This window comes from Pseudopodoces humilis, chromosome 16 (assembly GCF_049639895.1).
Source record: "Pseudopodoces humilis isolate 2021_Gansu_Grassland_sample_001 chromosome 16, ASM4963989v1, whole genome shotgun sequence".
Taxonomy (NCBI): Eukaryota; Metazoa; Chordata; class Aves; order Passeriformes; family Paridae; genus Pseudopodoces; species Pseudopodoces humilis.
This window is the reverse complement of record NC_142215.1, coordinates 7,813,878-7,953,224: the sequence shown is the minus strand read 5'-3', so window position 1 is coordinate 7,953,224 and position 139,347 is coordinate 7,813,878. Positions and strand designations below refer to the sequence as shown.

At 48.7% G+C, this 139,347-nt stretch overlaps 7 protein-coding genes across 11 annotated transcripts; 4 read left to right on the top strand and 3 right to left on the bottom strand.

The window, feature by feature from the left end:
• Window positions 1-45,473: 45,473 nt before the first annotated feature.
• Window positions 45,474-56,285, bottom strand: WDR93 (WD repeat domain 93). The gene is made up of 15 exons (XM_005521772.2): window positions 56,025-56,285; window positions 55,093-55,288; window positions 54,398-54,462; window positions 54,080-54,158; window positions 53,096-53,223; window positions 51,516-51,603; window positions 50,768-50,945; window positions 50,499-50,566; window positions 49,944-50,030; window positions 49,509-49,640; window positions 48,682-48,925; window positions 47,957-48,017; window positions 46,983-47,139; window positions 46,670-46,871; window positions 45,474-45,585 (listed from the first exon to the last, which is right to left on the bottom strand). Exons 1-15 carry the CDS (start codon window positions 56,283-56,285, stop codon window positions 45,474-45,476), a joined length of 2,058 nt encoding a protein of 685 aa, XP_005521829.2.
• Window positions 56,240-62,362, top strand: PEX11A (peroxisomal biogenesis factor 11 alpha). 2 transcript variants are annotated; one of them, XM_088063364.1, is made up of 3 exons: window positions 56,240-56,379; window positions 57,646-57,761; window positions 59,272-62,362. In XM_088063364.1, exons 1-3 carry the CDS (start codon window positions 56,240-56,242, stop codon window positions 59,835-59,837), a joined length of 822 nt encoding a protein of 273 aa, XP_087919490.1. In that variant the 3' UTR covers window positions 59,838-62,362. The 2 variants fall into 2 exon arrangements, with proteins under 2 accessions (XP_087919490.1, XP_005521630.1); XM_005521573.3 differs by lacking the exon at window positions 56,240-56,379 and adding an exon at window positions 57,047-57,148.
• Window positions 62,363-65,461: 3,099 nt separating this feature from the next.
• On the top strand, window positions 65,462-71,635 carry PLIN1 (perilipin 1). Its single transcript, XM_014251367.2, has 9 exons — window positions 65,462-65,613; window positions 66,230-66,288; window positions 66,919-67,117; window positions 67,247-67,329; window positions 67,694-67,946; window positions 68,131-68,465; window positions 68,981-69,127; window positions 69,817-70,050; window positions 70,555-71,635. The coding sequence occupies exons 2-9, from the start codon at window positions 66,244-66,246 to the stop codon at window positions 70,936-70,938; spliced, it is 1,680 nt and encodes a 559-aa protein (XP_014106842.2). The 5' UTR covers window positions 65,462-65,613; window positions 66,230-66,243; the 3' UTR covers window positions 70,939-71,635.
• Window positions 71,636-72,060: 425 nt separating this feature from the next.
• LOC102113736 (ras-related and estrogen-regulated growth inhibitor-like protein A) lies at window positions 72,061-75,484 on the bottom strand. Its single transcript, XM_005521575.3, has 4 exons — window positions 74,609-75,484; window positions 74,150-74,203; window positions 73,820-73,896; window positions 72,061-73,278 (listed from the first exon to the last, which is right to left on the bottom strand). The coding sequence occupies exons 1-4, from the start codon at window positions 74,745-74,747 to the stop codon at window positions 72,853-72,855; spliced, it is 696 nt and encodes a 231-aa protein (XP_005521632.1). The 5' UTR covers window positions 74,748-75,484; the 3' UTR covers window positions 72,061-72,852.
• A 90-nt stretch (window positions 75,485-75,574) lies between these two features.
• KIF7 (kinesin family member 7) lies at window positions 75,575-86,199 on the top strand. Of its 4 annotated transcripts, none has more exons than XM_088063323.1 (18): window positions 75,575-75,875; window positions 77,308-77,508; window positions 77,759-78,170; window positions 78,720-79,251; window positions 79,559-79,696; window positions 79,843-80,067; window positions 80,504-80,679; window positions 80,969-81,075; window positions 81,360-81,515; window positions 81,810-82,012; window positions 82,127-82,324; window positions 82,537-82,662; window positions 83,137-83,313; window positions 83,624-83,839; window positions 84,036-84,242; window positions 84,693-84,891; window positions 84,983-85,132; window positions 85,335-86,199. In XM_088063323.1, the coding sequence occupies exons 1-18, from the start codon at window positions 75,575-75,577 to the stop codon at window positions 85,718-85,720; spliced, it is 4,110 nt and encodes a 1,369-aa protein (XP_087919449.1). In that variant the 3' UTR covers window positions 85,721-86,199. The 4 variants fall into 4 exon arrangements, with proteins under 4 accessions (XP_087919449.1, XP_087919448.1, XP_087919447.1 ...); XM_088063322.1 differs by having other exon boundaries at window positions 80,480-80,679; XM_088063321.1 differs by having other exon boundaries at window positions 80,477-80,679; window positions 85,338-86,199.
• A 1,638-nt stretch (window positions 86,200-87,837) lies between these two features.
• Window positions 87,838-105,795, bottom strand: TICRR (TOPBP1 interacting checkpoint and replication regulator). Its single transcript, XM_014251350.2, has 22 exons — window positions 105,123-105,795; window positions 104,294-104,549; window positions 103,476-103,717; window positions 102,971-103,214; window positions 102,310-102,445; window positions 101,464-101,606; window positions 100,547-100,759; window positions 99,788-99,936; window positions 98,971-99,065; window positions 98,519-98,612; window positions 98,272-98,351; window positions 97,712-97,948; window positions 97,196-97,292; window positions 96,910-96,982; window positions 96,076-96,216; window positions 95,505-95,595; window positions 94,919-94,980; window positions 93,286-93,441; window positions 92,397-92,554; window positions 89,903-92,198; window positions 88,592-88,696; window positions 87,838-88,251 (listed from the first exon to the last, which is right to left on the bottom strand). The coding sequence occupies exons 1-22, from the start codon at window positions 105,768-105,770 to the stop codon at window positions 88,133-88,135; spliced, it is 5,835 nt and encodes a 1,944-aa protein (XP_014106825.2). The 5' UTR covers window positions 105,771-105,795; the 3' UTR covers window positions 87,838-88,132.
• Window positions 105,796-110,445: 4,650 nt separating this feature from the next.
• Window positions 110,446-118,468, top strand: RHCG (Rh family C glycoprotein). The gene is made up of 10 exons (XM_014251351.2): window positions 110,446-110,836; window positions 114,248-114,434; window positions 114,893-115,043; window positions 115,368-115,515; window positions 115,913-116,079; window positions 116,746-116,883; window positions 117,225-117,361; window positions 117,876-118,000; window positions 118,202-118,275; window positions 118,359-118,468. Exons 1-10 carry the CDS (start codon window positions 110,650-110,652, stop codon window positions 118,422-118,424), a joined length of 1,380 nt encoding a protein of 459 aa, XP_014106826.1. The 5' UTR covers window positions 110,446-110,649; the 3' UTR covers window positions 118,425-118,468.
• Window positions 118,469-139,347: the final 20,879 nt, after the last annotated feature.

Genomic DNA, 139,347 nt, shown 5'->3' with positions numbered 1-139,347 from the left:
AAAAAATTATTAATAGGCTATTTGCTCAGAAGCTCTTCTGGCTCTGGGAACTTTCTTTCTGAAACTGATGGATGCTACATGACAGGGCACAGGGGGTCCCAGGAGCTCAGGACCCACATCCTCCCTCTCTTTTCCAAACATCGACTCAGAAACTCCAGCTGGGGCACGAGTCAGTGACGGCTCCAGCTGATGCAGTGATCACCAGGACCTGGAAAATATGGCAGCAAAGCCCTCTGCACACATCCCAGCCCTTGCTTTTATTCTGGTGGACTCTAAATCCTCCTAACATGCCAGGGCTTTAGGAGAAGAAAAAAAAAATCTTAAAGGACCTTATTTTAGTATGAATCCATTACAGAGAAAACAAGGTGTCATGAGTGTGATACTGCTTGGGGGAATGTTGTAGCTTCTTCCTCTTTCCCTAACATGATGTAAAGGGTCTATTAAATGGGAAAATACCACTCTCTCATAGAAAATAAAAAACCTATACCCTTTTGAGTTGAATAGATGTCAGTCCAAACCGATGGCTTAAATTAAATATTAAAGATTAAAAAAAAACAACAAACCTCCTGAACCAGAGTTTGATTTATATAGTACTGTTCCTTTAGAAAGGATTTGTGGAAACATCAACTCCTTCCCTCTGTTGTTCTTTGTAAAAGAAAAAGAACAAAATCAATTTCTATAAAGCAAGATTATTTTAGGAGTCAAGTTATCAGAAATGCCTGCTGTATCTGGGACATCAGTTTTCTTCTCCCCCATCCTTTCTCTTATAAGGCAGTGACTGCAGAAAAAAACTGAAAAGGATTCCAGAGCCAGCCCAAAACTAGGTTATTTCCACTTTTCTCAATGTGATTAAACTTGTCTGTGTTGCAATCTCACCTATTTTCAGCTAACATGATCAGCAGAAGCTCAGCTCTCTTCACAGACCCACCTTTACTGCAGCCAGCAGCATCCCCGGGCCCATGGGGTGGTTTTCCATGCTCTCATTTCAGTAGGACACCATGGAGCACATGGGCACCCAGCAGCCAAAAATCACTGCTTTCCCCAGGGGGACTCTCCCACAAACAGGAATGGTGCTGGCAGCATTTGTTAACAGAGCCAAAATAGGTAATTACAGGGTGATGTTTAATAGCAGCTATGAACCTTGTGCCCCATTTCCAAAATCAATAGAGGCATGGACAATCCTTAGTGCACTTTGGGCTTCATAATCTCCCAGGCTCTTCTGGAAGGGATTACAGCATCTAGCACTGGCTCTCGAAATTTTGCAGAATGTTCCCATCTTTCAGGAGGATTTGGTACGACACAGCCCAGGAGACAGGGAGTGTTACAAGCCCCTTATCCACAGCCAGAGTTTTACATTTCATGCTTGGCCTGGCACCAGGTTTTCAGCTGCCCAAAGGAGCTGATCCCCTGGAGCTCCTACCCTAGACCCAAACCATGTGAGGAGGTGACCCAGCTGCCTGGGAGCAGGTGGGAAAACATGAGTGAGGGGAGCTGGTGTGGGGCTGCAAAAGGCAGCCTCAAGTGTGGGAGAGCTTAAAAAATGTGCTGGGCACAAGCTGTCCATGGGGGTGGAAGGGTTAATCACACAACAGCTCCCATGAGGGCCTGTCTCACAAAAGCTGTCTTTCACAGGAAGGAAAAAGGAGAAAACAGCTGCTAAAGAGAGAGAAAAGATGCTGCAATGTTAGAGAACTCCTCTGGGCTTGCAATAAGTCACTGGAGCAAGTTTGTTCTTGAATGTGTCTGAAATGCCTCCAAAGCAAACATGCTCTTTTGAAGAAGGATGTTTTTATATGTAGCTTTAAAGAGATTAGTTGCCAATAGAAGAGCACAGCAGAAGAAAACTGAAAAACAACTGGAGATTGTACTAGTGGTTATCACACTGAGCAATCAATATTAGAGTTAATGTTGTCACACATTAATTTAAATATCAGAAGCCCAAATGAACTAAGGAAACCCACATAAGCACAATGAAATCATTCACCTGCATCCAATCAACTCAGTGGAGGAGTTTTCTCCTGTCCTGCATCTGCAGCCTCTTGTACGAGTGACATGTGAGTTTGCATCAGAATTTCAGATGGAAAACCCAGAAAATTGTTCAGATCAAGTTGGATTTGGCTCCATGACTACAAACACCAAATGCAAATCCTGTTACATGGTGCACACTCACAGAGGGATAGAGATAAAGCAAGGGAGATGCTGGGACGTTCAGTAAAGAAACCACCACAAAATTTGGCTTGCCTTTCATCAGATGCCCAGAAGGAGAGAGGCTGAAAGGCTGTGCTTACTCATTACTGTTCCCCCTGTTTATTTTCTCTCCAGAATATGCCAAAATATTTATCTACCTGCTGTGTTTTAACACTGCACTGGAAAGGGACTGGAAATACTTTGCAGATTTTTTGCAAGTTTGGTTTGTATGAAAAAAGGAAAAAAATAGAAAGTTGAAGATCTGTGTAGCTGGGTAAACTTCCACTCGAAGCTCTCAAGTGCTGTTAGGCAAAACAGCAGGATTTTATTAAAGCAGAGATGTGCCTGTTGCCATACATTACTGTGTTCTGCTCTGGATGCTCACAGATGCAGACACTGAGGCTACAGGAGGTTTATCAGGGGTCCAGCCTGATCCATGTTGCTGGGCACTGGGCTCACCAGCCCTTGAAAACAAACCAACCAACCAACAAACCCCAAACACCACATCTGACTTTTCACAGGCAAACCAGGTTCATCCAGCTCCACCTAATTAACCCAAACCCTTTAAATCTGACAGAAAAACCACTGGCCTAAAATCACAGACTTTGAGAGACAAAGTCAACTGGCTTTTAAAGGTTAATTTCTAGGCACAATGGAAGATGTTTTATATGTACAGCTCGGTTGGCTCCATTATTAAATTAGCAGGTTACAAAGCTGGTACACCATGCTCTGCACTGGGACATTAAGCTGAGGGAATTTTCCTCTCAGCACTGGCATCTCATTATTTGCTTCTGTTGATTATTCAGATTGCATTAGATGTCAAGGCTTGCTAGATTCAAAGACCTCACTGAGAAGAAGGCAGTTCTATCCATCACAGACAACGCCGAGGAAATGAGTACAAAAGCTTCACCATCCCTCAGGATAACAAGTGATGCAAAATGTACCACACCATGCCTTATTTAAAAGTCTTTTGAAATGTCTAACAGCGTAGATTTAATAGGGGGAGGTGCAGAGGAGGGGGAAATCCATCCAGTTTCAAGAGGCTCTACAGACAGAGCTCAGTGAATTGTGCTGTTTTGGTCCTCACATCTGCAATTCATACCTAGCTCACCTCTGCAGCACAGATTCCAACCCTGAAAAGTGGGAGACGTCTCTAAAACAGGGGAACAAGCTAATTAAGAGATTACACTTCCATCTCCTCCTCTAAAAAGAGTGCTTGTTGCAGGAACAGGTCCAGCTCCCCCCTGCCCTGGCAGATTGAAATATCCTCTCTGGACAAATAACAGCTGCACCTGAAGATAAAGCAGCCCTGTGGTTTGCGGCTCCAAGGCAGCCTTGTCCTTCCTGCCTGAGGTTCCCTACCAGGAGCACCTCAGGGCCCCATCCCCTTCTGCTGCTCCCTCCTGCCTGCCCTGGGCACAGGGGGACTCTCCAAATCAGACATTTGATCCCACAACCTCACTCAGGCACAAACAATGCAAAAGAGCCTGTACAGCCAGAAAGTTGAATTTGCTTTGGTTTAATACAAAAAAAAAAAAAAAAGTGGAGATTGCCTAATTGTTCTCTCAACTAACCATTTTAACCTTCTTTCCTCCTACTAAGTGAATATCTCATGTGATTTCTGTGCTAAAAGCAACTGAATGTCAGAGACTTTGATCTTGGCTTCAGTCCCTTTTTTTTTTTTTCTTTACAGGATTTGGATCTACTCTGATTTGGCATCAGGATATTGGTTTCTATCAAAGTGCCACTTTCTGTTTGGTTTTTGCTTGCTCACACACTTCAGCCCTTTGGAGAGTGAGTGCCAGCCTAAGCACTGGGGCAATTAAACTGTCATGGGAGGAAACTCTCCTCATGTCCCCAGAGCATCCTCTTGGTGCTCCCAGGGGACATGAACATACAGGTGGGATGGGAAAATTATTCCCAGGGTAATTCTCTGCCTCCCTTCTGCACCAGAATTACTGCAGACATCACTGCCATCACATACCAGTGCAGTGGGACTGAGCAGTGCTGGTGGTGCAGCTGCAGGACTTCCCAACCTGAAATCACAACTTCAGCTCGGAGGATAGCAGCTCTGTCAAATGAGAGAGGGAAAATCCCTCTGCCCTGCACAAGTCCTGGGCTCACTGAATGATTTTTCTTCTTTAATAGCTACCTTCTGCATTCAGAGCATCCTCATTCTTTTGCCTTCTCCCTAAATACTGGACGCTGTCTCAAGTTCCCTGCACGCTCTCTAGAAAACAAGTACAAAGCACTTTTCCCCTTCTAGGATGATACACTGTATAAAACTACATAAAGGCACATTAATCACAGAGCTCACATTCATTTATTCATGCCATTATAGATCAGAAGTATTCTTTGGTTTTAAAGGTTTCTTGAACAAATGAAGTTTGAAAAGCCAAAAGAGAAAAAGAAAGAAGAAAATGGAAATAAAAAACTACATCAAAATACTAAACATGGGAGAATATCGAACCAATGCTCTCATGGATTTCTTGCCAAAATCACTTGAAAGACTTTCACAGCTGAAATTGGGACAGAATAAAAGGATAAAAGGACTGAAAATACTAAAAGAATATGCTGAACAATTTAAGAAAAAGGTGAACAGAAGGTCTGACCGAAGAAACTTAACTGTGATCCTAAGGCATTTCCATTACCCATGAGAACACAAGCTCTTCTCAGGAGCTGGAGTTACCCTTCCTCCCCTGCCAGCACCAGGGCAAAGGTCCTGTTTGGGACATTACTCTCAGCATTTACCACCCCAAATCATAACCCCACGCTCTAGAGGAACAGCACCTTCTGCAGAGGTCTAAGAGCAGGGAAATGGATAATTGTGGTGATAAATTAAAACAAACAAATATAGATCAGCTCAGATTTGGGCTCAGGAGACCATCAGCAACCCCTTCCCAAGGAGCAGGTAGGGATGAGGACTGGAAAAGCGGAGAGTTGTGGACAGGGCCAGCACTGGGTCTGGACCATCTGTTGGAAAAGGCTCCTTATGTCCAGCTCAGCCTGCTTTGGAGGCAACTCAACACCAAGTTTTGGCTGAAGAGCACTAAAGAGAAGAAACAGATGTGGGTTTTGGAGCGAACAGCAGGAATAGCCAGGAATGTGCAGTGAAACACAAGAGATTCTTGCTGTCCTTACCGAGAGCTTAACGAGCCAAAGGGCTCTGAACACCTCTTGTGGGAAGATATTATCCACAGGAACAGCGATCGCTCGCAAAATCCAATTAGGCCTTGCCTACATCAAAATGTCAAAGGGAAATAAAGGTGTCTGGTCCAAATTTGTCAAGTGCCTCCCAGCATTTCTGTAACAGATGGTGTGGTTCTTGACAGAACTATGATGCGTTAAGTCAAGATCGATCTGCAAACTGCAGATGATGAAGACGTGATTAAGGAAATAAGAATCACTCTTGGAGACAGTGGTCTTAATCAATTAGTTTCCATTCCTTGAATGCTTAACAGTTTAAAGTCTGTTCTGCAGGCCATTTGCAAGGACACCTGTCTTACCAGTAGCTTTCTGTAGCAGCCAGAAAACACAGTAACTGATAAAGCAAAAGGTGAAGGCAAGTTTCTAAAACCCTTGTTCAAATTTGAAGTTGGCTATTATTTTATAGTTAATCTTCTGTCTGTTTGTGGTGATGAGGGAGCCAGATGTTTAATTAGTTTTAACAAAAACTTCCATTAAAATTTTTCTTGCTTCTACTGAACTAGATTTATAACCTGTGTAGACAGAGACAATTGAAAATCCAAAGAAAAATATTCTATGGGGAATCCAAGAAAATCTGCATCTCAGAACATTTTCTCCTGTACTTGGGGACCTTCAAGGTCTGTAGACTCAGATAGAAAGACCACACACATTTTTCAGCTGTCACCATCACTTACTCATTTAACAAAGGAAAAAGAAAAGCCTAATTACTCATGGGTCCATTTTACATTTGCAGGGTTGGCGATGTTTAAGGGGAAAAAAAACGAAGAAAAACACAAAGATGAATTATCCCTTCACTTAGAGCAGTAAGAAGATAGGGGTGTTTCCAGGCAGGCAGCTCCAGGGGGGGAGTGCTCAGGAAGCTCTACAACCCAGAGCTCCATTCCAGCCAACTACCAGCATCACACAGTAGCTGCCAGTTTGCAACCCTCTGCAGTTTTTGTTTGCATGCTTTTAGGTAATATTTTGCTCAGGGACTTGTTTCTGTGTTACTCTACCTAATTTCATCAAGGCAATTTTTATCCCCACCCTCCTCAGGCACAAATTCCCCAGAATCCTCCTTTCAGCAGGTCCAGCAAGCAGAAACTCTTTTCCTGTAAAAAAAAAAAAAATTAAAAAAAATAATCCAAGCTAGACTAAGGCCACTATTTTTTTATTTAAAATAGGAAGTGTCCTTTAGTCTTCCCAGCTGTCACAGGAAAACCCTCCACATGCAGACAAATTGTTGTGCACAAATAACTACGAGCAGTTCCAAGCTAGCATTTTGCAATCATATGTTCTACTATTATTCTGTTAGGCACAGAAAGACTGACAGTCGTGGTTATTTTGGCTCTTCAACCCTCTGAGTGCCCCTCAGGTACTGCTGTGACTGAGCACAGATCCATTCCCTGGAGGCTGCTAACATCATTTTCTACTTGTTGCAATTTTCTTTCCTCTTCTCCTAATTAACACTGTTGTAAAACTGGTTGCTCTCCCTTAACCTAACCAATTTCAACATATGCAACAACATTGACAAACTCCTCGATTAATTATTTAAAAATACCGATACAAACATGTTTTGGGGCATTGTAAAACCACCTCAGTGTAAACTGGATTTCGATATAAAGCAGATCCCTGTCTGAGCTGAAAGGACTTAGTTTTGGTCACAGAAAAAGCCTGTAAGCACAATAAGACTGGTCTTTTTCAGGCTGTATTCTCGTGCTTTCCAGGATGAAAGGAAAAAATAAAATTGCAAGCACGTTTCTTTTAGGTCAGATTTCAACCTTATACAAAACTGAAATCTTTGTCTTAAATAACAGTACCCTCTTTGCCATTGTGAGGGTCAAACTACATTAGCCAAGAACATTTCTTAAACTGCTGTTAAAAAAATTAGGTCTTTCTAGTAAACACAATCCCATGTCTAGACAGAGCCTGAAAGGAATCTACTAAAACCATCCAAAGAAAAATTGTAGAAACAGCATATTCTCCTTCCTGCAAGAAATTTTTTTTCCCAGAGCTAAAGTATCTCCACAGGCTCAGCCCCAGCCCTTTCTCAGGGGGTTCAGATATATCTAAGGGGAGATTTGGGCCTCTCTCAGTGGGGTCAGGAGAGTTGTTCCAACACCTGACACCTTGGTCAATACTTGGATCTATAGAGGCTGCATCCCTGTCCCTCACCAGCAAATTCCCTCCTGGGCACCAGGGAAAGCCTTTGGAGCGTCACGGCTCATGAGGAGCAAGATGTGTGAGTCAAACACAGGCAGGAGCAAACCCCAGCAGAAAGGGGACTTCATGGAGGTCTTTACATTTCCCTCAGGACCAGATTCCCCTGTTCCTCAGAACAGGGAGAATATGGGAGGGGGAGCTACAGCCCCAGGGCTCAGCTCCTGCCTCTGGATCCACCCCACCCCTGTGACTGGCCTGACCCAGCAAACCTCCACTGTCATCTCAAGGCCATTCCCTGCTCAGAAAAAGCTCAGACAGTTTAGATTATCCTCCTCCCTTCCTAAAATGTGTCTTGTACTTGTGCCCAGGGCAGGAACAGTTTAGATAGCATAAATAGAAATAAATGATAACTATAAAGCAAATAACAGCAGCGTGGAGGGAAAGGCATCTTCTGGAGTGTGTTAAGAAACACGGGACAAGCTGCACTGAATATCAAATTAGGAAGAATGGCTTTTTTCTTCCTCCTCTTCTCCCTGGTGAAACCCCAAGGCATTTCTCATTCTGCTCTGAGGCAGAGTGCCAGCGCCTCTTTTAACAAAAACTGTTTTCTGGCCAAGCATGGGGACCGGGAGACTCTGGTTTAGCAGAAAGTGTTCTGGTCTCAGTATTCCAGTGGGTGCCAGGCTTTTCTAAACTCCTTTACCTCCTATGACAGCAACCTACAGAAAGTCCTGGCAGGAGGACTCTGTTTTGCCCTCATTTTCCCCAATTACAGTCATTCAACCCTCTGCCCCATCTCAGACACAGGTCCCCTTCCCCTGAGCACATCCCATTTATCAGCCTGCCTTGGGGACACTTCATCCCCTTACTCCTCTGAACTTTTCACTCCCATTGGGCATCTCCACTGCTCACCATTCAAGCCATGGCTTGTAGGAAGAAGTATGAAAGCACACTGTGTGTGGAGACCTGTTCATCATAAGAAGGTATTTTGCTATGCCATGTCCCTTATCCATTTGGTCCAGCCAGTGGAAATGGGTGCAGAGCACTTCTTGCAAAGGTTCAAAGTGCCCTGTATGGATAATAAGGCCAGACATCAAAGTATAAGGAAGAAAATAAATGCAAAATGTAAGGTGGCACCAATGTCACAGCAGACCTGGGAACTTCTTGCATCTCAAACAAGATGAACCATGAGAGGATTCCCACAGTGCTGCTTTTCCCCACCTAAAATCAGGGCAAAGATGCTGAGCACAGGGAGGAGAGGTGATGAAACACCCCAGGGACGTTGCAAGCAGCATGTTCAAGGTGGTGTGGAGATAACAAAACTCCACCTCATTGAGGGAATTGAATATGGCAGGTGAGAAACCACAGGACAACACAACAAGCCGAGCAGGAGCCTTCAGTATCCAGATGACTTTGGCAGGAGCCGGAGCCAGCCGCAGCGTGTTGGAGGCACTGCTGCCCAAACAAGGCAGAGATGCTGCTCAGCATGCAGAACAGATGGCAAAAAGGCACAGGGCTCCTCGTGGCACGTTCAAAGCAAGTCACTGAGGATTATACCAGGAAAGAGTCACTGCATCATGCCCTGCTCCTCCTGTAGGGCCACCATCACAGACCAAAGCCTCTTCTGTGCAGCTTTTACCATGGAGGGGGCTCTTACATGACAGGAATGCAGTAGAAGGTAAATATAACTTGGTACAATCCCAAAGCTAAATTAAAATCTAACTTCAATTTGCACTCAAAATAAGTATACTTTGAGTGCTGGGACACAAATAGGATGACTAATATGAATGAGTTAATAGAAATGGAAATCACTCCCATCTGAAGTGAAAGTAAGAGCCAGAGCTTAACATACTTAAATTCTGGGGACTGGATAATTCCTGAGGATAATGATAATTAAAAAAAAATCTATCAAGGCATAAATGGCAGTGTGTGCTAGGAAACAGCAAATATAAAACTATGTTTAAGAGAAGCCCATTAATCCAACTGCACTAGTGTGCAAGATTCCCTGAACAAGTTATGAAGGAACAATAATTAAAAGATATGGTAGTTAATGGAAAGCAGTATAAAATGTAGCATGGGTGTACAAAGAGAAGCTCATGCCAGACTGAATCCAATATCTTTCTTAAGAAAGATAACTAGTTTTCTACAGAAAAAATGTGGAAAGTCTAATCTATTTGGACATCTGTAAGGAACTTGGAAATAAAACTTCATGGGGAAGTACTGGTTGGAGCTATTAAAAAAGGGGTGCTACAAAAATTATTAGCAGTGAGAATTTCTCCAGGGAGCTGACCAGAATATACACATGCTGTGTTCTTGTCCTCCCATCTTTTATCATAGCACTGGCTTAATTTTTTAAGGTTAGTCTGAGTTTCTATGGTTGATGAAATTCAATTCTCACATCTTGAGTACTTAATAAGCCTACACATAAAATAAGCTTTTCTTTTTTTTTTTAGTAACTATTTATTGTCTTTTGAAGTAGACAAGGACAGTGGTGTGTATGTCCTTAGCTTCAGGAAAGTTCTGTAGACATTTTATTTCCTAAACTATCCAGTTTCTAATGCTCTCCAAGCCTATATTCCTCTCAGCTGCAGCCCAGCTTTGTTTCTTCACACAGTTTCAGCCCATCCTCTCTCTGCAAACTCAGTCACATCACTGCCTATGATCTGGTGTGGAAGAGAGGAGGCTCAGATACTCCATCTCCAGCTTTACACTGTAGATACTCCTGCAGCACCAAAGGTGGGCATCAGGCACCTTGCAAATCCCCTGCCCCACAAGGACCAGCAGCACTGAGCTGTGGTTTAGAAAAACACAACCACTGGCAAGGGAAAGGACCATTCTTGTGCCACCTGACAGGGAAACACAGTGTTTATGGCTGGTAATCAGCACAGTCCCAGCACTGCTCAAACCCAGCTGACTGTGGGGAAGCACAAAGAACCATTTCCCTGGGCCATGCCTGGAAAGTCCAGTACCAAACAGGAATGACATGGCTCTGGACCTCAGCTGTCTGTGCTGCCCTTTGGGAGACTTTCTACAAAGGCACCTTGCAGGAGCACATTCCCAACCTGAGTTTTCCCCAGGCACAGGGACTCTTCAGCTCCAAGACTGCAAGCACAGTCTCCCTGTATGGGCCAAGTGGCAGATACTTGTCAGCAGGAGAATGTCTGTGTGGCTATTAAAGAAAAAACCCAGAAAGGCTGCACACACCAAGTGGTACTAAACTGCTATAAAATTCAAATTAAGCTGCATTGCATTGCACAAATTTCCCCCCAAACCCACCCCATGTAAAGTTATTAAATGAATGTGACTCAAGTGCTACAGAGAAAAAAAAAAAATGAAAATTCCTGAGAAGCCAGTGCATAATTTTCCCATCTCCAAGCCATAATGTGGCAGTGCTAGGAGGTTTCCTATTTTGGAAACATCAGGCAAGCACATTCTGTCTCTATCCCAGCATGTCTTAATCAAAAGCATCCTGATCTCAGGTTCAGCAGCTATTTGCAGGAACAACCAGCAGCACACAAATGATCAGAGAGATTACAGAAGGGACGAGTCCTGCACCAAGAAGCCTTAGCAAGGTCTCCTACCCTTTCCAAACATGTCTTGGTGCCTTGGTATCTCCATACACTGCTGCAGGAACCAGAGAGGAACAGCACAGTCAAGACGTGAGCATTATGGCCAAACCAGACTGTCCAGGGCATCGCTCATTCAAGGATGCTGAAGATAATTTGGGTTAATTGCACTGTGGCTTGTATATCAGCCTTTGGGTAGAGTGCAGAAAGTGGGAGAGACACTGGGAACAGGGTGGGAAGGTGCTGAACCAGCCTGGAAAGCATCTGTAAAAAGCAACAGTGTGTAAAATGAGAAGTTGGCTTTCTATAGGGAGACAGAAGAAGATACAGTCCTGATGTAATTTAAGGTTTAACTGCTTTAAAGAGATTTAGCCATGCAACAATTCACAGCTCTGCCCTCCCTGAAACCAAAGGTTCAGGCATTGTGAAATGGAAATCAGTGTTGATGAGCCAGAGCTCCCTTTTCATTACAGAAATAATGAATAAACAGCTACTCCTCACAAAAGGCAATAGAAAACTTTACAAGACCATCCACAATTTGAATATTAACAAGCTTAAAATATATTAATACCACAAGTATCTGATCTTTTATGAGCAGGAAAAGAATATTAATTTACTGCTGAAGAATATTTTGGGTTTTCACCTCCTGTGATGAATCTCTCAGACAAAATCAAATCAATTCATATTACTACTTGTCTATCATCAGATCATACTGAGGTACCATTCAGAAGGTAATTGAATAAAGTTTTTAATCTCAGATGACATTCAAATACAGGTAAACAGCTTTCTCACTGTTAAAAAAAAGTTACTCTTAACAGGTGGCAGATGTAATGATGGCTTTTAAGGAGATTGCAGTGTTAAGCTGAACAAGAATGACAGATCTGACAGTGTCTCTTCAGTGATCTTTAGAAAACAAAGTTTGCTTGCAAACTTTAGAGTCACTGTCTCAGAAGCTCTCTGGGAAAGATTAGCTCTCCATGGAAATGGTCAGATATTTTTGGTTGAGCTCCCTCACAGCACACCCCTCAGCTCTCCAGAGCCTGTCCTCCAGCACTGGAGAGGCCAGTGCAGCTCAGGTGCTGATGTTCAACCCTGCCTCCACTCATCACCTCTTTGGGCACATCTTCCCCCTGGAAGATTTAAGGAAATCAATATCCTTTGGTCTATAAGTGTAAGAGAGAGACCCTGCTTCTTCCTGGAAGCTTTATATTTTATTAGAACAGTGATGTAGTTTAAAAAAAAAAAGAACAAAAAACAAAATAAGAAGGAACATACTTGCCTGGAAGCCTTTCTCACTGCCTCTTTTTACATTAATATAGATATTGCAAACTTCCTTCTCTAAAAAATTTGCTGACCTGGCTCCACCTTGACAGAACAGTTCCCACAGCACCTGCACTAACATCCACCTGAAAGAGACACTGCCATCAAAACCCAGTGTGCCTGCTAAGCTGAACAGTCCTGCAGAGACTGCAAGATTCCCCCAAGACAAAGACAAAATAATTCACAGGAAGCCAATGCTCTCCAGGTTAGCAGTGAGTTCACCCAAGCCAAAATCCCCCTGAGGTTTTTTTCAGACATTTCAGCTCCTTGCTTCGGAGAACCAGCCTCTCCCTGACCCGTACACCAAAATATTCCCTGCCCTGCTGCCCTGCACCAGGCTGGGTCCTGCTTAACCTGTGTGGTGCCCACCACATCCCCATGAGTTTGGGAAACCCCTGCAGTCAGAATTGCTCTCTGTTGAGAATGGTTAACAATCCAATTAGTTTAAAATTAGCTGGTTTTAAGGTGCAAGAAAATACTTAAGTCAGGAGGAATCCTCCTCTTTAATTAACTTTGGTGGAAAACAAGTTTGTCAGACAGCATGGATATGTTTGTTTTGGTTCACTAGATTTCTTAATAAACACATTAGGTGTAACATACTACTTTGAGCTTAATTGCACAGCTATAACAAAATTCAATGAAGAACATAGTTAACAATTGCTAAACTGCAGCAGCTCCTGTTATTGCTCACAGAGTTATTCCAGCTGGCAGTGGTCATCTGGCTCCTCTGGGTCCTAACAGAGCAGGGACCAACCCATAAAAGAGGTAGGAGAGGGGAGAGACCAATATACACTTAAATAATTGTGCAGCAAGGTCTTGTAAATTCCAATTTCTGCTAACACTGCTTCCCATGGAGAACAAAGAGCTTTGGCTGGCATGGTCCATGCTTCTCCCGCCCTGGAGCTGTTGTGTTCCCTTGCTGAGAGCTGAGCTCACTGTGAGCTGAGCTGCAGAGATGCCCCAAGCAGGGGACCTGTCCTGCCAAGCCTCCATCAACACTCCAGGGTGGAGGCTCACGGCATCAGTCACTCCTGTAGCACTCACAGCCCAGGGAGGAGCAGCGATTCCTTCTTCTCTGCAGCTCAGTACGTGGCTTTAAGCATTTCTGTGCACCAGCTGGGAATCCCTGGAGGGAAGAGCAGAAGGAAGAGCTACAACCAGCACCTCCCTGCTGCCAGGGCCAGCCCAGCTGTAAGGATTAGGAGAGTTTGCCTGCCCAGTGTCCCTGTCTGAAGGTCACAGCCAAGCAAAATGCACACACTTGTTCAGCATCACTGCAGCCTCAGTCTGGGTATCCCTTGTCCTCGTGCTGCTTCACTGGTGGGAGCTCTCATTTTGCACTGAGAGGAATCAGTGCTTCTCCACACATGATCTTCCTCTGGCAGGAGAAGGGCAGCCAGACTGGGGTGCTGGAGAGTGATCCTTGCATGCTGCTAATGCAGAGGGACTGGTTGTGCAAGAGCAAGGCAAGGGCAAGGCCAGATGAGACCCTGTGAGTCCCCACACCACGAGCAGCTCTGCACACACTGGATGAGACATGTCCCACCCCAGGGAACCCTCCAGGAGCACCCCCTCCACATCCCAACACATGCAAGTCTCAAACTCAGTACAGGCTGATCCAGCCAAGACAAGGAACAGCAGTGACAGAGACACAAATAATTTTAGTTTTGTTTGACATAGCTTCAATTTTCTACTCCTCCTGAGAAGCTGAGCAGCAGCAGTTGATCCTAACACACACACACATATATAAAACACATTCCTGTGATGGATGCCTCCCTTCCCTACCACATCTCTCAGTGAGCACACAAATTAACTTCAGTCAATCAATCATTCTGCTATCTGCACCTATCACCATATATTAACTCCAGTGATAAGATAGTGATAGGATGAAGTTTAGATATAGGCCTCTAACCTCTGGCTGATGTAAATGAGTTTACACAGCCCATACTTTCACAATCCCATGAGAAGAAATAATACTTACTACCTCTGGTTTAATGACGAGCACAGACTGCATATCCGTACTTTTATAGATACCCTGGAGAAAGGTGAGGGAAGGTGCACTCCATAAGCATATTGATAAGTTATATAGAAGTGCTCCCAGTACCCATTAGACACTCTAATGTGATGTATTCTATAAAGAGGAACACAGGCTGGACAAATCACTGCACTCTGTTACTTTACAAGTGATAGACAGAGAGGCCATGGACAGAAGTCCTCTGACTAAAATTTAATCAGACAGGAGACAGTGCACAGCAGGGATTTTGCTGCTGTTTTACCCATCATCCCTCAAGAGGAGAAAAACAATCCTTGCTTAGCTTTGGTGTCAGAGAAATATTAATGCCACACTGGGGGTGATGGTTGAAGGCCTTTTCTCCACAAAACCATCCCCGAGAGTTGTTCATTCTTTTTTGCCTCTTCCCAAAAACAATCATGTCCCAAGCCATCCATTGCACACACCCGCAAAATGGTGTCATTTGTTCCACTCCTTGGTAAAGTCCATTTTGGCCTAAAACAGCAACAATTTAGCAAAGCAAAATTAATCCAACTTCTTCCAGCAGATGAAGCGTATCAGTCATGGAGAAAATCTGCAATTTTCCTCCCTCTGCCTGCAATTGCAAACTCTACTTGGCCTCTGGTGGTTCATAGCATTTATGTTTAGAAATCTGGGTTGTCTGCAATTAAAATTGTTCATTGCCATTCAAGGGAAAGTGCAAACATTCTCCCCAAAGGTTTTGCAGGAGCCTGGCTGACCATACACCCCTGCAGACCTCTCAGGAGGCATCGCCAGTGACTCAGCTGTCATTCCCCTCAGTTTGGTGAATATTCTCTATTCAAAGGTGGTTACAACCAGAAGAAACAAATAACCCTTTTCAGGTTGTGTCACAGCAGAAAGCCTGGAGAGCATCAATTAAGGTCAAGCGAAAGAGGTAGGAGGGTTAAGAGCACAGGAGCAGTCAGCAGCAAAATATTGCCAATTAACATAAGTGCACGAGTGTTCGTTCTGTTTTAGCTCGTTAAATATTGAAATTAAGTGTTATGAACTATTAAATAAAATTAAAATTAACAGCCATGCACGCTATGCCTCGCCTTATAATGGCTCATTAGTGATGCTCACCAAGGAGCAGCACCCCACACACAGCACCAACGCTGCTCATCTCTGGGATCTGCCTGCAGACACTTCCCATGCACCAGGCTCCCAGGAAAGTTCATGGGCACGAGTCTGACACTTGTGGATCAGGAGCCAGCCTGGTCCATCTGAGCTAGACACAGCTGGAGAGGAGTAATAACCACCAAGTACCTCCTGAAGGTTTCAAGTGACAGAGCTCTTCTCAGAGCAGCTTTAAAATTCCCCCCTCTACATTTGCTAATTAGTCACACCTAAAAATACATCATTCGCCCCAGAGACCAAGAGGATTAAGTCACTTTTTTTTTTTTTCCTACAGACATGATATTTTTATAGGAAGAAACTTTGGTAAATATATGGAAATGAACCAACTCTCCTAAAAAGTTCTCTGATTTTAAGTGAAGACTGTTCTGCATTACCAGCTGTTTATATGCACTGATTGAAGGCATAATTGACAAGGGATAATTGCTTATTCTTCCTAATACATGGTGAATTACATTTTTCTGACTCAGCACACCATGCTGATGAGAAGCCTCACAAAACACTTGCAACAGAATCCGTTTGGAGGGCAGGAGCCAGACACACTTTTCAACAGGAGGGGACACTTGGGCCTCATCTTGAGCCCTACAGAGCCATGCTGAGTCCTCAAGAAAGCTGTGACACCACCCAGGAGGGCTGGGTCTCCTTGGCACTACAAAAATAGCTCAGTGAATAGTGCTGCAGAGCTACCAGTACATCATACCTGCTACAAATCTGCCATCAAACACAGATGTATTAAAAGTACAACAGGATCAGAGTTAATTCAAAACTGTGAGAGGCTTTAAATACTGAATATTCACTAATCAGGTGAATGTAAGATCTGCTTAAGAGCACAAGCATTTAATAATGCTGATAAAAAATTAGCAAAGGCTGATAATTGCTTTGCAGAAAATACAGCCCAAGGAATGAGTGGAAGGAGGATTTAAACCCCTGTAGTATTTGAAAGGAAAATATTTTTGTCCTTAAAATGCTTTACAGAAGTTCAAAGGGGGAAAAGAGCTTTCAGAAAGGGTTTTAGGGATTTGAGAAGTGCATTTGGAAGTCTTTCCAAAAGTCTTGGCAATTAAGCTGGAAGAAAGTATTAATGAATGGCCTCGAGTCCCACTGACTCAGCCCAAGAGCAGAAAATGCCTCCTTGCTTTAGCACTGCTGGCAGGCTGGTGCAAGGTCTGCTCAGTGCTGACACAGGGGTGCTGTACAGACAGGAGGACAAAACTCTCCCTAATTGCAGTGCTCAGGCAAATGCTTCACACAATGGGGCCAGGGTAGTATTTTATGGATGCTCTCACAACCCACCCCAGCCCTCCTGACTTCAGAGACTTTGGATGAGTATCTCCAGCTTTATCAGATAAGAAGCTTATTTGAAATTCAAGGCAAGGATATTCCAAGGCTCTTCCTTTTCTGCATGTTCATTCTGTTTTAATGGAAAGATATTTTATCTAAGGCTTTTTAATTCTGGCTACAGAGTATAATTGGCCAAGACTGGAAGATAAGCAGTTAAAAATCTCCATTTCCTTTTTAAATTAAGGTTTTCTTGAAAACAACCTAAATCACATTTAATGAAGTCAAAATATTTAATGCTTATTCAGTAAGTTTCACGGGAATTAATTTTTGGTTTATATCCAAACAACATTTCTGATTGTTGAAATACAGTGTGCCTTCAAATTAAAATCCATTGGTGGGAGATGAAATCTAACATTTCCTTCAGATTAATGCCAACACTAGAGAGGACATTTCTTGAACAACCTTACTGCTCCAAGGAGCTATTTAAAGGGTGCAAAAGAAGTTCCACATGCAGAGGTGCAGAGTTCATCCTCCCAGAGTGTTCCTCTTGCTGGCTCTCCCATCCCCACACAGCAGGGATGGCTGCTGAGCACAGACAGCTCCAGGTTCACCTCCCATCACCACAGCAGGACAGGGGTCTCCAGAATGGCCATAAACTGACCAAATCAGGGTCTTTTTCCTAAATCTGCCTCCAACCTGTGCACTCCATGCAGTCACTGGCTGGGCTGCGCTTCACAGCCGGGTGGTTCTCGGCCACAGCCTCGGTCCTGATTTACACAGGCACTCAAAAGCATCCCAAGTGCTCAACTCTTAAACAGCATCCTTTGCACAGACTTCTTTTGGATTCAGCAGCAGTAAAGGGCAACAAATTCTGCCAGCTCAAGTGAAGCTTTGTCCTGGCATAACTTCCCCAAGTCAAAGCTGGGCAAGGAGGAATCAAGGTGGGACATCACCAACCAGATCAGATTTAAGATGAGGCAATAATGTCCTAGAAGGTGCCACTGGAGAGTGTTAGTAAAAGGCAGAGAAGCACTAATGAGACAGATTAACATTGACTTTGGCTTATTTCTTCTTCCCTAAAAGAGGGAAGAATCTCTAACAGCAGGAGAAGTGGTCTCCAGCAGCATTTGAAGCTTTGGGAAGTCTTCTAACCACACCAAGTTCCCAGGCCCCCATATCCATCTTTCATCAGTGTTTGCCTGGGTGGAGAGGTGGAGCAGACCCCCTTTGGCACCCCAAGGACCAGCCCCTATTCAGTGCCAGTGAGCTGCCATGCAGCATTAAAGGCTTTGCAGCGTGACATGGGAATACAGCACACGTAAAATCTCCATTTCAGCATTCTGCTGTTTAATTCAGGGAGACATAAAGGGAATGGTGGAAAGCTGTGAGTCTGGATTGTGTCTTTGAGGCATTTTAGGGCTCCAGCAGTGATGCCCAATTAACACAAACAGTCAGTGCCAAGCACACCCCAAAGCACTAAGTGCAGATTGCTCTGCACAGCACAGACACTGCCCTGCATGGAGGTGGCAGGCTGTTTTCCAGAGGCTCTGCTGCATCTCACAAAGCAGAGTTGTTTCCTCAACCTACTGCTGTAGGCTATGGGTGTAAAAGCAATACAGCAGAAGGGAAAAAAAAAAAAGGATGACCCAAAGAAAATAAACCTGCACTTTCTTTCAAGGAAACTGTTGGCTCATTCACCAAGCACAGCACCAAGCCTGCCAGAGTTTAAGAACTGTTTGGTCAACACTCAGGTATATGGGGTGATTTTTGGGGTGGTCCTGGGCAGGAGCAGTTAAATTTCAATGATTTTTGTGGGTTCCTTCCAGATCGGGATAGTCTATGATTCATCAGCCAAGAATTAACTGGCAATGGCTGCTCAGCTTGGGTTTTGCTGGCCAGGATGAGTTTCTGCTGCAAAAGCATCAGATGAGCTATTAGCTGATAGAAAGGGTTAAAAGATGACTCCAAAGCAGGCATTTCAATCAGGTACCTCTAATTAGAGCCACAGGCTGGGGACAAGGGAGGGACAGCCAGCCTAAGACCTGGCACAGCAGACAGCTCACATCAAAGTATTGTGTTTTACAGGGACCACTGCCCTTACCCAGGGTCATGGGAAGCTGAGCAGAAGGCTCAAAACAGGCTGAGAAAATGAGTAAGGAAAGTGTGTTAGAGATGCAGGCCACATAATTACAGGCAGAGTCACCTGGATGGCTTAAGAGAGGTAAATGAACTTAAGTTCATTAAGGACCTAACACAAGACAGCCAATGATGTGAAGTGTCAGTACTAAACAGGGTGGAGGAATTTAGCTCTTCAGGTCCATCACCAGTTTGTTTTGCATATCAGGATCCCAACAGGGCTGCTGGGGCACAGCTGGGAGTGGGAAGCATGCAAGAACTCATATAGATATTCCTGCAAGCTCACACAGAAAGGACAACACAGGGAGACTGGGAAAAAATAGGAGATCAGCCAAGGCACATACAGCAGGGACTTCGCAGTCACAAACCTCTGTCTCAGCTTCATGCAGCAGCTCTGGCTCATTGTGACAGCCTTGTGCCACCAGCTCCACATTCAGACAGAAAATGGCTTTTTCAGCCCTAAGCTCACAGCACCCAAGAGGCCACTGTGCTGGCCAGCCTTACGTGATGTGTTTAGGAGGCTGAGCAAGGAGCTCAGAGGGGCAGCAAGAAAATGTTCAGAGAGGCTCTGGGCTCCAAAACCACACTGGGCTTCTAGTGCCTTCTTCACACTAGACAGCTGGGAAGAAAATTCAAATTAAAAGCTAGGCCAGGAGGATTGCAGCAGCACACTTTGCACCAACATGTGCCCAGTTTGTGCTGCCTTCCTGCTCTGTCCTTACTGAGAGACTTCAGTGTCAACCAACACTGAAAGAGAACAAACATTGCAAGAAAAGGCAGAGAAAAATCCACTTTTCTCGACTGTATCAGAGCTGTTGGCGAAGAAAAGGAGAACCTGAGCAGCCTTCTTGCAGGAGATTCTGAATGAACAGCTAGCTGTGCCCAGCAGCTGGACCACCGAGGACAGCCTTGCTGGACCCTGGGCCGGGTACTGCCATCCCAGCCCTGGTGGGAGCTGGTGTCCCCAAGCCCAGTGAGAACCACCCTTGGTGGCACAGGTGCTGCCTCACAGTGCTCCAGAAGAGAACAAGCTGCCTCATTCAAACAAGAGAACTTGAATTCCTGCCCAGCAAACCATCCTCTTGAAAGGGAACTTTCGGATCAGCGTTTATTAATTCTGGAGTGTGATTTTGTTTCCAAGAAACTTTCTCGGCTGAAACAATGAAAAAAATGCTGGTTTGGCAAAGTTTCTGATTGAGAATTCAAGTGACAGAGCAAGTATTTTGCTGATAACGAAATCATATACATTTTTGTTTTATAGCCACTGCTATTTGCTGCAGAATATTTATGGTATGTGATTAAAAAAAAAATACACACTCAGCACAGCTCAGACTTCTTTCCACAGACAGGTCTTCACCCCATCAGAAGTTTTGTCAGGGCAGAGGAGTTACCTCTCAGAGGTCCAAACACACACATCTGCTGCACAAGTGAGCCAACTCACCCTTCTGCATGGCACAGCACTGCCAGGAGCTGCACAAGACTCGTCCATGGTTCTTGAGTTCCTGTTAACCAAACAAATTTCACCTGGGAAAACAATCTGGAATTCAGTTTAGCCAGAGGAACACACAATTGTTGCTCCTGTGCACAAAGCACATAAAAGCCCATTCAAGAGCTCTGTTTCGCTCCTATACTTTAATTTATATCAAATCAATATTAGGCCAAATAGATGTGTTCATATAAGCTGTTCATAGGCAGCCTGGATTATGAGTGTGGTTTAATATGACTTGAAAGTCCTCTTTTTTTTCTTGTTTTTTAAACCTCTTACTGTTAAGACTGGAAGCATAAGGAAACTTCCAGCTCTGGCGCTTGCCTCGCTTGGTTTGCCCAATAGATCTTCAGGCAACAGTGCAGATTGTGGAGAGATCTCACACTGGCACCTCTGAAAAACAACGTGGTGACAGACACCGGTGACTGCAGGTCAGAGCAAGCAGCTGGCAAATGGCTACCAGCACTGCTGTGGGAGAAAGCAAGGCTATCAAGCCTGGAGTATTTATCAGACTGCAGGAGAGCTGACTTGACTGCTAAACAGGGTGGGTTGGGTTTTTTTCCTCCATTCAGATGAGGAGGGAGTTGAAATCTCATCCAGCTATTTGCTGGAAAGGAACAGCTTTCCACTCTAGCAGTAGCAGCCCTGCCCAAACGACTACTCTGACAGCAAGGATATATTGCCTTCCTACTTTTGTTAAGAACAAAATCCATGGATTTGCAGCTACATCCCCCATCATTAATCACCTAGGTTCAAAGATTTTACTTTTGTGTACCTCCAGCAGAGCCCTTTGATATGCAGAAGCTGTGTTAACCCGCAGGTGATGGCTCTGATGTGGGGAGGTTCAAGGGCACAAACGAGTTTCCATTTAGACAAATGGCCACGATGGGAATGGGGGGCACTGAGAAGAGCCTGGAAACCATCCCTGAGGCCTCTTTCCTTAAGAGTATGCACAGGCTGAAGTCTGACTCAGCTGAGAATTGAGGACTACGTCCATCAGGTCAGGACCCCCAGGTGATCTGCTCAGGCCTGTGTTTCCCAGTGGAAGCAGCCCAGGCAGGCGCAGTGGGGAAGTTGTGATGTATCTGCCCCCATTACTGAACTCAGCTGGTTCCCTTCATTGCTCAGCTCATCAATCCATGGAGAAGCTATTACTGTTATTGATGTGCCTCAGACCTCAGGAGTCCTCAGACTTCCAACCCCAAGAGCTTTAAAGTCATGAATTAAGCCCTAAGAGTCATTATTAAAAAAGCTGCAACCATTGCATTATTTTCATCTGCCGTCTGTTTAAATGCTTTAGGCTATACTTAGCTCAAGGTTTCTCTCCACAAGAGCTAGAAATTTACTTGCTCTAAACGAAAAAAAAACTTCCAATTGTCCTGGAGTTATGCAGTGATTTGAAGTTTTCATTACTGTGGCACTTGCAGTACAGGCATAATGCTCCAGTGCTTCCAACTTGTCCTTGAGAATGTGTTGCTCAAGGTGGGGAAGGATGAAAATCCAGGATCTGGCCAGAGCTCTTCTCACATCATTTTTCCCATATGCCTTTGGAAGACAGAGGTGCCACAGTCCACATCAAGGCCATGACTTCCTTAGGTGTTTTCCTGCCCTTCCCATCATTGATTTTAAACCACTAGATGAAGAGGAGCTCAATTTACCTTCAATTTTCCACTTGGATTAATTTTCAAGCCATCACAAGTGAATTGGAAAGTAAACCACAGATTCAGTTTCCTAATCCACTCTGGTGGATCCACCCCGCTCCTCACAACCAGCTTTCATTCACCTGCTCTCACCAAGAGCAGCACTGATGGCAAAATGAAAAACAAAAGGCAGGTGGTAAGAAATAAGATTACCTAACCTCAAAAATAAGGCTTTTCTTTTTTAAAAAAATTTTCTTCTTTACTGAATTCCCAGTTCTCCAAGTCCTAAAGAGGAGCAAAGATCAACTACAATTGATTAAAAGACATTCTATTCTGCAGCCACAATATTTGAAGTACTTAGACCTCAGCTAGAAACAGCCCGTTTAGATTTTAATTACTTTGAATGCACATAGTAGAAAGTTTGTGGTTACAAATTAGGACCCAGTGCTCCTTGACATCAGTGAAAAAATGGCACCAAGATCAGACTTGGCCTTGCAAGAAAAGAGTGAAAACCTTCTTTTTCTTTAGGAATAGCTTTAATTTTTACGTTCAGTAAGAATTCAAGAAAAAAGCCCAGTATGTTTCTCAAGCTGGAGACTTCTGTGTTTTATTTTCTGCTTTATAAAATAATCCTACTGGAAACATCTCTCTGCATATATTCAGTAACTCTATTCCAACAAAAAAGGAAGCCCTGCCCAATACTGTAGATAGCTTTAACAAATATTGAAAGGATTGCTCTACAAACACCACAGCCCTGCACAGAGGGGAATCCAGAGCAGCACTGGAAGGTGGATGCATCATCCCCAGACAGGAGACACTCTCCTTCCACAATACCCTTGCTATGCAATTGTCCCCTCTGGGGGTATCAGCTTAGTCAGTAGCAATATAAAGAAGATTTATTGCAAGGCATTCACAAAAGAAACTTATAAGGAGCACACACATTCCCACTGCTGGAAAGGTAATTGCTGCATTAGGGAATGAGACCATTCAGTGAAGTCAGTGCAAAGAGTCTCATTTGTAAATGAGTGCCCACAGCCTCATCTATCTCACAGGGAAGTTTCTCACTCCTTGGAAATTGTGAGCAGACACCTGTGGGTCCTTGACGAGGACCAGGCCCTTTGCATGCCCCCCAGGGCATTTTTTGGGTGGCAAGATTCCAAGAAGAAAAACAAAAGGACAAAGTTGACCTGGGTTAATTTTTAGATTCAAAAAATCACCAGTCCTGGCTGAATCAATTTGTATTTCCTCCTCCTGATGCCAAGGTCTCCTTTCTGAGCTCACCAAAAGCTGTACCACTCACAAGAGAAATAACAATTTCTTTAATATGTAATTTTAAACCACCCACCACACTCGGTCATTCAAGTCTTTGATACTCATGTGCTGCTTTACTGAGGCCCTTTGTTAAGGCACGATGTGATAGACCTGAAGCTCTCTAGGGTGAGCCAATTTTCACAGAACGTGGCTTTAGCAAATTCTATGTAGCCAACTGGAAAATTAAGAACTGTCTTTTTTTCTCTGGAATTTATTAAGGTTGAAGTAGTCTTTATAAGACTCTTCTCAACATGTCAGTACTATCTAATCAATTGAAGATAAATTAAGGGTTTGATCAGACTCTTTCACAGGAATTGACCTGATGATTAGAGACAATACTTTGTGTGTTACTTCATCCAGTGCAAGAAGAAGAAAAATCTACTGTACCTTGCTACAAGTGGCCAATTTGGGGTACTTGAGGCCACCTGACCTTAAGCATCACTCAGTACCCACTGCTGTCTAAGAGTAACTGTACAACATACTTGCTTTGCATGTGACTCTGCAGGAGAATTGGTATAGTTATTATTTAAATAGCTTAAAACTGGGACAGCTTGAAGTGCATCAGGGCAGACTGAACCATGAAAACCCAAGGAGTGCCACACAGCCCCCTGAGCTCACAGCGATACCTCCTCTAAAGCCTTCCTGAGAGGCAAACACTTGATTTTGTTACTCAAAGAGATGAGAGACCTGAGGTAAAGCCACTTTAAAATCACAGAATCCACTAAAGTTGGAAAAGACCTCGAAGATCTTTGTCTCCAGTCGTTGACACAGCACCACCGTGTTCACCACTAAATTGCATTCCTCAAGTGCCACATTCACTTGACTTTTGAACTCTTCCAGGAATGGTGATTCCACCACTTCCCTGGGCAGCCTGTTCCACTGCCTGACCACCATTTCAGTGACAAAATTTTTCTTGTCATCTATTCTATAAAACTCCCCAGCACAGCCTGAGGCCGTTTCCTCTCATCCTGTCACCTTCACGCATCCAAATTCCTGATTCCACCATTTCCTAAACCAGGTAGGGAAAAGGTTGGAAAGCCCATACCAGTCTTCCCTCCAGCCACCTGCAGGGTCTGCAGAAATGCCCCCACAGGAAGGGAAAAAGCATCTCCACAGAGGCATCTTTCCAGCATCCTCGTGCAGGGCTTCCATCCCTTACCAGGCAGAGACACTGCCCCTAACACAGCTGCTCTGGTTTGCTGTCCAGGAGCCAGGATTGCTGAGCAATACTGACAAATCTGGCCTGATATCCTTCACCCTGAGATGCTTCTCAGACACACAACACTGATGGCTGCCAATCTCCCACGTACCCAAAGAGATCCTGAAACAACCAGGTACTCATTTCAGGGAAAGTGTAGAAACAAGAGTAGGAAAAAAATAACCCACAGGAAAAAATAGTTTCTATTTGGGTGTAATAGATGCCTTGGGAAGATGACAGCCTTTGTGTATTTGTTGATAGAACATGCTGATGACGGGACTGGGCCACAAGAGAGGCTAATGAGCTTCTGCAATTATTACAGAAGGTCTGCTCAAGAGAAGCTGAAGATCAGTGTTATTGCTCTAGCCCAGGAATCCCAATTTAGGAAAGATCTCATTCAGACTGTAACAGGTACAAAGAACCATACATGTCTGATTAATCTCACAAAAGAAGATTAAAAATAACTCATTTCAGTTTGCAAATGAAAGTCTAGTGGTACAATTGCAGTCTTTGTACAGATCAGGGAGATTACCAGCATCAGACCCTGCCTATTTTTACACCGAGAGCTGGAGTGACCCTTGACTCCAGCAAAAATGTGCAGGACAAAAAGCAGTACAGGCACAAGGGGAATTTTTACATTTAATTTCCAGTACAAATCCATTGGCTAGTTAAATGTCTAAGTGTTAGATGAGGGCATTGCTGGAAAAGCTTTCCCATAGGAAAGGAAGAAATAAGCATCCCTTACTAAAAGGATCTTACTTGCTTGCAAATTCTCTGAACTGGGATCCCAAGGACTGGGATCCTTCACTGAGCCAAGACACTGAGCTGAACTCTCAGCTGCTTCCCTTCTTCCCTGACCCCACAAAGCAATCTGTGTGGATACCAACAGCCCCAGAGCATCTCCAAAGCTGTTCATGTTTTTCAGTCTCGTCATCACTGAATATTTCCATGAAGCATTTGCAAGTTTTTCAGAAGAGGGATGGGGGGAAGCGAGCTTAATATACTGAAAAATTAAAAATTTAGGGGCAGGATAAAACTAATTGAATCTTGTGTTAAATTATACCACTGCAGGGATGCCAGTGCAATTTTATCATTCATACTTAGTCTAATAAAACTCTCAGACCTTTAATTTATCTTCACTCCAGCACCATCCTGCATCATGAAAGGGTTTTGCCACAGAGCAGAGGTCAGGCTGAAGAGCACCACGAGCTGTAAATACAGCAACTGGCTTCAGCTGCTTCCCTTGTGGGACTGACATCAGGATGCTCTTTTCCAAGGATAAATCAGAGCTAAACACAGCACCTGAGAGCTCACTTGCTTTCGTGTTCTGTACAACTGCTTTGCCCTCAAAAATGGGTACAAAACTATGCAAGGCAAGGGTGGGGAGGTCTCAGCTGGGCTTTGCCTCCAGCAGAGTGTCCCCCACAAGGATAATTCAGAGCTTCTGTGGTTGTTACTCAGCAAGAGGACAGGAGAATGGCTTTTCTTTCTCCAAAGCCATGGTCCATCCCCGAGCTCTGAAAGGTGTTTAAGACATCTTCAGGATTTAGGCAGCTTCCTCAGCTCACTCCCAAATTATTTGTAAAAGGGCAGGGCTGTGTACCAAGCAGTTGCCACATCTGACCCCAGGAGACAGAGCAGATAGTGCTGGAGCTTGCATTGCCTGCAAAACATGCTGTACTTTAGTCTTCAGGTCTGTAGGCATCTGTGATGGATATTTAGCACATCTTCTGGGCTGGAGATTTATTGCACAGTTGCCTGAGCTCAGTGTGCCAGCTGTTCCACATTAGCCCCTTGCCCCGGTACTCATTTGAAGCCCTGTTTTGAGCTGATTGTCCCAAGATGGGAACTCAGCAAGTTCTGGAAGATCTGTGTGGCTCCACCTGCCTGAGATCAAAGATGGATTTTGATTTCACATGAAGTTGCTCAGTGAAAACTTCCTACTCCACACCTATTTCCCAGCAGGTTTCACTGGACCTTGCCCTTGAAGGAGCAGTGATCCCTGCCTGCCGCCCACCCCACTCAACACTCAAGCTCAGTCTGTGCACCAGTCCCCCCAAAACAGGCAGGGTAAAATTTCCACAGTGCCTTTTAAGACAGTTTCAACTTTAAAAAGCCAACAAGAAAATGAACAGCTGACTAAACTGTTGCATGGTTTTGAGGAATTATTAATTTCCCTTATTGGTACAAGCTGTGCATTCATAAACAGCTCAGAGCCTCACCAGACTCCTGCCAGACAGAATCATTTTAGCTGGAAGATGAGGAACTGCAGAAGTTCAAGGTTGCCACAACAGCAATCAGGCTTTAGTTCAGGAAAAGCTATAAACAAGCAAAAAACCTCCCAGCCTCATGATGCTGGAGATTCAATTCCATCTTTCAGAGCTGGGCACATGAGATGCCCTGGGGGTGGGATGGGATCTGTGGGAGCTCTGCAGTCCCAAAATTGCACAGGAACACAGGGCTTTAGTGCCCCTGGGGTGGAAGGACCCACCAGGCACTAAAGGGTACCCTGAAGACATCAATAATTTCTTTGCTGCAAAGATGCCCTTCAGGTAGTTCTTACAACTTTTAACCTATCTCAGGATGAAAAAGACCATTGGAGCATCTTCCCCAGGCTGAGGAAAACAACACAACTACTCTGTCCTGCTGCCTCTGCAGTGGTACCTCGGACAGCAGCCTGTAGAGCTGCACTGAGTAGGTATATATGGTCAGGGACCACCTTCAAAACACAGCAGCTTTAATTACTCTTGCTCCCGTGCCAGACATATGGCATTTCACCTTCAGTTTAAATGCCATCAGCTTCTATTCCCATATTGTTCCTTTCCAAAACTTGTCCTTTCTCCCCACTTTAATATTTTAAGCTGCAATGGAACTAGATTTTTTTGAAAGGAAAAGTTTGTAGCCAAGCAAATATGTCCATGTCAGAAGATGAATGACTATGCAGCTAAAGCAGTGATGTTTTCAGGATTAATCTTGACTAAATAGTTCATTTCTTCATTTTGAATTATGAACATCTTTTTACATAAGTACTGATAGAGTTTATAGATCATTCCCAAAAGGAAAGTTTGATTAAAAATCTAGAAAACCACTTGAGGAAGTACTTCAGTCTTATCTGAAGGACAATTTTTGCCACCTACTGAAGAGCCTATGATAATATGATAGGTCACTTATTTTTATAGGGTTTTTATTTTAGCAAAAAAAGGACTATCATAAGTCTTGTGCTACTTTGCTATTGTTGGATTAATATAATGAAAGCTTTGCTTGAGTTTAAAACCATTAGGCATTGTCAGAGAGTATCTGGGACTCAGCACTCTGAAAGGATTTGGCACCACATGCACCTCCTTGTACTGTGGGATTCATTGAGAGCTGTCAATACACATTTCCTTCAGGAAATCAGAAAGCATAAGAAACCCGTGGCAGATAAGATGCAAGACTGATGAGCTGCAATCAGTATAAATTAGCACCTGCAAAGGATAAATCCAATGCACAAGGAAAAAAAATATCTGTTATGACTATCAGAAAAATTCCAGGTGCAACATGAACTTGAGGAAGTCACAAGGTTGTTATTTACAGCTAGACCTCTTCAGCAGCTGGAGTTTTGCAAAGTAAAAAACAGAAACAAAACAAAACAAAACAAAACAAAACAAAACCAAAGCTGCTAAGATCTTAGACACCCTGAAGAGGGGTGTACACCCATCAGGGCACCATCCTTCCCAGCTTATGTTAATTAATTGATCAGAACTGGAATCGCTCAGGCCCCAGAAGGGAGGTGGTGGAGGGCTGGCTGGACAGGGAGAAGTGTTGGATCTGCCAGAGGAACAATTCTGCAGGAGGTTATTTGCATGTTCTGTAGGAACAGAGTCCATTTTCCCCCATGCATGGCAGTGTAGCCAGGACAGAACCCCAGAGTGAGCAGGAAAAGTTTTCACAGACCAAGCAGATGAGATATTCATGTCAAGGACAAGCACAGCCCGGTGTAACCAGGCTCCCCAGCAGGTCACACAAACCATCTAAGTGACAAATTTCATTTACAGCTTCTTGTTCTTACTACACCTGCAAAATCCAGATACTGATCTCGTCCAACAGCGCTTCTTAACTAGGAGATAAGTACCATTAATTACCTGCAGGCCTGAGGATATCTCCTTTCACTGCTCACCCACTCCCAAGTGCTTTGATAAACCCCGAGCTCCCTCTTGCAGGGAGAGGGATCCTATCTGCAAAGTGTTAATAGTCTAAAGCCACTTTCAAAATAGCATCTACCAGCTGATAAGTTTATCCTATATCTCAGCACTTCACAAACAGCAGCTACAAACATTTTTCCCTGACCAATTTATCAAGATTTATATCAGATTTGGGTTCTCTGCTCCAGCTTGACTTGCCCAATATTTCAGCATTCTGTAATCAAACCCCAAGAGGCCCATGACTCCTGGGCATGACATCTTCTGCTTTTCAAGATGCTCCTGTGCTATGAAATAAAGTAACAGTGCCAGGCAATAAGCAGGAAGAGAATATTTCAAGAATACAAGAGAAATAATTAAAACTCAGCAATTTATTTGGGAACACATATGTGCTTTTGTTAGTAGGAGAATGTCATCCATGCCTTTTTTAATCTTGGGATGCACTGATGTATTGAGACACTTTGTGCTTTTCAGTGCCCTGCATTTCCATCCATTTCCTTCCCTCAAGTGGGGCAGGCTTTCCAATGGATTGTCACCATTTAGTAATTACAAATATAAATGTCACTGCTGTCAAATAATATAACACACCTCACGCATCAGGACACAAGCTGTTTAAAATCGAGCTATTATAGCAAAGCCACCGCTGTGTGAACACGCCTTGATTAAATTCATAGACATTAATCATTTTAAATAAAAACTGAATTTTGTCACGGCAGCAATGAACTTTCCAGAAGATATAGGGGTGAAGTGATGTTTCCAGAAGGCACTGTTCCTCCAGGCATTGCTTTAACACTGGAGCACAGTTGGAGTACATAATGCATAACTGTAAAAAGCAGTTTTTAAGCGCGAGTTCCATGGAGCAATTTGGGACCACGAAACCCCTGAAAGCTGCAACCCTCAGCATATGGCAACTGCTCACCTGAGCACCAGCAGAGCCACCACAATCTGGAGTGCTGTCTGCACAGGCACAGCCCCAGAGAGCCGAGACCAGGGTCCAGGGTAATTGGTTTTGCCATGGTGTCAATCCCACCCCCAGGAAGAGATTTCCCTGCCAGCCTGTTCGGTGCCAAGGCAGTTTCTATTTTCCAGACTGTCAGTCTCAAATCCTATCAGATTTCAGGCTGCAGAAGATAGATTATCTGGGCAGCATTATGACAGATGCACTGCTGAGGATGTCCACTTACTCAGAGAGAAAAGGGAAAAATTCTCCCCCTGCTCCTTTTCTGTCCGTGTCAGACCCATCTGCCATCCACTGCTGGGTTCATCTTTGTCACGCCTGGAAATGACAGCTCCACCAAAGGGTCTGCACACGCATTAATTAGGCGGAAATGTCGTTTGATGGGAAGATTTAGTTTCTTTATCTTCCCAGAGAAGGGATATCCTGAGAAAACAATCTATGATTATTCCCCTATATATTAAAGAAGTTATTCTGCATAGGGATCAAATTGCAGTCACAGAGTGGAGCAGCCACTTGGCACAATGATAGATTGCTGTATCAGTCATACCTGCGAACCTTATTTACAGAAGCACCACCAAAATATTTGAGCTGGCAGCTGTTCCATTGTGAGAGAAAATATAGCTAAAAAGGTTTTCTATTTTGCAGAATTTCCAACTCTCTTTTTTTTTTATAGAAATGCATGTGCAAAACACATCTCTCCTCACTGTCATCCAGCTCCTGCCCATCCCTTTTGATGAAGGGTCTCTTAAGTATGGAGCATGTGCTAAAATACAGACCGTAATGTTGCTGTCACTATTCAGTCTACTTATGAGAGTTCAGCTTTGAGATCAAGAGCAGATGAAAGAGGAGAGAAATCTCATTTAGGGTCAGATAATACTCAGCCCCAGCTTGCTGCGTGTCCAGCCAAGTTTTTTATTCCATCACTGAGTCACCTTGCACTTACTGGTTTCCCAGGTGGGACTGAGCCCTGCCCAGTTTGGGGTGAGCAGACACTGGTGCCAGCTAGAGGGACAGCAGAAGACCCCCAAGCCACATCAGAACTGTAGCAGCAAACCAGCATCAGACCAGCCTCAGAGACCCTTCAATTTCGAATGCAAGGAGAGCTCAGTGCCCTCACATGAGTTGAGCACAGCCAATACACAGCCCTGTGCTGTTCCCTCCATCACCCAGCTACAGCTGTATGTGCAGCTGCACAGCAAAAGCAGACTGAGGAACTGATCTGGGCTAAAAAAAGAGGCAACTCCTTGCAAATGAACTCTTAAATTTAGCTTCAGAATTTGCAGCAAAACTCTCCTTGACTGAGGCTGGTGTGCTGGGCGCAAGATGCCTCCTGACATGGATCACCCACCCCAGCACGCTGAGCTCTTCCCTGGAGATGTGGGATTTCTCTGCTGCCCCAGGACACGTCAGCATTGTGCACCACAGAGCCTGTGGTGCCCAGCAGCACCTTGCTCCTCCCTGGGCTGTCCCCACCAGACAGACAAGATGCATTGCAAGGATGCTCATCTGACTTGAGGTACCAGGCAGCATTATCACACATCCTTAGGCAACAGTAAAGCCCCTAAATTTTGGGGTTTGCTACTTTTTATAAGCTGAAACATGCATGTATATGTTCCATTTCACTATTGCCAAAAAGAACCAGACAGGTAAAACACAAAAAGGTAAAGTTTGTTGTAAATGCAAAAGCTAGAGCCCACACCCCTTGCCCTTCTATCCCTCAACCCAAGTCAAGCCCATTAACCAGCTCTGCCACTCTTCCACATATAAATGTATAACAGAAGGGAAATTGTGCCAGGATCAAGAACATATTTGCCACCCACCAGAGCCAGCATTGCACTTTACACCAGAAAAATCTCTGCTGGGCAGTCACTTCAAACTCAGGTCAACATTTGACTCCCCCAGCATCAAGTGAAGCAGCTCTACTGAAAACAGCTTGAACTACCCCCTCTACCTCAACTTGCTGCCAGAAAGACCAGAGAAGCTCACCAAACAAAAGGAGGTTTAGCTTTCTCACTTGCTTTGCCTGAATACAAGTCCTCTGCTGCCCCTTCACACCCCTCAACAAGAGACTGAGCCTCAGACAAAAGCAGCGTTTCCAACCCAAGAGAAACCAGAGCAGACACCACCTCAGCTTACCATCCAGGCTCCCAAGCAGTTCCATTTCCCACAGCCGTGCTCTTCCTTTCCAAAGGCACCTCATCCTCCAAACCACCCTGTCCTGAGCTGGAGAAGAATATTTTATACTCACGGCCCTTAATGATTTGTCAGATGATCTGGATTCAGTGCACCAAAAAAACTCATCTTCCCCACCTGAAAGCTTTTACCCCACTATCCTGGATTGCCCTGTGAGAAATGTGTGAGTTTTGTACAAATCATTTGTGTTCCTTCACAGGGGACAGAAAAGAGGTCAACCTAGAAGAAAGGGAAGGCACAAATGGAAAAGTTTTGTGTTTTCAGATTTATTTTTTTTTCTTTATGAATAAAGAAAACCTTTTCTATGCAGAAGTGTAAAAGTGTTAGGTGCCAAATCAGAAGCAAAGCACACAAAGAGTCTTGCTCTGCTCTCCAGCAGTGGAAAAATAAAGTATCCCTGGACTCTTTGTCCCATAAATCACTGGCACAATTGTCCTGTGCAAAACGCTCTCAGCGAGGTTTGGGGTGGCAGGAAGGGCAGGGCTTGGTGTTGTCACCCAGTGCAGTGGCCAGCAGGGTGGGTTTGCAACCACAACCTGTGAGAATGAAGCCTCAGACTATGGTGTGCTGTCTTGTCTTTCACTTTTCAGCCTGTTTTTAGTACAGAGCATTAAATTCTTTGCATTGGCTTCAGAAGCAAGAGCAGGGCCCCGGCACTACAGACCTGAGAGCACTTGCTGCTGGGTGCAGTGCGACATCCCCTGCTCTAATCCACACATCATGAATGAAATACAGAGTAACAGCTGTGCTCTACAGTCAAAGGGAACCTTTTTGTGGACCATTGCAGAAATGATTCTCTGCAAAACATGTTTTTTCTTTGCACATGAGGAGATGAGCTCACTCAGACCACACAGGCGCCTCGACACCCCGGCGTGTGGCCAGCTCGGGGCAGCGGGGTGGGATGCGTGCTCAGCGTGGATGTGCACCTGGATTCTGCCTCCCATGGCAATGCAGGGAGCACAGCATCCTGCTCAGCTCCATGACCCCTGGAGCAAGAGCAGGAGGAGGGAGCAGTGTGGTGCTCCAGGAGGTACCAAAGCAGTTTTGCTGAAGCCACGGCCGCACACTGCGCATTAGCGAAGGCACAGCACAGACCTGAGCTCCGATCTCCACCAACACCGGCCTTCTGATCGGAATCTGAAACCCTTTAAAAACCCCTTTCACACACCTCAATTATTTTAACCACTTAACCATCACATCCCAGTATTGATTTGAGCACATACAAATTATTTAAGTTAATTGCCTATTAAAATTCATTTTCGGTGAAAGGTCAAACCTGCAAATTGAAACCAGATGCAGTACATTATGCCTATCAGTACTGTGATCTGCACACAAGTTCATTATAATGTTTCTGCAGAAGTCATTTCTCTTGTCAAATTTTGCTCTGTATGCCACTGTGGCTATTAGAAGCTCTATTAATTAAGAGGCCTCTTTACTCTTATTAACAAAGTTTTAAATACTCCAGCCTCAAATAAAGATACGTAAAAAAGCATGACTTACCCACCTTATAGCACCTTATATACTGCTCCTGAAATTCAGAGAGAAAGGAAAATTAATCATTTTTTTAGTTGGAAATGCATTTTATTCAGTTACAGAAGATCTGAGGAGCTTTTAGACTCCCTGCAGTGAGTAACAGTGACAAGTAGCACCCTCCCCCTGAAGCCACCAGCAACATCCCTGCATCCAGGACTGTGTTGCTTGTAAAGTGCAGTGACTTCTGGGCAGCTCTAAATCCACTTGAAGTCCATCAAGAGAAAAAGGCCACAGGAATGGCCTCTCTGTGTCACCTTGAAGCCTCCATCAACTCCTGATGAAAGGCAGCAGAAGTACAGCAAACCTCATAGTAGCCTCTAAGTGTTTACACTGCTCTCCTCCTCAGCAGCCAGAGCTGGGAAATCCCAGCCTGACTTGATTTGGGTTGCATCTGGTTTTAAGTTCCTAGAAAAATAAAGGCCAGTTGCTCGTGTGTTGCTCTGCCACTGCTTGCATGAGCCTTGCCCCAACACACACTGCCCTTTGTGCCTTTCTTGATGTACAACAGCTTATGCAGCAAAGGGGGAGCTGGAACACAGAGGGGAATGTGGCATTTTCTCCCAGAGTCTCAGAAGTGTTTTGTTTTCCTTGAGAGTGATTCTGTAACTGCTGTCCCAGGAGAAAAATTAGTTTTCTTCCAAAGTAAAGGATTTGAAAGGAAAGCTGCTATTCCAGTGGGAAAATGATGGCCTTCCTCTTGGGAAAGCTGAAAACAAACCAAAATGGAAATTTTCATTTCATTTTAAAATGCCAGTTTGAAATAGGACATTTACATTTCTGCCCTCCAATAGCTGTCATGTTTTTCCTATTAAGATGTTTATAAAAAGATTGTGTTTTGGTAGAAGGAGGGGATGTTTGATACTTCTGATAGGGAAAGCTGATCTCTGACCATCTCTAAACATCTGAAAGTGTTTTGAGCTCTTTGCAGCCTACATTGACATTTCAGAGTGTTGAAAGTTGCACAGATCAAGTCAACAAATTTCAAGCATCTTATGAGTAATTCAGTTCATAGAACCTCTCCTAGCCCAGGAAATCACTTCACTTGCACATTACACCAAAACAGACCAAGGCTGTACTTTAATTACTGCTTCTTCCTTAGTTCTTCCAAGAGTTCCTAACAGCTCTTTAAGACAATCACCAGGGAAATGGAACAGAAGAGCCAAGAGAAGAGGAGCTGCTCTCAGTGCCAAGCACATTCAGCAGTTCAGCAGACACACACAGACACATCTTTTCTTTGCCAAAAATTAAAACTTCTCTTCTTAAAGTTCTCATTATTTTCTTGTAAAAATATTTAACAGTAGAGTTCTGTGAAATCTGTCCTATTTCCTTATACTGTATTTGCTGGAACAAGAAGCCTGCAAGTCCCCAGCGGGTCACCCCAGAAGTCAATGCCTTAGGATTTTAGCATTTGTATTTTTCAAATCCTGTACTGCTTTAGGGTATAACTCTAAAATCCATATAGAGTGTTAGTTAACTGTCTCCACATTTTGGTCAGACAAAACAATCCCTCTAGGCCTGATCCTGATCAAAGTGAGTGGGAGCTTGTGGGTGTCCCAGGGAGGGGGCATGGATGTGTGCACCCAGAGCAGATGTCTCTCTGCTCATGGGAAATGAGGTGTCTCCTCCCCTGAAACTGGCATCGTTGTGTGAGCAACCACACAAAAGGGGCCGAGGATGGGGAAAGGCATCAAAAGCAAGAGTCCTGTTTGAGGAGACACAGCGGTGGTCCTGCTTGGGCTAGGCTTAACTCATCTCTCTCTAAAGTTACCTGAAGACGACTCTGTGGACACAGACCCCTGGGAAGGGCCAGTGGAAGGGATCAAGCTGCAGTCTCAGAGCCCATCACGCTCTCAGCTCAGCGGCAGAGGTGGTCTGCAGGCAGGGCAGGGCCTCTCTACCAGCAGGAATTGTGACACAGGCACAATCCTGCTGGGAAGAGAGTGCTGTGGCCAGGCCAGCAGCACTGGCAGATGGTGAGGATCTTCCATCTCAGCAGAAGCTGCAGGGCTCTCTCAGGAGGAGGGGAGGCTGGACACCTGCTCTTCCCATCACACATGGCTCTGTGCAAGCAAAGGGATGATCCATGTGCAGGACACGTACTGCCCAGGGTGTCCCAGCTGTGGCTGCTGAGCCCATGGCAAGAGTTCTGCAGGGCCATGGCTTTTGGATGTCCCCAGTGGGGTTTGAAACTGCTCCATTTAGTCAGAAGAAATCATGGCAAAGGCTAGTGTTGTGGGGCTATGTAATCCAGGAGTTAAATAACAAATTCCAGTATCATCTCTCCACCTCCCTTCCTCACTTTCTTGGAAAAAGGATGAGATAAGTAAGAATGCAGCTCTGGGCAGTCCATGGCAGGCAGGTATGGGCTCTCTGAATGCAATTCACAAAGGGGAGGCATCTCAGAGCAGCTTCCAAATGACCATCAAGGAGTTCTCACAATTTGGCTGAGCTCATCCCAGTACCTGTGTGAGCCAGTCCCCGGGTAGGGTGCACAGCTGATGCAGAACTGATGCTACACTTGATCTCAGCCGAAAGGCCATTACAGAGAAATCAGAAGAGACTGGCTAAAAGCAATTTATGGGGTTACAAAATGATGTATTACATGCACCATGGCTCCAGGTTTGCAGTAATTTAGGCTGGTATTGATTGAGGAGAGACTGGGGCATATTCCACCACCTTTTTAATTTCAGTCTTATTTGGCCACTACTTGCAGGTCAGCAGGCAATTTGATGAGACAAAAACAAACGAAGCATTAGAGAAGCCTAAATCACAGGCTTTCAGAAGTACCTTGTAAATAACTTTTAAGGCTGAACAAGGAGAACAAAATGAAAGAATTGGCTATTAAGGAAATCAAGACTGAAGTTTCAGGCTCAGAAAAAATGGTTTCATGGCACAGTTACGAAAGAATATCACTCACACCTACCATCATTGCCTGCCTGCATTTTCCCAAACAAATATGCTGTCTTTTCCCTCATATTACGGTGCTAATTCTGACTCAATGTGTACTGATTAAATTATATCAAAATAAAGCCAAAGTTCATACAGTTTCTTACAGAGGCCTCTAATGATATTATTCCAACAATGAGATGGATGACTTGGTAGAATTCCAGATTATTCAAACCGTGTAAAGGTGGAGTAGTGTCTCTGAACTCCAAGGAAAGGGACAGGCTCTAAATCTGAGTGTAAAACTCCTGTAAGGGTAAACCTGAGATATTTTTCTCCTGGAGGTAGTGGTTACAGTATTAGTACATGGAAGGGCACCCATCAGTACATGAGGTGGGGAAATTGCCCAGTGACTTCCATCAGGGAAGAAAACTTGTCACATACCATGTGATATTAAGGAGAAAAAGCACAGGCAGAGGAAGTGGGAGGAAAATGTTATTTAATTCTCCATTATTTCTTTTTTATTCTAGGGTTGAAGTGGTCCCCTCCTCACAAAATTGCATTAAAGTTTATGAAATCCCAGATCCTTTTCCTTTTCCCTCCTAAGAATGTGCCCTGTAACTTACCGGGCACGCAGAGTGAGAGGGTGGAGGAGGAGGCACATGGTAAAAGGGAGAATTGTTCCAAACCACAGAATGTATCCAGCTGCAATTGCCTGAATTCAGCCCCGAGCTCACCTCGGCTGCGTTTGGATATTGATGTTGTGCAGGACATGAGCAAAGGTCTAAGCAAAGCAGATCGATTATGTCACTTACACCAGCCATCAGGTGTGGATATAAATGGATTTTCTGAGTCTGCTGTGACTATCAAAAGCTTGAACTCTGATGTGCACAGGTAAAGAGAGACACAGGAATCTCTGATTGGAGTAATTAGCACTTTCCTGCAGAAGGCTTCTCTGATCTCTAATTGCATGTTCATTTCAGTCTTTTAATAGCGCACTTGTGAGGCGCTTTTCCTCTTGCTGCAGGTAAAGGGAGACATGACCTCGTATTGCACGTGCTGATAGAGCAGATGTGATGTCCAGACTTGCTGAAGCTTGGGAGGGAGCTGGAAAAATCTCTGAATTTACTTCAAACCAAGCAACTTCTGAGGACCCAGTTCTTTATTTCTGGCTAGCAGGGAGTTTGTTCAAATGGCATCCCAGGCAGCATGGAGTCCCACTTCATGGTTTATCTCATAATAAAATCAAGTTGAGTCATGTGAGGAAGGATAACATCTCCATCCATGGGCCTGTGGGAAATGATAACCTGCTCCCAAATATATACACGTGTTGGGAAGGCCAGGCAGACTCAAATGGACTCTCACAGACAACACAGAAAGTGCAGAGCTCAGCTGCCATTGAACCCGATTCCACCCTTCTAATAATTCATTCACAACCAAATGAAACCACCTGAGCATCTTCTTCTTCTGTCTCAATTCCAGAAGTCAAACACCTCAAAAGTTATTGGCAGTTTTAATTAAAACTAGCTTTGAGACACAGAGCAACCTATAATGGTTATGGCTTATTCTAGATAATACCGTAATAACCCTCTCTCATATTAAATATAGCAACAATATTGTTCACCAGAGATGAGGACATTAGCACAAATAATCAGCCTCACTGTTGGGGGAGGGCACTGAAGCCAAGAGGGGTGTCTAAAATGATTGCATAAAACACATTTGCTCCTGAAAAAGAGACACCCTGCAGCTTCCTGGCCTCATCAGCAACCTTCCCAGAAGCCCCTGAATTTCCAGTAGATTTAGTTCAAACCCCCCATACCATCTCAGCAATGTGCTGCCAGTGGGAAGCCATTTCCAGGTTCCTGCCCCTGCCTGGGCACTGGCTGCATTGTCTCATTCACAGGAGCCACTTGTCACCAGGGTGTAGCAGGGAGGGCTGTGGGCTCAGTGACTGCAGATGTGGTCACAAGTTCAGCCCCATTCAGCTTTTCTGAGGCCAGGCCCTGGGCTCTGCCCGGGGGGCTGCAGCAAACGCAGGGCTGGGCTCAGAGAACTCGATGTTGGAGCAGAGACACACAGAGTGATGGCTGTGCTGCATCTCAGAGCTGCTGTGGTGCTCCTGCAAAGGGGCTGGGGCTGCAGAGAGCCATGGCAGATTGTCACACCCTTGTTCTGAAGCAGTGAAGCCCAATGGCTCTGCAAATGCAGCCCTGATGCGATGCCTGGGGGACACATGGAGGTACCTGCCTTCTGCTCACCTACAAATCCTCAGCATGGCTGCAGTTAACTGAAGTTCCCTCCTGTTGATTTAAACAGGATTTTTTTTTTTTTTTTCCTATGGTGTAAATCCTCTGAAGTCAGCTCATTCAAGGAAGACACACAAGGAGTGAACCTGGCCTGGGGCATTTTGTGTCACAAACTCAGGTGTACACTGAAATTGCCCAGTGACCCTTGTAGCTGCAGCACAGGGCAGTTTTAAGGGGCAGTGGAAAATTTAATTGTTTCTTCACATGCATGACAGCCAAATCTTCAGAGCATTTTCTAGAGAGATACCTAGGATTCATCTGAAAATCTCAAGACATTGTGATTTGATTTGATTTGATTTGATTTGATTTGATTTGATTTGATTTGAAGGAGGCCTTTGGGGACAGTGAAAACAGTCCATTTGAGGAAACTAGTTGAGTACGTGAGGAAAAGGCACCCAAAATCATTATTTTCTTTTGCAAACACATCTCTTCTTTCCTACAGTACTGAGGATATGCATGAAAACACTGAAACAAGTTTTGCTCAAAAGACCATTTCAGTGAAAAGGATTGTCATTTTTTAAACTAATGAAACAAAATGCAGCAGTATTTCTCCTTTGAGAAAAATAAAAAAAAAGAAACCTTCTTCCTAACAGTTCTTCTTCCTTTTTCACCTTGTGTGTGTAATTAGATAATAAAGACAAGTGAAAAAACACTGGGGTTGTATTAAAAATCTGAAAACCACAGTTTTTTTTACAAACTTCTTGGGGAAATGTTTAGCTTTCTGACAGATGATACAAACCTTACTTATAGAACCATAAGCTCCTGCTAACTTGAAATCCCTTACATATGAAATGCACTTCAGTGGCCATTCTGCTCAGGAACAGTTCATCCTTGGGAAAATATTATTGCTGGAATGCTACGTGAGTCCACAGCTTAGAGCTGGAGGATGCATTTAAATTCCCTAAAGAGGCTTTAGGAATTCATAACAGCACTTGATCTACCTTTGGGGGAGGGAATATGAGGGGTTTTGTGCTGCAGCAGCTGAAAGCATTAATTGGCTGATCTTTTCACCAACAATTCATTGTATTTCATTACGTGCCTTTTATGTGTCTGTTGTGTTGCCCCAGTGCCTTGCTAAATATTTCCTAGCTGCAGCATGGCATCTTTGAAAGAGGGAGAGGGGCTCCAGCCATTGCTCTGTTCCCAGAGAATGAAAGCAAAGTCAAAATTAAATGAGAAAACAACTGTCACCACAATGATTATCAAACTGCAGGCTGCATTAGCATTTTTCCTCCAGAAGCTCTGGTATGAGGCAAAAAGATGCATGCCTTTCCACAGTATAATTATGCTGTAATGAGACTGTCTTAATGTGTTCAGAAAGAAAAGCTGCTGTTAAGGCTGACTGAATGGAAGTACAAAAGCAGAACAGGTAGCCTAAATGGCAGCTAGGCTTTATAATTTCTTCCCCAGTTTGGAAGATTAGGATTAGTGTGATCATAGCAAGATGCAAGTGCAAAATCCAGATCTGGATTTCAGGTTTTCCCTCACAAGGTGGAGGATATACAGAGTAAGGCTTCTGATTCAGATTCATTTTGTAAAGGAAATGTGTAAGTCTCTATCTGTTCACTCTGGTTCCAATAAGTAAATAACTTCAGCCTCTCTGATCCCTGAGGAATGATGATTTACAACACTGGTAATGTGCACTGAAGAAAAATACAACTTGCTCCTGAAAACTACTGATTAAAGTGATCATAGCAAAGCCAAATAACTCACGGCTTCCTCCTTTTATCACTCATAGCTGCCTTACCCCTTGTTACTCCACTCTGCAGCACTGACTCTGATTTAATCTGCTGGAAGGGGGCTTGTCTGCAATGCTGATCAACACAATCCAGCCTTTGCAAACACTTGCCAGTGCCAAGGGACCTTCTGATAATGCTTTTAGCAGAAATAACTTTAAGAAAATGAATTGCTAAAATATGAACTTCTAGAGAGACGGGACCAGGAGAAAAAATTACAAAACCATAATAGGCACTGCCTGCTCACTGGGAAGCACGAAGGATACAAGTTATTGAACCAGGAGGGAAGTAGAGCCTGGCAGATCTGTTTAGTCCTGTCTCATCCACCATCACTGCCTCAGTCTCTGCCAGGACTCTGTCACAGGGGAGATCCATAAAGAGCAAAAGCTACTAGTGATGGAACTGAACATTCCGTTCCCATTTAGGGCAATCGTAAGTATTTTTTCTGGTTTGTATCCCTGGTGCTCCTGGTGCCCCTCTGGACTGTCCCAGGAATTGGATGAAATGCTCTTCACATTTCCTTCTGTATGTTATAGCCTTCAAAGAGAGAAGGGACCCAAATGCAGAATGTGTGGGAAACACTTCAGGAACCCAGTCCACTTCATTTCTAGAAACTGAGAATCACAGGGAATCTGGGTGAGAAGGAATTCAGGAGTGCCCCCTGTCCTAGTTAATCTGTCTGGCCAGGAGAGATCCCTCCACTGAAGGATGCTGCATGACTCCCCAGAAATCCACACCTATGCTGCCTCCACAACCAGTGCAGATTTTCCCTCACCTCTAACCTGGACCCACTGCTAAGGTCCTCCATGGACACTGCAGCCTGTTTAATCTCCCTACATCTCCTTTACACACACACCTGGCTTCTGAGTCCCTCCATGAAACCCACACCTTTTCCTGGTGGGCTCTTCCATCTCCCAGAGACCCAGCAAGCTGGAGGCTGGAACATGACCTGTTCAGATTTGAAGCAGGGTGAAAATTCAAACAGCACAGGTAGTTTAACAACTGTGACAATTGACCAGAGGCTGTGCTGGCGTCAGTGATGGGCAGTTTAAAATTAGGATGCCAGATGTTTGTAAATGATTGCTGTGTTTCAAAAAGAAATAATTCAGAAACATCCTCCACTTAGTGTTTACCCTGTATTACTGTGCTATATTATCCTATAATTGGTTGTTAGGTCAGGATTGCAACTTAGCAGGTTCCTCTTCCTTGTCTAATTAGTTTATCTTCCTCATTGCTCAGTGCAGGACTTGTTTTTCCCCTACAGATCTCCTTTTCCTGTGAACACCCTCTCAACAACACAAATTTATTCTGTCTCCCTCTGTCAATCCAGCCCTTCACATGCAGAAGAGCTGCTGTTCACTCGAGCGGGCTGACCTGAAACTTGTAACAAAACGAGCTGTTCAGTCTGACGAGCTTGAGGCAGTGGAAGTGTTTCAAACTTGGCAGCACAGCCAATTCACTACTCAGACACTGTACATTTCCCTCCTGTCTGATCTGCAGCCCTGCAGTGACATGAGTCATTCTCCTTCCCCTTCTCTTAAATCATGGGCTTTCCTGGGGCCGAGCCAGCACATGGCCCTGCACAGAGGTGTGCCACGTGAAGACCTGGTCCTGCCAGGACAAATCCTCCCCTACGGCACAACAAGTCTGCTCCTCTACACCCCAGGCCCAGCACTTGGCTTGTGTAGGGTGTGAGTTCCTCAGAGCACAAGAACTGTCTGTCTTGAGCTGCGTGGAGTGCCTGTAAATCCACAGGGCAAGAGCCAAAACACAGCATCACCCTCATCATTGTGCAAATCTCTTATCTCTTGAGCATCCTCAGCTAAGCTCAGCCAACCTCATCCTGTATCTTGGCCTTGAGTACGTGGCTCATTTCTCATCCCAGCCAATTGTCCTGCTCTTGCAAAATCTGGTATCAAGGCCAGCAGAACCTGGCTCCCCCTGTGAGACCACACATGGTTATTGTACCAGGTCTTAGAGCAGTACAAGAAACACTGGACACCATCAAACTGGAAGAGAAACAGGGGCAAACTGGAAGGGTTTGCAGAAGCCCCAAATTAAACCAGACAGAGATGCCTGGCATAAAGCATTAGGGAAGATTAAAAGAGTTGATCTGCATGGCTTGGCTGAACAGCACAATCCAACAGCGACAGCCTGGACTCAGAGGATGATGAGGCTCCCTGGTACAGGGAACTGGCATTAGAGGTAATGAGGTGACACTAGTTTGGACAATGAGAGCTATTTCAGAAATTAGGAATGGGATGCAGTACATGGTCTACCTATATCTAGACACAAATCAGTAGAGCAGGGGAGGCAGCTTGACCTTCCCTTGCTATTTCCAGAGCAAACCAAGCAAACACTTGCAGAGATTGTCCTCAGACTGCCCAGACACCACTGCATTTCCCACAGTGTCTTGCAGGCACATTATTTCCCCCAGACAGGACACAGAGGTATTTGCAGCTTCCCCCTCAGGATGGCTTCAGGTTGATGTGGTGAGACACTACAGGATATGTGGATTGTTGTGTTAAAACTGGGAACACAGGCAACAAGGAGTGCGGATCCCAGAGCACACAGCACTTCAGCTCTTCCAAGGACCACACTCCTTCCAACAGACACAGACGTGGCTTACCCAAACAGCCCAAACTTTTGCTGGCCCCAGGAGTGGGAGAATCAGATCAGATCAGCCCCTGATTTCCTCTGCCTTCACAGCACAAGCAAGTATGCAAAGAAGTAAGATGACATTTGGCTTCTTGCAGAGAACAGCAGATAATTTAGTGAGATTGAACAACAGTCTCGTCTCCCTTATCGCTCAGAAAAACCATCTCCGCCCGGCTGGGCAGGGACCTGTCTGTGCTGGAATGATGCTGCTCGAGCGCCTCTCTGTGGATCTGAGCTCCTCTTCCTCCCTCACAGCCTTCTCTATCCATCAACTCATCTTTCACCTTTCTTTTACTTTTTTAAAATACAGAGCCAAACTATACCCTGAGCACCTCTGAGTTCACTGCACTTGGCAGTGAGCTAGGGGCTGGCCCAGCCAAAATTCACAGTTTTATCTTTTGATGGTGAGATACATACATATATATATATATATGATGCTATTCAAGGCCTTTCTATAGTTTCCAGCAGCAGAACAGCTGAAATTGGAACAGACCTGCAGCTGCCTAGGGCTCACAGGGTGACCAGGAATGAAAGTGTAGCTGCCAAGGGCATTGTCTTTGAACAAGCAGGCAGGTGCCTGTGTTTGTCTCCAGAACATTCTGTGGAGCTCAGCACATAGCTCCATCACCAACACACATGTCAGCACACTGATCATGCCAATTTTTCTGTATCCCTCGAAGAAGCAGGAAACAAATGGTCCCCTGCTGAAATCATGAGTTTAAACAAAGGCTCTTCATCAGCCTCCTGCAGCTGCTTGTTGTTTTCCTTTCTCTGTGGAGCCTGCCAGCTCCTGGTTATCTTGGCCAAGCACATGATTAGAATCTTAGAGCAAATTCTAACTGCAAACAAACAAGTACATCTTGGGAGGAATACGCACAAACTGGTGGATGCACAGTACATCTAACTGTTCAGCAGATCCTGTCCTGCCTCTTCTGGTGCCAGGCAAGCCCTTCTCCTCTTCTGGATGGAAAGCAGATGGGATAGGATTAATGTCACAGATCCCCAGGCCCTTTATATTTGCAAGAATAGCAAGAACTAGACCCAGTGCTGTTCAAGGGGCCACATATTAGCTGTGCTGGCTTTCTGCAGCATGGGAAGCAATGTAGGAATAGGAATTCCTGCCCTGAGTAATCCCCTATGCCTGGCTATGGCAGAAGGTTCTATTGTTTCTGAAAGTACCATAAAAACAAAATAATTAAACTCTATGGCCACCACAGCAAGAGCAGAAGGAAGGATCAAGGACTGTTCCTTGTTCACTTGGGTGCTGACCCAGGTGGCTCAGTTTGAACAGGCACTGGGGGTGGTTTGGGCTCACCTGCCTGACTTTGCACTGAGGCAGATGGCAAGAGCTCACACAGCCCAGTCCCAATATCCATAACAATCAGATGAGCTGTGAAGCTGTAATCTGTGGCAGATGGAAAATGACAGCACAAAAGCTTTTACTACAGCCCTCAGAGCCTTCACAAAGGTAGCAAATAGGAAGGTTCAATTCAAATAGCTTGTCCTCCTCCAGAGCAAAGCCAGGCATCTGAGACTGTGAAACAAATGGAATGCTTCTCCCTTTTCCTACCTCCCCAACAGATTGGCTGGCTTTACTTCCAGAGGATGAGTTGAAATCTCTCATCAAAACTCAGCCCAAAACAAGACAACTTGCTGTGAAAAACTGAAATGGGACCTTGGCATGGGAGCATCTACACAGCACAGTCTGTGCTGAGTCCCTGGCACCCTGCATTGGTGCTCTCCTGAGCTTTTTGGGAGGCACTAGAGGGAGACCTGGGGGAGGGGAAAAGTGTCTCCCTTGCACACAGATTGGAGCAGTTCTTGGGAGATTTTTCAGATTCTTTGTGGGTTAGGCAGTCATCCTGGAAGCTTGATCAGTTGTAAAATGACTGAAGCTTTCTCATGGGCTTTCCACACTGCAATTCTTAAGCATTCTTATCCCAAAACTGCCTGCTTTGGAGTCAAGAGAAACAACTGCAGAACATCCCATGTCAGGCCTGTCACACTCTGCAGTTTCACTGATGCTCAGCTCTGTAATGCTTTGAGGGAAGACAACTCCACAGCCATTTTGCTGTCTCCTTTGAAAGGACCAGGTTTCTGGTTAAGAACAAAGATGCTGATGGCTGCTCGTCTGGGTAGGAGCAGAAAATGACACCCACTGGTGAGCTCCAGGACACAAGGACAGAAAATCAGAGTCTGATGAACTGCCAATCCTATGAAGAGCAAGAGACTTCTAATGGAGAAAAGGCTTTATTAAGGTCCACTGTATTACTGTAACATACCAGATTGCTCTGATGCTCCAGGTCTCTGAGACAGAGATGATTGCAATAGTGTCTATCCAAATGTCGATGCTGGATCATGAGCCCAGCGCTCAGCATGCAATGCTGGCTACTGCTTCTTCCCTCCCTTCACTTTCTCTCTCTCTTTGTCCATGGCAGCTGCTTGTGCCTGCAGACAATCCCAGTATTCCTGCTCCTCCATTTCCAGCAGTATCTGCTGCCTAAAAAGGGGGAGTAAGGGTGGTTAAAACAAAAACAGTCCCTGACATTCCCCCAGTGCTCAGACAACATCCCCAAGGGCCCCTGGGGCTCACTACCAATTAAGCAGTTCTGCTTCCTGTGTCCAAAAGTCCTCAGTGATTCCCTCATGCCAATCAATACTCAAGTTCCTGACAGCAAGGACCTCTGAATTTCTATTGTCTCTAATTCTCTGTAGACACAGGTCTCACTGCAGTTGTATTTGCACTACTCTGGCTTCAGCTCTCAGTTCCCAGGGAGTAAGATATCCCTGGAGGTGGTGACTCCCCAGTTTTCTGGTATAAGGCAGACAAGGGTCTCCCCTTCAGCCTTTTGAGAAGAAGGGACAGAACTGCTGGCTGGTAGCATAGGATGGAACTTTTCTGCACTTAACTAGCCAGACAATTCCACAGGATTCACCCTGGAGGCAAGGAATTAGGGAGGGCTACCAGACAATATGTGCTGTGTCACACACACCTGCACCCACCTGTTTCGTTTCAAACTGGAGAATTAAAGCATAGTGAAAAGATACAAAACACTGACACGGATCTAGCTCCAGGTTTCCAACAGAATTCAAGGAAAAGGAGATGTCCAAAAGGAGATGTCGCAGTGCCATCTAATGACGGCATCGACGCAATGCACCATCCCCGGGCTGCCGGGGACCTTCTCAAACCAAGGGACCTCCAGCACAAACCTACTTAAACATCACATGAACCCGGGAATGAAGGGGTCGAGAGAGATACAAAGAGATCCCAGCTCTGCCTGGCTGTAGGATCTAAAGGAAGACACAAACACATGAGGATCATACTCCCTGACAAGCTTGCACAAACTGTGTTGCACAAAAACACATTTGAACTTGCATCCTAACTTACAGCTGAAGATGTTCTAGGAGGGACAGAAGGGAGAAGAGGAAGGGTTCTGGGTGGCTGTCAGGAATCCAGCTGCCTGAACACCAACCTTACTCAGACACAAATCTCTCACAGCACACAGAACAACCCAGAAACTCCAGGGTGAGACCTTGTCTGAATCCAGCAGCACCACAGCTTACAATAATGCAGGTGTACTTACCTCTCAGGCAGAAAGTGAAACCTATCACGTAGGAAAATGTTACACCTCTCAAACCACTGCAGTTCCTGCAAGGGTTTGAGAGGCAAATCTGGTTTCTTTGGGAAAGCCTCCTTCAGTGGGTAGGAATTGAAGTCAAAAAGGAAGATGGTGCTGTGAGTGGCTTTGCTCTGGAACCAATCATCTGCCTGCTGCTGCTCATCTCCTAGACAGAGACAAGAATAGTGAGCATCAGGATAAGAGCTAGCAAGGATCAGTGCACAGCTGAATGCACCCAGTGATGGTGTATCTATGACCACCCCAAGGCGTCACCCACCTCGGAGCAGCAAGCAGCAGTTCACACTATCCACTGTGAACACTGGCTGCCAGGGGGGTGCTACAGCATGAGAAGGTGGAGTGCAGAAGCAGTAAACAGCCTGTGATGTGTCTGTGTTCATCAGGGACACTGTGCCATCCCAGGAGAAGATCAGGACCTGAAGCAGCAAAATTGACACGTAGATGTAAAAGAAGTAAAAAACATTTTGTGTAAAGGACATGAGATGACATCCAGGACTTCACATCCTATGATGCTGTTTTCTTTGCCTGCCCCATAGTCATAAGGTGACAGAGATGAAGGGGACTGGGAGTGTTCTGTGGATGTCATTTTGCCAGGTCTTCATGATTCAGGGAAATGAAGAATTGGGAGGACAGCTGACTCATATCTTGTGGGTTGATGATGAAGATGAAGAACAGCCCTTGCAGGGAACTTGGACTGAAAATGCTGGAGGTTGGGATTGGAAAAGGGCAACAGGGCACATCAGAAATGAGCTAGATCCAACCTTCTGCATGGTTGCAGTGGTGAGTGGCTTTTAGTCCTTTCCTCCCCATGCCTGCAAACTTTCTGAGGCCACTTGTAATGTCTGGCTGAACTTGTGTTTGTAACTTCCTCCCCAGGATGCCCTCTCATATTTGACCCTGGTGCCTGAAGCTTCATGGCTGAACCCTCACACCTTCCAGTTGGGCCTGTCCACGTGCACCTCCGTGGACAGAGGACACAAGTGCAAGAGAATACTGAGTAAAATCATGGAAGAGAAATCCTTTGAGCATTACCAGCTACACACAGACCTGGAAGTGGTCTTCATGCTAAAAATATTTTGAAGGCTGGGAAAGGGTGTGAGGCAAGAACCATATCTGATTGTCCTGCTCATTATCTTCTAGGAACACAGTTACCGTCCTTGATGGAAACAAGATCCCAGCACAGCTGGATATGTGTTCCCACCAGATGTTAAAAGAGCTGGCAGTAATACTCACTGCACTGGGGAAGGCCAGGACAGGCACCACTGCGCTGACAGTGAGATTTGGATTTTCAGGCCTGTAAAAGAGACACAGGTTTATGCTGCTGTTGCGTGCACCTGGCACATACTGAGAGGCTGTGATAATGACAGTGGCAATTTGTGGCACACTGCCTGGCAAAAAGTCCCAGCCAGGCCCCTTTCTTATAGAGATAAAGCCTGCCTCCTCCTGGGCAGGAACCCCTGAGGCCATCCCTGTGCAAACCTGCCTAGGAGCTACATTGGAGATACAAATCCCTGCCTGCCAGGGAGGCATGAACCCAGCATCTTCAGAGCAGCAGCTTCCCTCCTCCTCCAACCAAGGAGATAAGTGAACACAAAAATGATAGAAAAATGGCAAGAAACGTTTATTCTGACTTCCATGGGGATGGTATTCTGTTAAGGGCAGAAGAGGGAAGAAAAAATTCTCCTGGCTACCCAGCAGAGACACAAACAATTCAACATCAGCCCTGGAGCTGTGCTAGAAGTATTTGTGTTCTGGTGCACAGAAGAACCCAGAAACACCCCTAATTCTGGCAAACCATTGAATTTTAACACTAGTTAAACTACACTTGCTTCTGACCGCAGCATGACAGAGCCATCTGGGTAAAAACAGTAGGAAGTTCTTTACTCCACAGAAATCTGGGGCTCCCCCTTAGACCTGACCACTAAAACCATGGATTCTTCATCTGGAGTCTACCTCACCTGTCTGCCAGGAGTGTGATGCTGGACTTCCCAGCCATAGGTGCTTTCACCAAATAGAAAGAGCTGTCTGTACACAGCACTAGAAGCTGTATTATGGGACAGACAGGACCTGCACCACAGCAGGCAGGATCTGCACCACAACAGACAGGATCTGTCTCATCACTGGCAGCTGGAGAACCACACAGAAAGTGGATGCTACGGATGAAACGTTCCTCTAGAATGGCAGTCACAGACAGTGGGTATCCTGAGGAAGGAAGAAAAAAGGAACTGATAATTTATCCCAGCAAAGCTTTGTTTGGAGTGTGGCCTGCTCAGAGGGAGAACAACCAGATGGCAGAAGATTATTCTGCCAGGAGAGTCCCTGCATCATGGCAGGATGACACTAGCACTGATGGCAGCCTGAACTGTGATGACACAACAGTCTCAAAAACGATCTTAAAGTGCAGTGGCAAAGCAGTGACTGTCACTGTCTCACAGCCTCAGGGCAAGACTGTCATCAGTCCTCGCTGCAGCTGTTTCAGTCCCTGCACTGCCCTGGATGGGGGTGGTTCTGCAAGGGCCAGGGCAGTCATGCTGTGCTGGCAACTTCTGGCCAAGCATCCAATAGATGACTGAATCCAAACTATTTTCAGATTTCCCTGTAAACTCACCACCAGCCCTTTATTCACACTAAATCTGAGCCTCAAACTCATAGGCAAAGGTGCCTATAAAATACATTTATTTAACTTTTAATATAATAATTAATAATAATTAATAATATAAATTAATAATTTATTTTAAAATTATCCACAGTGATCTCAATACACAGTCCCAAAGGGCAAACTCACCTAGGTGTTTATCCCAAATAGTTATTGTTGCATCTTCACCGGCCAGTGCCAGGTACCTGGAGCAGGAACTGACAGCCGAGCAGGCAATTGGAGCTGCACATGGCCACACAACATCAGGTTTCAGATCTGAATCTAAACAGAATGGCATGAAGACTGTAAGAAGTTGCAGAACATTCTCTCACATAGTACTAGTATGCATTTTGCCTGTTAAACATGCACCATTCTGCAGAGTGGCTTCACTAAAATCACAGCCAGTCTGTGCAACACAGAGCCCCACAATCCAAATGCCAGCCTAACCCACAAGATATGAGACAGCTTTCCTCCCAATTCCTCTTTTCCCTGAATCATGAAGACCTGGCAGAATGACAGCCCCTGGCCACAGAACAATCCCACTCCCCACAGAGTGCTCTGCTAGAGAAAGCAAAACTTTCTTACCTGCTTTTTCCTTGAGTGAATGGTTAAGTAAGTACAAGCAGAAATTGTGGTTTCCATCCCAATGCACACCGATGCCAACTGGAATGTCTGGTACAGAGAAGGGGATGACAAAAAGAGAAGAAGACTGGGGACAAAGAAAGGAACAATCCAGGACATCAAAATGCCATTAGAAAGCTCTCATTAGAGCTTTCATGGTACTCCTGATAGAAATTCTGCTCACACAGAAACTAAACCAGAACTTCCTTTATTTGTTTGGGGTTTTTTTAAATCTTGACTATATGCCTCCTTTTTTGTTTTTTGGGGAGTTGTTTTGATTTGGGTTTTTTTTTTTTTCCGGGGGAAGGTTGTGGGGTTTTTTTAAAATATAAGTTTTTTTACTCCATGCCAGTAATGGGCTTATAAGTCTTAGGGCTGACAGTTTTACCCAGGTTTATGTCCTTGGACATGGAACTTACAGAGTGGATACAAGCCAGACCCACTGAGCTCTCACTGGAGCTCAATGTCCTGTAATGACTGTGCTCCACAGGTTAACAGCTTTTTGTCCATTTGGATTACCTGGCTGTACTTCCATTTCTGGTCCCATCAGGATCCGGCTAGGAAGGAGGAAATGAAAGGTAGCATATCTGAAAAAAGGAAGATATATATGTAAAAGAAAGGCTTGGATAAGTAGGCAAAAGTATGACAAGACCTGGAATGGCTCCAGCCACCTGCCCTGATGCCTTGGGATGAAGGAAGCAAAGCTAAAACAGAGGCTTGCATCTGCACAGCTCAATGCCCTGTGTGGATGACTCATGGACTGAATCCTGGTTGGTGCTCCCACTCACCTGGGGATCTCCTCCTTGACCACACCCTCAGCCTCCAGATACTCCTGATAAGTGCTACGGAAGATTGCTTCCTGCAGCTCCCACTGGGAATCCTTGATTAAGTGGTTGTACCCCAAGCCAAGCATGCTGCCATCATCCACTTTCTTCAAGGCATCCAAAGGGTCTTTAAAACTCGTGCCTGGGTTGGGAACACAAAGGGAAAAGGCACAGCCCTGGAGAAGCAGAAACCATGAATTAAACACTGTCAAGGCATTTGGGGGTGGCTTGGTCTTGAAGAACAAAACGCTTTATCTTGTGTAGGACTTTCCATACCACTTTCCATTTTCCAATATTTGAATTCAGGGACTTCTGAGGACCCCGCTCACCTTGCCTTTCTGTGGCATTTTCCCAGCATAAAGTCTGTCCCCTCCTCATCCTTGGCATTTTTCTCCAACTCCAGGACTCCGAGTGATGACCTAGGGGTGCTGCTGGATTTAGGAAGTGGCCTCCTCCCTCCCCAGTGACACTAAAGCCAAGGGTATATGACACCCACTCTGTGACACTCTAAAGCATTTTGTGCCAGCAAAGGTGACATGTGAGATGGTCTGGGAGGAAGCAACTCCCACTGCAGGAGACATGTAACTAGAAAGACAGTTCAGGAAATGACCAGGGATCAGGTTACTGAAACTTTCTGACCTGTTCTGTATTTATAGGGGCCATGATTCCTTTGCCACCTGAAACAGGCTGCACCTACAGAATCAGTCCTGACCTGTTATGGGTTTGGGTGGCCTCACTGTCAGCAGCAGCACAGGGGGATCCAGCTCTATGTCAGCTTGGATTGCAGACACAGGGAGCTCCTGCAACAGAAAAGTGCCCACCTGAGAACTGTGTTGTGTGTGCTACACTGATGAGTTTTCACCTGTTCACAGGAATAAAATGGTCCCTAAAGAATTTAGGAAAAACTCCTTTGTTTGTGCAAAGGTTGGCTGGCACTGATTGGGAGATTCTGGGTTTGGGCTCATTCTTCAGGTCAAAACACAGGAGCTTGAAGGCGACACTACTTTCCCAACTACAGTACAAGGATGTCCTGCCCAGACTCATGTTTTTGTGCCATCTCTCAATTATTCCTGTTGCAGCACAGGCCTGTGTGAGTCACAGCAGTGCTCAGAAAATAAAGGGAGAAAAAAGAAAAGGAAAAAAAAAAAAAAGCAGGACTAAAGGTTGAAGAGTGTCTCCTGAAAGCAAGAACCAGATTTTACTTTACAGAGCCCAGGACTGGAGGAGGTCACATATATGCTTGCCTGGGAAAAGAAAATTGTAATGGGGGCCAACATCAGTGTGTGCCCACCACCACCACCCCACACACATTGACATTGGGCTAAACAGAAAAGGTCTGGCTTAATAATCAGCCACGAGTGAGAAGGAAGGGGCAGGAACTTGGATAGTTTGCATAGAAACAGCAAAGAGAATGCTTGAGTGTTTGGTTTTGGCTTCACTAAGTTAAGCAGGGTGTTTGCCCTGTTTGAGGACAAGGCTGAGAAGCAGTTCTCTCTTAAATGTTCAGGAAAGTCTTTGCTGAAGGAAGAGGAAAGAGTTAGGAGGCTGCTGTCACAGAGGGTTAGTTCAAGGTGCTGGGCAGGAGGCATCTGTGTGCTGAAAGGTGAAATCCAGCAGGGTGAAAGTGATGAAGGGGACGGTTAAGCACTGACTCAGCATTTCAAATTCCCCATGACAGCTGAGGACAGTCACTGAGGCCAGTGACTATCTCTGCAGAACTGTCTCCATGCAGCTCCTCTGTTTTCTGCCAAGGAACCGGAGCTGACAGTAGTTAGTGCACACAGGCAGAGAGACTCTGCCCTGCTCAGGTGGGTGAGTCTGTGACCCCACCAGCCTCCTCTTGTATATCATCTCAAACACAAGCCCTGCTTCAGGGCCAGACTCCCAAACAGAAGCATCCTGCCTGATTCCCACTCTTCACCTTCCCCCAGTAACACAAGGGAGAAGGCCTGTGGGAATACCCTTACACAGGGCCCCTCAGATGGAGCAATACTGCTGAGAAATGAGCTGCCAGTTTCAGGGAGGGGCAGTAGGAGCATTAACCCTGGGACCAGGGGAATCTTTGGAAAGTCTGTCTTGGGACAGTAAACATGTCCCAATAGCACAAAGGCCTTATGAAATGTGAGATGGGCGGCTGCAGCAGCTGCAGACACACACACACCATCCCCTCGGGCCAACAGGAGTGTTCAGGCTGTGTCCTGCTGTCACTGCAGCAGCCAGGCTTGGGGGAAGAGCTGTGGGCAAAAAGGTGTAAGAAAAAATAGCACGGAGGGAGATGGAACTGTTTTGTACCTCAGGTGAGCAGCTTGACCTCCTCTCACTGCAAGCCAGCTCTTCTGCAGCTCCTGCATTCTTTTCCATCTCTGTCAGCCAGGAATCCTTAGGCAATTGGTAGATCTCCAGCCAAGCTTTTGTGCTGTCTGCATTGGGAAACCATATTAAGCAACTGGAAATGAGGAGCGAATGTCTTTCAGGCAAGCAGCCTCTGTTATCTTTTATCCTTATAAAAAGATTTGTGTATTTTTTGAAATATAAAATCTCTGTGAAGTCCATGAAGCCCACCTCTCCTCCCACTTAAGGCTTGACATGCTTGATTGAGACTGACACCTCAGCCTCCAGATGAACTCCTCAAGGTCCCACATCCACCAAAGAAATTCCATAAAGCTACTCAGTAAGAACCTGACTTGTACCCTCTGAGCAGTAGAGTAGAAAGTGAGACATGCTCTCAATTAGTTCTCTGCTATTATGTCTCATTCTCAGCATGTGTCCAGGAAGATTCCGCCAAACATAGGTCCAGAAAACCTCCCTGCCATGGATTCAGCTGCCATGAAACAGAAGAACATTGTAATAAGGAGTTTCTTGTAGTGTTTTTAGAGGTTCTCTGTGCTCTCTGGCCTACATCTGCAGAGAAAATTCTTCAGTAATTCCTCAGGTCCACATCTTTCCAGTGTAAAAGTGAGCCACAACAAACCAGAGGAAGAACTGAGTTTGATGTTTCTGGAGAGAGGGAAACCTGCTTTCACCGAGCCTCCTGGGAGTTGGGGACTGCACTGACCAGTTCCAGACAGCTCTCTTTTGGGGTCAGTCCTGATCCTCACCAAGAGTTGTGGAAGGGACAGGGAGTGGCAGGGGACACCCCTTAAGGCGGAGGAGGAACTGGGAGGGTTAAAACACGATCCCTGGGTACCCAGACCACTTGCAGCACTCTAAAAACATTTCTGCTGCCCCTCAGTTAGAACAAAAGAGTCTCCAAACACAGCATGTTCCTGCACTTGCCTTGCAGCAGGATTCCTGCATAATCACCTCCTCGGGGCAGCACCACCTCCACACAAGTGCTTCGCTGGCTGATGTCCTCCTGCCAAGGAAAAACAGGCTGGCATCAAAGCAAGATCACTGATTCAGAGCTCCATGGCCTTACACAGTTCTCAGCAGGCTGAAGGCCAGGCAGATGGTTGGAAGAACAAAGATAAATATTGGGCAGCAGTCTTGGAGTGCTACTGCCTATGAATAAATTTCTGAGGGCAACTGGTACTCCTCATGATTGATTACTTCCCAGCCTGTGCCCGGTGTCTACGAAATTAGCTCAGTACTTACCACTTCATTCAGGATTTTAACGAGCAGGAAGCTTTCCTTGTGAAAGCAGAAGAGCCAGGCAAGCCCTGAAACAGAAATATAGAAGTAGCTGGAGGGAGAGAAAAGTGAATGAATGTTAGCCATGCTCTTGGGAGATGGCTGTTACAAGATGCAGGAGAATGAACAGGATTACATTACTTCCCGGGCCCAAGGAACAATATCCCACTGTTTCCAGCACTAAACTTTTGCTGGCTTCCTTATACCAGCATCAGTAAGCATCTGATTGCGCACAGAGATGGATAAGCCAGTCTGAAAGGTGCCTCCACCAGAACTGACAGCTTTGGGATGAACCAACAAACTAGTACAGGTGTAGGAACAGGTCACAGGCAGGAGGTCATACCAAGCAATAGTTCTTTCTGCCCAGCCCAAGCTGCTCCTAAACTTTACTGTGCTTCACCCTCAGCTCTGCACCTGCCTCTGCTGCACCAGAAAGGCCACCAAACCCACACCCTCTGCTAATCACAAGGCCCTAAGGCCTCTCTGTCACCCCACAATCTGTTAGCTATCCAACGCCCTCTCTGCAGGGATTTCTAGGAAACTTCTCAGCCACCCTAATGCTCCTACTGATCTAGCAGTGCTCTGTAGCACAGCTGCCAATTCAGCTCCAGAGCACGTTTAATCCCCAGCTAGGGCAGGGAAATCCACGTCACACTAACCCATTTCATCCACAGCAAGCAGGACATGGCACTCATTCCCCAAATCCAAGGCATGGATGGCACAGATCTCTGTCTTGGCTGCATCCCAAGCACAGACATCCTTGAAGTCACACGTGTTGAACGCAGCCAGACCCACAGACAAACCGACAAAGACGTATTTTCCAGACACTGCAAGGCAATTGGCTCTTTCATTTACCTACCAAAAAAGAGAAAATATGAGTGCACCCAACTGATTTCTCACAGCAGAGTACATCAGCCATACTAATGATATTTTCCTGGCCTTTTCACCAGAAAATGCTGATTTATTCTACAAGGGAAACATTTTGACACATTCTTTCCCCACAAGAGCAGGGAAGAGTCTCTCATCTCTGTCACAGACATTGGTCTGTGCTAGGAATGAGAAAGTTTTCTCCCACCTTTCCCCTTCCCACAAACAGAAGGGGCTTTAAAGGCCAAGAACTCAGGAACATTCAGCCCTTCCTATCCAGTGCACAGCTGTGATGGGATGCTGAACTCCTCCAGGCAATCACAGAACACCAGCAGACACCAGAATATCCTTCTGGACACCCCCACATAATAATGGGGAAGGCAGCACTGTCATTCTGCTCACGATGCTCCCATTGGAGTATTCACCATAACACATAGCTGAGCTTGCCCACTTGTGTGCTACTGACTAATTATCTTCTCCTCAAACAAGGGTGGAGCCAGCCTGGGAAGCAGAAGGTGAATTTAGTGTTTAATACCTGGTTCTCTCTTTTCAGAGAGGTGTGATAGTTGAGTGGGAAGCAGAACCTGTCAGACAAGCTTAGAAGCTGCAGGCTTTTAAGCTGAACAAGTGAGATGGTGGTGCATTCTGAGGAAGGTCATGAACAGAAGAATGACAAAATCTGCTATGGGGGTTAATGCTTTCTCTGCTGGGAGAGGTTCTGTACCTGGAATTCAGCTGTAGGAAAGCATTTTTGGGGCTGGACCTTTAGTTTTTGTGCTTCTCGGAGCATCTCCCTTCTTTCAATGATTTCCATAGCACTCTCAAAAACCTGCATCACCAGTTTGTGGATCATCCTGAAGGGCTGTGGCAGCACATCACGCTTTCGATCAGGATCCAGCAGGAAGAAATCCTCATCTTCCTTTGGCCAGTCCTTTTCAGATGGTGGAGGAATGCCCAGGGGATGCTTCCAGGTATTCACCGCCATGGTTCTCCCCTTCCAGATGCAAAATGCACCACGGACGCAGGAATCACCCTGGATGCAGAAGAATGAGGAGTCCTTCAATACTTTTTTTCATGAGGTAAAGGGGGAAGAGATGATTAAAGATATCTAAGGGAGGTTCCTTTCAGTATTGATAGCCAGACCATCCCTGTTCTGTACGGCTCATTTCTCCTGGTATCGCCCCTGTTTCCCGGGGATTTTGTCCTGCCCTGGGGATCTCAGCCACACAGGGATCTGCAGGCTGCCCACAGGTAAAGAGAGCCCAAAAACTTTGTCACGAGCTTGTGTAAGAATTATGACAAAGCATTCAAAAATATTAGCTTGTTCTTCGTTAATGGACTTATTCGGCCGGGGCAAAATCCCAACGATTAACTTTAAGAGCAGGTGTTCCCACTGGAAGTTTTATACTTCATTTCCAAGACACCGGGTGGTTTCGAGCTTCACCTCTGCGGCGGGGCCGTGCTCACACGGGCGCACCCCACCGCCATCACCCCTCACAGCGGGCTGACCTCGGAGCGGGGCCGGGGGTCGAGGGTCGAGGGGTCGGGCCGGGCTCCTCCGGCTTTCCCAGCAGGATCCTCCGCACGTCAGCCGGCGGCTCCCGGGAGGGGGAAGCCTTTGGGGGTGACGCCGCCGCCGCTCCGTTGTAGACGGTTGCCGTGGTAACGGCACCTCGGCGCCGCAGCCCGGCCGGGAACGCGGCGCGCGGCGGAGAGTTCCGCAGCGGGGCGGGGCCCGAGCGGGGCGGAGCGGTCCGCGGCCCCCGCGCTGCTCCCGCGGTGCCGCCGAGCCATGGAGGGCTTCGTGGACTTCACCAACCGCAGCCAGGGCCGCGACCAGCTCTTCCGGTGAGTGTGGGGGCAGGCGTCCTCCCCGGGACCCCCCAGCAGCGACCAGGGCCCGTCAGCGGCCCCGCGGCCAGCCCGTCCCGCCGGGCCCCGGCACCGCGCCCAGCCCGGCCCTGGCTCCAAGGCGGCCGGCAGAGGATGGTGCCGGGCTCCCTTCCGCGGTGCCTAGCGACAGGACGAGCAGCAATGGCAATAAACTAAACCACGAGAAGTTTCACCTAAACAGGAGGAAGAACTTCTTTACATTGCGGGTGGCAGAGCGCTGGAACAGCTGCCCAGGGAGGTCCTGGAGTCTCTCTGGAGACATTCCAGACCCACCTGGACACGTTCCTGTGTCACCCGCTCCATGTGATCCTGTCTTGACAGTGGGGTTCTACTGCATGGTCCTTCCAACCCTGACAATTCTGATTCTGTGAAATAAACCTGTCCTGCTGCTGCCATCCTGTGATTGTCTGTGTCTCACCTGTGTCCCCCTCTCCTCGTTTTTTCCCTTCCAGAGCCACTCAGTACACATGCATGTTGCTTAGCTATTTAATAGAGAATAAAGACGATAAAAAGAAGCTGGTAATGAAACTCAAGCAGTTGGAATCTAGCATGAGCTCTGGCCGGAAAAGTAAGTACCCAGTGTCTAGAGGGATAAGACTTTTTCACTTGCTCCTTCCAGTAAAACAGCTCCTGGCCTTGTGTTTCCTGTCATTAACCTACCTTGAGCCACAAAACCTCTTTTAGTATATTTACAAAACTGTCAATAGACCTTATGCTTGCCATGGCTTGCCAGGCTAGGTAGGGCCAAACAGACTTTTTTTACTTCCCCAGCCTCCTCTCCAGTTAGACGATTGGAATTATGCTGGAAGGATGAGAAGGATAAGTTAACAGTCGGCTGTTGTCGAGGCCAAACTGTATCCTCTGTTCAAGGACAGACCAGGGTTGAGAGGCGAGGCTGGCACACTGTGTGCTCATTAGTCCTTCCAGCTGATGGGTTGAGACAGCCCAGTGTTAAAAGATCATCATTGCATATAATCACCTCTGAAGGACTATCCTTCAATATGGCTTTTATATCCTACTTAACACATTTCTTTTCTTTAGCATTTATACCGTGCTAAATCACATAACCTTCCCTGCTTCTCGCACAGCCTGACCACTTGCATCACTCCATTCTGTGTCACGGTTGCATCCACGATGGTTACGCTGTTACTATGTGTGTATCACTTGCTTTCAGCTTGATCTTCCACCCACTTGTCAATTGCTCAATCCTGAAACAGCTGCAACATAGGGGACAAATACTCTAGTCTATCCTATTGCCATGGATTTGTTTATTATTCCATTAGCTCCAGAGTACGGTAATTTCTAGGGGAGGCCAATTGCTTTATTGGCATAGCCATAATTTTTGTTCTTCTGCTAAATAAATCACTAATAGCCATCAGTCCTAAATTCAGGGCTCTTGTAGTTGCACCAGGCTTGGTGCTGTCAACATCTGTCACTGTGACAAGGCAGCAGGGTGTAAAAAGTGTTTTGAATAATACTGCATTAACATTCAGGGACCAAACCCCAAACAGTACAGCGAGTGAATTCAAGTTTGCCATATGTTGTAGCTTGAAATGGAATACACTGTTCCACATAGTTTGCAGGGAGCTACATGTGCCTCTGACGGATTCATGACTGAGGAGGGACTTTGGTCTCTGTGCTCAGCACATGAATCACCAGCTTTCACAGGCACACGGGAAACTAGTATCTCATGGTTTCAACAGGATTAATGCAGTAACATCTTCAAAGTGAGGTAAAATCCAGTGAAATGTACAGCTGAAATTAGAGGCTCTGTTTGTATTCTTTATTTGCTCCTGCAGAGCCAAGGATGATACTGGTCCAGAGGGCCCCCAGGTGCAAGAATGGAGTGTCAAGAGAGGCTGCAAGTCCTGGCTATTGACAAAATATGTGTGGGTCCTGGGCTGGTGGTGTTTACACAGAACTGAGATGTTTACACCCCTTTCCTCACTAATTCTAGGAAGTGTTTAAGCATACAAATGCCCGAAGCCCTCCAAGTTTTGTAAATGCACATGCAGGCAGTGGCAGGCTGAGCTCTGCGTGAGGCCGGGCCGTGCTAACCTTTGTGGGATTTCTTGCAGTGTTCAGACTGGGCAACACGGTGCATGCCTTGGTGGCAGCCAGGAAAGCTGCAGAGCTGCCAGACGTGGTTACTCGCCTGTGCCTGATGGCCTCGCACCTGAGCCGGGCCCTGTACCTCATGTGTGACACCGTGCTGTGGCTGAGGAGCGTCGGGCTCCAGCCACACATCGACAAATCCAAATGGCACAACTGGGCTACCAAGTGCTACTACTGCTCACTCCTGATGAATCTGGCCAGGGACTGGTATGAGATCTCCTGGAGGCTGGAACAAGCTGCACTGGAAGAGAAGACAAAGGAGGATTCCTCCTGGCAGAAACACAGTGAGGAACTAGGTGGTGTGAAAAGTGATGGTTTGCACAATTTTCTCCACCAGCTCTTCCAGATACTGAAAAGGAATCCTCCTGTGCTGCTGGACTTGGTGAAGAACCTCTGTGATCTCTCAGGCCCTTTGGATACACTGGGAATCTACAAGAGCAGCCCAGGAGTGATTGGCTTCTGCGGCCTCCTCTCCTCCCTGGTGGGCATCCTCACATTAGCAAGCCCACATCTGAAGCTGAAACAGTGAGCTGCATAAAAGGAGATGCATAGTATTTGAGCTTTGATCCTCTGATAGATTTTTATCTTCATATGGCACTTTCGAATGAACATTTCTTAAAATAACCTCAAGATTAATTTTGTCCCTTGAATAAGTGCATTCTGCCCTTTTTCCTTCCCTGTGCCTTTGCAGATGAGTTTGGTGCCCTAACACGCTCCCTGATGGAATGGAAAGATGAAAAGGCCAAATAATATTTCACAAACAAAAAGAGGACTTGGAACTTGGCTGCTAGATAAGAAAATATTCCTTTATTTTAATACAGGGTTGTGAAATAGCTGCATAGGCAAATGCAATAGGTATATGACTTATTACTACACTAATCATGTTTACACTGGAAAGTTTTAATTCACTAATCCAAGGTCCCTACAGTCAGATTGTCTAGAGTGGGCTAAGGCAGGTTAGAAGCTGCAGTTAGAGTGGCCTGAAGTCAGGGATGAGTGTTGTTAAGGGTTTGGGTTGACAGATCCTCTGTCCTGCAGGCACTGAGTGCACTGTGATGGTACCTGGAAATGGTGTCTGTGGTGTGTGCACTGGGGATGCTGGAGTTGCAGCCTAGGGAGTGCCAACTCCTGTCCCAAGAAATCTGCACTTTCTTTGTTTCCTTTGATACTGTGAGCCAAGGACTGTTGGCCAGTGACTCTGACTGCTCCAGCAGGCCACAGCTGAGGGCTTTGGTGCACGACAGCACATTAACTCCCAAACCCCTGTAATTGCAAGTACAATTATTTTCCATTAATGATATTGTGATAAGGAGCTTGTTTTTTCCTCTTTTAATTTTACATGAAAAATTCCAGATGGTTGGGGATAGAAGCATCATAAAGTCACCCCAGGACATTAATAAGGAGTTTGGAACATGTAGTTAAGGAGAGAAGCCTGGCTCAGAGCTCTTTGAGCCAGAAAAACTGCAAGGACGTCTTTCTAGTTGTGTAAGCTCCAGGAGGGAAGAGAAAGGAATCGGTGATGATAACATCAGAACCTCGTGTCAGAAGAAAGCTTTTTACTGGATTTGGGCATTCATGGTGTAGACTTTCCTATCTGGTGCTCCCTTATCCTCCCTGCTCATGAGCACACGATTGCTTGTGTGTTCCCTCTCTGGCTGAATGGGTTCAACCATTTGAAAATGCCTTGTGCTTGCCCTGCAATTGTTGTAGTTCATTACTGACCTCACTGGCAGTGTAAGTGGGTTAAAGGAGAAATGCTGTGTCCAGCTGTCTAGCATGGCATGCAGTTTTTGCTGCTCCTGACTTTGCAGAGTTGACACCATCTGAGAGAAAATTGCACATTATATAGAAGATAAATTTAACTTATTTCTTCTTCAGAGTTAGGCCTGTGTGTTCTGCTGCTTCCTGGTGTAAGAAGTCCTTGTTTAATCTGTCAAGGAGGTATGAACAGACTACTCTAACCTGGACCAAGGTGCTCTCTTATTATTTCTGATGCTATCTAAAAACAGAAAATTAGAAGACGTGTGTCTCCTTTATTAAAAGGCAAAGGATGTGGAATTAAATAGGCAGGTGAGGCAGTGTTCCAGTTTACCTGAAGTTGTGATTGGGCTTGGAATTACTTCCAGTTTGAATATGAAGTGATAGCCTGCCAATGAAGTGTTTGAAAATAAAGAGGTTGCTGGGCAGGATAATTGTGTTTGAAGACCAGATGTGACCTTCAGCAGCTCTTCTTTTTAATATGGAAATGAGTAGGACTTAAAGTAGAGCATACTGGCAGTTCAGGCCAAAATGGAGCATTGTGTGTGGAATATATATTATAGGCTATATTCTAGGCTTCCTCTCCTTTATGACCATGGATTTTTTGGAGGTTTTTCTCCATTTGTCTTTCATTTCCTGGCAATGTGGAATCCATCCCTACCTTGGTCAGAGTTATCCCAGTATGTAGCAGCCCCTTGAAGAAAGGAAGAGGAGCCTTGATCATCTGACAGTGGAGGTTTGAACAGCTTTTGTCTACAGAATTCCATCTTATTGCTAAAAATGTGTCTTCAGTTCTACTCAGGGGAGCTCTCAGATGCAAAATACTTCACAAAATACTTTCACTGGTTTGCCAACTGCTTTCCCTTTCTCTCTTACACTTTTCAGGGAGAGCAATTGTATCCCAGTCTCCACCTCCCTGTGCCCTGCAGGCAAACATTGTGGAAAGCCTTGAGCCAGGCTTTCACTTTTCTCCCATAGGGCCTGGTGTGGATTAGCATGCACAGCCTTATTGAGGGGAATGGGGCTGAGTTTTCAGCCTGTCTCAGCCCTACCTGTCCCATTCTCCATGATGTAGGCTGGAACACACAGGAGTTCCTCTGTTTACTGGATGTTAAGCACAAATATTTGCCTTCTGCTCCCCAGCTGGAGGCTGGTGATTTAAGGTACTTTAATATAATGTGACTGAAGCCATAGGATTGTGATCATATGGAGAAAATCCTTTTAGTGCCTTTTTTTGTATCTGTTTCTAATACAGCAGTTGGAGTAAGAACAAGGTGTTTGAACATAAGTAATAAATGTAATGAGTGTGACACTGTGTCTCTGTATAACTTGGAAGGTGGTGTAAAGACATGCTGAAGGATGCTGAAGGAGAGAGGATTCCATGTCTGAATTTTATGAAGGGTGACACTCTTATAAAGACATTGCTTGTGGTTGGGTTCTAGAGCTTTCATTTTGCAGAAGCTAATTGGCAGCCAGATTCATCCAGCTAATTTAGAATCACAATTTCAGCTTCAAAAACATTAAGAAATACATAAGTATCAGGTGAAGCTGCATCCTTAGAATGCCCTGAAACAAGGTGGTGTTTTGGGAATTGCCATCAGCTGCCTTTGAGTACCAGCAGTGAGGCCCATCTGGGTGAAAGGGACAGGGGCACCTAGATTTCAGTGTCTTGTAAACAGCATTTCATTTGGGTGGTGATAGTTTAATGACAAATGGCATTAAATGCCAGTTCAGGGAGGCAACAAAGGGTAACATCTCAGGCAGAGGTGGCAAAGGATGGAGCCAGGGTAACCATTAAGCTGAGTTCGCTGTTAGCTCCTACCCCATGCAGTGAGAGTCCTGCAAAGCTTGGAAGCTCCAAAATGTCAGCTCCTGAACAATGTATAAAGCATGGCATTCAGGAATGATTTAGCAAGAGTTTCCTTCTGGATTAGTGGCCTCATACACATTTTGTAATGGAAACAGTAGGAGAGTGGTCATCTTCTCTTCTGCTTACAGACAAGGCCTTCCTAACATCAGCACTGTGCCTGGCATGACATTTGAAGGAGTATGTGAGCCATTGGGGATTCCCAGGTGAGCGTCAAGAGCAGTCAAAGGTTGAAAATCAACATCCTCAGGGAGATACCGAATAAACTGGTTCTGTAGAGGAAGTGTGACTGGGGGAGGGTGTGAGTAGTCTTCCAAGTGTCTAAAAGCTTTTCTGCCAAGAGCAAGGCAGTAAATCCATCTCTAAATCCAGGAGATAATACTTTTATTTGTCTCAAAGAATTAAATCACACCTTTTTTTTTTTAAACTAAAAGTAAAATAAAAATCTAAATAGATTGCCCAGGAGGGCAGTCCTTAAAAAGAAACTGGGCAGACATCTGTCAGTACTTGTTTTGGGGCTGCTGATCCTGCGCAGAAATGAATCAGATACCTCTCCAGCCCCTTCCCGGACCAAAGAGTAAAGGTGCCTTGCAGGGCTTTGGGGATCACTGTGGTTTGTTAATGACTACAGAGCAGACTGCAGAGACAGGGGTGTGAAACTGCTTCCCTGCACTCTGTGGATCTGGTGAGCTCTAAACATTGCCTGCAGGAGCACAGGAAGTGTTTCCTGGTGCCAGCTGGAGTGGTGGGGCAGGGAGGCTGTGGTGCCTTTGCCCTGCAGAGCCAGGGCTGGCACAGCCTTTGCCCCAGAGGAAGGGGAGGGGATGAGCACAGGCGTTAGTAGGGCAAAGGCTGTGTTGGCTCCTGACTCCAGCCAAGGCAGAGAGAAGGTTGCTGTGCCCTCTGCACTTTTAGCCAGGTCAATGGGGCTGGAAAAAGTCTCCGTGCCAAGAGAACAAACTTTCAAGCAGGCTGGTGCCCTTTGTCCCTCTGTCTCAAGGGCAGTGACTGACCCCAGCACCAGCTGGAGGCAGCCCAGCACATTCATGTGCCTCTGTACCCAGCCAGCAAGGCAGGCACAGCCCTGGGCTGGGAGCAGACTCTGGGCTCTTTGGGAAGGAAAGGGGGTATTTTCCTTGCATCTGTGGCTCTCCCATGCCCCAGGGAAGCCTCCCACCCCCATGTTTGAGCAGTGCAGCCACAAGCAGAGAGCTGTGGAGCCGTGTTGGGTGCTCACCTCCATGTCCTGAATGGGATTACTGGGCAGCTGTGGGCATTGTGAGCCACGTGCCCCACCAGCTGATCCAGGACACACAGCAGCCCCGGACCACTCATCTGCACTGACCTCCCTGATTATTGCCTTGTCCTCTGGCATTTGTCCTCTTTCCACCACGTTGTCCCCATCTCATCAGTGTGGCTCATCTGTAGTCAATAACCAAGACCTGGCATAGCCCCATACAGGTGGTGTGGTCTTCTTTTCAACCAGTGCCACAAATGGATTTGTTAATGATGGTGTGAGTCCTCAGTGTGCCTCCTGTGCATCAAGGCCATGGAAGAGCAACATTTTAGTGAGAGCATTGCTGGCTGGTCAAGGAGGGCAGTTGTTCCTCTACAAAGCATTTGGGGATGTCTTGTTTTGGTCCCACCATCACAGGGGACATCCTGAATAGTCTGTCAGAAGATCACTGAGAGGGTAAGGCATTCAGGGCCATGGAACATAGGCTGCACCAGCACCAGCTGGGGCACAAACTCTGCTCAGAGGTGCACAAATCAAGGATAGGAGATGTTAGGTACAACAAATAAAAATTCAACTGGAAAAAATAGTTTAACCATTAGTATGGCTAGCACAAGAACTGGGCCCCAGAGAGAGGGGAATCTTCTCCCCTCAAGTTTTTTTTTTTTTGCTTCTCCCTAGAGCAGGGTAGCCCTGCCTTGAACAAGAGTTGAATGAGGTGATCTTCAGAGATCACTTCCAAACTGATCTTTTTCTCCATCTACCTCAGATGCCAAAAGCTTTCCTAATGTAGTGTGTGCCCTGACCCTCAGCTAAAGCCTCCTCACCAAAAGCTGCATAAATCATCTTAGAAATTGCGGACCGGGCCAAACTAGATGGTTTCAAGCAGAATATGTCCTCCCCTATCTGCCTTCTGCTCCTTGTGTTTAGTAAACTCTGCTGGGGAGAAACCATGTTCTTCGTATGCATTAGGTTTCCCAGCAGGATAGTACCCTGGTCCATCATGAGGCATAACAGGGCTTACAGAAATACAGGAAGTTTTTAATCTCTTAGGAAACCCTGCCTGACTCTTCACCTTCTCCCTGTCTGCTCATGATCTGTTGCTTTCGAGGTGGTGATGTCCCAGGGCAGCTTCTCATCTTCTGTGGAAGGAGTGGTGTTAAACCCCAGAACATTTCAGCCGTGCTGCAGCCTCTGGGCTCCTCAGGGAAGGCGGCAAAGGGGATTTTCTGGCGCCATCTGTTCCAAATGACGGTGGTTTCAGGGAGCTCCTTGGCCCATTTCCACCACAATTCGTCAGCTCCCGAGCCCACGCAACTGGGAGGTGGGGCCTCGTGGTGGTGGTAATGGCCAGAGCACAGTGCATCACCCCCACAGGACCAGGGTGAAGGGACAGTGCAGACACCACTCTCTGCTCCTGCTCTGCTGGGGACAGGCTGGCCCTTGGTGAGTAGCCTGCACCCACTGGGTGCTCTGGGACAGCTTCAGTGGGACCAGGGAGTGAGAGCAGGGATCACCCATTCTCTCCAGATTTCCAGAATTTCATCTGCTGCTAGGAAAAAGGGGTCTGTGCTGGGGCTGGAGCATCACAAGGATGAGTGTTTGCATTATGAGCAGCAGATGTGTGTGAGCGGGATGCTGACCTCACCTGGACATCTCACTACATCCCTACCCACTGCTCTTCTATCTGCTCCTGTCCTACCTTCTTGCCCCTTCTCAGCCAGAGTCTATTCTCTTGCATATCTGTTAGCATCCTGGTTGTTCTGAGTTTGCTTTGCCAGCATACTGCCCTGACCATAACTTCTCTAAACTAGATGCCTCTCAACTAATTTTTTTGTATCTTTGGGTGTTAGGAACACGAGCCGGGCAGGGCTGCATGGAGGCTTTGGTTTTACAGTTTAACTGGTAAAAAGTCAAGTATTGGGCAATGCCACATCCATTGCACCCATGGGAGGTGTGTGTCAGCCCAGCTGCTGTGCTTGGGGGATGCAGAAGTGAGGGGGGAGCCCAAGTCCAGCCCTGCTTTCAGGCAGAGTCTGCTGTTCCCAACTTTGCTTTGCAGGTGGATGTGCCACAATGACGGTGAAGAAGACTCAGGCTCTGCAGGATGGAAGTGCCAAGGTGGGTGCAGGGAAAGGGAGAGAGAAAAGGGTAGAGATGTGCCAAGGGGGCCAGGTAGTGTGTATTGACTGTGCTGGATAAATACCAGCCACACCTCACACTGTCCCACACATTCCCATGTTCTCTTTATAGGGATCTTTACGGGCAGTATTATGAAGCATCATCAAAGGGAAAGGATAAACCTTTTTGCCTGCTTGAAATTAAATAGTTCAGATTCAAAAAAGTTAACCTCGAGCTGATTCAAGCACTAAGTGATAGCTGCTGACTATGCTTGTCCTTCATCTGTGCCCCATTTAGTCCCCTGACATCCAGCAGTTATGGAGGTTCCACAGGGTGGGAAGCCAGAGGGAGCACCTAAACATTTGGGCTGGGGACACTGGAGGAGTGGGGACCATCCTGCTCAGACACTGCCTGCAGTGCCCCTGCTCCCTCACTGGCAGCTGCCTGCTTGTCCTTACTCAGCATACCTGGGAGACCCTCAGTGGGGCCCGAGAAATGGCCCCCTCCTCTTCCTGTGCAAGCTGAGGTCCTCTGGTCACTGTAACCCACCAAGTGCCACCGGTGTGTGGGCAGTGGGGCATTCCTCAGGGAAGGGCTGTTGGCTCACCCGTGTCCATCTGCCATGTGCAGGAGAACGTGCTGCAGAGGGTCCTGCAGCTGCCCGTGGTGAGCTCGACCTGCGAGACCCTGCAGCGGAAGTACAGCAGCACCAAGGAGTCCCACCCGCTGATGGCCTCGGTGTGTGAGGTGTACGAGCGGGGCGTGCAGGGCGCCGGCGCCCTGGCCATGTGGGGCATGGAGCCCGTGGTGCGCCGGCTGGAGCCGCAGTGTGAGTCCGTGTGCAGGGGGGACGTGGCAGGGGAGCCCACCGGAGCCTCCCCTGGTGGGACAGCGCTGGCACGAGCATGTGCCTGGCACAGCCCAGGTGCTTTTCTTACCATGCTTTTGCCTAAAGCAGTCGCTGTGGCCAACAACCTGGCTTGCCGGGGCCTGGACCACCTGGAGGAGAAGATCCCTGCCCTCCAGTACCCTGTCGACAAGGTAAGTCACAGGCAGGACAGTCTGGGTCCCCCCAGCCCCTCTGAAGAGCCCACAGTACATCTCCTCTAGTCTTGTTTCTGGATGGGGAGAGGCTGCTGGCTGAGAAACAAGGCAGCATCTCCAAGTGAGGGCTCCTCCAAGGTCTTCTGCAGCCTAAACGATGGTTGGGGCTCCCAAATATAATTCAATAGTGTTCTGTGTTCCATCCCTGCCAGCTACCTCCAGCCCAGGTTGGAGAGAGCTGTTATGCCCCTTTTGGAGATGTTTACTGGCATGGACGTGGCTGGGGTCCTGCGGTCCCTGTGGCTGCCCCATGCCACCTCAAGCACACCAGTGGGGCTGTTCTCCATCTCTCTGCCCACAGCTCGCATCTGAACTGAAGGACACCATCTCCTGCCCCCTCCAAAGTGCCAAAAGCACCATTGGCAGCTCCATGGATAAGATCAAAGAGCTGGCAGCGGAGGGCTATGAGGCCACCAAGAGCACAGTGGAAACAACAGCTAAGTACACCAGGAAGAACTCAGTGACCCAGATGGCAGCTGCGGGGGTCGACACAGCCCTGGGAGGGCTGGAGAAGCTGATGGAATACCTGCTGCCAGAGGAGGATGAAGAAGCAGGTAGTCCTGATGCCCAAATCCCCTCTGTGGGAGTCTGGTGACAACTGGCTGGGTGGCTCCTCAGTTGTGGGGTGCATGGGGCAGAAGGCAGCCCCTAAATTTTGGCATAAGGCTGTCTAGGAGGGCTGTTCCACCAGAATGTAACCCTCCCACCATTCTTCAGCCTGTACTTTTCTACCTTTAGATAAGAAGCCCAAAAAGAAACATCTGTCAACACCGAAGGTCTCCCAGCGGCAGCCCAGCACTACCACCACTCCCAGCGCTCCCAGCGCTCCCAGCGCTCTCAGTGCTCCCAGGGCTCCCAGTGCTCCCAGGGCATCCAGTGCTCCCAACACTCCCAGCACTCCCAGTGCTCCCAGTGCTCCCAGTGCTCCCAGTGCTCCCAGCACTCCCAGCACCCTGGGCCGGATTGGCGCTTTGGTCAGCACCGTGTCCAACCGCGCTTACCAGCAAACCACCCAAAGCCTCCAGCATGCCAAAACCAAAGGGCAGGAGCTGGCCTCCTGGATCCCCATCCTGGTGAGTGCCAGCACCCACCTGCTGGGCTCCTGCTCCTCTGTATCCTCTTTTCAGCTGATTTTGCTTTCAGATGGGACATTTCAGGCTCCTTAGAGAAAATCTGAGCAGAGTACATTTCCCCCGCTCAGCAGGACAAGCTGGGGCTGGCAGTTCCTGCTTGATGTTCACACATAACCATGTACCACATTAGTGGGACAAGTTATTTTTAGCAGGCTCTCAGTGTGTAATTGTTGATTTATGGCCTTGCCATAACATCCTTCCTGAAGCAAAAAGCCCCTGCAGAGACCCAGAGAGGATGGGGAGAAGGATGTGCTTTTCCTACCCCATGCTGCAGTGGGAACATCTTCCCTGGCCTGTGACAAAATCCCAGAGCTCCCATCTGCCCTCAGGATTTCTCCCCAGATGCACAAATCCCTGCTCTCTGTGTACCCCTGTGAAATCCTCCGACTAAACAGGATGGAGTGGATGGGACCAGCCAGCTCTCCCTGAGTGGTGGCTTTTTGCTCCCCTTGCAGGGAAGCCTGGCCAAGCCGAGTGCCCCCGTGGCCCCTCAGGCCTGCAGTGATGGGCAGGGCAGCGCGGGTTGGCTGACCCGGCGCCCGAGCAAGGCACCGGAGCAGAAGAAGGAGAAGGCAGGGAAGAAAGACACCAACCACACCAAGGTATGGAGAAAAGCAGAGCAGTGAGCTAGGAATGCTCCAAAGCATCCTCCTACCCATGGACCAGGCAAGCATGGAGGCTATTCCCCAAAATCTTTGGGGACCAGGTCCCCAACCCTGCTCAACCCTGAACTGCAGTTTGGAGGATGCAAGAGGGGGTTGGCAGTGGGGCAGCCCCAGGAGTCCCCTTCCTATTCCCCAAAGCTGGGGGCTATGGACAGCCTCTGTGCCAGGCACAGTCACCCTGGTTTGTATGTTCAAAACACCTTTGGAGCTGTGGGATGTCAGCACTGAACTCCCTACTGAGAGAACACCCCTGAAAAATCCCCTGCGCGGTCCCAGCAGTGAGGGGTGTTGCGAGCCGGTGGGGATGGGAACAGTCTCCAGCATCGGCTCCTCTGGGACCTGGGGACGGGAAGCAGCAGGTTGGGGTCAGTGCCCTTTGTCTCTGCCTGCAGCGGAAGCACAGCCTCGAGCAGAGGGTCCCCTGGGGCCTGGAGTGGGGGGAGTTGGCTGGGACAGGGAGAGACCCTGCTGCAAAGAGCTGTGGTGGCTTTTGCAGAGCAGCAAGATGAAATCTCTCAGGCTTTGAGCTGCAAAGGGGATGGGGAAACCAGGGCCACCGTGCCCTGCCTGGAGGGGCTGGTGGGGCAGAGGCCCTGGCCAGGAGCTGAGCTGGTTTCTCTGGGCAGGCACGACAGGACCCTGGGCTGGTGGGCAGCGTGGCTCACAACCTGCAAACTGCCTGCACCTCCAGCATCTCCAGCATGAAGAAGGTCCCAGCCGTGGCCTGGGATGCAGCAGAGGGCTTGATTCTCTTCACCCCCCGCAGGCTGTCCAGGGCCATGGAGACAGTGGATGCTCTCGGGGGGACCCTCGTCAGTGCCCCTAAGCATCTGCTGGGCACCCTGTACAGCTACGTGCCGGTGAGTTTGCCCCCAGCCAGGCCCTGCCCATCCCCAGCAAACCCCATTTTGGTCAATCTCCTCCCATGAGCACCCCATAGCTGCAGGCAGTGCCGGGGGTACCAGACTGGGGAGAGGGGGTGCCATGAAGACATCTCAGTCCCACCCTCCTCTTGAGCATCCCTGAAGCCATGACAGTGGGTCCCCCAATAGAACAGGTGGGTCAGACAGTGGTGACACCTTCACACAGTTCATGCCCAAGCCAAGGTGTGACCACATTCCCAGGAAGGTGAAAGTTCAGGCTGAGACCCTGTTCTCTCTCCTTTACCTCAGCCTGTTGTTCCCCTGGGAACATTTCTTCACCACAGCTGCTCAAGGGACCGCAAGCCACCCACTCCCCTCCACTCTGGGGGCAAACTGGCTTCTCCTGAGGTTCTCCCAGTTTAAGGGAGGTGCTGTGTGGCACAGGTGGAGCAGGGCTGGCAGGTGGGTACAACCTGGCTGGGTGCTCACCTCATCTCTCAGCTCCGCAGGCAGTCAGTGAAGGAAGAAGAAGCACCCAGGGGCAGCAAGACCGACACGGAGAAGAAAGAGAAGAAGGAGGAGGAGGAGGAGGAGACCAAGCCTGCTGTCCCCTCCACTGAGGAGAAATCCCAGCTGAGGAGCGACTGGCGGCTGTACCGTGGCCATCACCCCCTCTCCTTCCTGGGGCTCGAGGACCCCCTCTTCCTGCGGCACAACTACTACCGCAGCCCTGCCTTCGACCCCGACTACCCATTCCCACGGAAATCTGCCTTCTCCCCCTACAACAGGCGGGTGAGCGAGGGCTCCTACCGCTTCAGCCCCGAGTCCATGTACAGCCGGCCCTACTACGGCAACTTCTACAGTCCTGTCTTCAAGAAGGACTGAGCCAGCAGGCGGGACAAGCACACCCCAGCGCCTCTCAAAACCCCTCAGCACGCTTTGCCTGGGCCCCTGCCAGCTGCCCACACACACCCCTGTTCCAGGACAGGAGCTTAAAGGACAAGCCATGGGATAGCTTATTCTGGAGTGCATCAAGGCCAGGATGGGGGAATAAAGGCAACGAAAAGCCCTGCTGCTGGAAGGAGAAGGTAGGGGAAGGTGGGACTAGGAAGTTGAAGGAGACGTGGAAAGTGGTGATGCCAGAAGGGACCACCCAGGGCTGGCACTAGGCAGCCTTGGTCCCTGCTCAGCAGACAGAGTGAACTTAGATGGGCTGGCTACACATCGAGAACAGCAGTGAGAGAGAGCAGGGAGGATGGCAAAGCTGTCATATCACCATAGCAAGCCTGTCTCCCCATCCTTCCTCCCTCCATCCCCCCTTGCAGGGCCCATCCCTAGGCACAGATTGCTCCTCCATGGAGGGACTGAAGATCCCCACCAACCAGCAGGATTCATGAGTGGGAAAGCCCTGGGCACTTCCCTCCCAGCTGGTGGTGGGATGGATGGTGGCGTCAGAAAAAAGTCTGGTGAGAACAGGTGGAGCTCCTGGAGCCCCTCTCCCACAGGATCACCTGGCTTCCCACAACACCTTGTTGTATCTGCTGCAATAATAAACCTGCAATAATAAACCACCTGCCACTCACCCCATCTGCTCGGCTTCTTTGTGGGAGTGAGACACCAAACCAAGGGAACAGAGTGGGGTGAAACCCTCAGCTCAGGGCCAAGGGAGTGGGCGTGGAAAACATCCTGCTACATTCCCCATGGGTAGCTGCCACTGGGATAGTGGCATGCCCAGCATGGTACGTGTCTCTTCCCATGCCCCAAGTACAAATTCACAGCTCCAAGGAGCCGGGGCTTCCTGCCAAAGACAATTTATTGCATTTCCAGAAGAACACAGCAGAGAAATCAGTGTCCCTACAGCACGCACAAACTCTCTTCCAATACACTCCTTTCCCAGGGCACAAAGAGAAGGGTTTGGGAGAGGCAGGGAAAAGCCTCCCAGCAGCAGAAGGGTTCAGCAACGAGCCCAGCGACCCCTTTCCCCAGCCCCACTCCTCCCCGGGGACAGGCAGCCTTACAGAAGGAGTGGCTTGGGAAGGTTGGTGGTGCAATTCCCATCCTGGGAACGAGCCCTGCGTCTGGCTTTTCCCAGGCACAGCCTGTACAGCACTCACCCGCACAAGGGAAAGGGCTGTGATCGCTGAAAGGCTGCGGGGGAGAGGGCCGTGAGCAGGACTGTTCACAAGCAGGGGGGATGGGAGGCGCCGGCTCTCACCAAAGTCCTGCAGGATGGTCCTGGGCTCTGGGACACTCTCACACGGTGATACACACGTGGGAACTGCCAGCGCCTCCACAGTGGAGAAAACCTCATCTCCCCAGCTCACGGGTGCTCCAGGGTTACTGAAGAGGATCCTGATGAGGGTTGAACAGGAGTAGGGATCCCAGAGAAGGAATGGAGAGTCAGGGAGTCATGTGCTGTACAAGAGCAGGATATCCTCCCTAATGGCTGACAGCCTGGGCAGCTCCTGCTGCAGGAGCTAGAGATGCTGCTGCCTGGGGCTTTGGCAAAATTCCCCCGTGGTTTCCAGTGTTGGAGGATAGAAGGAGAAAGCAGGAGGCACCTTAAGAGCTGGTACAGCAAAGAGATGAGACTGCCCCACTGCAGAGCCAAGAGTAACACACTACAGTGCTTGGCTGCCCTGGCTGTGCATGGCAGGACACCCAGAACCTGACACTGGGAGGACAGCGAGGAACAACCCGTCATACTTCTGGAAAAACACGCACCATCTCCATGGGCACCCAGCGAGGAGGCTTGGCCCAGCTGGGCAGCACAGAGAGCAGCAGCATCCGTGCAGTGGCTCACAGGGAGTCTGTTCGCTTACGGGCAAACACAGCTGACATGGTTTTGACGATGCCACGGATCCCTGTACCTTTCTTCAGGGCCAGCTTGGTGTCTGGGATGAGCTTGGCCAGTCCATGGAAGACCATGAGGGCGCCGTGATAAGCCTCAGCTGCAGAGACCTCATAGAAACCACAGTCTAAAGAGAGGGCCAGGAGCCGCCCCTCCTCACTGGACACCACCCGCTGGTGGTGCAGGTCCCGTTTGTTGCCCACAATGACAATGGGCACCTTCTCCTGGCTCTGCCCCTCCTTGGCTGCCTTGATGAACTGGATTTTGAGGGGCAGGATGTTGAAGCTGGCACGGTCACAGATACTGTAGACCAGGACAAAGCTGTCTGCCCACTGGACTCGCTTCTCCTCTGAGGAGCCATCCTCTGCCTGCTCCTAGGGAAAGAGAAGAGGAAGGGTTGTTTCATCGGACTCCCTCCCTCCCTCCACACCTGCCTGCTAGAAGAGTGCAATCCTGAGCCTGTTGGGACAGGGACAGCTAGAGAACAGCAAAAGGGCAGAGAGAAAGAGCAGTACCGTGAAGGGCAGAGCAGCACCTGGCAAAACTAACCAAGGGGGAATGATTCAGCTTTCAGCCTAATCCTAACCCTCACCCAGCTGCCAAGCACTGCAGGCTGTAGGTGGTAACAGTGTGGGGACCTCAGGGCAGCACTTCTTTAGCACAGTCCTGTATTAGCAGCAGTGCTTCAGCTCCAGTATTCTCAGCCAGACAGCCATGGGCTATGGTAACTATTTCCACCCTGTCAGCAACACTGCTGTCCTGTGCTTGGCAGGTGAGAAGAGTTCAGTCACTTATGAGGTTCATAAGGCCTTGCTCAACTGGCCCTCCCAACCTGTGGTTCCCCATAGGTAACTTCCAGTAAAGGGTTTCTTTTGTCCTGGGTAGAAAAGGGTGATAGAAGCGGAGCCCTCTCACCTGGGAATTGGGGACATCCCAGATGTGTAAGAGAATCTCTCGGCCATCCACAGTCAGGTTGTGGCTGTAGATGAATTCTGCCCCCCAAAAAAAGAAAAAAAATTAGTCATCTTCATGGTGTCACCAACTGCCACCCTGGACCTTTCACATCCCAGAGAAGCAGTTCTGGAGCAAAGAGATGGTCACTGAACAAATACAACATTGAGCCCCTGGGAGCAGGCAAAGGCTTTGGAGAAAGGCAGGAGAGGATGGGCTGCAATGAAATTCCACAGGCAGAAGCAGGGTTGTCTCTCAACCCCACTCCCTGCTGGGAACTGGCCGGGCACTCACCCATGTCTCCATACTCGCCAATAAAGCGCCGGGTCAGGAAACGCACGGTTAGAGCTGCAGAGGGAAGGATAGGAATCATCAGAATAACCCAAAACCTGGAGGATTCTCCTTTCTAAATCCAGAGCAGAGTCAGGCACCATTCCCTTATAAACTCCTACAAACAGGGATGACCTCTGAGTTTCCCCAGCCGCCCGCAGGTCTGTGAGTACAGCAGAGGCAAGGCACGAACCAAAGCATCTACACGATCCGGAGCATCAGCAAACTGCAGCTCAGTGGAAAATAACCCTCCCTTGTCACTCCCCGGATGGTTACAAGGTTGTGCTCAGCTTTACAGCTGCACCCTAGGGCTCAGCCCCATCTCACCCATTTGCTCCATGGGCTGCTCCCTGCCACTGCTCCTCCAAGCACTGCTGCTTTCAGCCTGGGAAGCCCCTGCTCCAGTTCACGGTCAGTTCTCACCTGATTTCCCTACGTTGTCTGCTCCCATGACAAGGACGTTTGCTTCCATCTTCAGGGCAGTGGGGCCGGGCACCTCCATGAGGGCAGGGTGGTCGGGGGTGAAGCTGGTGCTCCGGCGCAGCGGGAGCCGGAGCCCCATGCCGAGCGTGGCCGAGCTCCGGCAGTGCCAGCCGCGCGTACAACTCCGCTCGGCACGGCCGGCAGCCCAGCGCTTCCCACGGCACCCAGGGGACCCACGAGGCCCATACCCCTCCCCGCAGCCGCAGGGGCGGTGCAGAGGGAACTGCAGGCAGCCGGATGAAAAACTTTGTCATCGCTCAGATTGTCCTGAACATACGTCAGTGGCTGAGCCGGCCCTGCCAGCCCCCAGCGCGGCGGGCGGCCGGGAAGCACCAGCTGTCGGCACCAGCTGCTCCGCAAACTGCAGCATCCCAGGAGGTGCCCAGGCCTCCACCTCGAGCACTTTGTGCCTCGGCAGGGCCACGTAGCCCCTCTTCCCCTCCCCACGGTGATCGCGGGAATGTCTGCCAGGAGTGGAGGAGTGTCAGCTGCTGGGATGTCTCGTCAGTGATGAAGCAGCTGATGAGAGATGCGAGTCCCTTGTGACTGACGGAGCATCTCATGGGTGGTGGAACTTTGTTTCACCAGAGATGGAACACCCCGCGATTAACGGAGCGCTGCCTCGCACGTCACGAAGCATCTCACGAGGGATGGAGTCACTTGTGAGTGATGAAGCATCCCAAGAGTGATGGAGCATCTCCCGAGTGATGGAGCTTCTCTGGAGCACCGGGGAGCCGCCGCGCAAGTCCCACACGGGGCACGGGCGTGCCCCGCTCCCCCGGCTGCTCTCCCCGGGGTGCAGCGAGGACCGGCCGCATCCCCCGGCCCGCCTCATCCTCTCTCTCTCCCTCCCTCTCTCTCTCCCTCCCTCTCGGCTGACGCCATCGCGGCGCGCCGGGCGCGGCCATGGCGGCGGAGGCGGCGGCGGTGCGGGTGGCGGTGCGGGTGCGGCCGCTGCTGCCCCGGGAGGCGCTGCGGGGACACCGGCCCTGCCTGCGGGGCGATGCCGCCACCGGAGAGGTGGCGCTGGGCCGCCGCCGGTTCCGCTTCGCCGCCGTGCTGCCCGAGGCGGCGGGGCAGGCGGCCGTGTACCGGGCCTGCGTCCAGCCGCTGCTGCGCGCCTTCTTCCGCGGCTTCAACGCCACGGTCTTCGCCTACGGACAGACCGGATCCGGCAAGACCTACACCATCGGGGAGGCCAGCGTCGGTGAGTCTCACCGGCACCGGCGGCTCCGTGCCCGCCAGCATCCCTGCTCCGCCAGCATCCCTGCTCCACCAGCATCCCTGCTCTGACAGCATCCCTGCTCCACCAGCATCCCTGCTCCACCAGCATCCCTGCTCTGACAGCATCCCTGCTCTGACAGCATCCCTGCTCTGACAGCATCCCTGCTCCACCAGCATCCCTGCTCTGACAGCATCCCTGCCCCACCAGCATCCCTGCCCCACCAGCATCCCTGTCCTGCCAATGCCCCTGTCCTGCCAACATCCCTGCTCTGACAGCATCCCCACCACCCCCCTGCTCACCCCACCAGCCCCACATCACCACCTCCTTCCTCCTACATCTCTTTCCGTCCCCAGCCAAGCCACCTACACCACTGTCCCAGCCATCTCTCCCAACCCACCAACTCACTGGTGCTGCAGTCCACACCAATTTCAGCACCTTTGCACTCTCTACCCAAACTCAAACTGTATCATCATCTCCATCATTTCCAGTTTTGCTCCCAAACAACCCTTCCACCCTGCCAGCCCCTCCAGCTCAAGCCAACCTCCCCCTGCCATCCTGCCCCCCAGCAGCCTTTCCTTTCCCCCTGCCTGTGTTGCACCCCCCATGGACAACTTTGAGATCACAGATCCTCTTCCACTGCAGGACAAGTGACAGGATCTAGTCTTCCACCAGCTCTGGAGGTGGTGTTGATAGTCCTGAAATAAACCTGAAGGAGAGGGAGGCTTGCAATTGTTTATCCTATTAGTTTTTTTTTGTATGAAGGAAATGAGAAAAGAGACAATTTTTTTCATTCTAGTTTAATGGCATTGTGATTTCTTACAGATGATGTACTGTAAACATTTCAGTCATCTTTAGTTAATTGCATCATTTGTAAACACTATATTTTAATCTATGCCTGTTTTCAGTCTCCCAGTTCAGGCTATCATTGCACCAAATTTTGGAATTGCCATTTTACATGGCTGTTGAAGACAAAAGGAAAAACATTTAAAATTCAGTTGAGTGCTGTGGCCAGGTACAAGCAAGCTGGAAGCACTGAAAAAAGAGAAAAGCTTCTCTGAGCTGGGAAAAGTTGTGGAGTCATGCTGGCTTCAAAGGATAGCACACTGTAACTGCAGGCATGGTATTTGATACTCACTAAAATGCTGAAGGTGCTTTTTCCTTCTTGAGGAAGGACTGGAAACAAGCAGCTTTGCTGGAATCCAGCACAGCAGTGGGACAGGATTTGCCCAGAGGTCTTGTGGGATGTTTAACCCAGGCTGTGAGGGCTGAGCTCCCCAGCTGGGAGAGTTGTGAGGCTGCTCCTTTCCAGCTGACATGTGTTGCAGGCAGGCTTCTGACCTCAGCTCTGTCCCCAGCCAGCGTGGGCTCCCTGGACGTGCCCTGCTCCCCATGAGCATGTGCCTCTCTTTGCCAGCTTCCATCAATGAAGATGAGCAGGGCATCATCCCACGAGCCATGGCTGAGACCTTCAGGCTCATCGATGAGAATGACCTGATCGACTACACGGTCCGAGTGTCCTACCTGGAAGTGTACAAGGAGGAGTTTCGGGACTTGCTGCAGGTGGATACAGCCAGCAAAGACATCCAGATCCGGGAGGATGACAAGGGGAATGTTGGTATGTGTGGCCGTGCACAGGCTCCTTTTCTCCCCATGCTGTAGGCCAGAGCTGGCTTATCTATCCATGAAGGCAGAGCCAGGTCTTCCCCCTCCATCAGTTTGTCTCCTGCAGCAGTTTGCTGTGCTTAATTTTGAAAGGTGGTCTGGGCAAGGCCCAGTACAGGCAGGGTGAGAGCACCAGGCTGTGCAGAGGAGCTGCATCCTCAGGCAGCCCGTCCCTTCCAGCCACAGCTGCCTTTGCTTTGCAGTGCTCTGCGGTGTGAAGGAGTCAGAAGTGGAAGGGCTGGACGAGGTGCTGAGCCTGCTGGAGATGGGGAACACAGCCAAGCACACAGGAGCCACCCACATCAACAGGCAGTCGAGCCGCTCCCACACCATCTTCACAGTGACCATGGAGCAGCGGCGTGGGGCTGGCCGGCTGCCCCTCCACCACCGCCCCCCTGCCGTGCCCGCCGCCGGACAGGTCCTGGTGTCCAAGTTTCATTTTGTGGACCTGGCGGGCTCAGAGCGAATTGTGAAGACGGGAAACACAGGGGAGAGGCTGAAGGAGAGTATCCAGATCAACTGTGGCCTCCTGGCCTTGGGAAACGTCATCAGTGCCTTGGGAGATCCTCGGAGAAAGACCACCCACATCCCGTACAGAGACTCCAAAATCACCAGGTACCCCTGGGACCGGGACCCCTCACGTCTCACGGGCTCAGTTTGCAGGTCTGCCCTCTCTGTGGGTTTTTAGGAGCAGTGAGGCCCAGATAGAAATGCAGGCCTAGCTCATTGCAGTGCTGGAGACAATGAGGCTTGCGAGAGTCGTGCTGCTGAAGCTGAGATGGGGGGTTGCTGTGGGTTATCCTCTTTCCTGCACGGCAGGGAATAAAAAAGTACTCCCAGTAGACTTGTTTAATGGACCACAGTTAGTTCTTAGCTTGAGCTGGTGGCCTTTGCAACCTCCAGAAGGATCCCTGGCAGCACATACCTAGCAGTGATCCCGGAGTCAGGGAGCTCCCAACCTCAGGAGTTATTTGGATGGAGTTTTGCTGTGGCACAAACTGTTAATCCTCTGGTTAATGACTCCATTCACCTCACTAGTGCCAAACCAACTACAGAGCAAGGACATCAATTTCTTTGGGCTTAACCTATGAAAAGGGTTGAAAACTTTCTGTTTTCTGTGTTATTTTGTATTCCCGCTGTTCTAATCCCTGTGCTCTTCCTTAGGATCCTGAAAGACTCTCTTGGGGGGAATGCCCAGACCGTGATGATAGCCTGTGTCAGCCCATCATCCTCTGACTTCGACGAGAGCCTCAACACGCTGAATTACGCCAGCCGGGCTCAGAACATCCAGAACAAGGCGGTGGTGAACTGCCGCAAGGAGACGGAGCACATCGAGGAGCTGCACCTGCAGATAAAGAACCTGCAGAAGGCGCTGGAGCAGCGGCAGCGCTCCGAGACCCGCACCATCCACCGCTCGGCCAGCGCCAAGCGCCAGGCGCCGGACGCCACGGCCCGGCTGCTGGCCGAGTGCGCCCATTACCGCACCTGCACCGACGCCGCGTACCGGCTGCTCATGGAGCTCCAGGAGGACGGCAGCCTGAGCGTGCAGCAGATCCTGCGCGTTAAGGAGTGGCTGTGCGCCGTGGAGAGTGAGAGGAGCGAGCTGACCTCAGCCGGGCTGGACAGCGGCATTGAGAGCGCCTCCATGGAAGACCAGGGACCGGAGGCACAAGGTTCAAAGCTGGCAAAAGCCCAGGTAATAGTGGGGTGTTACAGCTCTGAGGTTGGGTTCGTCTCATGGCCACAGCAACCCCAGCACAGCATGATGGAAGGGTCAGGAGAGGGAGGGGAGGAGACATAATCTGTCCAGGAGGCCCTAGAGAGGCAGAAGGACATGGTCCTCCCAGCAGGCAGGGAGGAATTAGATTCAGCTGCAGTTGACAGATTTATTGCACGAGAAGAATCTGGGTCTGCAGAGCTGTTGTGTCCTTGCAGAGTCCAGCATGGGAAGGGAAGGACAAGGGTGGATGCTGATGCTGCCTCTCTTTTATTTTGGAGAGCAGGTGAGCACTGAGAAGAAGTGTGAGTCCATCAAAGATGAGCAGGTGGCCAAGCTGCAGAGGCAAGTAGAACGGCTGGAGGAGGAGAACCGTGATTTCTTGGCTGCCCTGGAGGATGCTATGGAACAGTATAAGCTGCAGGTATTTCTGGGCTCTGCTGTCTTTGTAGGGACCTGCCCCACTCCTCTCCTTCCTGCCCCGGGATGCTCTGCCCAGCTTTCAGGTTCCTCTGCAGTGGATCTCAGAACAACATGCGTGTAACCACATTTTTCTCATTTTTTTCCTAGAGTGACAAACTGCAGGAGCAGCAGGATAAGATCTCAGAGCTGCACGTGCGCTTGGAGATGGCAATGCCAAACCTGTGTGTGCCAGGACTGCTGGAAAATCTTCACCTGGTGACTGCCAGCCAGAGACCTCACACAGCCCCACTGGATGCTGCCCCATCCTATGGCCTTGGTGGGGTTCCCTCAGGGCTGCTTCCTGAGCAGAATGGAAGAGATCTTTGCAAGAAGGTGAGGGCATAAGGCTGTGCCATTGAAAAACTGCTGCCTCTTCACTTGACTGCTCTCTGCTGTAGGAGAGCTTTTGCCCTGCTGTTCAATGTGATCCTTGTCAGAAGTGTAGACCAGAGGGCTGTGCTCAGTGTTCAAATCCAGAGTTTTACAACTCCAGCAAAACCAGCCCAGCTTCAAAACTGAGGCTTTTGCTTTCATGTTGTGTGTGAGTCCTAGATTTGTTCAGTGTTTGAGCAGCAGAAGCACAGGCAGCTGGGTCTGGCAACACACCAGTTCTCCTGAAAATACACTCAATCCATTTTGATGCTTTTCTTTATGTGTAGCAGTGATACTCAGCTGGGAGCCACTTTTTCTAACACTGGCTCTCACACAGCTTCTTTCCTCTCCTTCCAATTCTGTGCCCCAGAAGCTCAGCAGCAACTCCTCCTTGCAGAAGGAAGAGCCGGCGGGCTGGCACCCAGACCATGCACAGTGCCCGACTGGCGAGCCCGAGCTCAGAGAGGTGGTGCTGAGGAGGGAGCTCAGCCAGGACTCAGAGAAGCCATCAGACCTGTCCTCGGGAGAGGAGATGGAGGAATGGGAACGGAAACGGTCCCTGTCCCAGCGCCGGTGAGTTGGGGCTGTCCCAGCCAGCTGTCCCTGTGAGGTGTCCTGGCAGTGACCTGGCTGCCCCTCCACTGCAGCTCAGCTCTCATGTCTGATGTAGGGGCAGATACTGCCTGTGGGGTCAGTGATGCTGCCGAGACACCTTACTGCTCCCTGGGGAGCTCATTACTGTCATTCCTGACCTCAGCTGTTGTTTCCATCTCATTCTGAGGCCTGTGGATCATGAGGGTCTTTACTGGTAACAGCTTTAGCAGTGCCCAGACCAAACTGATTAATTTGCTTCTCCTTCTAGAAATGGGATCCAAAATTTGTGCAAGAAAGAGATTTTCAAGTTGAGTGAGGAGCCAAATGGAGGCAATGCCCACTCAATACAGGAGGAGCAGCTGGAGCTGTCAAAAGGCAAGTAGCAACCATAGGTCGTTGGATAATCTTCTATGGGCTGGTGGTGCTTCACTGGGTGATCTTGATGTCCCACCTGGATGTGCCCAGAGGACAAAAATGGAGCCCAGATGATGTTTTTTTAGGGAGAAACTTGAACTCTTAGGGTCTGGCAAGGATGTTTTGGTGGAAGCTTCTGGGCAATGCTGTGCCAGAGTCTGGCTACAGATCCAAGATAAGATCAAGTTCTTCTGTCAGCCATCTGCTCAGATGGGGCTTTCCTGACCTAGGAATTTGTGTTCCAGAGGTCTGTGGGAAGCGGGAGTCACTGCTTGGTTCCTGGGAGCGCCTGCCAGGGAAGGACTCTGAGTGGAGGCTGGTGCAAGCACAGCAGAAGATTCGAGAGCTGGCGATCAACATCCGCATGAAGGAGGAGCTGATCACGGAGCTCATTAAGACAGGTGCAGAGCTACTGTCAGGAATATGCACCCATTTCCCATGAAAGCTCCTCCTAGTTGTGGTGCTTAGTCTCTTTCCATCCTCATCTTCTCTCCCTGTGTTGCTTGTGCTCAGTCTCCTCCCCTATAAGCAGCCTTGTTTCTCCATCCCTCCAGCTGACAGAAATCCTTCCCACTGGCTTGTCCCTTCCCTGGAGTGACTAAGGGAAAGGGAACATTCAGTCTCTGTAGCCAAAAATACTTGGGGAGAGGGAGGAAGGGTCAGGATCCTGGCTGTGAGAGGGGGCTGTGTTGCAGGCAAGGACGCCCAGGCTCTGAACAGGCAGTACAGCCAGAAGATCAGTGAGCTGGAGCAGGAAGCAGAGCAGGTGCGGGCAGAGCTGAGCGACAGCCAGAAGCAGCTCCAGGAGCTGGAGGGCAGAGAGCCGTGGGACCCTGGGGAGAAGCGCAAGCTGCAGGAGTACCGCACACGCGTGGCGGCCGCGCAGAGCAAGGCACAGGTGAGGGGGAAGGGCTCTGCCCCCCCGGCGCTGAGCAGGGGCAGAGCTGGGGGCATCTCTGCAAAGGGCACCGGGGAGATGCCGAGGCCAAGGGTGGGTTTCACCCTCTGGCAGGTTCTGTGCAGGAAGAAGCAGGCGACGGAGAGGCTGGTGTCGCTCTCGGCACAGAGCGAGAAGCGCGTGCAGGAGCTGGAGAGGAACATTCAGCTGATGCGGCGGCAGCAGGGACAGCTGCAGCGGCGGCTGCGCGAGGAGAGCGAGCAGAAACGGCGGCTGGAGACAGAGGTGAACAAGGGACAGCACCGAGTCAAGGTAGGAGAGGGCAGGAGCAGCTGTGCTACTGTGGTGCTTATGAGGATGACGGTGGGCTGGGCTCTGATGTGGTCTGTGATTGTCTTGGAGAGCGTGGAGATGGAGAGTATCCAAATTGCTGGAGGAGAACATAACCTGTCCCTCAGCCCCTGGCCATAGGGCAAACATCTCCCACTCCCTCCGTGCTCATGGCTGCTCTTTCACACACACAGGAACTGGAACTGAAGCACGAGCAGCACCAGAAAATCCTGCGCATCAAAACAGAGGAAATTGCGGCTTTCCAGAGGAAGCGGCGGAGTGGCAGCAATGGTTCTGTGATCAGCCTGGAGCAGCAGCAGGTACAGACAGCAAGCCTGCCTCCGCTTTCCTGTTCAGAGGGGATGCTTGGCAGTCTGCAGACTGATGGGAGAGATCTGAAAACAGGGACCTGAGCCCATCCTACTCTCGAGGACAGTCCATAATGTCATCTGCATCTAGTAGCAGAGAACTTAAGATCTTGTCTTACCCCCAGAAAAAAGTTGTAGGATCTCATCTAAATCCTAGCATTGGTAAAGAAGCTTTGGAATTTTGTCTGTTAGCAGAAGGGTGGTGAGAGAATCACCCTCCCAGAACTTGTCAGCTGGGAATTTAGTTTAGCTCTGCCTCTTGGAGGAGCTGGAAGGATAAAACCAGAAAAGTCGGGGCTGTGGGGGTTAGCAGAGATAGAATAGGGACTCTTGTTTGGATCTCAGCCCCGCTGCTCTTTAGTCCAGAGTCCTGGGCATTGCTGCTGCTATCTGCACATACACACCTTTTGCTTCTCCCTCCATCAGAAAATTGAGGAACAGAAGAAGTGGCTGGACATGGAGATGGATAAAGTTCTCGAGCAGCGCCGGGCCCTGGATGAGCTGGAAGATGAGCTGAGGAAGCGAGAAGCTATTGTGGCCAAAAAGGAAGCCCTGCTGCAGGAGAAGAATGGCCTGGAGAGCAAACGGCTGCGCTCCAGCCAGGTAGGACAAGAGTGAGACACCTCAACCCTTCTCTTGATTTCCTCCAGCAGAGGTGGAGGCCGGAAGACCTGGGTGCCATCCTGGGTCTGGCAGAAGGCTGCAGGCCGGGACGAGGTGGTGTTGGGAAGTGGGTAGGAAATCTTGTCTCTATGAAAGAGTCTGGTTGTGCTGTGCCTCTGAGCTTGTTGGTTTGGTAGCCCTTGGCTTATGTCTGCCTGGGGAGGGTCATTTGACCTAGAGAGGGAGTAGAACAGGGCTGAGGGCCTGACTTGCCTTTAGAGCAGATCCCCTTGAGCATCCTCTGCTGCAGGCCCTGACAGATGACATAGTGCGTGTGTCCAGCCGCCTGGAGCACCTGGAAAAGGAGCTGAGTGAGAAGAACGGGCAGCTGCGCCACGGCAGTGCCCACGACCAGCAGCAGATCCGCCAGGAGATCAACAGCCTGCGCCAGGAGAAGGATCAGCTGCTCAAACAGAGGCTGGAGCTCGACAACAAGCTGCGCCAGGGCACGCTGCTGTCCCCAGAGGTACCTCTGCTGGGGCTGGGGAGCAGGAGGTTGTAGGAGACAAGTAAGGACTGGTTGTTGGCAGATGCTCTCCCACATCCCAAACTGTGCGTGTTCCAGGTTCTCACCAGCACTATTGACATGACAAGGAAGGTTAGAGCAGGGTGAGACAGAGCAAACCCTTTGCTCCCTAGTAACTACAGCTCTGCCCTGGCAGGAAGAACGGATCTTGTTCCAGCTGGATGAGGCAATCGAGGCTCTGGATGCAGCCATTGAGTACAAGAACGAGTCCATCACGTGCAGGCAGCGAGTCCTGCGGGCCTCGGCCAGCCTGCTCTCCCAGTGTGAGATGAACCTCATGGCCAAGCTCAGCTACCTCTCCTCCTCTGAGACACGAGCTCTGCTCTGCAAGTACTTTGACAAGGTGGGAGACAACTGCCCTCTGTGTTGGTGGGAGCTGTATTTTATTTACTGCTGTTAGTGATTGCATTATTAGCCAGCCAGAACACATAATAAACATAACACAGCTTGAACACACTTGTTAACAGAAATGATGATCTGACCAAACTCATTTTCCTCAGTTTCAAGCTTTCTTCTTGCATGATACTGTAGTTTTGCTCTGTAAAGTCAGGCCACAAAGCCACAGCACCATGACCCCCAGCTGGGAGAGAGGCTTAAGTAGTCATAGGATGCATGGATCCCCTCAGTAGCTCTGCCACATCAGTGCAGGCACGCCTTGCTCTTCTCTCCACAAGGCAGCTCTAACATCCCAGCACTACCAACCTTTGTAAGCTGTGACTGGGGCTTGGTAGGGCAGGAAATCTTCCTTGGCATGAAGGAGCTGAAGTGTTCCTTGCTCTTGGGCCCTGGCCAGGTGGTGACGCTACGAGAGGATCAGCACAGGCAGCACATTGCCTTCTCAGAGCTGGAGATGCAGCTGGAGGAGCAGCAGCAGCTGGTGTACTGGCTGGAGGCGGCCGTGGAGCGCCAGCGCCTGGAGATGGACCGCCAGCTCACCCTGCAGCAGAAGGAGCACGAGCAGAACATGCAGTTACTGCTGCAGCAGAGCCGTGGTAACCCCCAGCTCCCCTGATGGGCAGCAGTGCTACTGCTTTTGTCTTTCCCAGGGCTCCCAGGCTGAAATAGCCTTGTTTTCTGTTGCAGAGCACATGGACGAGGGGCTGGCCAGCAGCAAGCTGCAATATGAGGCGAGGATTCAAGTGCTGGAAAAGGAGCTGAGCCGTTATATGTGGGCAAACCAGGAGCTGAACCAGAGACTGAGTAACATGAACCTCCATCCTGGACAGACCAAAGGTGAGAGGAAACACAGGCTAGGGCTTTGCTGTCCCTGCCAAGTTAAAAGGGAGGTTCAGCTCCCATGCCTGGCAGTGAGAGCTTGGAGCAGTCCAGAGCAGTGCATGCATAGGTCCTTCAGCAACTGCTATGCAGGCACCAATTTTGATGAGGAAAGTAGAGATCCTGATGCTCACTTCACTGTACCTTCAATTTTTCCCAGCAGGGATGGAGAGAAGCCTTCATGGGGCTGGCGACAGAGCTGCCCCTGAGCTCAGCACCTGTGAGGAATTCAGCCTCAGGGAGCAGCCCGTGCCTCCAGCTGCCGCTGAAGAGATCCCTCGGGCCAGGGATGAGAGCAGGGATCTGGTGCACGCCCCTTTGCCCTCGACATGGAGGCGTTCATCACTGCCCAGCGACAGCCCCGGCGACCCTCGGCAGAGGGACACAGAGCACTCGCTGAGAACGGGGCAGCCCCACGAGCTGCTCCCACCACGGAGCCTGGCTGCGCCTCCCAAACCCCGCCGGGAGCTCCGCAGAGCCAGCCTCAACATGAGCCCAGTGCCTTATCACCCAGCCATGATAGATGTGAGGAAAAACCCAGTCTAGAGCCAGCCTTATCACCCACCTGGCACAGGGCAGGGAGCAGCAGCTCTTGCTGACCTGAGTTTGAGAGCCCTCCTGCCCCATAAGCCAGCCTGGCTACATCCCTGTTACATTTCAGAGGCCTGAGGAAGAGAAAGATGTGACTTGTTATCATGAGGGAGTTGTGTGTAAGGTGTGTCAACACCAGCCTACGTTCTCCACGTTACTGGCAGTCCAGGCAGCACTGACAGGACGCTCTTCCTCTGCTCCCTCAGCAGCTTAAACGCTGTGAAGCAGGAGACACTTTCCTTCCAGGCCTCTTTAACACTAAAAACTTGTTTACAATGTGGAATTCTCAGCTGAAGGCTTTGCTCAGCCTTGTCAGCCTCTGAGGGAGAGGCTCTGCAGTCCTGCAGAATTTGTACATAGATTTTTGTAGTAACTTTGGATTTTTTACATTTCTACTATAACTTTTCTAATAAAGCAGAGTGAGTTTTATGAAATGGTCACTTGTCAGAAGGGCCACTTACTCTGGGTATGTAGGAAAGGAGTTGTATTTAAATCTCACTGCATCAGAAGTCAGCTGCTGTCACACTGTTGGCCTAGTGTTCAAATATCTGATTTGTTTTAGTAGTCCCAACCACATCTAATAAATCTCCTATATTAAATTACCACAGGAAGAGCATATCCAGCCAGCAGCAGAATTGTCTGAAACATCCATGATAAAAGTAACTGGTTCTGCTTTTTTCTTGCAGCCTCTAAGCTGCTTTAAGCAGGGTTTTCATATTCTTGAGAGAACTTCCAGTCTGGATTTAAGAGAGACTAAATACAATCCTGCAGTTTAACATTGACAGCTCAGGAAGGGGGACTAAGTTTTATCTCTGGCAGAGGAAGAAATGATAGCCCAGGTATCTGCTTCAAGAAGGGCAAGGGACAGGGGCAAAGGCCACTGCTTCAGCCTGGAATGAGAACAGCTACCAATAACCACTACTTAAGGAGCAACACACCAAGTTAAAAGCCAGCATCTGATTTAAGAACCACCTTCTGATCAAGGTCCTTGACCTTGCCTGTAATGGTGTGAGTGAGGGGGGGATATTACTGAGGCTCTCATATGTGGCTGAGCTATGCAAGATTGAGACACTTTATTTCCTGCTGTTGAAAACAAAGACCTTCAATAGGGAGATAACAATCCATCCTACTTGGAAGTAAGTAGTAGATTTGGAGCTCCAAGCTCATGTCACTCCACCTTGAAGCAGGTGCGGCTCTCCCAGAAGCAAAACAATCACCGTTAAGCACAGAATTCCACCCATTTTCCCAGTGGGAAATTAACAGCTTTCCTGCAACAGTGTGTCCAGGAAACAAGCTCCCCTCAATCCCATCTAGTCCCTCAAAACCTTAAAGCCACCTAACAAACCTGTTTTCTCATGCCTTGTTTTAGGATGACCTCACACCATCTTCATAGCTCTCCACCTCCTGTGCAGTCAATAGACACAGTAGGGTGAGTTCCCCGAGATCCTGCTATGCACAAACAGATCACTATCCCAAGGGCAAAAATTCAGCCCTTCTAGTATTATGCACAATTTTAGCCCCTTGGAGGCTACGTCTCAAGCACTAAACCACAGCTCCTGCTCTCTTCATGGGGTTAGAAAACAAATGTGCCACAGGCAACTAAATCACTATTTAATCCATGACTCAGTATGGTAAAGAATAGCCTTGAAACTGTCATTTTCAGTTATTCTGTCCAAGTTTTACTTCTCAAGGACACTTCCCCAGCCAATTCTCTCTGGCTTACTGCAAGTTTGCAGAAAAGAACAATAAAGTCATTCCATCAGCATCTGCTTATCCAGCAGTAGCCAGGAGCGGATACACCAAACCATTCATGATCTACAAAGATGTTCCCAGTTAAATTATCTTTCCCCTTTTCTGTACTCTTGGCACTTGGCTAATTAATTAATCCACTTGTTATTTTCCCACTAAGCCGTGGCAAACTGGATGCAATTAACAGAGGGATCCATTTAGTATGAGGACAAGACACAGCAGGAGCACACAGCTTGTTCTGTACCCATTCGCCTCCAGCATCCTCCTTCCTGCAGCCCCCATCCCTCAAGCCAAAGACAGATTTTGGATTAAAGGACACAATGAAAATTCATACCAGTTTATTTTACAAAAATCCTGTAGAAAAGTGACAATTCTCCCTCTTGAGCTGGGACCTTCACTGCAGAAGCTTCCACTAGCAGAAAGACCAATCTATGCTTTGAATGGATGGAAGAAACCATAGATTTTTAAAATGGTCCTTATTTCTAATGCCATGTGCTTACATCCAGTCTCCTACCAACACAAGGCAGCTCAAGTCAAGCACCAAATACTGGTCTTTGTTAAAATGTGTGTTGTACAGCTGGGATAATACAGTTTCCCATGCTGGCCTGGCTCCAAACTTCAGCTTAGCAGGTTTTTCCGTGAGTAAGTCCTGCTAAAGCGATGCCTCCTGGAAGCCATGACACGGAATGGAGACAGCTCCTGGTTGGCAGTGATTTGGACAGCATCAGATTCCTCTTCTACAAAAACAGAAAGAATACATGAAAGCCACAGTCTACCAGAATTCACTGGTGATTCCAAGAAGCCAAATACCATGTGGAGACAAGAACTGGAAGTTGCACTTCCCACATAGCTACTCTCTCTTCATTGCTACCTCTCCTTCCAAACTTCCCAGTCCATGCCAAGTTTCTTGTAAGCATGTGAGATTGAGACACTGAACACAGCAGTGGCAGATACAGTCACAGGTTTTCTGCCCAAAGCCCAACCCCCAGCACAGCATGATTTTGTTCTTATTAGCTGGAGGCAAGCAGAGAGCACAGCCAGTCTGCTTGAGCCCAGCCTTTCCTCTCTTGTGCTTACCTTGAATATGCTTTTTCTGAGCCGATGGTGGGGACAGCAGTGGAGACTGGGTCAGGGCTAGAAGGCTGCTGGCAAAAAGTCCCCTCGTCAAGGATGGAATGGAGCCTGGAGAAGCACAGTGAGATGCTGCAGCAAATCCACTCAACTCAAATGTTAAGTCTCACACACAGCCTTAAAGTTACCTCAAAACTGACATCAGTATCAGTGATATTTTGAGTTTACCTGAAACAAACTCTAGGCTGTCACAGCAGTGTTTTAGCATTTGAGAAAGGTAAACAGCAGTCTAGAATCAGCTCTTAGCACATTTAATTTTCTTAGCTGGCTTAGCAGAAAAATCACTTCACTTGTATTAAACACAGGTATTTCACATGTCCTGAAAGAAAACTGTTACAACCACAATAATCTAGAAATACAAACACAAGGTCTGTAGGTACAGAAAGTCCCTTACAGGACCATCTTAAGGCTAAGCACTGCTATTATTTCATGCCCTGAATATGGATTAATGTTGCTTCAAGGTTTGGCCTTTTTTCTGTGCTAATGTTGAGTAAGACACTGCTTCTGTATACAAATCTTTCCTTGCAAGAGAAAAGAGACACCAAAGCTTAGTGCAATGACTACAGAACAACACCTGCCACGGCGCCCTGTAATTTCTACAACAATACTGGATTAAGTATTTGAAATTCAAAAGGCCTTGTTTACAGAGCTGAACAGCCTGTTTCACCAAGGTTAGCTGAATCGTCTGTACCCACAGCAAAAGCAAAGAGGCAGCTTAAACCCATATACCTCCCAATACATCATTGCTAGCAAGGGAATAATTTCTGGTAGCACTTTCAACAGACCCACCACCATGGGCAGAGACAACTGGAGCAACAGTGAACACAAACATCCACAGGACTAACCCTGCCAAGGCTCCAGTCTGAAGCACTCAAGCAGCTAAGCTTTACACTTAAGATTGTTGGCTTCAGAGCTGGATGCTGGGCAGAAGCCAGTGGCATCAACACAAACCTGAACAAATCACCAGCTGGATGCAACTGGGATCCTCTCTCATCAAGTTCTCAAACTTTCCTTTTAGTTCCTCCAGCCTCCTGCTCTTTCATATTTCTCTGATCTCTCTTCCATCATTAATACTCCTCCAAACCAGTCTGCCTATCCAAATAATTATCTTCCATGTCATCTACAAGCCACTCCCCTTTCACCTCACTATCCCTCAGCATAATTACACAGAAAACAATCACATTCTTGTTTTAGTCTAAGCCCCATTTTTAACCACATGTGAATTTCAACTGAGTGACTTTCATGCCATTTAATTACCTGACAAAAGGAAGACATCATCATCCCCAAGACTACCGTGCTGCTTCAGTGTTTTGAGAGCACATGCTCCTGGTTTGTCAGAAAGTACAGAGTCTGTCCTTGATTTACTTCTGTTGCCCTCATCTGTGGAAAAGCTAGTGAAATCCAAGCTGCCCCTATCAGCATGTGATCTCTTGGCACTGTGATTCTCCTCCTTTTCTGGTGATAGGCAAGTAAAGACCCGTTTCTGAGATTTTAAGCCAAAAGTTCCCATGGCAGAGTCCTCATCAGCCCTCAGTTCAGAGTCACTAGGAGATGCCTGATCCTGGAGCCTGCAAATCCCTTCCAGTTCAAATTCCCCAAGAGTATTTGTTACTTTGCTGCTGTAGTGTTCTGAGATCCTCATCGCTCTCTCTCTGCCTGCTGACACCCGTGTCTGATCATCAGCATTCCTCTCACTCTGACCACAGCTCCCATTAGCAGTGCTGCCTGCTGCTCTCTTCCTCCGAGGCCAGTCATTGATGGCATCAGGTGTAGCCTTCCCTTTCTGCTTTGGAGAAGGTGTCCGGAGAACTCCCGCTTCCAAAGGGAAGGGAGAGGTGACAGTAGAGGCACAGTTTGTTGGGGTGTATGACTGGCATATGTAGGTCTGTCCTGCGCCTTTCCCAGGTGTGCTATGGAAAGAACGGCAGCAGGATGGAGAAACACAGGCAGCTGCTAGTTTTCCTGGGTGCTTGCTGCACCAGGTCATAGCAAAATCACTGAAGGAGCTTTCTCCTCCCCTGGGTTTGCTGGCACTTGCTTCAGGTTGAACTTCCAACGATGAGCAAGAGCCAATTTTCTTAATGCGAAGCTTGGGCAGGCCTGAAGCTTGCATTTCAATTTCCACTTCATACGTCGGCGAGCTGGCAGAAAGAAGTTTGTGATGACTTTCAGGAGTTGAGAGCTTGGCTACAAACTGAGGCTCTCCCATGCGTGCCGCAGCCTCCCGCTGCCTCCTGTCTGCAGTGCAGCGTAAGGAATAGGCAGGAGGAGACTTCTGCAGAGGAGGCAAAGTATTCAGGGAAAATCTGGAGCGTTTCTTGAGATTTGGAGCCTTCAGTCCCATATATTCTTCCCTCAGTGGAGTTCTTGCTTCCAAGTCATCACTAACTGTTTGCAAATCACTTAGGAAGGACTCACAGGTGTTTGCACTGCAGTTCTCCCCCTTAAGTGATGGCTCGAAGTCTCTCTCAGCATTCTGACCATGTTCCTGCCCTGCAGCAAAACGCTTTGGAGACAAATGGTTTTCCACGTTTTCCAAGTCCTCCCTTGAAGGAGACTTTTGAGGCACTCTATCCATCTGTTTATTTTTCTCCAATACAGAAGTATTTTCAGTAACTTGGGACTGATGAAGCTGAAGGCTTTCTACAGAACAGTAATCACCATTATCATGACGACTGTCCTCATTTTTTGTAATTGTTGCACATGTGAGGCTCTCTCCTCTAGAACCTGCTTCATGTTTGGCCTGCTTCGATGTGTGAAGCAGAGACTTAAGTGAAGTGCCAGTAATACCTGAAATCTTTTGAGAAGATGGTGTAGATGCACCAGGTTCCCAGTCAGACTCCCCTGCCTGCGTGTGGGAAGCAGAGCAGTTTGTCACAGTGTTTGTGGAACTTTCACGGAGTGGAGAACTGCAGAGAGGCTCTGGCCTCACAGCAAGTTGAGGTATTTCTGTACTCAGTGGGCTGGTACATAACTTTGAACCTCGATCTTCGAGTTTCCTGGGTGTCCTTTTACATGCTTGAGAGAACTGATCTAACTGCACCTGAATTTCCTTTGTGAGGATTTGCCTCCGAGCACTAACTGGAGATGCTAATTTTGAGAGATATCTTGAGGAACGTCTTGGAGTCTGAAGCTCTGTAAAACAACTTTCTTGAGTGGCAGAGGGGGAATAAGAAGCAGCTGGATTTGAATCTGTTGGAGGTAATACAGAGGCATTAAGCCCTATGAACCCTTCATGTTTTGGTGTTTGCAAGCCAGGCTCTTTGAAAGGAGGGGAAAGTGTTAGTGCTGCACAACAGTCCTCAGCAGTTACTGGCAGTAAGTGAACCCTCTTGCTGTCAGATAGCGCAGATGGAGACTTGACCCTTTGTGCAGGATGAGAAAAGTATTTTCCCAAACATTTAGCTACAGGCTGCTTAGCTGCTGAATTTTTGCCAGGTGTCTTCTCCAGCTTCTGTGGTGTCCTGTGGACAATGCGAGGCGATCTCCTTGGGACCTTACTGGCAGAATTTAGTGGCTTCTGGGAAAATTTATGAGGTATTTTTCTAGGAGTCTGCAGAGGAAAAATAGTAAATTCAAGAATCATGTTTGCTCTAGGAGTATTATCTATCCAACTTCATATTTACTTCCCAAGATTTGAAACATAAGAAACCAATTGGATGAGACTTAAGGAACACTAAATTTAAGATGTTGATGAATGGAGGAGAAAATGAGGATGGGAAGAAAGAGAAAGGGAGGTAACTGTTTGTACCTGACATGAGGGGAGCTCCTCTAAGTTTAAGGAATCTTTTCTTGTTCTCCTCCTTCCAGGTGAATGCTTCACTGCAGGACTACACATGTCAATGACTGCACCAAAGAAAAACCTCTTTGGAGTCTGGACAGGGGGGCCCTCTGAATGCTGGTTAAGGCCTATAAATAGGAACAGTACAATTTAACTAATACAAAGTAACATGCCACAATTATCTGAATCACATCAGACGTGTGGAAAAGCAGTATAAAAGCTCATATCCCTGGCATGTTCCTTTCTAGCCAAATGTTAAAGCTTCACCAGAATTATTGTTGTTTCCCATTATGAAATTAATATCCATCTCCTTGTGCTCCAATGGTAAAAAAGGGTACAAAATACCTCGGCCTCTTATTCTATTTATAGCTTGTAGCTTTAGATAGTTCTGGTTCATGACTAAGGATTCTAATAAGTAGAATATAAAGAACTAAGTGTCACCATTTTTAGCTGATAATCCTACTGAGAAAGCCTGCAAAGAAGATCCCATCAGTCATTGCTTTATGCTGCCACTGAGTAGACTGAAAGTAAGCTATAGGATTTCTGTCCCATATTTCACAAGGATTTCACTGCATTTAAGGAATGCAGACTGACAATCAGTGGTATTCTGTTAGATGGGCCTGACTGGTTTGTTAAGTTGGCAGTGAATTCATCATAGAAATAGCTGCATTACCACCCTCAAAATTCAGATTACCAATTAAAAAATAATTACTGAGGATGAATTTCTGTCTACAGAAGGTATTACATGACAGCTCTTAGCTTCTTAGTCTCTTATAGAGCCAAATCAAATCAAACTCGGAGCTATCCATGCCAGCTTTATAGATCAGCAGTATCAGTCTGTTCAAATCCCACTTAGTACCTTCTACATTCTGCAGTTTACAGCTCTCCTTTTCTTGTCCCTGGTGGAGGTGCTGTGAATTTTTTGAGCTGGGCTGTGCAGTGGAATAGAAAGCACCAGAGCAGGTCCTATTTAAAGACAGCTGTTTGATGCGTGGGCTTCTTCTCAAACCTGCTTCTGAAAAGGCAAGGACATTGGTGATTGAGCCTTCTTTCCCCCTCAGCAATGGGCACGTCATCAGGAACAGTTCACAACTGCAAGGAGCATACTCTCAGAAGAAACTTCTCTACACACACCTATCTCACCCAGGAAGGCAAGCAGGTGAAGAAAAAAGGTTCAGTTTTCTTGAAGAATTGGACTATTTATGCATACAAATCTCCTTCTAAAGTATGATGCCTCTCCTCTAACTCATGATTATTCTCATTCTGTAGGAGTAAAACGGGCTCGCGGTGGGAGACTTCCCTAAGCCAGGCTGCTCTTGGGATAAGCAGTTTATTATTTAGGTAGAAGAGATCTGTTTACACTGCCAGCCACAGCGTTAAACATGATCAAGGAGAGAGAGTGGAAAGAGGGGCTGAGAGCATGAGAGCAGTAGGCAATTAAGGGGGTAGAGAGAGGGGGGCAGGAGGGAGGAAGTTAAGAAAGATTAGAGAGGTTAAGAGCCGTAAGAGGTTAAGAGAAGTTAAGAGAGTAAGAGGTAAAGAGAGTGCAGTTCTTGTTACAATACGTTATATCTTTTTCTATGGTGAATATTCTAATTCCCAGTACCCAAGCAGTACGTGACACACATTCTAAAGAATTTACATATAGCCTATAAGAACTACTACATTACCATACACTGTTACATTTTAAACTCTAAAAGCTACTCTTCAAATTCTTCTCTTGCTGCTTCGACCTTTGGATTCACTGTCAGCAGAAGGGTATTGTTCAATCAACAGGGATTCTCCTTCAGCTGGCTAGGCTATTGTTCTTTGGTTATATAGTAACTAACACAGTATCCTATGTCTCAAAGCTAGTTTGCATTTTTATTTCGATTATAGGTTTCATATTTTCAGAATCTTTTGCTAAACAATCATATTTATAAGGTTTACCTGTTTCATCTTCTCCAACATCATTCCTCTTTAGCAATTATATGGAAAGAAATGCTAGAAAAGCCATGTTCAATGCAAGTTACATCCAAGTTAAAAGATGGGTTAATGCTTGTCTTTTTTTGCTAGCAATTTCATTTTCCTGCTTGCCCAGACATGCTGGTTTTTTCTTCCCTTCTGGGGAAAAGGAACAGCAGTAGCCAACATGAGACACTCCTGAGAGCCAGGTGGCTGTCTGTTACAGCAGAAACCAGAGCAGGGTCACAGCACAACATGGTGAAGCTACATTAAAAATAAGCATGTGCTGGTTTGACAGTAATTATAGCAACTCCAAATCTTCTTCACCCTTCAAGTCCTTCACGTTTTTTCTTTTAAAAGACTTACTATCTACCTCTCTTTTTTAACTTCTACTGTACAGAGCTGTTAAAGCAGTGAGCAGCAAGTGGTTCTGTGAGAACAGTGTAACACTTTTGGACTGACTTCTCATGAATTAGCCAAATCAAAGCACACTCATCTTATGAGCTCCGATACAGCCAAACCACTTTTAATGAAAAATCAGTGCTTACCATATATGGCCTTCTCTGGAGATTCTTCTACGACACCAGTGTCACAACCTGGATCAGAAGACCTTGAGAAACAACAGACGTTTTGGGCTCAGCATACTGAACACATTTACAGGAACAGAACTTGCCACAGAAACTGAATAGCAGTGCTCTATTCTACACCAATATATTGCTTTGTGGGCTACTCTAAGTGAGCAATTAGTGAGTACTTTGCCTCCTATTGACATGTAATAAAGTATGGGGAGCTCCCTAGATGTACAGGTAACACTTCTATATGAAAGAAAATGCTACAATTCAGCCTGGAGTCCACAAAATACAGCAAGAGCCTTTTCTTCAGAAGCCCTTGAATCTGGAACTGAACCCAAAAAGACATTAGCTGCAGGAATTAAAGCAGCCTGACTTACATGATGAAGCAAACAGTATTTCCCCACTTAAGCAATGGCATTTAGCCTCCACTGGTCCTCTTACTGCCTTAAGTGAAGATTATCTTTGACCACAACGATACCTGGTAATTCTGTTCACAGCCATTAATTAGGCATCCATTAATTAGACAGCCAATACTTACTGAAGAAATTCAGAAAGAACTCACCGGCCTTTGATCTGCTTGTGTAGGAGTCTCCTGGACACCTGCTTATGTAGTGGTGTTTCTGAAACTCTCTTGGTCAATAACTTGCGATGATCTAAAAATCATGCAAGAGCTATAACATCACACAATATAAAGTACTTGGAACAAATAAATACAGTTTTGTACAGGCATAAGCTTAAGAATGACAGTCAATACAGAATCTCTGTGCTGTCTCCCAGCACTCACAAGCTATCATTATTTCAGTCCAGTGTCAACAACTCCTTCCCACTCCCTCAATATTACTAACAGTACCATGTCAGACATAGTTAACCTACTGAGATAATTTCACTTTATTTCACAGATCCTTTTTTAACCAAGCTATTTTAACTTTAATTTTCTTCATGAGATGTAAAGAGTTCCAGTAAAAACAGGTTTCAGTTTCAATACCATCATTATTCACCCTCCAAACACCACTGCAATGACCTCCTTTTGTCCTTTATAAAAAACAGGTCATAATTGTTTCATAGAACTGGGAATGCAAAAATAGGAATTTTAGTAAAAGCTCTTCCACAACAATCCAACATGTACAACATACCTTTGTTGCCCTCACTGGTGCATTTGTATTTTAGGCCTTCCACAGCAGATACTGACTGGCTTCTAAGCATCTTTTTCAGCGACCTTTTTGATGGTGAAAGTACCTCTTCATTGAAGAGATTCCTCCTTACTTTTGTAACCTCTGTGAGGCAAGAAAAGCAATAAAAGATCAGATTACAAGGAAAAGCAGAAGTAAAAAAAGAAAGAAAAAAGAAATACAAAGGTAATTTTGTCAGGCCACTAGGGATAGAACAATATACCAGCATGGAAAGACACCTTTTTAGAGGCTAAAAAGCTTTGAAAAGTTGGTTTTTTTCTGCTACTGGAACATGTCCTCCTCTAAATCCATTCCAACCTTCTTTTCTGAATTTGTATTATTTGCATTTTTCCAGCAATAAGCTACAAGCAGATGCCATAGCAGAAAAAGCAGTCAGTGTCCCACGTGGAATATTAGGTGCACTACAAAATCTCAACCAAAGCACATCTTGGTTCAGACAACACATGTGAGATTTATTTTTATGAAGTATTTGTGGGGATATATCCTATTTTCAGATATAGTTCATTCTTGTCCCCATTTTCTTTTCAGGACAGAGAAGATGGAAATAATTTCAAGAGTCAAGGTTTTCTTTTGAGGACACGAAATTTAAGTGTTCTGCGTCTAAGTACGCAGAATACCGCATACTTTTTTCCCCTCAAAGTTTTTGCAGAACTCAGCAAAACTTCCTTCAGATTTCCAGCATGCCTCAGCATAATTTCATCATGGCTCAGTAAAATTTACAGGGACAACATGTGCTGAGGATGCACCTTTCCATGAACAAGCCAGAAGTCAATATACCTTGCACTGCCTCTTTCTGCAACAAAGGCATCTGCTGGGACTTCTCAGTGGCAAGGTAAGAACGCAAGCTCTCCTGAAACAAAGAAATCAGCCTCAGCAGCAGTGCAATGTTATGCTTAAGTGTGAATATTAACTATAAGCTCTGAACCACACATTATTTCAATTTCTCCTTCAAAACAATTTGATCTCTGTACAGCTGATACATGGCACACTTACTAAGGGAATACAGAGCAAGAATTTTTGCAGTCAAGAATCACAACTCACAATCCTTCTGCAAGAGTTTTACCTTTCTGATGGGGTTCTTGGCTACCTTGGGAATCTCAATTTGACGCAAGTTCTGCGGTGCTTCTGTCATGCTCCTGTGTCTGGCCAACACATTTTTCCTTTAGAAAATACATAAAAATTAAGTTAAAATAAAATAAAAAGCACAGTTAACAACCTACTGACAATTAAACTTAGATTTGACTCGAGATATAGGTAGTGTATACCTAAATTCAAATTGCAAACTGAGTTGATACCTCACTTACTGTAACACTGGGATATGATTTGCAATATAAAAAGCTATTCCTAAGGTTGGTATTGGAATTCATTCACAATTTGCTAATATGAACACAGATTTCCCCAACACAGAGATCTCCAGTAAATCACTTTAACAATATTGATCAGCTATTGCACAGCATAACGTGCTTTTGGTCTCATGGAAGATGCTCCTGAAAAGTACTTTTGCATAAGATACAAATACAAAATCAAGATTGTATTTTTTATAGTTAACAAAAAGCTGCCTCCTGTTTGGAATTACTACCTTCTCTTTTTGGCAGATCTGGTGCGCAGCTCCTCCAGCTGATCACTCTCAGTGCAAAGAGCGCTGGGAGTTAAGACAGATGATAAAGAGGGAGGAAGGCCTGGAGATTTGCTATCCAGAGTCATGGAGTCATCACTGAAGAAGTCTGAAGGCAGAACAGATGCCAGCTTCGGAGGTATTTGAGTACCCAGACCATAATAAATATCTCCAAGGGTCTTCGGTACAGAATTCATATACCTGGAGCACCAGAGAGAACCCATATGAAACACATCCCTCCTCAAAACTGTTGGTATTTCAAATCCAAGGTGTGAACTAAATCGTTACTCTTACACATCAACTTACAAACAACAAACTGAATAGCAACTGGGTTTTTTAATTTACTTGCTTGTCAGCTACCTTTTCTTTAACCAAAATATAAGTGTAATAAAGAGAACACGTCTAAATTTCTGAGAATTACAAAGATGCAGTAAATCAAAGCTGTTGATTGCTCTCTACTCACAGACAACATCCGACCCAAACCACAGGCCCCAGCAACACATAAGTCATGCTGAAGAACTTACAATTCTAGTATTTCCTCTAGAAACTTTGTAAGATAGGCTGGGTCTTCAGTCAGACATAAAATGCGCAGCATATCTGTCACCTGGAAGAGAAAGCCAGGTGGCAAAATGGATTAAGGTGTGACAGCTGCAGCACCAGATATTTTAGTGTAAAATATAATGTGTTAGTGTAAAATCAAAGGAAAAGCAGGTTCCAGGTCTGCATTTCTAGTGCCATGCAGAAACACAACCTGGTTTGTACTTTCCTTACCTCTTCTAACAGCTGCTCCATTTCCTCAGCATTGCTTTGCAGCGAAGGGCACTGAAGGCACAACTCAAGGCGCAAAAATACCTGAAGTCGGCACCTAAGGAAACAAGTAATTATCCACCACCTCTTTTTCTAATGGAAACAGCAGATTTACTGCAAAAGGTGTGCTCAAAAAAGCAATGGGAAGGGAAGTGGTTCCTTTTGACAGCAAAATTTAGTTAGCGTTTCATTTTGGTGGCAAGGGAGATGCCTCATTCCAGATATAGGCTGCAGTGCTTATCACACAACACGGGTATATTTGCATTTAATGAAATGATTTTACTGCAACCAGAGACTCCCCTTGAAATATTTGCCCCATGTAAATACTTTTCCAGTTGTACAAAAAAGCCACCATTAAAAACTGCTAACCAACTCCACAATATCTTAGAAGCTGAAGTAAATACAGTGTCTCATACTCTCTGACTTTGGTCTCCTTCTGTGAGCCATGCTGTTGTCTGAGCATTTTGCTGGTCTTCAGGAGATGGTTTCTGACTCTTCCCACACACGCCATCTGCAGACACATAATGAGAGCAAGAACTTCAAAACTGTTCCCTTCCACAGGGCAGGTCCCCCAGTTATCCCCCCCAGTCTTTTGGGTCGTATATTCGGATACAGTTCAGTTTTTTTCCTTTTCTTTCAAGGAAAGGAATTATGTTTCCTTTCAGTAGCAAAGTTATGACACAACAACTTGGAGCTTGAAATCACAGAGGTCTCTTGCTCACAGTTTCAGGCTTTCTTCACTCTGGATCCACTTTGGATTTGTCTCTCATGGTGTTTTTGTTAAATTAATCACAGGTTTACCAGTTTTGGTTTCAGATTGTTGTAAACCTATAAATAGTGCTAAAGATTGTAAGAAATACCTTGAACAATTTCTCTTTCCTTGCAAAGCCAGGCCTAGATTTGCCATGTAATGCATAACAAAAGAAGCATCTTCTTTAAAATACAGTTTGCAAGAATGTATTTTTTGAAATTAGACTTTGTGAGGAGGTCAATGTAAAGAAAAGATGTCTTGCAACATTTAGCAAAGTTGTAAACTGATACATGAACAGGATTTTCCTACATTTTTTACAAGCATTTAGTTTTTCACTATTGAGTCCTCACAGATAGAAGCAGTCAGTGACCATGGAGTAACTCCACATACAATTTCTGGAAATATGAAGGAAAGGTAGCCCAAAATAGTAAAAATTCTAACTTCCAGATCAGTAACAACCCTGCCCATATGCTCTTACCTACCTCTTTCTCTTTGACACCTTGTATTTTCAAGAACCTTTTAATGGCCACAATCATATTCTGAGCACACACAGACGAGGGAATTCCCTCAGCAACAGCCTTCTGGTAGCTTGCAGCCAAGTGGGACTGCAGCTCCTCCTCTGTTTGGAAGTCTGCAAGGAAATGGTCTCTGTTAACTAAATGCATGTTCACCACATCTCACTGATAAAATACTCAGCCCAGCTGAAGAAGGGAACAGAGGAGGTAATAATAAATATTTCCTCCAGCAGTGATGCATCCAGACCACAGCACAATAACAGAGGCAGTCCCAGGTCCAGGCTCATGATACATTATAAGCTAAATCAATCCTATAATCAACAAAGTCTGCTTAAGGTCAGCAAACTAAATGCCTTTTATTTCTGCCTAATTAGTAAGCAGGACTACATTTCCAGTTATACCCTGATAAATGCTTCCCTCTATTTCTTTAGGTTAAAAAAATTTAAAAAGTAAATCCTTATTACTTTTTTCAGATGGATACAAGGCAATAAACTAACCCCAAAAACAGCTGCAACACTAGTTTGTAAAGAATCAGAAACTAAATGGCAGAAGGGTGGGAAAAAATGTCTACTCTTTGTCATGCTGAAGATACAGAAACTCGAACACTGATCTGCTCCTTGGTACTGAATACTCCATTCCATAAAAATCCTCTATGACTGCTATATCAGGATATCAAGAGTTCATATGGGATGTATCAGGACAGAAAGATAACAACTTAACACACACCAATTGGTATTTGAAGTACTTTTGCCTTTCCTTCCACCTTTTCATCCAATCTTTTTGCTGAAGGCTTCTGTGGAACCTTCTCATTCACTGCTGGTGGCACAGCATCAGGTTGAAACTTCTGAGCTTTTACATTCAGTCTTGCTACATTGAGCATCTGCAGGGATCTGGGCATGGTCTTCATCTTCTGCCTGACTGGAGTTCGGGGAACCCCACCTGAAATGCCACAAGAGAGAGTTCTACCATCAGCACACTGGGGCAGGAACTCCATCCAAGGTAGAGAACAGCACGAAATTCTGTATTACTGTGAACTTGGTAACCTCCTAGAGGAAAACATGGCCCCAAAAGATTGGTATTTCTTCATGAAATCAACATATAGGCAATGTAGCAGGCAGCTACTTCTTCTAATAAAAAGCCAGATGCATATTGCTCTGCACAAGAACTTACACAAGTTTAATCAGAAGTTATATATATAGGCAGCAGAAATAGTCACGGAAATAGAAACAGCTAACAGAGCAGGACTTACAGATACATAAGGCTAGGGTACGGTCAACTCTGGTTAGTGTAGAGAAAAGCATTGATTAAACTTTTCTAGAAGAAAGTGTTTTATTTCTCTAATTAGAACACAATTGAGTGGTTGTAATATTTACTAGTAGCTGGAACAATCCCTGTTTCAACAGCTAATTAAACTGCAGTGCTCTACATGCTGCTTTTAACAGCTCTGTCAGTCCCTGCACAGCCTTGAATTACAATAATTTGGGTTCTACTACAGGACAAACCTAATACTAATAAGTAAATGAGATTGTCCCTAAATAAAAAAAACAAATCTAAAGCATGGTATTACTTAGAGCACAGATCTCTGGGGTTCATGCACCGTCTTTTATTGACAACACGCACACATAATCCCAAAGTATACATACGTCTTCTTTTGTTATTTCCTGGTCCAGCTGCAGCAGAGGTTTCATTGAATTTTCTCTGGTACAGCTCAGATAGACTTTCTGAGAGCTCCACATTACATTGGTCTGCATCAGCCCTCCTGTTAGCACCAGGAACCTGCAGGAGCCTATATGAAAGAACAGTACCATTACCAAAAAAGGGTGGGAGTAGGAGGCATATCCCTTCTTCCCATGGACAGAAACAAGGCTTTTCTAGGTTCCAGTCTGCAGCAATATAGTGCAAGTAGTACACATTAGTAACTCTCCCAGCACTTGTTCCCCAACACACTTAGGAGATGCAGAAAACCCAAACCATCTTAAAATGCTGGAAACAAGCATTACATTAATGTACAACTGATATGGCACTGACGTGTACCACAAAACTAAATGAGCAGCTTTGTGCTTTCTAAACTACCCTGCATTAGGCTCTTTTGTTTCCCTCAGCATGCTCTTTGAAGAAAGCAAGCCGATTCATTCCAAATAACCATCAACTGCACACAACCACATCTTCAGTATCTTGCACTGGATCTTACCATCCCATAAAAGCTGAAATTTGTTATTTCCCAAGTAGCTTAAGGTCATTTTAAGTGACCTTTATAACTCCTGAAACTACCAAGATTTTAATCCATGCAAACAGATACCCAAACATCCTGTTCCAAATTTCTTTTGTCTATATACCCCACCAAGAGATAAGCCACCAGTAAACTAAGTACAGAAATAAAAGCAGTAGAGAAGCACTTAATTCTAGAACTCTTAGCAATGCTACAGCCATACTCCCTTAATAGGAAGCAGAAATCCTTGATTATTGCTCAGAGACATTCAGAAAAATACCTGAATGACTCCATCAGATCTGAGCTTGCTCCACAAGCATTGGATGCAGGATACCATGCTTCCAGTACTGAAGGATGCCAGCCTGCTGTATGGGACAGTTCCCGCTGGACCCACTCTGACACTGGAATTTCTTCTTCTGTAAGCAGACACACACATACACAAAAATTAGAAAAGCTGAACTAAGTGGCAGAAGGTCCCAGCCTTCACAGAAGCTCTAACACAGAGGTTTGCAAATCTTTGATCCTGGAGAGACAATTTCATAGCCAATACATCAGAAGATGAGAAGATTCACTCTAACACAAAACACACATGTAAAAGCAGCCTCCTTGCTGCTATCCCACCCAAAGGCTTTACTGGCCCATGTGACGCATTTTAAGAAGCCTCCTTCTAAAAGCATGCTCTCAGGCACACGTAGCCATGCTTTATCTGCAAGCTAATGGAAACTAACACTCTGTCAATAAAACAAAGCTACACCCATAGAGACTCCTTTCTACATCACATCATAAGGCCTTAGCTACAGATGACACAACGAACAAGTCCCAGAAATGAGACTCAAGGAGAATTTCTCCTCAAGGAGGAAATCATTAATTTAGATTTTTTTTTCCACTGCAGATCTGGAGATGATCAAAAGATGGCGAGTTTTGCATTTCCTGACACTTACCCAGACTGGCCAGAGAATCTCCCACTGACATGTCAATTTTAGTCAACACACTATTCACGATTTCTGGCAGGTGAGTAGGACAGTTTTGGGAAGAGTCTTCCACTACAGCTCCTTCTAGGCTGCATCCCTGAATTTCAGCAGTCTTCTCAGGACCAAGCACAGTCAGAACTGCAGCATCCTCCGAAAGCGGCGACAGAACAGCAGTGCAGGGGCACCAAGTTTTAGACAGAGATACTTCAGCAATCTGCATTTTAAAAGGAAAAAAAAAAAAAAGGAAAAAGAGAAGAGTTTACATTATCTAGAAATACAGAGACCTAAGGAGCACAGATGCTTTACAAGCAGGTTATAGAGTTACATGATCTCAAAAAAATGTTCTGAATTTAGCTTCAAATGAGCAATTTGCAGTGCAGTGTCTATTACTGTCTTCACAACATGATACTGCCACCTCCTTTGTCACAGTTCATTTCAGAGCAGGTATAAGTTCAAGGCAAAGGGGAAGATTTACCATGTGCACTCCTTCAGCCACCAGACTCCTCAAGAGCTGATGGAACAGAGACCTGTTACATTCTCCCTGCCCAGCCTGCAAGCTCTGCAGTATCCAGCTCTCTGTGAGGAAGTGGCCAGCCTGTGCCAAGCTCCAACCCGTCAAGCTTCCTTTCAGGAAGATGCTGACTGGACACTGCAGTTGTCTTTGACTCATGGCAAGAGGTTCCAGGATCACAGTACAGCTTTCCTGCTTCTTTCCTCCTGTGCAAGGATAGGACAAAGAAAAAGTCTGAAAGCAAGTAAAAAAGATTTTTCCATCAAGGTGAAGAGACAAGTTCAATGTCCAAAAAGTGAGTCCCAAGATTAAACAGGGAATATATTCTACAGTAAGTGTGTTACAGAACTGACCTCCTTCCCATGTGCTCAAGGAGCTGAGTGATGGAAGCACCACTAAAGAAAGACCCCATGCATACTGCATGCTGCTTTACAGCTAATCTATTTTCTTTGGAAGGGGCTTTTAATATGTTCTTATTTTAGCTAAATTGAACAATTGTATGAGAAAAGGGAGTGCACCTCTATAAGGTGGGACCAGGAAAGAGCTCTTCATCCAAGCTTCTAGGAGCATGGCAAACTGAACAGGCTAAACCAGAAACATGGGCTCACAGTTGTCTTATCAGAAGAAGCAGAGCACAAACTTCAAAAAAACCAAACACCTAGGTTTTTAAATATCTGAAGTTACTTCTACACACAGTACTTACAAAGGAAGCTCATCAAGGACCCTGCATGAGAGATCAGTTACTACCATGCACATCTATATTTTTCTTTTTTTTCTATTACCAGGCATGCTGAAAAACAATGTTCCTTCTTGCTGGGGAAACACTGATCGATACAGGGATGGCCTGGAGAACAAACAGTTCAAAGTCGCATCCAGAGGCAGAAGCCTGGCCCAAGGCACAGCCTGTGGCACTGGGAACCCAGGAGCAGCATCTGCCCCGGGGTGCACCAGGGCTTCAGCTGGCAAAATGGTGCCTCCCATCTGACAGATCACTTCAAACATTGTCCAGTAGCCACCATGATCTGGGCATTCGATCAGCTGAAATAAAAGTAATAGATTGGTTTCAAGGTTGGCATTGAGAGAGCTTTCACGCAAATAAATAAAGATTGCACTTTTTCAAAAAAAGCTGGCATGTGAAACGTATCCATAGCATCTAAACACGGTGCTTTCTGAGTTTTTTTTATGGACTTTATCAGCCTTCGTAGGAACCTAACAAAGTAAATACTATTTCCAGTGAATTAAAACCTAGCAATCGTGTCACACCATTTTTTTTATCTGGTATTTTTAAAGTATTTTTTTTAAATCTGGTATGGTTCACACCTGAACTATCAGGCTGCTTATCTGCAATTCTGAACAGCTGTAACACCCCTCTAAGTCAAAGCACAAGACATCCCATCAATAAACACTGTACAGCTACTCCACTGTAGATGTATCTCAGTCTCCACGTGGATGATTCCATTCCAGATTTCAGTCCCTTGCTGAAGATAAAGTGGCAGTAAGTGAACCTTGGCGTGGTTCCCTACTACCCAAAGATTACTTAGACCAGAAAGCAGAGTGGCAGATGTCCCGCTAGTGCTCACAGCTGAAAGCTGTGCTGTGTAACCTCGTTACCTGAGCCCAGTCGGCAGTGTCCACCCAGAACAGGGTGATTTTCTGTTCCACAAGCAACTCCTGGACACTCTTGGGCAGGAGTTTCTCCGCCAGCTCCTGCGCCGTGGGCGGCTCTCCAGGGGAGGAGGGGGCGTCGTTTCCCGACACGAACTGCCGGAGCTCCCTCCGCGAGTGCGGGCAGGGGGAGAACAGGAACACGGCGTTCACGAAACCCTCGGGCGGCGCCTCCGGGGGCTCCTGGGCGGCCAGCCCCGTCCTGCGGCTCCTGCGGGGCGGCTTGGCGGGGGACGCGATCTCCGGGCGGTCCCACTGGAAGTCGAGCAGCGTCTCCTTGAGCCCGCTGTGCGTGAGGGCAGCACGCGGCGCGGGGCCGGGCAGGGAGGCGGGGGCCCGTGTTCCGAGCCGCTCCGCCAGCTCCTCCTCGAACCGCTCCCAGGCGCGGGGCCCCGGCGGGCGGAACCCGCCGCCCCGTGAGGCTCCGCCGCGGCCGCCGAGCGAGTCAAAGAAGCGGAAAGCCCAGCGGAGGCGGGAGAGGCCGAAGCGGCAGCCCAGGAGGGTGAGGAGGCGGAGGGCGCCACGCTGGAGCCGCTCGCGGCGCGCGGGGCCTGCGGTATCCAGCAGGAACACGACGCTGTGCGAGCACGACATGGCGCAGGCCCCTCACACCGCCATGGCCATCGCCCGCCCGGTACGGCCGCTCGCGCCCTCGCCTAGCGCGGGCCCCCATTGGCTGCCGCTGAGCGCCCGCCGCGCCCACTTCCCGCTCCTCGCTCTCCCATTGGCGGAGAGCTGCCAGCGGGAGGGCGGAGCGACGCGGCGGAGAGAGGGGTGCTCACCGCTGATTGGCTGGCCGCGCGGCGAGCGCTGCCATCCCATTGGCGGGAGGCAGTGACGAAGGGCGGGCGGAGCCAGCGCGCGCCGATTGGGCGCCGCCACCGATTTAAAATTTAATGCGCGCGTGGCGGCGACGTCATTGGATGTGCGGTGTGACGTCACCGGGGCGGCGGTGGCAGTGCTGGCCGGGCGGGATCCCGGGCCCGAGCCGCGACCCCGGCCCGGTCCTGCCCACCCGGCACCCGGGCAGGCTCCTCCAGTGCCGCTAGAGGTCCGCGCCTGCCCGCCCAGCGGCACCTCCCCATCCCCTCTACCGCCCGCGGGCAGGAGGGACAGGGACAGCGGCAGACAGAACCTGCCCGGAGGGTCCTGCCGACACGGCATCCTCCTCCCCCAGCCTCCCTGGAGAACAGCAGGGACAGCCCCGGGCCTGTATGGGTTAAATTCAGATTCAAATTCAGATTACATATTACAAAAAAAGAAAAAAATACTGTTGGAGTGGTCAAGCATTGAAATAGGTTGGGCAGGGAAATGGTGAAGTCGCCATCCCTGGAGGTGTCCAAGAGGCATCTGGATCTGGCACTGGGTGATGTGGTTTAGGGGGTTACAGTGATAATGATCTGTTGATGGCCAGATTTGATTGTAAAGATCCCTTCCAAACTTGACGATTCCATGAAAAGGTGTAGGGTCAGGGCACCTGGACAGGGGCTGACGCTTGTGGAAGACCCTGGGTTGTCATCAGCTGCCTTGTCCCTCCCTGCAGTGCTTGAAGGTCATCTTACCCCATGGTGTCAGTGGTCAAGGTGTGATCACAGCAGGTAAAGGCAGAGGAATCCCCACAGAGCAGAGCCGCCCAGGTGTCTGCTCCACCCTCACCTCCAGAGCTTGAATGCCCCAGCCCAAACCAGTGTCACCAGATGTATTTATAGAGCAACAAAGACAAGCAGGCACTAAATGGCCCATTCGGCTCTGCTGGTGACTGTGAACACAAGTGGATTTAATGGGCTGGAACCAGGAGCTGATCCACTTGGGTGGGTGGGAATAACCTGCCACCAAGAGCAAGAGAAGGACAACGGGTCTCCCTGGAAAAGTGCAGAGGGCACCCTGCAGCCTTGGGGCTGTGAGCTCCCTTCTCCTGGCCGGGGACTGACATCTCTTGCTGCTTGACATCTCTCTGCTGTCTGAGCCCTGAAGAAGAGCCAGCCACACCATGTCACTGCCATTGTCCAGCCACTGGCATCTGTCCCAGCAGTCCGCTGAGGACACTTAGCAGAGTGTGACCAAAACCTGCCTTATCACAGTCCACCTGGGACCCGAAACAAACCCAGGGCAAAGGGGAGTTTCCCAGCAAAGTCTGACAGCTTCCAACATGGGAACTGCTGCTAGCTACCCAAACTCCTTCTCCTTTCCTGCCCACTAGAGTGTATTTGCTCTGGAAGCCTATCCAGCTCTTGGGAAAGCCAGAAGAGGTGTTGGCTGAGTCCAGGTGACGGTGTGTTCCCAGTGTGACAGCCAGAGTTGCTCACACGCTTCTGCTTGTGCTGTCCCGTGTTTGTGCTGCTTTCACAGACGTTTGTCCTCTCTGCCTGCTCCACAAGGACACCGACTTCCCTCTCAAACAGTCCTTGGGTTCTTTCTGGACAATCATTTACTTGCTGATAAATGCTGTTTCTTGGGAGGAAGGAGAGGGCACAAGAAAAATAATTTGTGAATTTGGCTCATGTGTGGTTGTCTCTTTGATCCAGATAAGATTTTTTTCTTTAACTTAAAAAACTATCGCTTCATTTTCTCCTGTTTCCAACATTTATCTCCAAAGGATACTTTAATAGTGGGAGCTGAAAAAAAGGATGAGAAAGCCCAAACCTAAATGAACTGTTTGATCTCCCCTCATGCCACCACTCTGTCCTGCCCCAGTGGAAAGTTTGTTTGCCTTTCTACTGAACCAGCTTGAAAAAAAGTTTTGGTATTGACTCAGATGCTTTGCTTTCAGGTCACTCCTCAAAGACCTGCACAAGCAACAAGTCATCTTTGATACTGGGCAATGCCCAGAGTCTCACTTGTTCTGTATCAAGGCTTCCAAGACTCCCCAAATCCTCATTCTCCAGTGCCTTCTCCACCCCAGGTGCCCAAAGACTACTGGTTGTGGCTGCTTTGACCAAGATTCTGGGGAGCACCCATTCCCTCCCATTAGGGTGAAGCTGCCCCAAGGCCTCCAGGCAAGAGGGAAGGAATTCTGAAGAAATCTAAATGCTTTAGATTTTGTCTCTACATCTTCAAATATTTTTAGTGCTCATAAAAGTGAGAAACTGGGAGAGACCCAGCTGGGACCAGTACTGTACAACCCTCACCTAACGTAACTAAGATCGGGGTTAGATCTGGGTTAGATCTAGACACTGCTAGACCTGGTCCCACATCTCTTAAGCAGAAAGGCAAACATTCTTTCTCCCTCAGCATCATTCCAGTGACTTTCTGGAGAAACCTTGCGCCTCTTACAGGTGCTGGACATGATGGGCAAAATTCTGTGGTGGAGGAAGTTCAGACTAGCCTGAAGTTCCCAACAGGACATTGAAGCACCTTTGTGACTGAGGCATGGTGAAACCTGGCCTGCATGTCCTGCCACACAGCTGGGTACCTTGAAGGGTGGATGCAATGGTGGTCTAACCCATGACAGGAAGTGCTCTGCCAGCACTGCTGCACACACATGTGCTGGCACAGCCCCATCAGCCTTCCCAGTGTTATCCTGGCCCTGAAAAGGAGCCTGGAGAGAAGCTGGTCCTTTAATGGGCTCTCACAGCATGGACAGCCAGTGGAGCATGCCAGCCCTGATGTGATGCAGTGACAAAGTGCTGATCTGCAGGTTGATAAGGAGGGGCAGCGCCAGGCAGTGCAGCAAGGTGAGACTATCAGGCAGCAGAAAAGCCATTAGCCTTTGTTCCTGGCCTCCACACATGAGGAGAGGGGCTGGGGACAGCAGGTGGGGTCTGCACAAGGGCTTTCCAATCTGCTTTTCTGGAGACTGCCATTTCAGTGATGCCATAGATTAGAAAAGCTCTGCAGTTACTCTTTTGCTAGAATAATCACAGAGTGTAGCCGCTGGTGGCTACAGTACCTAAGCAAGTTCCCTTTTGTTTCAAAATGCTCCTCTGTGCTGCCCTTTTCGAGGTGTCTAAGGGCTGCTCTAGGGTAGGGCAGAATACTGGTCTTATCACGTAGCTGGCACAGAAACATGCAACTGTCAACAGTGTTCCAGCAATTAGAGATCAAGTATTGTTTGGGGATTTCAGCTTCTTTCTAGTTGGAGATCTTTTGTATCCTGGTGTGTATGGCTGAGAAGGCCCTGCAGAACCCCTGTGTAATGGGAGACCCAAAAACACACCCTGAGCAGCATTGCTGGAGGGGGAGCTCGTCTTTCAGACAACAGCAACATCCCCCTGCTTTAGGTGTCCCCAGAAAGTGATCCCAGTCACGTGGAGCTCTGCTCATGCAGGGTAGGGGCTAAGGCAGATGGGCTTCTCTCTTCTTCCCAATGCTGTCTCTATCCTGCTGCCTGCACGGGGTTCAAATGAGGTTGGAGAATGATTTTGTGTGGCCGTCAGTCTCTTCAAGACCATCCACAGTATTTTTCTGCCATCTGTCATTTTGAGAAGAAAGCACACAAGAAAAAATAATAAACTCAAATTATTGCCTAATCAACACCAAAATCAGTGCTGCTTGCTCAGCCTGCGGGCCACAATTAGATGCCATCAGCAAATTTGGGCAGCTTGCCTGGGCTGCAGTCTTTCATCTCTTGAAGACTGACAGGCAACCCAGGGATCTGCAGGCAGAGGAAGGAGCTGGGATCCATCTGAAGGACTTACCTGGCTCTTTGGGGAAAGAGAACATAATTCAAACCAGTAGGAAAAATGTAGTTTTGTGTTTATGTTTGTTAATTAAAGGAAAACCATACCAGAGGAGGGGATGTTTAGGCCTCCAGCACCATCTCACAGTATTGCCCTGGTTATGCAGCCCCAGCTCAGTTTGCCTTGCCAGGAGGATGCTCTGGGTAGATCACTTTGGGAAATTGTGGAACATGTGTCACTTGAACATCCTTACAGCCTTGGCGGGGCCTTCACGTGTCTGTGCACTCATGCAGAATCTTGGTACCTGGTTTGAAGCGCACACCTTCCTCTTCCTCCTGTTCTGCACCTCAGCTGCTTTTCCAAAAGCCAAGAGCTGGAGCGAAGGGCACCCTGCCTTCACCCACAGTGCCAGCTGGGGAAGGGCAACCTCAGAGCTGGGGAGGGAGGCGAGGGGAGCACCCAGAGCCAGGAGGGAGGGGACAGCGGGATTGGGGTGCTCCTGCCAGGGGCAGGGAAGGGGTGTGGGACTGGGCAGAGCAGGGGGCTGGACACTCTGGCTCCACTCCCCAGTCACACTGGCCTCCACATCTGCTCGTCCCCGTGGAGGCAGGGCTCAAAGGTGCTCGGAGCAGCTTGGAGGAAAGGTGCTGAAGCCTGTCCCTCCTCTCAGGGAGGAAGGTGGGTTAGAGCAACAACCCTGCTGAAGCTCCAGTGGTCTGAAATGTGATCCTGCCGGAGGCACCTCCCTGGGCCCCACCTCGCTCTCTCCGACCTATATATGTGCCCAGCCTTGGGCGGGTGCGGGGACGCGGGCGCGCACAGTCCCCCCGGGTGGAGAGGCCGAGCACCAAGGCATGGCCAAGAACACGAACATGCGCTGGCGGCTCCCTCTCGTGTGCCTCCTCTGGGAGGTGGCCATGATCGTCCTCTTCGGAGTCTTCGTGCGCTTCGGCGCCGAAGCTGATGCGCACTGGGAGGAGGAGAAACGAGAGATGAACCTGACCAGTGACATAGAGAACGATTTCTACTTCCGATACCCCTGTGAGTATTCTGGAAGCCTAATCCCTGTGCTGCCTGGTCCCCATCCCATCCATCCCATCCATCCCATCCATCCCATCCATCCCATCCATCCCATCCATCCCATCCATCCCAACCCATCCCATCCCAACCCATGCCATCCCATCCCAACCCATGCTATCCCATCCATCCTATCCTGTGCTGTGGCAGAGCCTGTCAGAGGCACTGTCTCCACTGATTGCTAGAAAGTTGTGCTCTTGCCTAGAGGCTGGCTTGGGGTTCACCAAAGAGCAAGAGAAAAGCCTCATGGCCCTCCGGTGCCTTGGGGCTCTGTCAGCAGGGTACCGTGACGTCTTTTTTCCAGGAATAGGGCTGACGTGTTCCCAACACTCTGCAAGATTCAGCTTGCTGCCCCCTCCCTCAGCTCTGGATCAGAGCAAGCCTTTCTCTGCACACAGAGGAACGGCTGTCGAGATCCTGTGACATCTTCCTCCTCTTCCTCCGTCCACCCCCTCACTTGTGAATTACCCTTTAGCTACTGGCATTTCAGTGCCAGAGTCCTCCTAAGCCGCCAGGTTCCCAGGGTTCTTGGGTCTCTGCATCGTAGTGACACAGAAATTATTCAGAAGGTTAAAGCTCTTCTGGCCAGGCAGTGCCTTTGGGTGGCTTTGATCTCCAGGGCTGGTCATCTTTGTGAGCCTTTCAGAACAGGCTGCTTCTGTAGGCAATTGTTTCCAAGGAAGCAACAGGCCTGAGTCATGCATCTATTTAGAACATTTCCATTAAAAACACCTGCTAAATCAAAGGAGCTATAGCAACCTGTGGCTGCTGAGGATTAGCTAGTTCAGAAAAGGATTTGCTTACACAAACCCACTGCTCAGTCAGCCTCCAGGTTCATGTATGGTCATGGCTGCCCTGGGCTCTCCCTCGACATCTGCCTTTGGGACCAGCCCCACACAGGTTGGTGTGAAGCAGTAGCAGTGCCTGAGGGCTGCTCTTGTCACTGGTGTGCTGGGAGGACATCAGGAGTCCAAGAAAGAGTGTGTGGGAGCTAAGGAAGTGACATCTCTTCTGTCCTCATATCCCACTCCAGCTCTGCAGTGCCAAATATTCCCCCTCAAATAGCAGGATGGATTCAACACAACTAAATCAATCTAAGGGCAACTGCTCAGTTTAGCTTTGAATTATGTTTCTTTTTCAGACCTGAGGAAGGGCTCACGTGCCCAAAAGCACAGCTGTTCTTTCTCCCTTATCTAATCAGAAATATTCTCTCCCTGCAAAGATGGACAAACATAAGGTGGCCAAGCCCTGACATTTTAATCCTTGTGTCTGTCCAGTGCTCAGAACCTGAAGATCATTTGTATCAACATACCTGCGACCACTGCTGTCCACAGCAGCTGTCTGCAATGGCAGAGGGATGGGAGTGACAAGCAAACAGGTTCTTCAAGCCAGAGAAGATTGGGAAGACAGGCAGAGGGAAGTTGTCCTGGTTTCAGGAAGCCAATATTTGGTTGTGTCAGTGGTGCCCATTTCCAGGTCCAGTCAGTGAGCACATTCCTTTTCATTTTGGATTGCACATGAGTATTGTGTAATCAGTGACTCATCTGCTCTCTAGAGGAAAAGAAATGAGATTTTTTTTGTCTCAGAGAGCATTCCCAAAGCCCAAACACTTCCTCTTGATAGTTATGGCAATTGTCCTGCCACAAAAGCAGGCTTATGAAACCTTTAGGGCATGGCAATGCCTGTGCTGCCTCTGAGTAATAACAATGTTATTCTTACTAAGGGAAAATAAAGGCGAGGGTTAGAAAAAGGTTTTAGATTTGGGTGTGGTTTAAAGAAAGATCTGCTCTTCCTCCTGAGTTCATACAGGGTCTAACACACGGTGGGATCCTCTGGCTTTCTGGAAAGCATAGAGTCCACAGCTTTAACTCTGACCTGTGTAGTTCTGCTTTTAGGATGAAAGAATGAATATACAATGCAAATGGCAGCAGATAAAGCCAGCTGTATGTGTGCTGCTTACACTGGAAAAAAGAGAGGGGAAATAAATACAGTTGCAGAGGAAAAGTCTACAGGATTGTGTGGTAAAACCACAGTAAGACTGGTTCTTAGGACATGTGGAGAAGGGCTTTTGAAATGACCTCTGCTGAACAGTGCCAGCTGCAGATCTCGTCTCCTTCCTTTTTAAAGAGTGATTTCATAGGCATGGGGGGCATTTTTCAAAAGCAATCAGATTAGCATGGCACTACATGGCTTGAACCTGGAAATGTTCATTCTTAAACAAGTTGCAACATCTTCAAAAGCACAAAAGGATAAAACTCTCAGCTTCTACAGAGCTGCACTTCACACAAGTCATAACTAGCCCTCAGTGGAAGCAGCAGACAGAAGCCCTGCTGAAATGGACCAGGGGCTGATGGATTTCAGCACAAGTTCGGGGTAGAGCAGACTTACAGCCACAGAATTTCCTTTGCTCTGAGCTTACACACTCTCTGAGTGCAGAGACTTTGCTGGATATAGTGGCTATAATGATTTGTGCAAAGCAAAATGCAGAACATTCTGGTTTAGCTCCATCACTGCTGTATTTATCTGCAGCATGGGTTTGGTGGTGGGAGTCTCCCTGGGGGGATCCCAGCCTTGGGTCTCCTGGTTTTTTCTGCTGGCTGAGTGGCCTGCAGTGTGAGGGTTTGCATGGTTCAATTTATAAGTATGCAAGTGTTTCAGCTCACTTAATTGCAAAGCAATGCTTATCTGATAGAAACGTGCAGCATTAAAAAGTACAGCAGGTTTACTGCACCAAGAAGGTCTTTCAAGAGGCTCACACAGATCTGGTTTCCCCTGGGGAAGGGCATCTGAGGGGCTTGGGTGAGCAGGTCTGACCATTAGTGGGAAGAACTGGGTCTCTCTGGTTTAAGCACTAAAAATCTCACAAGGTGGGTTTCTGGTCTCAAGGGTATTTTGCTGCTGATTTCCAAAGCATTTAAAAATGTATTTGTAAACTTTCCTTGTTCTTGTGCTCTCCCTGCTCTCACCAGGACCTTGTACTGAATGGACCTACCCAAAATGACCGTTTACATGTTTTAACACAACTTGACTGTTCATTTCACACGATGTTTTTTGAGTTTTTTACAAAAGGGGAAAAAACAATCTGAATAGAAAAATGTTTTCCTCTATACCCTCCATTACTCTCAGGTCTTCTTTTGCACAAAGCTTTTAGTAAACATTTACTTTAAAGGCTGAGCCTTTTAACCAAAAGCCAGTTTCCAAAAGCTGAGCCATTTTCAGACTTAGAAACATGGGGACATGAGGCAAACACACATTTTCTCTTGAATTTCCCCCCTACTGCTACTTATGTAATTAGTCCCTTTTCAACAGCAAACGCACGTGGCATTTGCAGCCCTGCTGTCCTCGCAGAGCTGACAGTCCCTTCCCTCTGCACAGCTTTCCAGGACGTCCACGTGATGATCTTTGTGGGCTTTGGCTTCCTCATGACATTCCTCAAGCGCTATGGATTCGGAGCTGTGGGTTTCAATTTCCTCCTTGCTGCCTTTGGGATCCAGTGGGCTCTCCTGATGCAAGGCTGGTTCCACTCTTTCAAGGATGGGAAGATCCTCATTGGAGTGGAGAAGTAAGGAAGAGCTGGGCTCTAGGATGGCACCTCTGGCCTGGCCAATGGAAGAGTTGGAATGAGAGCCAAGCAGTTGGCAACACCTGTCCCTCACCAATGTCAAATACAAATCAGTCTCTAAACTGTTGTTCTCCCTCTACATACTTCCACTTGCTTTCCACCTTTTAGTCCAAAGGTACCTGCCATTGGGGTGGTACTGCTCAGAGGGAAATGAGGTGAGTGTCACCTCTGAGTGCCAAGCCAGGCACCACGGATGTCAGTGCTGAGGACACATATCACCCACATTACCTGAATCATGTGGGGGTGTAAGGATGGGAGGAAGGTCAGTGGGAAATCCAGAGATGTCTCTTAATCACCTCTTTGTCTTCAGGTGGGATCTCTTGAGCTGGGGGTAGGTGAGAGTGATTTACAGAGAAGTATTTCCTTATTAAACCTCAATTTTCCTTTCCCTTTTCCAGCCTGATCAATGCTGATTTCTGCGTGGGCTCTGTGTGCATTGCCTTTGGGGCCATCCTTGGCAAAACCAGCCCCATACAGCTCCTTGTCATGACTTTGTTTCAAGTCACACTCTTTTCAGTGAATGAGTACATCCTCCTCAACCTTCTTCATGTAAGGCTTTAGGTAGTACCCGCTTTCTTCTGCTTCTTCCTCTCTGCACCTCTCCAAACTATCTCCCTTTGCTATGGCTCCACCAAGCCACTGCCTTCATAAGCATTTAAAATGCAAGAATTCACACAGCAAAAGTAGGCAGATGGGGCAGTGGGCCGTACTTCCCTGGGAGGGAAGAAGGGAGATCTTCTGGGGTTTACACATGAGCCTGGCAATTCAGGAGCACTGGGTCCCTCTGTCAAGCTGGGCACGATGCAAATCAGGCCTCAGCTCTAGAATGAGTGGCAATTGCAGAAGCAAACCTCTGTTTTCCCATGGCTGCAGGTAAAGGATGCAGGTGGCTCCATGACCATTCACACCTTCGGAGCCTACTTTGGTCTCACGGTGACTCGGGTCCTGTACAGACCCAACCTGGAGCAGAGTAAGGACAAGCAGGGCTCCGTGTACCACTCCGACCTCTTTGCCATGATCGGTGAGCCAGCCCTCATCTCGGGGTGCTGCTACATGGGGACCACTCCACATGGAGGGCTGGGGTCTCCTGTGTCTCTGGGAAAAACTGAAGGCAGGATATGGAGTTGAGGAGCTCTGTATCCCAGAGGTCTTTCACCTTTCAGAGTTACTCAGCTCCCTTCATCAGTGGCTGGGCTGAGATGGTGCTTGGGAAGATAAGGATGCATTTTGGTTCACTTTCTCTGCCGGCCTTTCCTGATGTTGGTCTCATCATGCAGGGTGTGGATCAGGGGAAGCAGGACTATGGGATGTAATTTCCCCCTGTGCAGAAATATCGTTTTTAAAGTTGGTTTTTTTTCAGTCCCTGTATTTTCTCTTTTCCCTTTCTCTTCCTCATCCCATCTGCCTTATCCCACCAGGTACCCTGTACCTGTGGATGTACTGGCCCAGTTTTAACTCAGCCATTTCTGATCACGGGGATGCCCAGCACCGGTCTGCCATTAACACGTACTGCTCGCTGGCTGCCTGTGTCCTCACCACCATGGCCTTCTCCAGCATGCTGCAAAAGAAGGGCAAGCTTGACATGGTAAGATGGGAGCAGAGAGCCCAGGGGACGTATAGTGAGGCTGATCAAGGGTCCAGGAAACAACTGACACTTGTACTTTGCTGAACAGACACATGGTTTCAGGGCATGATGATGAAACCAGCATCCAGGCAGAAACTCTGAGGCTATACTGAATAAGAAAGTGGGAATGGCTCTTGCAGGACTTGAGGGGTGGGAAGATGCCCTAGCTGTGGTGGACCCAAGTCACAGCAGGGGCTGGACTTGCTCTGCTAGGTGTGATGCAGAGCTCATTTTGGCAGCGCTCCCCATCAAATGAGGCCTGCGCAGCAGCTCGTGAGCAATCGGGGGGCTGACTTGTACGTGTTAGATGTGTGGGTGACATGTCTCTGTGACAGCAGAGCTTGCATGACACACGGGTGAGACAATTTCCATCTCATCACAACTCCCCACCCATATCTGTGGATGCAAAGAACGTGTGTGGTACGGGGAGTGGGAGTCTATGTGCACCTGTGCTACAGCCAGAAGCTGCCTGTTCTTTTCTTGTTTTTCGCCACCAAGTAGGAAAATGAGCCCTGATATTTCCTCTGGAAACATTTCCAGAGCTGGTTCTCCCACTTTGCCATTTGCACCATCCCTGAGCAATTGCAATCTCCCTGAGATGCCAAGGCAGGGCGGTTGGTTCTGCAGGTCCACATCCAGAATGCCACGCTGGCTGGCGGCGTGGCCGTGGGCACCAGCGCCGAGATGATGCTGACTCCATACGGCTCCCTCATTGTCGGGTCCATCTCTGGCATCGTGTCCACCGTGGGGTATGTCTACTTCACGGTGAGTGCTGCTCAAGGGGTCTGCAGCCCTGCTGAGGAGACCAGAAATGGATTGACTTCCCTTTGATGGCTCCTGCTTTCCAGAATCCCTTACGAGATGCACTTCTGACTCCTTTTACTGCCCCAAAATGCTCAGGAAGTTTCAGACTCCCAATAGGAGCGTGTTTGGAGGATATGTTAGCTTATTTTGAGCTTGGCTCACATCTTTGTCTAGAAACATTTAGCTCTTTAATGGGACACAGTATCACTCCTCTTTCTCTGCTCAGTCCTGCACGGAAGGAACTAATCCTTTCCAGGGCCACACTCAACTCCCTGATCTCTCTCTACTTCCCTTCCCCTCAGCCTTTTTTGGAGTCTAGGTTGCACATTCAGGACACATGTGGCATCCACAACCTCCATGCCATGCCAGGCCTTATTGGGGGCATTGTGGGGGCCATCACAGCAGCTGCAGCCACAGAGGATGTGTATGGAAAGGAAGGGTAAGATGGCTTGAAAATCTTCCCTGAGAACAGATTTTACCTGAAGCTCTGTGGGCTGGGAGCAGGGAGCAATTAACAGCTTTTGTTAATAATTCAGAGTTGCCCAGGGATGTCCCTCATAAACATGGGGTGCACTGACTGTGTTTGGCTTACTGAATTGTAGCCCCAGTTTATGCAGCTGACTCTGGGTGGCCTCATGAAGTGTTATTCTGGGCCACAGTGGGGAGGAAAGTGTTCTCCCTCTCCCCACATTGTTTTATGGGGTCAGGTAAGGCTAAAAGTCTGAAATACAAAGTGAATATTTATATTTTGGGCTCCTCCTTAGTAAAGCTTTGCCAGGGCTCAGAGAAGGAGGTGAGCTGCGTTTTGGTCACTGCACAACGCTCTCCTGGTCCAAGGCAGAAGAGGGATGGGGCTAGGGAAGCGTTCCCAAGAGAGCAGGGCAACATGGTACCTCTGGAGCCAGGGAATGTCTCCTGCCAGGGGCAATCATCACCATTTCTGCCCTCGGCAGGTTCATCAAGGCGTTTGACTTCACCGGCGTGTACCAGGCGCGGACGCCCAGTATCCAGGGAGGGTTCCAGGCGGCCGGCATTGTGGTGTCTCTGCTGATGGCATTTGTTGGGGGTGCCATCGTGGGTAAGCCGGAGGGGAGCACAGAGAGGGGAGGGTTGAGCCAGCCTGCAGCTGAAGCAGAGGCATCCGTGCTCTCCTGTCCACGGCCGGATGCATCCTGGGGGGGACGGCACCGAGCGCTGTGCCAGGGCTGCATTTGCCCCTTGGGTGGACCGGCCGCATCCCGCACGGCCCCTGCCCACCGCCCTGCCCGGCTCCTTGCAGGGGGCATCCTCAAGCTGCCCATCTGGGGGGACGCCGCGGCCGAGAACTGCTTCGAGGACGGCGTTTACTGGGAGGTGAGGGGGCGCGGGGCGGGGGGCACGAGATGGCGCTATCGGCCCGCGGCCCGGCCCGGGGGGCTCAGGGGGCTCTGCCGCAGGTGCCGGAGGACGAGGAGAGCGACGTGTACCACATGCACAACCCCGACAAGCCCGCCTCGCCCTGAGCCCGCCGCCGGCCCGCCTTCCCCGCCGCAGGACCTCGCCCCGCTCCCGGGGCCGCAGGATCGCCTTCCCGTGACGACGGGGGCTCTGCCCTACTCTGCCGCTTTTGTAACGAGCTGCTGTGGATGTAATAAAGTGGTGTTCTTCTTTCCAGGCCTGTGCCGTGCGTCAGTGGCCGAGCGGGATGGGATGCGGGCCAGAGCCGTCTCTTGGCAGCTGCCAGGAGAGCTCTCGGCTGCCCGGGGCAAAGCAGAGGCACCAGGACACTCCTGGGGCCTTGGGAACAAAGTGGAGGCATGAACGGTGGCAGTACGGGCTGGGTTTATTAGACAATGTATTAGATAATGCGATCCAGGGAGATATTTGGGTTGGGAGCTGGAACCTTGAGATGACATTCGAGAAGGTGATGAGCCCCCACAGCGGGGGCTGAGACCCTGCAGGATGCACAGGCCGGGCTGGTTCATTTTGAGGATGGGATGCTGGGGTGCAGCAGCTGACCCTCTCCTCATCCAGCCATCCACAGCGGGGGTGATGCCATCTGTGAGTCCAGCTACACTTGTACATGATGGCCTCTACCATCACCTTCCCTTGAACTGCCCTACCCAGGCCTCCACCAGCTCCTGGGAACCTTGTTTGCATGTACAGCACAGGCTGACAGAAGCATCTCCTCTTTTCTGGCTTCAGACATTTCTTCCAGTGTCATCAGATGGCTCCTTCCACTGTCCAGTGCTATTTTGATAGGAAGAGGACAGGCCCTGTCTCAGCTGGACCATTACGCTTCAGCCAGAGTTGTAGGAAACAGGGATGAAAACCATGCCCAAAATCCTGCATGTTTTCAAGGGTGATATAATGTGAGGAGTAGGAAAGGAAAAGAGGGGGGGAAAGGAGGTAGGAGGGCTGATAGGTCTCTTCACTGCATCTCACTGTAATTCTTACACCTGAGGGGGGGAGTCAAAAGTAGCTATTCACATCCCCTTGGGATATGACACCCTCATTTTCCATGCTGGGTAAAGACAAAAACCCTTTACAACATGTTTCTGGAATTTGTCAGCAGCTGCCAGCAGCAGCATGTTAATTAAATGTCGGCAAAGATGGAAGCAAGAGGCTCTGCTCTAATTGGACACTTTGCTTGGTGGAGCTGAAAAACATTGTGACAGAGGAGGAGGTGCCGAAACACTGTGTTCCCCTGCCATGGCGGGGACGGGGACAGCCAGGCACAGGAGACGCTGTCTCCTGTACACGCATTGCCTCCATTTGGCCTAAAACAACCTCACCACTGAAAAAAAGAAGAGTAATAAAAGGCCTAAAATCCTCCATAGGATTGGTCTCAAGCACGGCAGCGGTGTGGGATGCAGAGAAAGGGCTGGTTGGCTAATGAGAAATTCAGAAATATCGTAGCTGGGCCATCAGGAGCTCCAGCCTGCTTGCCAGCAAGTGGTGTATTGTATATTTCTTTTATGATGGCAAAGGCAGGTCTGACAGGGGTTAGAAATGGTCTCGGGAGATTGATCCCTGCAGAGGCTGAAGCATACATTGAGCTGCATCCTTTCTCCAAGACAAGGATGGGAAAATGTAGGGCAAGTGTTTTCCCTGTGCTGGGATCTGCTGAATGAGGGAGATCTTCTAGCTTCTCTGCACTGGCAAAGGGATGTAACAGCCATTTTCTGCTCACAGCTTCATCCAGAGAGTGCATCAGAAACCACCACAGGGACGTTTACTGACAGGCACCATAGACAATATCACTTCAAAAGGGGAATCCTAAACTTTCCCCTCTAAGTGTGCAAAATCTGAAAGCAGAAGCAGACCTTTCGGGCACTGCGTTTCCTACTGTGTGACTGGACCTTCATCCCACACCATTTGAGTTCTGCCTGTCCCAGATAATCTGTGTGTCCAGCCTTCGTGGCCTCTGGTCTTTCCTCCCAGCAGCTTGCAAGGGTTCATGGGGTTCAGTAATGGCAAAGACAGGGTGACCCTTGTTGCTCAGCAAGGCGGCCAACCCACATCTCTGGTAGAGCAGGCGTGTGAGCCCTGGGAGAGGGTCCTGTCCCATGTGCACGTGCTGGAAGGAGAAGCCCTGACCCAGTTCCCTGGCCCTCTGAACTGTGCCTCCTCCTCGTGGGAAGACACCTAAATTGCCCAGGCTGCTGGGCAGCGAAGCGTTTTATTGCCGGTGCTCTTGCGGGGCTCGGTCTGGTCTCAGTACCTAAATCACTCGCTGGGGCTGGCCAGCAGTTTTAATTCCCTGGCAAACAATGCCGGGATCGGGCTGGCGCGTTTGAAGTGCAGTCGCGGCCCCAGCAGTGGACGGAGGGTTTCTCAACGGGGGAGCGTGGAGAGCCGAGGATTGGGCTGCTCCGGCAGGCGGAAGAACGTGTGAGAAAGGGGCTGTAGATACTCGCGGGGATTAGGTGGTACAAATTGGCTGGGAAGCACGGGAGGCATTGACCAAAGTTGTCCTGGGGCAGGTTCCCATGGGGGGGGTGGCTGAAACAACCTGCCTTCAAGGAGGCTGGAAGGCCCAGCCTGGCTGCTAATCCCCTGGGATCTCTGTGGCACGGTGCAGAAAAGAGGTTAAAAAAAAAAAGGAAAATCGCATGTAAAGGTGGTGGTTTCCCCAAGGGGATGATGTTAGAGAGGGAAGGGCGGAGGTGGGGGGGAACAGCATAGTTTAATCCCTCTTTTAATAGGCAGGTGGTAGGCTTTGCTCGCACTCCTGCAAGCTGCTGCAGAGATTTTGGCAGAAGGCCTTTGCTCACCTCTGCTGTCCCCCACTCTTGGTGAAGAGGGGCCCCATCTGTGGATCTGCCCGGGACAAGGGGGGGTTGCCTGCTTCCTACATCTGTGCCCGTGTGTGTGTTGGTGTGCGCAGGTGCACGTACACGGTGCCAGCCCCAGATTTGGGCTGAAATGGGTTCATTGCACACCCCAGCCACCGGCCATTGCGTATCTGCTGCTGGCGGCGTGCCCATGTGTACAAAGCCCCTCAGCCTCCCGGACCTTGCACAACTGGCACACTGAAGGCCACGCTGCAGGTGCTGCTGGTGATGTTCACATGCTGCTGGCCGTGGTGCCGCTGTGCATTCTCCCACCTTCGCCATGCACGTCCACCTACCTTTGGGCGGGAGTGAGCGTGTGCGTGTCCGACCCGCGTGTCCGACCCGCGTGTCCGACCCGCGTGTCCACGCCTGCGTGAGCACTGCTCCAGCCCCTTCTGAAGGAGCGCTGTAAATTGTAATCAGATTAGGGCAGCCGGTCGCTTAGGGCCCTTGAAAAGGGCATACGTCCCCTCATCAGTACCTAGCATTGAGTCGCACAAAGGGTCTAAGTAACTCGGCAGGGGTCGGGCCCTCTGGAGCGCAGGGGAGGGGGCTTGCCTTTCTTTTCTCTCTGTCCCTTGTAATTATGTCAATTTGCTAGCCAAATTGTTTGCTTGAGTGGACAGTGGGGGCTTGCCCCCCTTCACACCTCCCCCCCACCCCTAACCCCATTCATGTGCTAATGTGGGAAGGAGCATGGCCTCCTGACTTCGGGAGGTGGCCGTCAAGGAGCAAAGCACAGGGGGGCATGGGCCAGGAGCCCCCCATTTATGTGCCCATGGAGGGCTTGGCCTTGCAGCCCTGATGAACAGGACTCTCCTGTTTACTTTACCCCGTGGCAGGGTGTGCAATGGCCAACCAGCCCCAGCCAGCGCTGGTTTTCTCTGGCCACCACTCACCTGTACCACATCCCCGCTCGGGCCACGGCATCCCCAGGGCCAGGAGCCATGCCCTCTGCACAGCGGTTTTCCCGGCACACCTCCCCAGCCGCGCACCTCCCAGCATTTGCATATATTCTGCCCGCAAATCCTTGTCAAGGGGACTCTCTTTATTGCCTGTATAGATCACAGGGTGTTAGTTAAGGGGCTTCTTTGTATTGCCTCAGACAGCTGGGGTCATCAAAAGTCCTGTGGTGGGAAGGAGAGACAGGAGGAGGGGGGAAGCTCTGACAATACAGACTGAAGGATTAAAGGAGCATATAAAGTTCCTATTGAGTGAGACAAGAGGCTGTTCACTCCCAAGATTGACAGCAACCAGGAGGCGATTCCCAACACAATGTCCAATTAATTCTCTACCCTCTTCGCTGCCGTCTCCTCCTCCCTCCTCTCCTGGGCTGGGGCATGAGCAGGGAAGGGCTGAAGCTAAGATCCTTGAGAAGGTAATTAATTATTCCTGACTAAGAGGAGCTTGCCAAGGTGCAGGCCAGTCCCCAGGCTCGCTGGGCATCCATCCCCCTCCCACAGGCTACCATCAGTTTAGGCCACTGCAGGGTACTTTTCCTCTGTCCCACCAGTCTGTCCCACCAAAGGTCCATCTTCATGGCATGTGCTGGACAATAACCTGGGCTACTGCTGAGCCTGGAAGAGGCACATTTAGGGCTAAAGCCAAACTGACAGTGGAATGCAGCAGGACAAGGCAGCAGCAGGAAAGCCAGGGAGCAGGGCAAGGTGCATGACCAAGCTCTATGGGCGTGCAGAACATTTGGGGAGAGACAGAGAAGCGTGTGCCGGGCCTGGAGATCAGATTTTACCTCTGTGTGCAGTGGTTCAAGCAGCTCCACCTACTCTGGTTTTGCAGGGAGAAGTGGGTTTCTGGCAGTGAGGGTGCATTGCCACTGTTCCCTGGGCTGGCTGCCCACACTGACCCCAGTGCTGGTAATAGGACATGAAGGAGATGTTGTAGGATACTGCATCTCTTTGATGTACCCTCATGTACACGAGCCGAATCTGGACCACCATGTGACATTTCTGCAAGCCACTGAGTCCACAAATTGTCTGACTTGTCTGGTCTGGTTTTTCCTTTACAAACCTCTCAGCCCAGAGGGAGGAAAGCACCTTTCTCTGAGCTGGCTGTCTTTTTCTTGGTACTCTCTGTGGCAATGAGGCTCCCAGACGTGAGTGGCCAAAGTTCTTCAACAGTGACAAACATCTTCAAACCACCTCATTTGGGAGAAAAAGCCATGCAACCAGGACAGACTGCAGGGACATTTTGGCCAGCCCATCTTCTACTGCTCAGCACTTCCCCTGTGCTGCCCCTGCCCATGGCACTGAGGATACCCCGGTCAGCACGGGGTGGGGGACCAGTGCTGCCCTCCCTGCACACCTCCCGAGCAGGGGATGCCCTCAGGATGCCGGCATGGGGCTGCCAGTGGCTCGGCATCTCCTGCCCGCTCCCTCCCGCCGCACACGCTCCCAGTGAAGTTGTTTGAAACTCTTCCGGCAGTTTTCACGGCCAGGAATAACAGATTAGCCATGATCTGATCAGCCCAGTATCTAAGCTGTATTCTCCCTGCTGACAAGTATTTGAAAGAGGGGAGGGGCCACTTTCAGCCCAACGATGAATCTTTCACCGACAAGAAAAGAGCCTTTTTTCTCCCTGCCAGCCGCGGGCTGCTCCGTGCCCTGTTGCTAAGCGCGACCCGGGGCTGCTGCTTGCACGCGGCCGGCTCCAGCCGGGCCCTCGGGTTAGCAGGATCAGGATATTCACACCAGACATCTTGTTTTTTAGGGAGGGTGTTTATTTTCTCACCCACCTCTGGCTGGCAAATAACAGCTCGCCAGCGAGGCCCGGGGATGCTCCTGCTAAGGCAGCTTGCCCCGGGAGGAAAGGGAAGCTGCAGAAGCTCTTGGGGGGCAGATTGGGGCATTGGGGTCAGGCACTCAGTGCTAAATGTCTGGGATTTGCTACCACACGTGGGGATGTCCCTATCTGGGCTGTGGAAGGGCAGCCACCCCACAGACTCCATGTCCTGGTGGTTTTGGGCATGGTAGGACCTTGGGGACATGCATTTGGAGGATGTTTGGTGCTGGTGTCCGAGAAAAACCTGGCTTGTCCTCATGCAGGGGTGGCTCTGGGCATGATACTGCGGGGGAACATGTGGCAAAGGAAATAGGAGGATAATCTCCAGTTTTGGGATGTTTTTCAGTCCCCACAGCTTCACTCTGCTCCAGAGCACCGTCTTACCCTGTCAGCACCAGCCGTGTGACCCTGAGAGAAAGAAGGGAAAGCACTAAAACAAAGGCTTCCAGGCTATTTCTGGAGCTGCCAGCATGAGGTGCCCTCGCCTAAGACATGGTGCTCGCATCTCCCTCCTCTCCTGCAAGGCAGCGGTACAGGCAGGACTGCAGGCTGCCAGGGCCGGGGCTGGCACCTTCTCGGAGCCCTGCCCGCCCTGCCTGCCCTGGCTCGCAGGCAGGGTGCTGGGGGGAGCACGGAGGCTCTCCTTCGTTCCTGTACCCCTCCAGGGACTCGAGTGCTGCTGCCGAGCCTCCCTCGCTAGCCCCGAGCAAAGGCATGCCAGTGTTACTGATGCACGGCAGCTCGGGCTCTTTGTGAGCAGCGCTGTGCAGGGAATCTCCCTCTCCACTGCTGCAGGAAGCCTGAAGAAACCCGCTCATTCCTACCTCAGCCTGGGAAGTCTTGCTTGACCTCAGACTCCTGCAAGCCCTTGATCTCTTGATAGAGGTGACCAGGGTTCATTCCATTGACATGCAGGACTGTGGAAAGACGCGCAGAGAGGCTGTTTGCTTTTCCACTGGAAAGATAAACTGCTCTGGCACAGCATCCCAAGCTGCTCCCTCTCCTCAAGCCATGCCCCGTGCCCAGCTGGTGCAAAAAAACCCCAGGGGAAGATGCCAGAGGGGATGTAAAAGTTACTGCTGCTTTGAGCAGAACAAAAAAGAAAGAAACTTTGAGCCTCCTGGTTTGAAACACAAAATGCTGGATTCATGGCTGTGATACAGCCCCTTTCTGGATCTTTGGTGGCACAAAGCAGCAGGCAAACTGGCCTCTCTGGCCAAGTGAGCTCTTGTCCAGCTTGTGGAGGGTTCCTCAATGACTAAAGGGGCATCAGTGCTGGTGTCACGGTCACCTCCAGTGCCGTGGACAATGGGACAGTTTTCCCAGTACCTACAGGTTGTCCTAAGTCACATCAGAGGCATGATGACTTTCTCCTGTCTTCCCAGGAGCAGAAGTACCTACGTTTGGCATTCTGGAGGAAAGTGGAGTTATGGCTGCAGGTGCTCTATCAGTTTGTACTTGCCACGGGCAGCAATGCCTGCATGGGCTGTTTTCCATTCTTGGCAGAGGGCACTCGCCCCAAATAAATCCCTCCTAGCCAGCAGCTTCTGAAGAAAATGTTAAAATCTCTCTAGGCTTGAGCCAGAAGAGCACAGGCAAAGTTTGCTGACTTTTGAGGCTCTCACACAGTCCTACCTAATTCTCTGCTACCCTTTTTTCCTGGCTGTTGGCCATTCTGGCATGGACAAGTTCTCAGCTTTGGGACCTTAGCAGTCCTCTGGTACTTCAGGCCAGATTTCTCACTCTTTTTGTGCATCTCTGCCAGCCATGAGTCATGTTCTCCACTGCACAGACAGGTCTCCTGCCTTGCTCTGCAGCCGAGAATCACCTGTGTGAATGAGCAGCAAGAGAGCTGGGGTGGGCTAGAGCACGACTCCCTTCATCCTCTCCTGGGGAGGCTGAATGACTCCTGACATACATTTTAAAGCTTCTTGGGCCATTGCTTGGTTAAACCTGCAAATGGCCTCTGTTCCTCTTGGATAAACTCTCTGACTCATTGACTTCATCATCTGCAGTACAATGACCCAATTCTCACTCCATGGACATGAAGACCCATTTTTGACAGCCCCTGACTTTCACACTGTTATAGCACTGACCAGTTTTTTAGGAGCTCCATATGCTACATACAGCAAATCCACAGCATCAGAATTAATTGCTCCTGACTTTATTCCTTTTGTCTCAATTGTATCTGCTGGCTTTGCTTCCAAGCCTTGGCTTTGCCTTGGATTGTGCTTGGCAGGTGCTGGAAGGTGCTTTGTGGATGAGAGCAGGAGCATCCCATATGACTTCACTTTTCTCTGGGGAATCCTGAACCCTAAAACCAATTTACTCTGTAACTCTGAGTAGTCTCTACACTGGAAATGCTCTATAAAACCCTTGTTTGGGAAGGATGTGGTCTGCAGAGAGATTTGACTGTCTTCCTGATGGTCTGATCATCTGCAGGAGAGCACAAGGGATATTCCATGGCCAGGGCTGAGCAGCACCATGTCTTCCTGAGGAAGAAAGGAAAATTTGACTTCCAGAACTAGCAGGTAAAACCTGATCTGAGAATTCATGTCCCAGTGATGAAATAAACCATTGTGCAGCAAAGAATAGTACACAATGTAAGCACTCAGGAAAGAAGAAAATAATTTTATCCTGATTTCTAGTGTCTTCCTGACTTGTGAGCACCCTTCCATACTCACACATGTCAGCAGAACACCACGGAGATATATTTATATGAAAATCCATTTGTCTCCACGGCTATCTATAGCATTTCTTTCCATGCCCCTCACTCCTGTGGCTGTGGGTTTGGTTTGTCTGTTCGGTTCCAGCACCTGGAGCATCCCTGTGCAAAGAGACAGCATCAGCACCCTGTGTCCAAAGGAAACCGGATTAAAGAGCCATCATGGGGTCAGAATGAGAGCTTGGATGGTTTGGGAGCACATGGGGAGCCTTGAGCATTGCAGCATCCTTTTCTGGGGCGCTGCTGGCGGGGAAGGGGGTGCCCCCACAGGCCTCCCTGCAGACGAGGGCCCCCGCTCAGAAAGAAGTGGCGGCACATCAGTATGCAGGAGTGGTCGCTGCTCGCCAATAAATTAGCATAAACCACTCTAGGAGGTAAATAGACATACAAGGCGCCAGTGTGTGCAGCGTGGGCTGTGGCTTTGTCTCAGCCCCACTATTGTCACGGCCTCTGCTGCACACTGACCGAGTGGGGCCGGTGTGGTGGGCTCTTACACTTTTGACTGCTGGATAAAAGGGGGGAACATAAAGAGAGGGGAGAACTTTCTTTCGGGGTTTTTTATAAGTCCAGACGAAGTTACAGACGTCTGTTAAACGTCAATTACAGCTGAATAAAGACGTCTGCTTGAGGCTTAGTTATGGCTCCTTTCAGCCACCGAGATTTTTCCAGGGCTGGTCCGGGATGCCTTCGGCAACCTAATTTGGAGATTGTAACTCTATAAACAGGCTCTGGCATTAATCAAGGCTGGTGAAAATGCAAATGATGGCATGGAGGGGGCTTGGGGATGGGATGGGGTCCTGTGCCTTGCAACTCAGGGCAGGGAGTAAAAAGAGGGAAGCAAAAAGGAGGAAGAAAAGGGCCATGCAGAGGAGTAGGGATCCATAAACAGAGAGCTTGGTGGGGTTTGCTGACTTTCCTTATTGTGCCCTGGGAACCTGGTCCCATCAAGATTCATCTGTATCCTACTCTGCTTCCCACTGATTAACCCTTGTGGTGCTCCTGGCCATACAAGCCTGGTTGCCTATGTTTTTCCCAGACCAGAGCCAAAACAGCTTAAAAAATTGGCATTTAATGCTTTAAAATCCTAGAGGATCACCGGCTGCTTTGGAGCATCCGGACTACATGAGAGAGGGTGTCAGGACAGTTCAGAGGCTGCAAGGAATGATTCCTTTTGGAAGGGCAGCTCATGCTCTCTGTGTCTCCCTGTTGTTTATTATGTGGCCTGTTGATATTGTTTCCTTTTTGTCATGGGAAAAAGGCCTCTGAGCTCTAGCTGGGTGAGGGGGGAATGAAGCCCCTGGTCAGTGTTGTCCATTCCATTAAAAGACAAGCTGATGACCACAGAGACCAAAACACACTTCAGATGGGACAATGATGTTTTTCCCTCTAGGATACATCCATGCCAAGAGGCCAAGGGTGGAGGGATGGAACTCGCCTCGGCCTCATTGGCAATATTGCCATGTGCCCTGGGATGGGTCAGTACCTGATGGGGAGAACCATGTCCTTCTGTATAGCCGTGTCCTAGCCAGATGTGGCAACCCAGGATATGAGGAATAAGCCTCAAAGTCAGAGTGGAAGCAGTGCAGATGCTGAGGGCTTGCTGTCTGATGTGTGCTGTGGAGGAGGCTCCCTCCTCACTCCCCCAGACTACAAAGCATCCTTCCCATGCTCTGCTCTGGGGCTCAGCACTGTGCTGCCCCAATGTGCCATGCAGTGACTGTGGGAGGGATGGTCCAGAGGAGTTCCAGTCTCCATCCTTCCCTCAGATTGTCTGTGAATCGTCTCTTTTGGAAACATTTGAGAGGAGATGTGTGTATTTTAGAAATGACAGTAGCACAGGAACCCCCTTTCCATTCCACTCCCTTGGGGAAACGTATTCTCCTCTGCTTCCCATCCTTTGGGGAGCATTCTCTCCCCATCTTAACCCCACTTATTTTATTCTCTCTCACTCCCTTTCCCTCATCTCATATGAGCACACACTTCCCTGTCTCCTCTCTGTCTCTGTATCAGAAAAATCAAACAGGCAGAGAGGCACAGAAACTCCCAAGAGTCCCTTCTCTGATTTCTTGGAGAAACTCTTGTCCATTTTCAATAGGCCCAGAGTACCAGGCTCTTCCTTGGCCCGTGGGGATGGAGGATTCAGTCCCATGTATCTCACAGACCTGCCATGGGACTGGCTTGAGGGGCTGACAGAAAGGGGGATTTATTGCAGAGCACTGAAACAGAAACGCACATCCCAGGTCCTTCCCCTTTGGGTGATGATTAGGAAGGAGCCTGCCCCTCCCAAACCATTATCCTGACACTGCTGGGGACTGAAACACAATGCATTCTCCCCAGGTTTATTTCCATCCACCCATGGTTTCACAGAAATGGGCTGAAAAACCACCAGCATGCTTCTGGAAAACACCTGAAGGATACCCTCCAACCCAAAAAGCATCTACAGGATGGATTTAGGCCAGATGTCCTTTGGATTATGGTTTATACACAGCTGAGCAGTTTTCCTGATGAAGCATCCTGAGAAAACTGTAGTTGATCCTGGGGAAGTGTGAATGAGGTGCTGTGCCAAGGCTGTGGAAACCCCTTGCCTGAAAGTGGCACATGTTCATGGGTGTCTTCTGCAGGATTTGGTTTTTCTGCAGCAGGATGTGGTTCAGAGGAAAGCCAAGGGAAGGATGCAACCTCATAGGCCTACAAAGACTGGCTTAGGCAGAGATGCAGAGCAGCAGGACCTGAGCAGCCATCTGGTTGTTATGGGCTGAACTGGGATTGCTGGTTCTCCAAGTCTGATGTTACCATGCAGTCACATCCTTTCCCCTGGGAAGAGGGGTACAGGCAGATTTTTGGGGACCTTACAGCACTTTCATGGAAAGGAAGGTCAGACCTTGCAGTGAAAAAGTGTCACTGAGTCCAGAAAACAAGAGACAACAGAAAAAGAAGGGGTGGGGGTGGGAAGGAGGATGAAGATGAGAGGATGATAAAGGGGGATGTGAATCAGGGCACAGAGCCAGCCCGGCGGACAACGCCCAGGGCTTCCCGAAAAAAATGGAGGATGGGGTGGACCAGCGACAGCTGGAAGATTTAATTGCTCCTCTCCACAGACCTGTTCGGCTCCCTCCCTCTCAGATCTGCATTTCAATATGAGAGCAGCAGTAAGTGGGATGCCGCTGGAAGGGGTTAGAATGATTAATCATTTAAAAAGCAAGATCTTAATTACAGGGTGCAATTTTTGCTATTTAAGGAGTCCATTAGTTTCCAGAAAGGAAAAAATATATATATATATACTGCAGGTTATTCTCCTTTTGAAGAAAATGGGAGGGAGGGAAGCCGGGGGGCCGCAGCACCCAGCCTGGCGTGGCCGCCCCTGCCTGGGCGAGGGCGTTGGTGTGCGAGGATGGCGAGGGGGAGGTGGTGTCATTTGTTCCCCGAGTGATATTTTTGAAGGGTGCTGGCTGCGAGCGTTCTCCGCGCTCAACCACGCGTTGGCACAATCTGTGCCGGAGCAGGCAGACGCTTGTGCTCAGCCTCCCCCGGCACGGCTCCTCCTCCGCCGGCAGCAAGGGGAGTATTCGGCCGCTGTCAGCGCCGCTGACCCCTCGGCCAGAATAGCTCCCAAAGGATGTTTTTGGGGGGTAATTGCCGTGATAACATCTTGTCTGCCGGGAGCCAGGTTGAGACCTCGGCAGACTCGTCTTGGCGGCGGCTGGGGCAGCTCCGATGCTGCTGGGGGGCTGCAGAGCGCCACGGGCCGCAGTGCCACCCCCGATGGGTGACACAAGGGGACAGCAGCTCCACTGGTGCCGGCACCGGCGGGCTCGGCCCCGTCTCACCCCGCGCCGCAGCCTGGAGGGAGGTGACGGGGGTTAATCACCCACCGCCTCCCCTCTGACCCCTCTGTGGGTTTTTCTCTTGTATGGTCATTTAGCCGTCCCCTGACACAAAAGGGAGCGATTAAACACAGCTCAGGCCCTTCATGCTTTAGTGGATTAATTTGCTGATCCCCCACGGATTAAAGGTCTCGACAGGATCAGCGGGAGCAGCGGGGCAGACCCCGGCGGGAGGAGGCCAGTGATAGTCCCGGGCAAGCTCCAGCCCGCAGCAATCCCCCTCTCCGGGGACCTCGCGGTGTCACCGAGCCATGTCAGGGTTCAAGGCATCGGAAGCTCGCCTAAATAGCGCATCCCCAGCCCTCCCGCTCCTCCGCCGACAGCCGAGCCATGCAGAGTCGCTGTCGGCCCGTTCGCTCCGGGAGCAGAGCCGGCTCCCATGCACCCGGCACAGGTGAACGGGGCAAGCGCCTGTTCCAAGGGAAAGGGGAGCAGTGGTGATTCTGGGGGGCTGCACCCCAATGAGGGGGAGCGTGGTTACCCTCCCCGGGCCTGCGGGAAGCAGAGATTGCATCTGCCTTTAATTACTCCCTCTCTACATATCAGATGCTCGTGCACCTTCTGCACATGAATGCTGATTAATTGCAGGGTTAGGCTCCGAGGCAGGCCGGACCACATTATTTCTGATGTTTGCTCTTTTCACGAGGAGAATAAATGCCATGAATCCACAGTAATCAGTGGCTTTTAGCTTGTCACTCTTATGACACTCTTTACTTAGACCAGGAAATGGCAAATGTGGTGGAAATAAGAACTTTATTATCTTTTTTTTTTTTTTCTTTTCTCCCAAAAGGGAGGTGTGTGGTGAGGAGGGGGAAGAAGGTGGTAGGGGCATCTCGCGGGAGAGGGAGAAAGCAGCTCCATTTTCCCCTTGCATGAGGAGCTGAGCTTCACCCTGTTCAGTGAGGGAGAGAGAAAAAGCAGCAACTTCTTCTTTGTTAAAGTAGGCTCGGGTGGCACGTCAGACTGGGGCTGTCCTGGAGCAGTGGTGGCATCCTGGGGACAGCAGAGCAGGAGGGCAGTGGGATCTCTGCTACCCTCCGTAGCATCTGTGGCCTCGCCAGAAACGCTGAGCTTGGGCGTGCACCGTGCAGCCGCATCCGGGCGCTGATAGCCACGTGCGCTGCATCCAGCCCCGGAGACATCCCGTAGCCTATCCGGAAAGGAACCAGGCTGGGGGGAAACCCAGAAGGATCATCACAGGAAGGTTTGGGTTGGAAGAGACCTTAAAGATCGTCTAGTTCCAACCACCTCATTGCAAGGATGCTTAGTCTCCTGGCAGGGACGAGCTCTGGGGGACAAACAGCAGCGCCCACAGCGTCTCCCAGTCCTCACCCTTTGCCTTCCCTCGCCGGCAAGCCCCGTTCTGCTCCCAGCAGAGCCCCATCGGCTCAGGTGGGAAACCCTTTCACCGCCTCCCTCAATGCCCTGCTACCGATCTCATTGCCACCGCTTAGCTCAGTGCGAGGGCAGCCCTCGCCTTTTCAGCAGCGAACATCTGGCGTGCGGCGGGCGCCTGGCCACGGCCGCCCCGGCCCCCTCCCCGCGCCGCCCCGCCGGGCTTGCCCGCAATTAGGCAGCCCTGAGCCCCTGGCCGTGGCCCCGCTCAGGTGAGCACCCGGTTCCGAGGACGGAGGTGTAATTAAGGTTAATCAGGGGGCCGGGGATCAGGGCGGTGGTGGGGAGACCCAGTGAGCCTAATGGCGGCCGTAATTAGGCAGCTGTGGAGAAGCGGTTAATGAAGACGGCAACCGTTAATAAAGCTCTTCCTGAGCAGCCTTCTGGCCCGGGTAATTGAGGGATTTGCAAGTGCCATCTCCCCCTTAACCCTGTAATGAGCAGACCCGTGGCAGCCCGCGTTAACCCTTCCGGGGACGGAGGCGGTGGCAGCGGGGCCGTTTGTCGCTCTGCGGGGACGTGCCAGCAGGGCCGTGGTGGTGAGATGTGGCTTTGAGCATCTCCCCTTGCCACCGGGTCCCCAGGGCTCCCTCTGCCCCGTGGCTTCCCCGGGAGCCCTTTGAGCCATGCTCAAAGCGGCTGGCAGAGACTTTTCTCGCAGATGCTGTGGTTTCCCACGCCTGCCTCGGCATTATGCAATCCCCCCCAGCCCTCACCGCCCCCCCGGCCCCACCACCCACCAGCGCCGGGATGTCATCATCAGCCCAGGCCCTGGGAACCCACATTGTTAGCTTAGTAAATAGAGAAATCCCCACTCAAGCATTGCAAATGAGGGCAGAGGGGGAGCCGGGGAACCGCGCCGGCGGGCCGCAGGGTCTCTCCCCTCTCTCTCTCTCTCTTTGAGTTGTCAGATGAATTCAGTGGTTAACAAAGAGCAAGGGAGGGAGCTGAGCTGCTGTCGCAGCTGGGCAGGGCGGCAAGAGGAGGCAGGACTGCAATGCCACCACTCCAGCGAGCAGCTTTGGCCCTGCAATACCTGCTGCAGGTGGGCAGGAGCCCGGCGTACCCCCAGAGTGTGCCAACACCTGAGCATCAGTAACTGCACCCTGAGGCTTGTACTGCAACAGGGGTGACGGCCAGGAAAAGCAGGGGGGCTGGGAACACATCCCATCCTTACTTTCCTTCTCTGCTGCTGGTTATACTTGCATGGATGCAATTCCCCAGGGAATCTTGGGACCTTGCTGAGGTATGGGGGACCCACCATACCAAAATGCTTGTGAGCATCCTGAATGTGTCAGTAAGGGAGTGAGGCAGATCAAAAGACACTGAAATGCTTTTATTTTCATCTGAAATAAAAAAGAAGCACAACAGAGCTGCTTTTACAGAGTGATGGTTCTGCTTTTCTGAGTGGGGCACGAATATCACCTGGTGAGTGGAGCTCCCAGTGCCAGTCCTCTGGCAGCAGTGATGCTACTTAGTCTCTAGCACAGCAAAGCCTCTCTTGGCCCTACCAGGAGTTTTCCTTCACCTCTCACCAGGGATCCTTCAGTTTCCCTCTAGCTCTGGGTTTCTGTAAGTGCAGGGAGGTGTTGAGAAGGGTACACAGCCCCCTTTGCAAGGTGCACAAGGGCTGAGAGCTGCTGAGTGAGTACATCCCACTCGGCACAAGTGTCTGGAGCCAGACTCCATGCTGAAACTGCTGCCTATTGATTCTGCCCTGCAGCAGACAGGGCAACTGGGAGTCCTTAAAATCTTTATTAAGATGTGGAGGTGTGGGTACCCTGCTCTGCCAGTTGCCTTAATCTAGAGGCAGAAAAGGTAGCAGACTTTCTGGCACTGCGAGCAGTGATGCCGTTCCTGATGAGAGCAGTGCTTGAGGTCTCACTTCCTTCCAGAGTGCCCACAGAGCTGCTGTCCACAGGAATACCAAGGATGGGCACAGCCAGAGGGTCAGGAGGAGCCATGAGCCCCTAGCTGGAAGTGGGCACCCAGAGGTGAGTGGGTAAGAAAGGAGCACAGATTCAGGGTTGATCTCTCTCCTAATAAAAAGCTTTTGCTTTTTTTCCATGCACCACTGGATGGTCAGAGAAATCTGCCTGGAGGGCACATTTTCCCAGGCCATGGTGATTTGTAAGGGCAAAGGGAAAGATCTCAGTCTTTGATTTCTAATGCTAACCTGGCTTCATTGAACTGTTTTGTTCCACTCTTCAAATCATGAGTTTCCATTATAATAACGTTTGGTTTAAAAAAAAAATCTTTTCAAGATTAGAGCAAAAATCTTTCACTCTGTTTCTTTGCCTTTGATTTCCACTGCTGCAGCTGGACTAGCAGTGGATGCAGGAGGCTTGGGGAACCCCTGACTTCCTGCCAGGGTGCTCATCAGAGAACTGGCAGCTCAGCCACCCTGGTAACTTGTGCTGTCACGTGCTTGTCAGGACCAAATCCTTACCCCAGCACAAGAGGAGCAATTGCTATTGCAATCAGGCAGCCAGAGGCAGAGCTGCTCAGATCCTGTACCGGGAGTGAAGCTGCAGTTCTACCCCATTTTGGGGGTACAACTGGCATCTGGCACCTTTGTGCCATGGGTGCCAACCCTGTGCCTGTCCCCAGGTAGGGACAGTCTAAGGGTGGAACACCAGCCCTTATCTTTCCTTATCAGGCTTTCCACTGTGTCACATGGTGCTGCAGCCTGAGACTCACTCATATTCTGACCTCTCCCCGGATCTCTTGGAATCTCCTCAGGTCATTCTCATAACCAGATTTACTGCTGGTTATATTGGGGGCATTGGAAGGAGCCAAAACCCAGCCCCACGAGACAAACCCAAAGCGTGGACGGATGTTTGTCCTTCCCTGTAAGACAGTGTGTGTGAAGGGGTGGGGAAGAAGCTGCTGTGATGAGAGAGCAGCTTGGAGCAGTGGTTGTATTCAGGAAGAATGATGAAGAAACCTCTCCTTGAAGCCCTGGAAGTTTCAGGGCCCAGATGCTCCAGCTGCTTCCTACCCAAGACAGCAAGCAACCATGCTGCAGGGTCAGGAGAGCTCCCAGGATTTTGCAGGCACACACCCACGTACCTTGGGAAATCAGTGGCAGCTCAATCTGCATCCCTCCATCCCTCCCTGGTCCCACGGGCTGACCCTGCAGGGACACTCCCAGCCAAGCACTACAATTCATCAGCTCCTGCAGTGCAGGGTCACCAAGACAGGAGTCACAGGTGAAAAGTCACTCCCAGGTATTTAGGATGTCTTTTTCTTTTTTTGAGAAGAACAAATTCCTATTAAAACATAGATAAATAAAGGGAAGAAAAAGACTCAGCAGAGACCAAGTGGTCTTCAATAGCTGGTGGCTGCTGGTGTTGAGCATCTCCAAAACAGCCTGATAACAAATATATCCTCTCAGCAGCAAACCTGCTTTGGCAGATCCCACATCAAATAAAATATGTAGATTTTTCATGAGAAGGCTTTTTTTTTTTTTTTTTTGGCTCATTGCTCTATGAAACACATTTACTCAGTCACATACAAAATACATTTATCCAGTTTCTTTAAAACAAACAAAATAACCTGTCCTCTCCATCTGGCCCCTCTCCCTGCTCCTTTCTAGCCTGGTCTGCTTCCCTATTCCTCGCAATATGGAACATGACAGGGTATTTTCAATGCTATTTTTGTCCATTGTGTCATAGCTTATATTTAAAATAGCATTTAAATCTGCCAAGTAGTGCGGTGTTTTAAACTGCTGTCAGACTGAATTTCTCCTCCTACATACCACAGATTTCAGCTACGACTTAAAGACAGCTGAGGAAAGCTTTTGAGGAAGGGGGGAGGTGGAGGTGGTTGGGGACCAGATTGTCTGCAGGTGTGAGGACAGTCAAAGGATATTAATAGGGTAAAAGGATGCTGGAGAGGGGACACAGACCCAAAGAAAACCAGGGAAGGTGCATGGAGATGAAACTGCCTTCCCAAGGAAGCTCTTGCTTTGGACAAATGTCTGTGACAGTGGGACCAGGAGGCTGCAGCCAGCAGCTGTGGAAATGGGGGGGTCTCTGGTCTAAGGGTGAAATGAGAGACCCCCATAAAGGGATATTTGCTCTGCATTTGGGGTTCCCCTTTCAGGTCCCCAAAAATAAGGTCAATTCAGCCTTTAGTAAGGACAGCCCTAAGGCAGGGGAGGAGCTGTGCTGCCTTGCATATATTGGGGTTTATTCTCCCTTTCTTTATAATTTAATTTTTGTGACATGGCTGACATCTGAGAAGCCCTGAGATGAAGTACTATGATCATTGTCCATGGTCATGGGAAAGGCTCATTCCCCCCTTTATGCTTTTGGGGATCTAAGTCAGCTGGCCCCTTCCTTCCCCACCATGAATAAACATTGCAGCCATCCCCAACAGAGCTGGCTTGGTTGCAATCAAGCTAGAAACACCAGCCTAACCTTTCCCAGGCAAATCCTGAGCCAGTTCAAACATTCACAACCGCTCTGAAATCATCTCCACCAAAAGTGGTGCTCCAGATATGGATCTTCTCTCCCATCTGAGCCCAAACCACCTTTGTTTCATACGTTCAATCTTCAACCCCTTACTTCAGGTGCTGTTGTGTTCCCTTGATTCCCTGTTGTCCCTTTCACATTTCCCCTTCTATCCATCAGCACATCCCAGCTGTGTGATGGGTCTGAGTGGCACCTCCCCTCCTCACTGCTCTGCTCCAGGAGCATCCTGCCTTGCATGTCTGTGCCACAAGGAGATGCACCACGTCACTGCTCCCAGTCACTGGCACATGAACAGCACAGGGATGCCCAGGCTGTGGTCCCTGTCACTTCGGCTGCCCCTGCTTTCCTTCCCTTTCTGTCTGCTCATGTCTCTGCTGGGCTCGGCTCGACAGCTTGCATGGGAATTTTGGGTACCACAGGGAAGGCCAAAGGAGCTGGGGGCATCCTCACACCGAGCCCAGCAGGCACCTGCAGCCCCACCCTTCTGCAGAGAGGTTTGGTGTCTCTTCTTCCCAGTACCATTTTTGACTGGAGTGGAGGTCTGGCACAGCCCCACCAGAGCAGCTGATGTTCAGGAGGGGTCTCCTCCTGCACCCTTCTCCCTTCTAAGAGCTCCACAGACAAAGGGTGCAGTCTCCCCCAGCCCCCCACTCAGCCCTGCACCTTCCCCTGTGCTGATGGGACCCATGCCAGGCCCTGATGGCTGCTTGGTGCTCCCAGATGTCTGGAGGGATGGGTATTCCATGATGTGCCCGCAGCCTGCAGGTGACCCTACTTTCCAAAAAACATTTGGGTTTCTCTCCTGCAGCTGTCCAAGGCTCATTTCTTGCTCCATCTCTGTTGGTGTCTCACCCTCTCCTGGGACACGTGTGCCTGCCATTGAAATCTCCTACCCATCTTCTTCTGTCAACACCACCTAAGAAAGGGACAGATTGAAAATTTAGCAATGTGTCCTCTATGTCAATAACTCCCCCTCGTCATCTCCTGGGTGGCACAGAGATCTGCTCACCCATCTTCTCCCTGCTCTGTACACAGACTTTCTCTGCACCCTCTCCCCCTTCACCATTTCCCCTTCTGCCTGGAGTTTTCCACTGCTCACCCTTATTCCCAGAGGGAGGGGTGACCCTTCCTAAAACTCCTTGTCGTGTCTTGCAGTGCCACAACCCGTGACACATCCCTGTGCTGGCCCCAAAACCACCTCTGTTACCAGTGTGCCAGGGTGGCAGAGGCATCTTTGTTACACCCCTCAGCTTTCTGGGCTGAGCCAGAACACAGGCATCAGGATCTCTTCGTTTGGGATCACCTCCTGCCTCCAGTTCAGCCCCATTCTCTAGCTCAGTTCAGAAGAGGATGAGGCACCGTGAGTGGGGGTGCCTGGTTGGGTTAGGTTATTTATTCCCCCAAAAGGCAAGGCTAGGGCAGGGGTACGGCTGGCTCCACGATTACATCGTGGCGCGTTAATCAGCCGCATTAAAATTCCGAGACAGCTCCTGCCAAAGTGGCTGCGCGCAGTGCAAGGTGGCTGGGAAACGCCGGGAGCCGTGACAGGCAGGCGAAGACAGACAAAGAGCTCGCTCCGTCACTCCGGGTCTGCTCCGGGAGGAGAAAACCAGCACGCACACACAGCCCGATCGGCATCACCGCGCAGCCCACGCCGCCCGGCCACACGGATGCTCCCGGAAAGCCCAAAGCGAGCGAGCGTGCGATGGCCAGCGAGCCTGCCGGGATTCCGGCACCATCCCAGGGGATGTCTGGGCTGGATGAGCATCCCGGCTGACCCCATGGAGATGGGTGGTACCCGCCACGGGGGTCTGGGATGTCGCGGCGGAGGGGACCACCGGCTGCTCAGCCCCCGGCATCCCATCCCTGCGTGCGTGGGGAGCGAGTGTCCCCGAGGAGTGTGAGCCCCCAGGGTGAGGGCCCCCAGGCCGTGTCCCCCTCCGGAGCCCCTGCCAGCTGTAGTAATGCGTTTTGCCACAGGGTGCCACTATGGCAAAGCTGTAAGGCCGCCGAGCCCTCAACCCCGTTGTGTAAGGATACCTGGTGTTACTCTCGTTACTCGTGCTTTCCTTCTTCCCCTCCGTTCCCATCTCCCCTCATCCACCCCGCAAGGAAACTGCGGCAAGAGCCCCCAAACATTCCTCCGAAGGGGCCAGTGCTGCCGGGCGACCCTTACACCACAGGGCAGAGGAGGGATGCTGCGACCTGCTCTGAGGTGTCCTGAGAGTGACACACTGGAGACTGACATGCTGTGATGGCATTGCTCTGTTTCCACCAGACCTGGCAGGGAGGAGAGGTTTTGGAGGCTTTGTGGGACCTTGTGCCACAGTGGGACCTTGTGACAGTGAGTGAGGGGGACGCTGTGTGACACAGATGTCCAGGAACAATACTCCAACTGTGCTCCTCTCCTGCATTTGGGGTGTTGGGCTCTGGGGATGCAGCTCCCCAACAAAGGGGTCTGGCTCCATTGCTAGGGAGCAGGCAAAGGGCCTGGCAAGGCTACAGCCACTTGTCTCCTCCAGCTTTTCTCCAAGAATGGATCTGAGCAGCCCTTTCCTCCTGCAGCTGGGCCTGTGAACTGCCTGAGAGAAGAGGGGTGCTGCAGCTGGGGCATCCCATCCCATCCCATCCCATCCCATCCCATCCCATCCCATCCCATCCCATCCCATCCCATCCCATCCCATCCCATCCCATCCCAACATGCTGTAGGATTGAGCAGGCTGGATCCCACACCCTGAGTTTCTCTTCCCCTGGCACACTCCAGTCCCTTCCCTGCCTCTCCCCGAAGGAGAGGATTTGCCAGGGGGCAGCTCAGATCTGCACCCACA

Coding starts and splice junctions, on each gene's coding strand:
- PEX11A (XM_088063364.1), top strand. CDS start 56,240: ATGGTGGAGGAATGCCCAGGGGATGCTTCCAGGTATTCACCGCCATGG. Junction 56,380..57,645: donor TCAATACTTTTTTTCATGAG/GTAAAGGGGGAA, acceptor TTTCCCTTCCAG/AGCCACTCAGTACACATGCA. Junction 57,762..59,271: donor CATGAGCTCTGGCCGGAAAA/GTAAGTACCCAG, acceptor GATTTCTTGCAG/TGTTCAGACTGGGCAACACG.
- WDR93 (XM_005521772.2), bottom strand. CDS start 56,285: ATGGCGGTGAATACCTGGAAGCATCCCCTGGGCATTCCTCCACCATCT. Junction 55,289..56,024: donor TTCCTACAGCTGAATTCCAG/GTACAGAACCTC, acceptor CTTTTTTGGTAG/GTAAATGAAAGAGCCAATTG. Junction 53,224..54,079: donor TGCAGGAATCCTGCTGCAAG/GCAAGTGCAGGA, acceptor TTCCCAATGCAG/ACAGCACAAAAGCTTGGCTG.
- PLIN1 (XM_014251367.2), top strand. CDS start 66,244: ATGACGGTGAAGAAGACTCAGGCTCTGCAGGATGGAAGTGCCAAG. Junction 69,128..69,816: donor AAGACACCAACCACACCAAG/GTATGGAGAAAA, acceptor TTCTCTGGGCAG/GCACGACAGGACCCTGGGCT. Junction 70,051..70,554: donor CCCTGTACAGCTACGTGCCG/GTGAGTTTGCCC, acceptor CTCATCTCTCAG/CTCCGCAGGCAGTCAGTGAA.
- LOC102113736 (XM_005521575.3), bottom strand. CDS start 74,747: ATGGGGCTCCGGCTCCCGCTGCGCCGGAGCACCAGCTTCACCCCCGAC. Junction 73,897..74,149: donor TGGCGAGTATGGAGACATGG/GTGAGTGCCCGG, acceptor TTTGGGGGGCAG/AATTCATCTACAGCCACAAC. Junction 73,279..73,819: donor GGGATGTCCCCAATTCCCAG/GTGAGAGGGCTC, acceptor CTCTTTCCCTAG/GAGCAGGCAGAGGATGGCTC.
- KIF7 (XM_014250988.2), top strand. CDS start 75,575: ATGGCGGCGGAGGCGGCGGCGGTGCGGGTGGCGGTGCGGGTGCGGCCG. Junction 81,076..81,359: donor GCAGCTGGAGCTGTCAAAAG/GCAAGTAGCAAC, acceptor TTTGTGTTCCAG/AGGTCTGTGGGAAGCGGGAG. Junction 83,314..83,623: donor AACGGCTGCGCTCCAGCCAG/GTAGGACAAGAG, acceptor CCTCTGCTGCAG/GCCCTGACAGATGACATAGT.
- TICRR (XM_014251350.2), bottom strand. CDS start 105,770: ATGTCGTGCTCGCACAGCGTCGTGTTCCTGCTGGATACCGCAGGCCCC. Junction 96,983..97,195: donor CCAAGAACCCCATCAGAAAG/GTAAAACTCTTG, acceptor TCTTTGTTTCAG/GAGAGCTTGCGTTCTTACCT. Junction 92,199..92,396: donor AGGAGCTCCCCTCATGTCAG/GTACAAACAGTT, acceptor TTTCCTCTGCAG/ACTCCTAGAAAAATACCTCA.
- RHCG (XM_014251351.2), top strand. CDS start 110,650: ATGGCCAAGAACACGAACATGCGCTGGCGGCTCCCTCTCGTGTGCCTC. Junction 114,435..114,892: donor ATCCTCATTGGAGTGGAGAA/GTAAGGAAGAGC, acceptor TCCCTTTTCCAG/CCTGATCAATGCTGATTTCT. Junction 117,362..117,875: donor GATGTGTATGGAAAGGAAGG/GTAAGATGGCTT, acceptor TGCCCTCGGCAG/GTTCATCAAGGCGTTTGACT.